At 41.1% G+C, this 141,671-nt stretch overlaps 11 protein-coding genes across 17 annotated transcripts; 5 read left to right on the plus strand and 6 right to left on the minus strand.

Moving 5' to 3' along the window:
• Window positions 1-385: 385 nt before the first annotated feature.
• tmem119b (transmembrane protein 119b) lies at window positions 386-3,229 on the minus strand. The gene is made up of 2 exons (XM_080476798.1): window positions 3,104-3,229; window positions 386-1,452 (listed from the first exon to the last, which is right to left on the minus strand). Exon 2 carries the CDS (start codon window positions 1,427-1,429, stop codon window positions 605-607), a length of 825 nt encoding a protein of 274 aa, XP_080332924.1. The 5' UTR covers window positions 1,430-1,452; window positions 3,104-3,229; the 3' UTR covers window positions 386-604.
• Window positions 3,230-4,186: 957 nt separating this feature from the next.
• On the minus strand, window positions 4,187-7,784 carry selplg (selectin P ligand). 2 transcript variants are annotated; one of them, XM_080477413.1, is made up of 3 exons: window positions 7,461-7,784; window positions 7,114-7,237; window positions 4,187-6,708 (listed from the first exon to the last, which is right to left on the minus strand). In XM_080477413.1, exon 3 carries the CDS (start codon window positions 6,690-6,692, stop codon window positions 5,388-5,390), a length of 1,305 nt encoding a protein of 434 aa, XP_080333539.1. In that variant the 5' UTR covers window positions 6,693-6,708; window positions 7,114-7,237; window positions 7,461-7,784; the 3' UTR covers window positions 4,187-5,387. The 2 variants fall into 2 exon arrangements, with proteins under 2 accessions (XP_080333539.1, XP_080333538.1); XM_080477412.1 differs by having other exon boundaries at window positions 7,114-7,149; window positions 7,461-7,781.
• Window positions 7,785-9,106: 1,322 nt separating this feature from the next.
• Window positions 9,107-25,379, minus strand: LOC308118036 (coronin-1C-A-like). Of its 3 annotated transcripts, none has more exons than XM_080477240.1 (11): window positions 23,406-25,379; window positions 18,547-18,746; window positions 16,340-16,462; window positions 13,484-13,613; window positions 13,086-13,267; window positions 12,882-13,001; window positions 12,151-12,255; window positions 11,815-11,960; window positions 10,839-10,896; window positions 10,511-10,753; window positions 9,107-10,132 (listed from the first exon to the last, which is right to left on the minus strand). In XM_080477240.1, the coding sequence occupies exons 1-11, from the start codon at window positions 25,300-25,302 to the stop codon at window positions 10,013-10,015; spliced, it is 3,324 nt and encodes a 1,107-aa protein (XP_080333366.1). In that variant the 5' UTR covers window positions 25,303-25,379; the 3' UTR covers window positions 9,107-10,012. The 3 variants fall into 3 exon arrangements, with proteins under 3 accessions (XP_080333366.1, XP_080333367.1, XP_080333368.1); XM_080477241.1 differs by lacking the exon at window positions 23,406-25,379 and adding an exon at window positions 21,769-22,107; XM_080477242.1 differs by lacking the exon at window positions 23,406-25,379 and adding an exon at window positions 22,026-22,094.
• A 5,530-nt stretch (window positions 25,380-30,909) lies between these two features.
• ssh1b (slingshot protein phosphatase 1b) lies at window positions 30,910-48,356 on the minus strand. Of its 2 annotated transcripts, XM_080476413.1 has the most exons (15): window positions 47,949-48,356; window positions 44,665-44,702; window positions 41,348-41,448; window positions 39,847-39,911; window positions 39,380-39,501; window positions 39,228-39,296; window positions 38,720-38,785; window positions 37,363-37,557; window positions 36,736-36,829; window positions 36,328-36,456; window positions 36,183-36,229; window positions 35,685-35,831; window positions 33,944-34,144; window positions 33,175-33,817; window positions 30,910-33,044 (listed from the first exon to the last, which is right to left on the minus strand). In XM_080476413.1, exons 1-15 carry the CDS (start codon window positions 48,027-48,029, stop codon window positions 32,451-32,453), a joined length of 2,592 nt encoding a protein of 863 aa, XP_080332539.1. In that variant the 5' UTR covers window positions 48,030-48,356; the 3' UTR covers window positions 30,910-32,450. The 2 variants fall into 2 exon arrangements, with proteins under 2 accessions (XP_080332539.1, XP_080332540.1); XM_080476414.1 differs by lacking the exons at window positions 44,665-44,702; window positions 47,949-48,356 and adding an exon at window positions 42,908-43,286.
• A 1,475-nt stretch (window positions 48,357-49,831) lies between these two features.
• svopb (SV2 related protein b) lies at window positions 49,832-57,883 on the minus strand. The gene is made up of 16 exons (XM_080477360.1): window positions 57,757-57,883; window positions 57,479-57,612; window positions 56,221-56,306; window positions 56,051-56,149; window positions 55,874-55,945; window positions 55,578-55,702; window positions 55,409-55,472; window positions 55,178-55,303; window positions 54,966-55,094; window positions 54,790-54,863; window positions 52,130-52,206; window positions 51,933-52,037; window positions 51,286-51,397; window positions 51,110-51,191; window positions 50,946-51,035; window positions 49,832-50,722 (listed from the first exon to the last, which is right to left on the minus strand). Exons 1-16 carry the CDS (start codon window positions 57,816-57,818, stop codon window positions 50,585-50,587), a joined length of 1,575 nt encoding a protein of 524 aa, XP_080333486.1. The 5' UTR covers window positions 57,819-57,883; the 3' UTR covers window positions 49,832-50,584.
• Window positions 57,884-62,108: 4,225 nt separating this feature from the next.
• On the plus strand, window positions 62,109-73,625 carry myo1hb (myosin IHb; the record flags this gene model as incomplete). The annotated part of the gene is made up of 32 exons (XM_080476401.1): window positions 62,109-62,138; window positions 66,075-66,236; window positions 66,598-66,713; window positions 67,106-67,304; window positions 67,409-67,489; window positions 67,590-67,769; window positions 67,855-67,953; window positions 68,044-68,157; window positions 68,244-68,315; window positions 68,403-68,522; window positions 68,627-68,694; window positions 68,796-68,901; window positions 69,011-69,091; window positions 69,178-69,269; window positions 69,390-69,484; window positions 69,688-69,734; window positions 69,896-69,976; window positions 70,060-70,165; window positions 70,242-70,359; window positions 70,449-70,562; window positions 70,678-70,754; window positions 71,308-71,376; window positions 71,499-71,583; window positions 71,670-71,832; window positions 71,934-72,017; window positions 72,165-72,258; window positions 72,493-72,548; window positions 72,639-72,774; window positions 72,853-72,923; window positions 73,227-73,324; window positions 73,426-73,525; window positions 73,599-73,625. 32 exons carry the CDS (start codon window positions 62,109-62,111, stop codon window positions 73,623-73,625), a joined length of 3,141 nt encoding a protein of 1,046 aa, XP_080332527.1.
• Window positions 73,626-74,899: 1,274 nt separating this feature from the next.
• LOC308117427 (sushi domain-containing protein 2-like) lies at window positions 74,900-82,787 on the plus strand. Its single transcript, XM_080476297.1, has 16 exons — window positions 74,900-75,034; window positions 75,544-75,742; window positions 75,866-76,017; window positions 76,139-76,306; window positions 76,397-76,571; window positions 76,696-76,897; window positions 77,768-77,853; window positions 77,996-78,264; window positions 78,345-78,479; window positions 78,585-78,740; window positions 78,898-79,146; window positions 79,466-79,649; window positions 80,446-80,540; window positions 80,628-80,807; window positions 82,033-82,129; window positions 82,265-82,787. Exons 1-16 carry the CDS (start codon window positions 74,902-74,904, stop codon window positions 82,308-82,310), a joined length of 2,526 nt encoding a protein of 841 aa, XP_080332423.1. The 5' UTR covers window positions 74,900-74,901; the 3' UTR covers window positions 82,311-82,787.
• Window positions 82,788-84,485: 1,698 nt separating this feature from the next.
• Window positions 84,486-85,556, plus strand: LOC308118282 (heat shock protein beta-1-like; the record flags this gene model as incomplete). Its single annotated transcript, XM_080477632.1, has 3 exons — window positions 84,486-84,876; window positions 84,996-85,059; window positions 85,397-85,556. The coding sequence occupies 3 exons, from the start codon at window positions 84,486-84,488 to the stop codon at window positions 85,554-85,556; spliced, it is 615 nt and encodes a 204-aa protein (XP_080333758.1).
• Window positions 85,557-91,866: 6,310 nt separating this feature from the next.
• Window positions 91,867-95,869, plus strand: taok3b (TAO kinase 3b; the record flags this gene model as incomplete). The annotated part of the gene is made up of 7 exons (XM_080477684.1): window positions 91,867-92,079; window positions 92,216-92,344; window positions 92,455-92,658; window positions 92,839-93,078; window positions 93,686-93,898; window positions 94,091-94,273; window positions 95,708-95,869. The coding sequence occupies exons 1-7, from the start codon at window positions 91,894-91,896 to the stop codon at window positions 95,867-95,869; spliced, it is 1,317 nt and encodes a 438-aa protein (XP_080333810.1). The 5' UTR covers window positions 91,867-91,893.
• Window positions 95,870-100,946: 5,077 nt separating this feature from the next.
• Window positions 100,947-102,433, plus strand: m17 (IL-6 subfamily cytokine M17). The gene is made up of 3 exons (XM_080477402.1): window positions 100,947-101,026; window positions 101,388-101,536; window positions 101,678-102,433. The coding sequence occupies exons 1-3, from the start codon at window positions 100,972-100,974 to the stop codon at window positions 102,140-102,142; spliced, it is 669 nt and encodes a 222-aa protein (XP_080333528.1). The 5' UTR covers window positions 100,947-100,971; the 3' UTR covers window positions 102,143-102,433.
• Window positions 102,434-104,417: 1,984 nt separating this feature from the next.
• On the minus strand, window positions 104,418-109,423 carry tescb (tescalcin b). Of its 3 annotated transcripts, none has more exons than XM_080477403.1 (8): window positions 108,879-109,423; window positions 107,656-107,725; window positions 107,352-107,432; window positions 107,074-107,213; window positions 106,862-106,923; window positions 106,438-106,545; window positions 106,310-106,357; window positions 104,418-106,198 (listed from the first exon to the last, which is right to left on the minus strand). In XM_080477403.1, the coding sequence occupies exons 1-8, from the start codon at window positions 108,940-108,942 to the stop codon at window positions 106,121-106,123; spliced, it is 651 nt and encodes a 216-aa protein (XP_080333529.1). In that variant the 5' UTR covers window positions 108,943-109,423; the 3' UTR covers window positions 104,418-106,120. The 3 variants fall into 3 exon arrangements, with proteins under 3 accessions (XP_080333529.1, XP_080333530.1, XP_080333531.1); XM_080477404.1 differs by having other exon boundaries at window positions 107,656-107,760; window positions 108,832-109,391; XM_080477405.1 differs by having other exon boundaries at window positions 105,897-106,198; window positions 106,434-106,545.
• Window positions 109,424-141,671: the final 32,248 nt, after the last annotated feature.

Consider the following 141,671-nt stretch of genomic DNA (forward strand, 5'->3'; position numbering starts at 1 on the left):
GCATGATGATGTGGAAATTTGATCGTCAAAGTTTACACATGTAACATATCGTCACTCAAAAAAAGATTCAACGAGGAAAAACAACTGAAGCTTATGGTTATGTCACAAACTTATAACACATCTCTCTTGAATGACGAATAACAAAAACCTCATATTTCGGTCACTCGTGGGGACAACTGAAGGGCTGAGCAGAGGATCAGGTCCTGCCTCTCCTAACCGTGACAATCGCTGGCTATATATATATATATATATATATATATATATATAATATATAGCCCGGACATCATCAGGACCATTGAGTTACCAGACACATGACCTGATATTAAAAATGAGGTCACCGTACTGTTGGGACAAACCAATACATCAGTAAATTCTTAATATTTTTGGTTGAATTGGTCTTTGATAAATATAGAACTTGAATTATATAGTCGTCATTTTCACCTTCATCGGTGGAGCCATGTGACCACGAGGCCCTCAAGTCTAGTAGCACTATAAAATATAGGGTTTGCTATGTTTATGGGGCCTATTAGATAACATCTGTCTGTGAACATTAAAGAGTTTACTGGGGGGACAGAAATCCACTCCAGAAACTTGTTGGGAGCTGTTAGAAGGCCGTCTTCTCCCCTGCGATGAGCTGAAGTGTAGCAGAGTCATTGTGAATGTGCAGAGAGGAGGGCCGCAGGCTCCTGCCAATCAGAGGCTCTCCTGAATCGTCTTCCGGCGCCTGAGACGGCTCTGAAGGACTCGGCTCCGACGGGCCCGGCTCCGACGGGCCTGCTGCTGCCTCAGTGTCAGAGAGCTCGCAAAGCAGCTTCTCCTCGGGGATACTCAGCAGATGAGGGTCTGGGGCGCCGTCCTCTGGACTGTGGTCCGCTGCCTTCAGGCCCGGGTCACTTCTCTCGCCTTTGTTTGGTGTGCGTAGGCTCATTGCAGCCCTCATGATGTCAGCCTGGAGCTGCTTGTGAGAGTCCAACGGCTCACTCTCCTGCTCAGGAGCCGCTTTTCCTTCCACTTCATTAAAAAGTTTAGCCCCTCCAGTTTTGTCTCTGTTGTCCACGTACATTTTCGAGGGGAAGGAGGAAGGGTAGTACGAGTTGACTTTCCGTCTGCGGCTCATAAAAACCGCCCCACAGATGAGAAGAAAGAGGAGGAGGGTGAGGGTGCTTGCGACGAGGATGAGGAGCATGTTCTCTTTCAGGAAGTTCACAATCTGATTTGGAGAGTCGGCCTCCTCGCGGTATGGGCTGACAGGTGTGGTTTCATTCTCAAAAGAGATGTTGCGGGTGGGAAGAGGAACATTGAAGGTGATAAGTTCTTCTTCATCTGTACTTCCCTCTGGAGGACTGTAAAGAAGCGGAGGCGTGGCCAGGCTGCTGCAGAAGCAAAACAGCACAACCGCACCGATCTGACGAAGGGCCGCCGGGAGCATGGCTTCCCCCTCTGGATCTGTAACTAACACGAAATGTCAGGACCACTTGTGAAGACAGTCTGCACACGGGTAACCCCTAGACACTATTCTATATGGTCATGTAGGTCAGAGAGTTAAACATCTGCTTCCAGTGGAAAAAAAAAAAACATGTGGCTATTCAGATTATTCAAATACTCTAATCTGTCCGACTGATTTTTTGGTTTTAAAAAAAAGATGTTAAATGTCACTCCCTAGTTGCAAAATACAAAAAGACTTTACAGAAACTACCTTGACTGTTGTATTATATCGACCAATATCAATATTTTACCAATGACATCAGTAATGCAATGCGCCTTGTCCAAAATGTATTGGTCTAAAACACTGGGTGAAAAGGTCCCACAAAAACCTCCAATGTGGTGTGTATTATTGCTGCAATCAAGAATGTTCAGTGTAATTTGTACCATGAACCATTTCCGCAGATAATTATTGTGCACTTATACGTTCATAATCTTGGGTTCACTTGATTAAACCAAAATCAAACAAATCATCAATCAGTCATTCTCAGCAGACAGATTATCTTTGTCCCTCATTCACAATAAACAACTGGACTTATTAAAAGATCACAAAGCACAGCTGAACATCAGCTGGAGTATAAACTAAAGGGTTCAGAAGTAAACCTGTTCAGAGATATTTTAACACTGAAATACACTTTTTGGACAGAGTAACGTAGGATACCTTTAGAAAGAAGGGAAATGAAACTTCATGTCTACACCGAGAGACATGAGAGGTTCAATGCTGCTCAACGTTGCTGCGTTTATCCATGCATGCCCAAAAGAAACTCTACGATTCCATCATGCAGTGCCAACAAAAAGGAATCTGGTTGGATCCTGTTGCACTCAGTAAAAAGTTCCAATCATATAGCCAATACAATAGAAAGTAACTGTCTGTGGAAAGAATGAAAGAAATTAGTAACAATATGGCTTCACCAGAGTTCTGATGTCAACGTCTCGGTGTCTGTTTGGATTACATGAAGAGATAACAGAGACAGCCTGCAATAATTATGAAACGTGACTTTTGAAAATCTGCAGGGATCTTTCAGAAACGTTCAGTAACTTTACCAAAAAGGACATTGATGCTGTTTGTGGTGAAAAGGGAACTCACACTATATATCAATTTCTTTTCTGTTCACCCACTTTCCATTCAAATTTCCTCCCAGCACATCTATTTTTGGGGGCAACATTTGTCAGTCTTTCCTGAGACGTTTGCACATTACTGTATATGGCTCACACTCTGCTCTCCACTCCACTGGCAGCACCACGTACACTTTTATCCATTGTGTGCTCCATCTGTGTGCAAGCTGGGCTGTGTCAACCTCGTCTCTTCTGGAAAAGGGGGCTGGAAGGCTTTCTTTTCTTTCAAATTAATCACCCGCTCACCCCAGACCTAAGACACAAGGTAAGACCTGCCTGTGTTGTGTACAGGTCACTAGATACAGTATTCGGTCATATATGCACACATATTAATAGAAGGAAAAATGACATGCACCCAAAATGCCTCTTCATGTTTCTACTTCCTGCGCCTGGATGCTGCTATGAATGTTTCATGATGCTGTAATGTCGCCCTGCTTCAACTGTCCATGATTTTAGGATGCACTGGGGAAACAAAGTGAACAAAAATGTAAAAGTATTTACTCACCAGCCACTTTAGCAGAAGTGTGTCAGTTGAAAAGCCCCACCGATGGAGAATGTGGTCTGAAAAAGTGAACTAAGAGAGAGAGAGAGAGGCAAATGCTCAGTTGAGCCACGCCACTGCTGCAGTTTCAGATTTCAGCTGGGAGGTTTGTCTGGACGATGTAAAAAAAGATGTTGTTAAGCATGAGGACAAATCCCTCCTTCTCCCCTCCACTGTTCTCCTCCCCCTTCAGCTTCCCAGAGTGTCTGAGCTCTCCGGCCTCCACACAGATTGTTCTTGTTAGGTAGGAGTTTATGAAGTGCTGTGGGGGCAGGGACCTCTCCTCCACTCTCCTGTGTGGCTGACTGGATAGTTTCGAGGCAATACCACAAAAAAAAAACAACAAACACCTGATGACATTAAAAGCATTATAAACCAATTCAGTTATCCAGTTTTAATCAGAAATGGTCTGTGGTTGTTTGACAGCAATCCTTTTGAACTCCTCAGTCACTTCTACTGATACCTAACGGCAAATCAGTGGGGGTTAAAAAGCCAAAGGGCAGCTTGTGTGAGTAACCTGCTAATGCAGGAAGAGGTTAACGTTTCCTGTGTGGACTAAGAAGGGGGGGATGGAGACCCTCAGAAACAATGCAGTTATGTTTCATCCAGAGTCGAGCAATTAAACTCACACAGTGTGTGTGTGTGTGTGTGAGACCACTTTTTAGGGGGCGTGAGTGCGAAACAGTATGAGTGAATGCATTTTTGCAAGCGAGTCCGCAATGTTTGTGATCGCTGGAGACAAGGCAAGCTTTATATGGTCACCAGGAGCGTGAGATGAAGCACGGCATCCTGCAGGTTTACATTCGTCTCAGCTCTGTTGATAGTCATCAATGTCTGTTTCAGCTGCACATTTCTAAATGTGAAAGAAACGGAGAGAGAGAGACAACACAGCACCATGTACCCTGATTGGTATTCAGGGAAGCATTTTCTTTGCACAGGAAGGAAAGTGAATATGAAATCTAGTCCAGGGGAGGAAGAAGAAGAAGAAGAAGAAGAAGAAGAAGAAGAGCCTTTTGTCAAGTCGGTTTCATAAATAAGGAACTGACTGAATTCAAAGAGCTTCAGCTTTATTTGGACTGGTTACCATTCAGAGACACACAGAAACATGAACAAAAATACAACTAAACTGTTCAACATGCTACGTAAAGTAAAAGAAGTTATTGACAATCATTTCAATCTGTTGACTGGGCAAATCAGGAAGTCAGAAAAACTAATCATTTATCGGATACCTACATGAATATCCTCCTGGAATTAATGTGAAAAGAGAAATAAGCTCTGACAAAAATGTTGAGTGGAAGCTGCCTGTTACCTCTTTGAATAAATGATTTATTTATTATCTTCAAAGAACTTCATCACTGTAAAATGTTTTCTTCAGTGCCTGCTGTTTAACCGAAACATCTGTAATGTTTATCCTCCACATTTAAAAAAACAACTAGTTATATAGTTTTTTTATTGAGTGAGGAACTAAGATTATTTTTTTGTATGGTTTTCCACTTTTCAAAAGTCCAGAATTACCCAAAAGAAATAAAAATACTTCGGTGAGATTGTGAGAGAAATATATAGTATATACAACGTCCACTGGAGAGATAGACGTGTGATGTTCGGCACAGTGTGATTTAAAGCACAATTAAGGCAATGGTTCTGCTCTGGAAGGGTTTGTACTCCCACTTCCTTATGGTCCATGTTTGTCTTTTTCCCCCAAAATTGGCACCATGCCATCAGTTTTCTTCACGTTCTGTTGTCAGAAGTCTTCAGGTGCAATAACAAGACTCATAACAAAGCGCAACCACGAAGTTAAATAAAACATTTGTTCAATAAATTATCACAATACTGTTAAGAGTTCAGCTACCAGAGCGGCTCTTGTAAAGTGAACAGTGTCGGTGCAGAACAGTAATCCCTTGACTAAGCAAGCCTTCCTGTGTCCCGTCTCAAAGTGAAATACCACCAGGGTTCTGACCGGATGTTTAAAAAGAACCCACCAAAAAAAACACACGCACTTTGATCACTCTCTTCATCCTGACATGAATTCCCAAGTGGAGACTGAATGTAAAATTATGCAAAAAGGTTCCAACTTTGGTCCAAAAAACACATTTCATTGGCTGACGTCACCAACTGTGACAAAAGTTCTCTGTGTTTTTTCTGGCTTCCAGAAATGGGATGTGCACCACTGACATTAAAGAGGAAGCATGAGTAAACTCAAAATGCAACCGTCTTTATGTCACTGGCGTCAAACTGCTCAGTCCAGAGTCTAAACGTAACGGTCATTTTCTGGTAAAAAGCTGCTGAGCGTTAAGTTATCTCCTCCGTCCTCGTCGCTGTCTCCCGCCCTGGGGATGACCAGGACTCCGTTCGTGATTGGATTGTGTTGTCTCCTGTAGCTGTAATTCCTCTCGGGCAGAAGAGCAGAAATGCACATCATCTCGGTCCCCTCCTGAGACCTCTTGGCCCTGTACTTCTTTGCCGACAGCTTGGTGCAGAGGACGATGGTGGCCACGATGAAGATGGTGGCCAGCAGAGCCAGACAGGCGATGACGACGAGGCAGTGCTTCACCACGTTGCGGGTGGAGCAGGGTTGGACCTTGGTACTGGCTGTGCCCTTTGAATTGTCCCGAGGTGCCGCTGTGCTCGCTGGAGGAGGCTCAGTTTGTGGATTTGGTAACTTCTTGGGTTCACGGGGGATGAGGATCGCTGTGAGGCTGGTGGAGAAAGCAGTGGTGGAGCTTGGGGCCTCCGTCAAGATGAAGGCAGCGGCAGAGCTTGAGGAGGCTGCAGACTGTGAGGAGGAGATCGGGCTGCTTGTTGTTGAAGAGGACTGAGGTACAAGTGAAAGCTTAGTGCTGACGTGGGTCTCAGTCACTTCGCTGGGTGAAGATGTCGTTTTGAACGTAGCTGCTGCCCCAGACGTGGGGGTTATTGCCCCTGTGGTTACAGCGGGGACTGACGGAGCGCTTGAATTGTGAGTGAAGCTGGGAGGCCCACTGTTGGGAGAGGTGGTGGAGGATAACTCAGAGCTGTTTTCAAGCTCTGTGACAGCTGTGGGCCGTGCAGAAAACACGACTGATGAACGTGCGGCGGATGTTGTGGCTGGAGTCGCCATGCTGGTGGCTGATTGTTGATGTTGATCCTCAGTCTGTTTCACTCCCTCGATGATCGTTGTGCCTTGAGAAGACGGCGCTGCCCGACCAGTTGCGATCGCTTCTGTCGAGCTGTGACTCAGCTGCACGCTCGGCGTGTTCGCCGCCGCCGCCGCTGCAGGGCTCACAGAAGTCAAAACGCCTGTGTTGACAGTTGAGCCGCTCGCTGCTTGGTGATTTTTTTCAGTTTCCTCTGTGGGTGACACCCGGCTCACTGCTGCTGCAGCGGCACTAACCTCTGCAGATTTGCGAGATGGAGGCCAGGTTGCAGCCGGGGTCTCTTCTTCATTGTCTGCAGCAGTCCACAGAGTGGTTGGACTGTTAGTGCCGTTTTCTGGTGCGGAAACACTGACCGAGTCCGCAGCAAACAAAAGACACAGTCCCCAGAGCAGAGCCGGACACGTCTTGATGAGCATCATTGTTGAATAAGAAAATCTGAAATTACAGCAAAAGTTGCATAAAGACAAATCAGTCATGCCAATAACACAGGGGGGGGGGGGGGGAGCGTGCGTGTCATGTGTCTGCGAAACAGTCATGTGTCTTTCATCACACCCTTCGCCTCATTTCTGCAGAAAAAAAACAAAACCCCAGATACTTTATAAGTAATGTTAAGTTTTTTTGTCATTTAGACAAAAATCTTGCAATAAACATTGAAACCGCTTGTAAATAACGCAGGAGTTTAAGTCAAACAAGGACTGACGATATGAAAGAAAAAGTGTAGATGAAATCCTCCCAGGTTTGGTAAATCAATACAAGATTTCTCTTGGCAGCATTTCATGAATCCTGAAGTCACAATCGTTCAACCACCAACACCGTCAGAAACATTTGCTGTCTTCTTACCTCGCTGCCGGTGAAGCAAGTAGATGGCTGTGATGACTAAAACAAAACAAAAGTAGAATTCAGCAGATTTCAGCTTTCCTGGAAGAACATCTTTACAGCACCGACATGCTGACTGTCGCACAGCCTGACAGAAGAAACAGGAAATGTTCACCCTCTTTAAAAAAAAACAAACAACTGCCTTTACCTCAACATTTTCAGATAAGTCGGACACACTTCCCCCTGAAACAGAGAGCCTCACTATGTGGCTGCGTCAGTCTTATCCGAAGGTTTTTTTGTTGTTTTTTTTCAAATTAAAATGCAATATTGAGAACATTTGCAATTTTAGTAGCTTTAAAGTTTTTTCTTACCTCATTCATGGAAAGCTGAGGGCTCCTCAGGCGTTCTTCTCATGACAAACCTTGTCCAACACTTCTGTCTGAGACTTAAGGCTAAATGTCATACGGCTAGAAACGCCCCAACTTAACTGCTCATGATTCCATAGTTCCACAAAGACAGCGTGTCAAATATGTAAATCAGTCCTAAAGGCCTCGCGGTGAATGGATTATGTGGTGGGGATGTCCCTGGTGTGTCGCTCCAAGCTTTGAACGGTGACACAGAACGACAGTGACAAACAAAGCTCAGGCTCTCATATTTGCAACCATTGAGGACCGTCTGTGGAAATCTTAACTGTCACTTCCTGTAGCGATGAGTCACTCTGAGATGTCAGAACAAACCCCCCAAAAAAGTTGATTGGAGGTTGAAAGAAGACCATAGTGATGCAATGATATGAAGTTTGTTTGTAGTGGTAAGTGTCGCTTTGCTGGAAACTAGAACACAGTGCAGGAGTGAAAGGCCTCGGACCGACAGCACACCTCTTCAAGCGACATGTGGTAAAGCTATAATTCCTCATGTTAAAGGAGCACTGTTTCCTACTTGGTGGCATCTTGTGGTGGCATTGCACACTACAACCAAATGAATGCCACTCTTAATTCCTCTTCCACGTTCACATGTGAGCTCACATCGGAGCCAAACAAACGGATCCCTAGTTTTCTTTAAAGAAAACGCAAACAAAAATGTACATTTTCTACATTCGCCAACACTCCACCGCATCTTACATTCATCGCCTCAATCCTCTCGCAAGTTTAAAAAGAGAAGTTGCAAATAGACAAGAACCTTCAAGGGAGTTTGTTGATTATTTCAACTTTCTTGTAACTCTTCTACCGAGTTAATAGGAGACGTATTGATTCTGCACAGCGAAGACTTTGCATAAAACTAATCAAACATACATTCATCTCTACATTCTGGCAGTTATACTCTATTAAAGGAGAACATTATTTCTCATTTTTGTGAATTGAATTGACCAAATCTTACAAAGTGTCCCTCAGCACTTAAAAATAACCTCAATATATAATTTGTTAATGAAACATCCTAGGTTTTTCGGACATTATTCTGAAGGCAAAAAACTAAACCGTTTCCTGGTATCCACTATGAATTCTCATCTTCTGTTAGAGTATATCAAATGCCCATTTGGATTACAATGTAGTCTAGTGGTTTTGGCAAAAACACAGAAATTCTCTAAAAACAACAGAAACATCAATGGTAATAGTTGTTTTTTTTAATCTACATATTTTTGGTTTGTAAGTGGGATTATAGAAATTGGTCATATACAAAAGATGAAGAACTAAAATACTCCCATGTCTAATTGAAGGTGAGAACCGATGAGACTGTATTCAGAGCATGAAGGAAGAAGTGTCTGTTAGTTGGAGGTTTGTATAAAAAAAAAAAACCTGCTCCTCTGCCCAATGAAACTGGTTTCTGACCAAGGCTGACAACTGATTTTCCTCACAGCCATGCTGCATCACTCAGATTCACACAGCCCTACTAAGTAACCACAACTTTGTTGTTTTAAAATTTTTTTTTTTTTAAATGGACACACTTACAATTAATAGGAAGATTTAAAATCTACATTTTTTTCTAAGCGCCGAAACAATCCCAGAAAAATAGAGAAGCGTGGTGGGTTTTCATGTGGAAAATCTTTATTATGTGCACAGAACTGTTTGTCAGGGGTTCAGTGAAACACAAGCTGGGTGAGTGATCCCTTCCCAACACCAATATGCACTGGAGAGGGCGACCTCAGTTCCACCCCGAACAGTGACAAGAGGCACCACTACATTTTGCACAACATTTACACCAGAGAGATGCAACCTCCCCCCCTCCCCCCACCCCCCCCAATTAAAACCCACCGTTAAATCTCGAGCCCAGAAGAAGAGGAACAAAATGTTTCCAAAGGAATTCTTCCACATTCATAAATCTGATGGATATCGATGAGCAAACAGGTGGCAGGGCTAAAAGTTCAACAGCTATTATTAAAAAACAAACAAAAAAAAAAAATAAATCCAGCTTTGACTATATATATTGTTCTACCAGGTTGTAACTGGAATGTACAACAGGAGAAAAAAATTTTTTAAATGTAAAAGCAGTGCATGAAACCGCACACGAGTCATATTTGGCAACACAAAAAAAAAAAAAAAAAAAGAACAATGGAAATACTGATGCTACATACAGTTTTTTGAGTAGTAAGTAGAAACTTCACATGAGAATGTTTTTACCACAATTTGAAAGCAAAACAAACAAACAAACAAAAATAAAAGAGATTTAAGACTTTTTCCTCCAACAAAAAATGTCTTTTCTTCAAAGGTGAACATGAGCTGAGAGTTTTCCCTGTTCTCTGTGTGTGCTGGGGCAGAGTGAGAAAACGGAGGCTTGATGAGGAAAAATAAAAGTTCATGTTGGAATGTTGGCTTGGCCTCATCGCGGGGACGACACCAAGCTCTCCGTGAAGCCGAATCTTGAGATGTTTGGCCGTGGCCGACCCCCGCTCCAGTCGATCCTCTCCTTAAAACAGCGAGCGGTCCGCGTCTCACATGGCCACCTTGGCAACCTGCTCTTCCAGTCTGGCAATGCGACGGTCCTGAAGGATGACGCGGTCCCTGAGTGACTTGAACTCTCGCAGTACCTCCTCCAGTTTGTCTTCTATTTTCTGGTCCAAAACAAGACAAGACGGTCTGTCAGCGGTCTGAATCCACTTCAAATCAAACTTTTGGTGTTAATCCTGGTTGTATACGCAGCAATGCTCTGTAGCTCTCAACTGTATTATGACCCAAATAGCAACTATATGTTGATTCATAACTTTTGTAAATTGTTCCAACCATAATAATTACAGTGAGTCTAAATGTTAGAAAAATAGTGTTCAGGTTATGAAAGGTGAACTTTGAAGCATTACAATCCTGTTTCACTGAGAGGACACCAAGTTATACAAACAAAAGTAAAAATAATCTACAATACCTAATCCTCGGCAGGAACATTGGGACTGTGCAGGCTTCTTGTTTCCATTTAGCGTTTTTGCTAAAATACTCACAACTGAGGGCTGTGGAGGAGCGTGCTTCTGGACAGTGGGGATGGTTTCTGCTTTTGTGACCGGCTTGTTCTCCAGGACGTTCGTCTTGACCACCTTCAGGTCGCGGGTCTTCGCGGAGACGTAGCCGTCTTTGAGCGAGATCAGGATGGGGCCTCCGTTCTTGCCGGCGAACCATCCCTCCGCCTCCAGGGCGGGATCGGGCCCGGCTGTGTCGGGGTACAGGTCGTCCTGGAACAGATCCGACTGGGCAGAGCACGGAGGAGACGTCAGGGAGAAGGCAGGGACGGGCGGTGAGAGAACAGCATGCTGAGGATCTGATTGGCCTTACCTTACGGGGGACTGTCATGATGATTGGTTCACATTTTCTCTCATGTAATTTGTAAAACCTACAGGGATGATAAATAATATGAATAATGACAATAACAACAAGCATGACAGTCACGTCAGATTACCGTCATACGCAAATCGTATGAATAGTTTATTTTGTAGCATTTAACAAAATGAAAGTGGAACTGAAGCGCATGGAAACAAATGTTGCTCTCTTTACTTCAGCTCAGATTGGTTCAGGTGTCCAAGCCTGTTTCATCTTGTAGTACAAGTTTGTGCCACAAGATGGTGCACTGAGTCATTTGAAGAGCCAGCAACTAAGATTGGTTGAAGATCTTGGCTGCTCAAGAATAATATAATATAGTTTACGTCCATGAATCTCAAACTGTGGCACAGCTCTCCCTAGTGGTATGTGGGGGTAAGTCAGTTGAAAGCATATAAAATGATCAAACAAGTACAAAACTTAGAATGAAAAAATACAAAACATCTGAAATTCATATTTAATCCAATCAAACCGAGGAGAAAAGGAGCTGAAAGTAAAACAAACTGCCACTGAAGTAACTCAACACTGCGATCAAACATGTCTTCACCTCAGAATTGTATTTCTTTTTAATCCTCATATTTAAAAAAAAATCCCATAATCTGAAAATGTAAGAAGCATTAAATTGATTTGTACTGCACTAACTTTCCTGAACTTTTGTGAAACAAATCCTTTTCAACATTAATTCATTAAACAATCAGTCCAAATGATGAATCAAAATAAAGCATACTTTTAAATATAATAGTTTCCCTTTAACTATTTATTAGTCTTTTTAAACTTTTCCACGACCAGTTATAGAATTGGATTTTTAGATGTTTTCAAACCTAAAAAGAAGTCTAGAACTGAATTGGTTTCACGATTCACTGATGTAGTGTTTTTTATCATCCTCTAAATAAAAAATCTTTTGCGGCGTTCTTCAGTGCGGTGGAAACATTACCTTGCGATTTCACATTTGTTGACATCCAGGCCTCGTTTGGGCATGTATCCCATGCCCCTCTGGGGCTCCTTGGTGGAAAAGGTGTTGAGGTAGTGAACAAACGGGGCCTCGTCAGTGATCTCAAAGTACCGAATGCTGCTGTCACCCTGCAGGGTCGAAAGACAAAAATCACATCATGGTGAACTTCTGAGGTTGTTTTTTGTTTGTGTGTGTTCAGCGCTCAAGAGCTTTAGGTCTCTACTTTGTGGTGGTTTTAAATTGTTCTAGCTATCACAAACAGCCTACCAGTTATTGTTCTGAGGAGTGTATACATGCCAACTCTGTAAGATTGCTTACCTTTCCACACAGGTAGACTATACTGGTGTCTGGGTCGTAGAAGGGCAGCAGGACTCCATTACTGCTGTCCATCTCTTGCACACAAATGGGCTCATCCATGTTGTCCTGGAAACAAACGAAGCATTCATTTGAAATCGTTTTGATTCAAGAGAAAACACTAGATTCAGCGTCGCAATGAACAAGAAATTACTCAAATGAGCTGGAGACCACCGCTGGCTGCGTTATTTTATTGGAGGGCGGCTCGTTATACAAAACCCCCCCACATTTATTTCAGTATTAATTAACATCTGTGTTCTTCTATGACTAAAAAAACACTACTTTTTCTTCATCTTATTGCTTTTTTTAAGATATAATGGGCATTTTCTAGAACAGTTTTTTTTTTATTATTTCAATTGTCAATTTCTTTTATTCTAAGGGTGGGTGGGACAAAATAAATCATAAGTTATCAAATGAATATATTTGAAGTGAAGTTATGGGTCAGGGGTGAGCAGTGCATGAGTCAGAAGCGGGTTTGAATCTCTTGTCTTCAACAGATCTGGAAAAGTGAAGTCTGTGCAAACAATTAACTCTGATTTACTGGAGTTCAGATGTTGCAGCTGTAGTGTAGTCAGAAGAAACTCCTTGTATGGGGAAAATATGAAGTACACTCTTCGTGTCACAATGATTATAACTGTTTGCGATGCATCAGTGTCTTGTGGATAAGAGCGGGGTGACTGACTGCAGACACTTACAGATTTCCATAGAGCGAGCTGGCGCTCGCTCATGCGGCTGAATCCTGTGGTGAAAATGTTTCCATCTGCTAAAAAGATCGCCCTCATCGGCCGAGCTCCCTCGTGTGCTTTGTCCTTCTCCTATAAACAGACACAGCTCGTCAGATTGATCGCGAGGTCACGAGGGAGACCACGCCACGTGTGAAGCTGTGGGCTTTCACTTACCGTCACGATCTTCTTTTTACGGGGGTCAATGACGCGGACCTTCTTGTCCTTGCAGGCGGTGCAGAGAAGGCTGCCATTGCGGCTCCAGCTGACACTAAAGATAACATCAGGGTGCATGTCCTCCAGGTTGATCATGGCCTGCCCCGTGCCCACATTCCAGATGACGATCTGGTTGTCGCACCCTAAAATGGACACGCACAGTTTGAGTGCACACGCCTCTTTGTCCCGGTTTATTTTGAGTGGTTCACATCACACATGGCAACGCTACAAGAAGGCACTGAGACAACCGGTCAGATATGGAGTTCAGCTGTGAGCAGCGGACAAGCGGCTGGCCGGCGACCTAAACCGGCGGCTTATTGCAGTTGAAGGGTGGAGCAGAGGACTCAGCCAAAGGTTACCTGCACTGAGAAGAACGTTGCGAGCGGTGGGATGCCAAGACACAATGCCAACCCTTTTAGAGTGGCCCTCTAACACCACCACAGGCTCCGAGAGCGCAGTTTCCAGTCCATTCTCCGGTATCTGCCAGACCTGGATAGATAGATGGAGAGAGCGCAAACGTTATTGTTCCCTGGAGGAAATTGACTGCTTATCTATGTGGCCTCATCAGTTCAGGCTGCTCCCTTGACTAGGCTGTATAGTGGAACGAAATAGTGAAGAAGTAAAGTTTTTAAACTCTTTGGATGTGTCACCAATTTTTCATATGGCAATGGGACATGATTTTTATGTTGATGGGCCACAGGGGTCCAGGATGTGACTCGCTTGAGTAACATGAGGTCACATGAATGAACATTTGTTTCTCTCTGTTAAAAGCACCTAACAATGACTGTGCTGTGCGTGGCGCTATATAAATAAAGTTGAATTGAATTGAACATGGATTTTTAAAGCAGGATTATTGAATTTGTTTGGCAGGGAAAAAAGAAAAATGTTGTAAATTTGTGATGCAAAGCTTCCCCTCAGTTAAGAGAAATATTTTCCACTTTCACGTCGACGACTTTTCTTTACCCGTCTCTCAAACCATCTGTCCTCTCTGTCCTGACTTCAGACGGAAATAGACAGACGAGTCCGGACCTGAGGAGTTCGCCCTTCTGTGTGGGCCATGTGCTTGTTATTGAAAATAAAATGGTTATTACACTGTTGGCTAAACTGTAGGAATTGTTCTTCACTAACCATGTTGTTGCTCAACTTTCAAGCGCTTCCCTCAGATGTTTGCACTTCTTTGTTTGTGCCTGAGCACCGGTGAGTATATTATCAGCTCTGTGTTGATACCACCCAGTTTATGTTCCAACGGGTAGTGACAGTCAAGAGCGTAAATAAATATTGGTCTGTATGTGAGGATCTTTCCTATCTGAGCCTTGTGCTCTACTTTACTCAAGATCTCATCCAGTCTGTGGCTTTTCACAGTGGAGCACAGGCTGTTTCCCTAATCGCAGGAGTAAATAACACATTTTCTGAGATCGGCAATATTCAGAGCTGTTTTTTCAAGTTCTCACAAAAGTTTGAGGATGTTCATCCCAAAACTGTCTGAAACACATCTGCATATTCTCATTTGTGCAGGCCAGGAGGCAGCGTAAAGCAAATTGAATCAGATCAACTGGACTTGGTTTTATGTGTTGAAAGTCATTTTGTCATTCATGAAGGGGAAAAGGAACATTTAATAGGATTTTTCTGAACAAGATGATACAATATATACTGATTTCATGACCAAAAAAGGAGAGAAGGGATGGAATCAATCAATTCCATCCTTGCTGCATAAATCCCTAATAATCAACATTGTGGTTTTATTATTATTTTATACAATAATCAATTCACCTGTACATAATAAAAGTATGCATTCATCTTCTCTACTGCTTCATGTTGTTCAGGGCTGCATTGTTCTCGAGCCAAATCTTGATAACTCCAGACAGAGGCAGTGTGCACCGTGGACTAATAGTCAGTCCATCACATTTAATTACCTTTACATTCAATCATTTCCAGGAAAAGGAAGTGAATTCCATCTTGTCGACCATTATAGTCACCATTCCTATCAAGATGTATGAATATGATCCTCAAATAAATCAAATTCAATGAAACATACATATTTATTTGTAGCCCTGGTTAAAATCATTTTGTTATGTATGTCATGAAATGTATTTCTTTTTCCCAAATGTCATTTAAATGTGATAAAATGTCATGTTTTTAGTTCATTTAGTTACTCTACATTTGTTGGTCTACTAGTCTATGTTTGTAGTTCTAGAACTCACGCAGGAGCCAGTGTTGTTGTGGACAGTCAAGCTTGTTTAAGCCTGCGGGTCGGCCTCAGTTCTCCTTACGCTAATTGGATGGCTGTAGCTAACAGCCAATCAGAATGATTACACCAGTTAGAGGGGCGGGGCTTCCGCTCACCTCTGTGTGTCGCTAGTGAAGTGAAATCACACGTGCAACAGACGCAGTTCTCTCGACACCCTAGTAGGTTCAGAAACTCTGCGTAGGATCATTCCTCACCTCGGATCGGTTGTGATTATTTCTTCATGAAACGGACTGTCTTATGGATACTCAGATTATTAATGTGATTCAGGAACGGAGAGAAAGGAGGACCAGGGAGTCTGGACCACCTGGAGAGAGACTGTAGCTGCTGATCAAGAAGCTGTGCCTGCCGAACCTCTTAACTCATACTGCACCTGCCCTTGACCTGACACTTGCCCTTTCACCTCATTTCCCTTCATCCTTTCCCATCATTCATCCCCACCACTGGACTTGTGAGTAAATAAAATGACACTTTGCACGTGTTTTGTTTATGCTTGGTAACCAGTGAAGCGGCCATTTTGTTTCTGGTCTCAACGCTCCCAAGCAACGAACTGGGCCTGTAGTGAGGGTTGTTTACTTTTAGTTCTTAATTTAAAGACTGTGTGGAGGTGTGAGTGTGGGCATGTGTATTCCTGGGGTAAGTCCAGGTCAACAGGGTTTTTGTGCCTGTGAGCCTCTTTTGGTTAGAGATGAACAGTGTTTTCTTTATTGTTGTAAATGATTTGAAGGGATTCTCCAGCTTTTATTGGAGTCAACTTGATTTGTCTTTGTAATGAATATTGTTTATTTTATTTTTTGTTTCTATTTACTGGCTCAATATAACAATAAATAATATATTTATATATATTTTAAAGAAAGAAAAAACAAGCTAAGTATCTTAAAAGCAGCAGATTTGTAATATTGCACAGGACGGAGTTATTGCGCGTAAACAATATTGCACAAAAAGTAAAAAAGATTAACCGTGTCCTTACCATGACTGTACAATCCTCAGAGCCGCTTGCGATAACAAGGTCATTATGGGGACACCAGTCGATGTCCAACACGGGGCCTGTGTGACCACATACTGTAGGGTAGACCTTGTCTATACGTCCAGTCTACAGGACAAAGAGGTTAAAGAGAGTGATCAGTAAAGGCCTGCTCGAAAAGCAGGGTTTCTTCCAAAAGAATTCCTCCTATAGAGGATAAATCAAAACCACGATGAGATATGATCACACATTTCAAACAGAAAGGTTTTAAGTAGACCAGCCCAAAAACATAGATGGACATAGATCACACTCGTGGGCGTATTTGATGTGTTACAAATTTTTTTTTTAACAAAACACACAAATACAAAAGCTTGACGGATGTAGAGAGGTAACAGTAGTTCATCCAAACTTTCAAAGATCTTAAAGCTTTATTTTAACCTCTTTATCGGGCAATGACCATATTTGGTATCGTCTCAACCCACATTTCTTTCCAAATGCACACTGATGTGTTAGGGACAGTCACACAGACTGCAAGAGGAAACAAGTTTTCTTCAACACTGAGCCAGGAGCTTCTAGTATTCTCACATTTGTGAGTTCCAGAATATGTGAGACTTCCAGAATGTGTCACAGTTCTAGAATTTAGAAATCTGAGACAAGACACAGATATATTTGTTCGGTTTCCAAGCATTTGTATTGTAGCATCAGTTCGCACATTTTACATCGGTGTCCACCACCTAACTATCCCACCAGCCTTCTTTCATTTAATTTTTTTAATTTTTTTATAAAACCGTGATATCATGCAGTGAGAGCAAACGAATGAATCCCCTGACCTAAAATAACGCCGGGGCACCTTTTTGTTCGAGGCAGCTGTAACGTGATCGCCTGCACAGTGGGTGCCTTTACTTGTGGGGCAGATTTGGTATTGATTATCTATGGATTTTACTGCAGATATGAGCCTCGGGGAGCAGAAGGACAGGGTCACCACAGCAGCACGCTGGTGAGCTGACCTACACAATCGATTCTCCGCATGTTCAGGATGCCGTGAAACGTCAACAGACTTTTGTTACGACTCATGTGCCTCTGGATACGGTTTACATCCTCAAAAAGGTTTACTGGTAATCCATTATTCCTCTGCACTGATTGCTAGAGAGGCAAGCTGGTGAAGAAAGTCATTAAAACACATTCAGATTCAGAAACTTTCACTACAAATGCCAAAATATAACAAGCACCCAGAAAGAATATGAAAAATTTAATTTGACACAACCATGTCAAAAAACCCTCTGTAGTTGAACTGTGGCTCTGTATTTCAGATTGTTGTACTCATTAACATTTCATATCAAATTGAATTGATGGAACTATTTTAACATTTCGATCTCAGATTATTACATCACCGTTAATGGGAGATACCGTTTAAATGTTCTACTGGCTTCTCTGGTCAAAATTATGAATCTACTAAAAATGTATTGACATGATGCTTGCAATCCAACTGCTTGGGTTTCATTTTGAAGGTGGCAGTTTTAATTTCTTAAATGTATGTAGTTTGAGCTTATTGGCACACTTTTACCCATTTTCACTGTGCCGGTTGGCAAAGCCAACCTGCATTAGCTCTCGAAGCTGTCGGCTCAAAGAAAAAGGTTGATGGACAATGTAGAGTTGTTAACAAGATGTGGACGTAAAAGCGCCTAACCGACCTTATTTAGGATAAACATGAGACTTTTCATAATTTCTTTTTACAGCGCTGGGTTTGATAGAAATCCCAGTCTTTCAGAGCCGTCCCACTTTATTTATGCAGCGCTTTGAAAAAGTATAAATAAATGTTCTGACTCATGTGGCTGCTCTGAGTTGTAAACTATGAAACATAGTCATGAACGTTGAGTCATACAGTGGATGCTCGAGCTTTCACACCATTGTTTTGTTCAGTAGCGACCCCCCCCCCCCCGTCTGTTCAGGGCTGCAGTGGCGTTAGCAGCTTTGGCTGGTTAACAGTACGCAATTTCAGTTGGATATTAATGTGAACTGTGAATCTATTAGTTGAATATGATAAGTTCTGACTAAGCCACACATTGTAGGAGGACAATTAAAAAAAAAAAAAAGTGAGTGTAAATCTTTTTTTTAACGCAGCAGCGCTAAAAACCTCCAGTCTCATATCATTTGGTCAGACGTGGTCGACGGAGCTCTACAGCACTGAAACAGGCATCATTCAAACATCTCACCTTTTGGAGAGGAAGCACGAGGAAGGCTCCTCCTCCGCTCGCCTCGATGATGATGGCAACAAACTTTGGGTTGACCGCGCAGAAGGAGCTGTCCCACGTGACCCTCGACACGCGGATGTCATCGTAACACTGGTCGTTCCTCACGGCTTGGCCGAACACGTGGCGGAACTTGCTCTGTCGCACAACTCGCCGCAACATATCTGAAGAGAAATAAATGAGAACGAAGCAAGTCAGACATTAAACTGAATGGGGGTGGGGGGTAAAATCCAAATTGTGGTAAAAAGTGACTGCTCGGTTCAAAGAAATGTGCAGGAAAAGCCTCTGAAGCGTGGAGAGGAAAGATTGAGGTAAATCTGACTTTTTCTGCCAACGCGGTCTGCCTCATTTGACATTATGTTGATTAACTGTGCCCGACTCAGAGCTCCACTAAGACGTCAGCTCTACCTGCTGAAAAGTGAACTGTGGAGAAACTCATCTTCTCTCTGTGCAGCTTTCTATCTTTTTTTTTACTATTTTATGTGAAGGGAGATTTAGATGAAGACTTCTGATTTAAAGTTGTTTAAAAATGGCTGCAAGTTTGGGCATGGGGCAAAGCATGCATGGGTTATTTTGAAGATGTATCCAAACAATCCAGCTTGTGAAAATAGTCCCGTATTTCCGGATCTATCGATTAGGATGCAGGCCTGTAGTGTCAGAGCTGTCATCGCTCGGGATGTATTTTTACTGCTGCATCAGTTCCTGTGAACACACCACAGATGGCCTGTTGCTACTCTGAGACTTAGGAAAAGCTTTCACTTGTCGATCCATAACAACAAATAGCTCAGAGCGTCTGACAGAAATAAAGTTCCTCTTTCAAGACAATTGTGGCAACTTGGTTGTTTTTGCTTTGGAGGTAAAATAAGAAAATCAATGAAAATGTGTCTCGTCTTGACTCCATCCACTGCTTTCCCCAACAAACTGTCTTTAGCACTTTTTTTTTTGCCACTATCTTACTGACAAGCATTTTTGTGGGTAATTATCTGGAAAATGGAATGCCTCGGAGCAATCATTAAGCCGCCAGTCTGCAGCGACACACTGAGCCGTTACACAAGCTGCAGTTTTCCCTCCAATTATCCACAGGACTGTCTTCACACCAAACCACCTGCTTCTACACATTCAGGCACGGATGTTACAAAAAAAAAGAACTGGAAAAGCTGAATCACTGGTCTTTTTGGATGTAACACAGGAACTTTCCAAAATACTACCTCAGCAACCTCGATTTTACTGTTCTGTGCAGAACTGGAACAAAGCCTGCAGCTGTAGCACAGTCAAGATGTAATTTTGATTAAAAGTCATGCTTTTAATCATTTGAATTTGTTTTTCCAACAAAAACATGTTGTGCAGTTGCTTTTCTGGGGTAGTTTTAACACTCGCACCACACATGCTTTGGCTCATGCTTAGAAGTAACTATGTAACTCGTATTCTGAGAGATTGTGTTGTCAGTGCAAAGTGGGAGAAAACACTAAAGAAGTTAAGGGAATGCCTTTTCCCAGGGGGATTTCTTAATTTTATTGTTTGAGATGAAAGACGAAAATACCAGTTGTCAAACGGTTTCATTCATTTTAAATATAAAATTAGGCAAAACAAAAAATATCAAATGAGCTTTACAGCTAAAATATAACTGTGATAGTTGTCTACTGTATACAGTTAAGATTTAAAACTAAAATTACTACTCAGAAATGAAGCTTGAAAATTGGGTTTGGAACGCAAGATGCTATTTTTAAATGGATGGATGTAACAAAAAAAAAGAAAAGCCTACTTGGTTTAAGATGTCAGTCCAAAATAAAATATTGTAGATAGTCTCGCCTGAGAAATCACTTTAATTTGATCACGCGATACCAAGTTACGAGAAGAATAAACCTTCCCAAGGTGGACCACAAGACATGACCCTTCTTATAAGTCAAATTCTTGCCCGAGACAATTGGGCAGAGCTGTAAACACAGATCATGTTGCTGCAGGGCTGCAGGAGGACAGTGAACAGCGTAAAGCGAGCACAGAACAGCGTGTTCCCTCAGCCAATGCCGGCGCTCCATCCACCGGCAAAACATCCACATATTCATGTGACGATGAGGAGCTGCTTCATCGAACCCTGCGTCCTCTCACTGATGCCATTACAGACATGGAAGACACACGGTGCAGGGCATCATCAGTCATCATCATCATCACCCTCATCTTCATCAGCATGATGGAAGCAGGTACACACACTGATGCTGGGGAGAGCATCTCATCTGTCAAGTCAACACAATGCAGCTCTGCAGGAGTGTGAGACTTAAAAAAAAAGAAAAGAAAAGGGTGTGTGCAACGCCACCAAGCATGCAGCCATCAGCCACTCGGGCTCGGTCCCAGCCTGTCATTTTGCCCGGCCTGTCCAGATTTTGGGGGGGGTAAAAAGCACGAGACTTCATTGAACGGGGGCAGAAGAGGCTAACGGGGAAACAATAGTTGGAGGCTAACGCTAGCCGTTAACACAAAGCCCGGGTCGTCTCCTCCTCTTCACAAACATTCGCACACCGAACCGGGAAAATATAAAAGCCCACTTTAAAAATCATCTCCCCCCACAAACAGGGAGTGTTTTATTTTTATTTTTTTAAATAAATCACGTTGGGGTACGAAAGCTTTTTTTGTTGAAGTTAGCCAGCGTGCTAACCGTCACTGGAGCCAGGGGGAGGAGGAGGAGAGCAGCCAGATGTGAACGATGCTACAAAAAAAAAAAAAAAAAAAAATCCTCCGATTTAAGTTTGTTCAAGACGATTTATGGAGGGGTAAAAAAAAAAAATGCAATCAGATGTTGGAGGAGGTCGGAGAGCCAGGGCAGCTGTGTGTGTGTGTGTGTGTGTGTGTGTGTGTGTGTGTGTGTGTGTGTGTGCAGCCGGCCGGGGGCTGATCCAGTCTCCACCGGAGACACGAGCTGCTGAATAAATAAAAAAAACAAAACCGTTATCATCACGGATTGGTTCTAACGTGTTTTGCATCAGTCCTAAAGCTAGCAGCTAACCGTTAGCACCCGCCGGCTGACGCAAGTGCAGATATTTCCACCCATTTTTTTTTTTTTTTTTTTAGGGCTGCTCTCATTCTCAAAAAACCTCCATCCATCCATCATCCATCCATCCAGCCAGCCAGCCAGCCGCACGGATGCTGCACATCCCCGCACAACGCACGAGACTCTCTCCAGTTCGTTCTTACCTCCTAAATCTATGCAAGATTTTCGTTTGCACGAGCTTAGAGGGGAGGGGGGGCTCAATCACAACACATGAATGTGGTGGTTTAGGCGCGCCCTTATCCTGCAGGACGGTGCTCGAGTCTCCCCCCGGTCTCCTCCAGAGAAAACCCGGCCGCGGTGTGCTTGGTATCCCCTCTTTCTTCACTTGCAGGGTTTAAAGATGTGCTGGTGTTCCAGGACGGACACGCAGAGCATCTCCCCACCCTTGTCCGCTCCTCACCTGCGCAGGACTTTTTAGTAGCGGTCTCCTCCTGTCCTCCTCCTCATCGCGTTACATTGACGAGCGACCACGGCGCATGCGCAATACGGAGAAACCACGTTTCGTTTCTTTTCTTTTTTTTTTCTTTTCTCAACACTAAAAGCTGTGAATGGAGAAGAGCGGGGCAAACAGGGCATCTCGCTTTTTCCTGCTGCTTGTAGGTTTCTTTTTTCTTTCTTTCTTGTGTTTGATGTTATATAAAGATTAGTTCAGTCTGTTCAGATGACCAAATAAAAGTGAATTTGGAAGCAAATCGCATCTTTTTGTGTGAGGGTCCCTCCCCCTTCTGCCCCATCCCACCTCCCCCCATCCCAATCTGCCCAGTGAAAACACAATGAAGTACCCCCCCCCCACGTGAATAAGTGAATCAGCCAGCCAGCAGGAGTGATTTATCTCTGCAGCCTCAGTTTAAGTTTTTTAAGTAGTTGTTCAACCTCCTAAACCTACTGCCAGAAAATCCTAGAGCAGGTTTGTCTTTTTTGTTTAGATTATTGGCAACTGAAGGAGGAAGACATACAGAAAAGTTGCTCAACTATACGCTTCCATTCCAGTTTTCTTTTAAAGGTTATTGCATCTAAAATGTACCAATTAGTTTATTTTGGTTTCTTAGGTTTGTTCTCCTAAACTGCTAAAAGACCAGATATGCTGTCAGCTGGAGTGTTTGTCTGTGGACCGATGTTACCACTGCCTGATTCTTTTGAGGATGCACAATTTCTTTAGCTTTCAGCGTCCGTGTCTCAACAAACGTATTCTCAGAGTGTGGCTTTGATAACAACACTTCACTTGAACTTCCATTGTTGAATATTTGTGGGCACACCTTCCAGTGCTGTGTGGTTATTCTTCCCTCAGTGCTTTTCCCACCATGGACACTTTCTAAGAATGTGTAAGGATTTTAAGGTAACAAATCAAGTTGAACAAAGCAGCGTAGAAAATGGATGAATAGCTCTTTGCAGGTAGAATCTGGGTGATCCTCACGATTGAAAGCGATGAAACTGAAATCAAGCGTGGACTTGTTCAGCCACCTGAATTGACGTGGCTAAGATACTCTTTAACGGTTTGTCATGACAAGTGACCCCCATGGATTTATATTGTGATGCCTACTCACAAGTCATCATGTAAAATCTTTTCTGTACTTCAGCTAAAACTCGTTTTAAAGGCTTTGAATTCTATTTCTAGTTTGTTGAGTTAGCAGATATGTTCATAAGGTGACGTATACATTTTAATAAATACAAACTCAACCTCATACAATACACACATGAGCCTTTTGTGCATGCCTGTTATGGGAAAAAAAATTAAAAACTCTAAATAGATATTTTTAAGCACAAAGCACAAAACACTCACCTTTTTTGGGAGGCTGTTGTACTTCTTCCGGTCTCTCTTTGGATTTCTTTGCGACGTCGAAAGTGTCTTTCATTTGGGACACTCTCACACTTGGACTCTGCTCGGCCACCCGGGCCGGAGCTTTGGGCCCCTCAGGGTTGGCGCGGCTCTTATGTCTCTGCTTTTGGTTGGTTTCTCTGATAATCAAAGCCACGGGCTTATACGAGTCCACCTCGGCGCTGCTGCTCTGATTAGATGTGTCTTTATAGTCTTTGGAGCGGTCGTTGCAGACCTGCGCACAGACTCTCTCCTCTCTTTTCTCTGAACAAGCTGGTTGTTGGATTTCATCGTCTGACGTGAATTCAGGCTTGTGGGGAGGCTCTGCGGAGGGAACAGGATTCTGGGGCTTTGTTGCAACAGGAGGAGGTGAACATTTAAATCTGGATCGTCTCTCCAGGAACACTCGTCTCTGTAACATGTCCAAGTGTTCCGGGTCTTCATCCGGGGACAGTTTTTCCATCCGCATGCAATAGTCATAGTCGATCATATTTCCATACTGGTCGTCCACGTACTCAACTGAATGATGGTCCCAAGGGCAAAGCTCCATTGACAGCCGGCGGTCTTTAGTCGGCAGGAAGTAGGTGCCTCTCTCGTCCCACAGCTGGCACATGTCCTGGTTAATGGGGTTGTTGCCCAGAAGGTCTTTGTTAAAATGAAAGGTGTGTCTCCTCTTGACTTTTTCCTCCGAACGTGCGTGATTTTTGCTTCTTTTCTGCACATCTGTAGACATGAGCTGTGTGGTTTTGAGCTTTATAAAAGGGTTTTTAGGTTTTTTGGGCACAGGCGGAGGAGGACCTTTGACTCTGGGCTTCTCTTTTGGCACGGACTCGTCTGGAGAGCTGCGGGAACCAGGTGTGGCGTCCTGTGCCATTTTTGAGCCCACCACATTGGAGTCCACTTGTGTAGCCATTGTTTTGTCTTTTCGAGGTAACAGGTGTGTTAAAGGTGGAGGCGTGATGTCGGCAGAAAAGCACACGAGCTCACTTTCCCTCTTCAAGCTTGCAATCTGTTTCTTTCCACGATAGTCTTCATTCTCTGGCAATGGAGGACAAGGGATCAAATCACATTGTTCCAGTGAGAATGAGGGATTGTCTTGCAGCTGTGCTATCACGGATCGGGTGGTCAGGGCCTGGAGTGGGTCAGCGTTGGCAGCGTCAGCGAACACTTGGCTGTCATCTCTCTCGGTAGTGTCTTTGACCTCCGCTTTAACCCTCTTAGAGATAGCAGCCGGGAGCTTGTTCTGCCGAGGCTGATCCGCTTCTTGAGGTTGCTGCGCAGTGATCCCTGACCGGTGGCTTTCCTTATCCCGACTTCTAGTTTCGGTTAATCCCGACTGTTGCTCCCGTTTGACGTGCCCCGTGCTTTGGTCATTGAAGCGCTGCTCCCGCTCTGCATTTCCTCTACCAGTTGTCTCCCTGTGGGCAGCTTCTTCGGGGCGACCTCCTTTTAGCTGACACCTGCTGCCTGTCACTTGAGCCATTTCCCTCTCAATATTGGCTGCGGGTGAACTCCTAACACGTGCGTCGGCTGAAAATGTGTCAGACTGTCTGCCACGCTCCGCGTTACCTGTTTCATGAGGACTACTCCTTGAGTTTTCTGACTGGTCATCATCATTGCAACGATCTGAATCTTCATCAACTCTTCTAATGGATACTTGAGGTTTTTCCTTTGGTCTCTCTGGACTTAAATCAACATTATTTTCCATGTCAGGTGACATCCAAGCCTCATCCTTTTCCAGTACTACAAAGTCCTCCTCGTTTGTGGGATTCAATGAGGCTGTAAGATCCTTGTTTTGAGTCTGAGGACCGAACTTGCTGCGACCATTTCCTGATATCGTCTCATTTGCCCACTCCTCCATAACTGTAGTCCCAGCGCAGGCCGCAGCCTTGTTTTCAGAGCCTTGCTTTATGTCTGAAATTTGTCTTGACTCCTTTGAACTCTGGACACTTTTTGACTCCTCCGCAGTCGGAGTGGCAGCCGTCGTGTCTCCACCCACACACCATACCCTGGCGTTCACAGGGTGCTCGTGATGACGCTGAGGCCTGATTGGTCGCCCACTTTGGGGGTCTGTACGTGCAGAAGCGACAGTGAGCTCCCCTGTGTGCTCGGTGGCCAGGTTTCCGACGCCAGTCCCACTAATTCCGTCGTTTCTCTGGCAGATTAAGCTGCCGTCATCCTGATCTTTGCTCCCATCTTGATTTGATACCTCTGACCGCTGGGTGTCCTCGGTCTGTTCTGTTCTCTCGGAAACATCGATGGACTCCTTGTCTTTTTCTGAGGCTTTGTCCAGCTTCTGACCCATGGCTGTTTTCCGTCGTAGCCTTAGGAGAAGAGAGACACAAATGTCAACACACAGCAGGGAATTTATAAGCAAGTTACAGTTACGTAATAAGAAGATGACTTGCATCCTCATCCCAGTTAAATGAAGTCACACAACAGGCTTCTCTCTCTCTCTCTCTCTCTCTCTCTCTCTCTCTCTCTCTCTCTCTCTCTCTCTCTCTATCTTAAATCTTCCTCTATTTTTGTATATTCTTCTGTACGGTTCACACTAGTCCTCCCGTGGCCCCTCTATCTATCTCTCCCTATTCTGTCAGACAGGAATGCTGTGGTGGCTATAATTAAAGCAGGTTCAACTGCTGCCAGTGAGTCAGGAGGCCAAAAAAGAAACAAGACAAGTTAGATAAGAGGTCAGCTGTCAGGTGCCAAGGTCAGACAAAGGAGTCGGGGCAAACATGTCCTAATATCTGCTGACAAACACATAAACCGTAAATCACTCGAAAACATTTGGATGATCTCCAGACGTGGGACTTAACTGCCTAGTGTGATTCGTGGAGCCACCAGCTTGGACAAACTCGTCCCTTTGTCAGACGCCACGCACTGTCAATTACTTGCTCTGGAGACGAGGCGGGTTTGTGCTGCATGCGCCTCCCCTCCGACTGTCTAAATGTTTACAGTTGTTTTGGTGACGGCGGCTGTGGAAAGGTCACCTGGAGTACGTGAGTTAAGTCGCAGATGCGCTGACGTCCGAACTGAATTGTTCGCTGTGGGGTTTAATGATGGCAGAGTATAACAATGGAGATGATTGATGGCGTGAAGATTGCAACAAGGCGCAAAGAGCTCAACAAGGCTTTGGCTGCAGGTGACATGTGGACGGGTTATTCCTGGTCGATGACCAACAAGCACAGTGCCAAAGTAATGTGTCACGTGGGTGTTTGTTTTGTATAATAACAAACTCACCTCTCGGTTTTATACAGATTTAATGTTGAGTTGCGCAAATATGATCCATACATGTTATGTGTTATGTATGTGTTTATTTGTATATGTACTGAATGTATACAAATCTATATGTATCATTGTGTTAATTTGTGCGTGTTTAGCTACATAGCACAGAAAGATTTGTCTAATTTGTTAGAATTTTAATTCTAAATTTGTATATGAGCACGTGTTGATCCAGGACATAACGTCCACTTACTTCCAGCCCCAATTGTTTTTGAATATGAGTAAAAGATAAGGAGGAAAAAGAAACAATTCTACTGACTTTGTTGGTTGAAAGGTTCAGATGGACAGAAAAGTGACTGATCCTGTGTTTGTACTAATCTGATTTCTCAAGCCTGATAAGCACTGACGGACTCTTCATTTATTTCAAACCGATCTACACAACCGATACGCACAATAAAAAAACAAAAAATCCTTCCTTTAAAGCTCTTCTATAGATACAGTTATTTAATCTTTCAATTCAGTTACCTTGTTTTATGGGAGTAAACTGCAGAGATGATGAGTTTTCGTCTTGGAGGGATAAAATATTTTGTCTTTGACTTCTCACCGCTTCAGCATGTGATTGTAAGCTGATTATTAGATTTTCTGTAAAGGTTGATCATGAAATATCCAATAGATTCAGGTAAGTTAAAAGAAGGAGACATTAAATTTAGCACCTCAGGACCAGAATTGTACATCTCTGAAACAACAATTCAAAACAGAACCAATCTTTATACAGACAATGATAAAAAAATAAATAAATCAAATTTCTTATAGTATTGGATTACATAAATGAGCTTATGAGGGGTAATTGTGCTCATCCGATGTCAGAACTGCCTCATTTCTTTTGCTATTTGGAGTTTCTCTGTCACATTCATCGGTTTCGGATCCGAAGTCGGGAGAAATCAGTTCATTTGACAGACGTGTACTCTTACAACTTTAGTGTATCTGGAGTGTTATTTTTGGATGGATGTGTTATAATGGCAGCAGTGGGAGGCATCTGTGACACTGGCTTGTGAAACCCCCTACCTTGTTCTCTCTCTCTCTCTCTCTCTCTCTCTCTCTCTCTCTCTCTCTCTCTCTCTCTCTCTCTCTCTCTCTCTCTCTCTCTCTCTCTCTCTCTCTCTCTCTCTCTCTCTCTCTCTCTCTCTCTCTCTCTCTCTCTCTCTCTCTCTCTCTCTCTCTCTCTCTCTCTCTCTCTCTCTCTCTCTCTCTCTCTCTCTTCCCCCCCCCCCCCCCCCCCCAAAGCACACAGTTTATAAGAGACTTGTGACTTAAAGTACCCAAATGATCAGCACATGGCCACATGATTATTTTTTCTTCCAACAAAATACTATTTATATCCTTTTTAGCCATAAAGTAAAAAAAAAAAAAAAAAGCTTATATTCAAACATTTTACATCCATCTTTTTTGAATTGATTATTCACAGCTTTTTTGTGGTTCTCGCTTTTTAGCTGGATTTGACGGGATGTTTGAGTCCTATCTGTAAAATTCTCAAAATTCACTGGCAGCAGATAAATGCATTAAAGTTAAATCTGGCTCTGCAGAACCACATGTCAACAATTCTTATGTATCTCGTGACAATTAATCAGTCCTCCTGATCTGTTTTTACAGCATGATATTAAAAAGAGGACCTTCTCTAAAACAAATAACGACAGCGAGTTTCTCCCAATGTGCAGAACCTCTGATATAAAAGCAGATATTTAAGAGTAGGTAGATACTTACTGAGGCTGACGTTTCGCCTGCCTGTCCGTCCAGTAGGACTTTGGTCGTTCAGGGAGATTTCTTTGTCGGCTGTCAACTGCCTCATGATGTCAGACTGACTTCATTGGACTAATTCAATAAAAGCGCCTCCATGCAGCTTCAATTTGACTCAAGGAAAAGCCAAACACAACATACAGCACATTTCAATACAGAACCCTTCAATTTTAAGACTCATTAGATTAATTACCCCCTTCAATGTTTAAACATTTTTTCAAACGGTTTTCGTCGTATCTTGTGTGGGTGAATACAAGTGAAAACAAATTGAAGTGAATCGAGGTAGAGTTTATACAGGAAATTATTTATTTCCATTATAAACTTTAAACTGGACACCATTTTAACAAAATATATTTAAAAAAAAAAAAAGTGCAAACACATGAACATTGGCAATGTACAGTACGGTACACAAAAGGTAAAAAAACAAACAAAAACAAAGAACAGAACTAAAAATGACTCCCGGGGAGGTTTTCCAGTTTCCATGTTTTTCCACTCCTCCCAAGCTCACATGCTTTGGGGCAGACTTGTGCTCTATAAATACACCCAATAAATACCTGGACAGCCCCCCCCCCCCCCTTCCTTTATTTTAAGTTACAGCATGTCTTAATGTCCCCCAGTGTCGCCCCGACTCGTGAGGAGGATTGTCATTTTGATGCCTGCTGCTTGGTTCTAATGCAGTTTCATAATCAAAGCCGGTAAAAGAGTTCCTCAAAATTAGGGATGATCCTTCGTGGTATGTTTTGGTTAAATTTGCCGTGGTACAAACACGAGAACTTAATTATGGGTGTGTCCTTTATCGGTACGTTTCTGAATACTGACCATGTCTGCAAGCTGATGTACTCAAATAGCAAATTGTACAGAAAACAATATGTACAGACTGGTAAACTTTCAAAACTGAAATCCATCTGACCCAATATCTCAATATAAATAATTCTTCTCATTCCAGCAGTTAAGGTTCCTCAGCCAGCTATTGAACCAATACGACGTACCACAAATTTCTACAATATCAAACAAGTACTATATTATCAGAGGCTATTAATAAATGGAAGTCCATCAAGTATGAGCGTATTGAGGGAGAGGAAGCGGCCGTAGATGAGCTCGTGTGTCTTTGCATACACTATAATATGTGCTAAAGTATACATTGCAGGGAGCGCGGTTATTATTGGGAGCGAGGGGAAGTAATGTACAAAAAGCCAGACCTTTCACACACGTGCAGGAACTCTGTGGAGCCTGTGATGCTTTCGTGACAGAGCTAAGGCTGAGGTTAAGGCACTTTAAATACAAAAAATCAATTCAAAGTTGTGACGCAAACAACCAAACGTGGTGCTGTGGTCTGGAGAGGATCGGTCTCATGAAAGTCTGTCAAAGCCTCAAAACTCTGAAATATATTAGACGAACAGCTAATCTGGGAGTTCAAGGTTAAACTACTTTGTGTGGATTAAAGCGATGAAGTGTGTATGTATGTTAAACAGGAGCGAATAAACATTTAAATGAATGAAAACTCCTAAAAACATTTTTTCCCAGAATGCATAAAGCCATTTGTCCAGTCTTTATGTCACAACCTCAGCAAAGCTGCCACCAAGTCGCTTTCCCGCCTCCAAAAATTCTTTGATTGACATTATTGAACTGGTTCTGTTTCCAATGCCCGTGGTAACTGTAAGTGCCCCGTGTTACATAACGCTCAGCTGACCGTGTGAAGGAGGGATCGGGTTAAAGAGAAAACCAAAAACATCTAATCGAATGAGCGGAGCGAACCTGCAGCTCCCTTGGGTTGAGTTGAAGGAGACTGAACAGAGGACGTTTTGTTGTTTCTACTGATCTAATCAAAGGCAAATTGAAATCCACAAAAAAACAAAAACAAACACACACACACAATGACCCTATAGTGGAAGGTTATTGAATCATTTGCATTCGTTCTTTTTTGCACAGTTTTCATTCCTCCTGCAGCTCCCAGACTTTCCAAACACAGTTACCTAACTGGCATGTTGTTCCCTGCGTACAAACAGGCGTCGTTCAGCACCAGTCCAGCACATCCAGCGTGCCAAAACAAGTAGAAACTCCCAAAACAAAAACACAATCAAACTTCCAGAGTAACAACTTTGGATTGGCGGCACAACCATCAGAATAAAAACCTCCAAAGAGAAACACTATTTGCACATCTGCACAAACATAACATGAAAAGTCAGAATATGAAATGAGGGGAAGATTTGATATCACTTTGTCTTGACTCTTTCTGCAACTTAAATAAAATAACAGATTTCTTTTTTCCCCCTCCAACGTTATAAATAATAATGAAATGTCAACGGTAAGCTTTCATCTAATGTCCCAGCACGTTCTGGTGTTGCATCCAACAATGATTACATCAAATAAATACACATGAAATCCAGAGGATTCCAAGAAATCAAGAAGTTACTTTTTTTTTTTCTTCTTTTTTTTAAAGCATATTGCAGAGTCTCCAGATGAATGGATTAATTTGTTCGGTGACATGCAGACGACAATGAGGGGAACCTTGAACCTTGAAATGTGGCGTGCGTCGAGTGAAACGGTACGACAGTTGTGCTCATGTGCTTATTCTAAATATAATTTGTGTGCATTTAAAGAAAGGTAGCTTGTGTTTTTATTTTCCTGTAGGCGACTGAAAACTTAAAAAAGCAGTAAGCCGTGTTTATCACTGCACCGGAGCCTCTGAGATAATTCACTACCTGGACACAGATCAAGTACAAAAGCATGCTGATGGCATGATATGGCTTCACAAGTCCATCTAAAAAAAAAATAAAAAATTAGGATACAATGGGAAACTTCAAATGGATCATTTCAAGCCTCTTTTTCACTTTTTCATGTAAGGCATTAAAAACATGACAAATATAGTGGCTCAAACATATTTCAGAAGATCAGATGTTTTATCTATGCTGGGTCATAATTATCACAATTAAAAAAGAATAAAAAATAAAAAGCTTTGAAACGAATTGATGAAACGATCAACTTTTCAATAATAATCTAGTGTTTTGAGATGCACGTCTACTGGTATCAGAAATGATCTGACCAAGTCTTTTAATAGCCGCTGTCCTCCTCTCAGGTGTTTAAACAAACAAAAATAAAAAAGACTTATTGTTAAGCTGCATCCATTTATCACTGTTGAGTGGAGCCATCAATCATTTGATGCCGAGAAGTTTCCGGGTGTTCAAAAAAAGTACAGAAGAAAAAAGACGATTTGTTTTGTATTACTGTAAAAATCATGCGTGGGTTAAACTGAGTGCTTTATGTACATGATTACATTAAGTTCAGTGGCTACTGAGACGGGGGAACGGCGACAGTCTGAGATGCTCGCGCTCCGAGGTACGGCGCTTTACAAAAATGCATAAAACGGTGCGCATGTGGTCAAGTTACAAAAAGAAAAAAAAAAAAAAAAGCTATCCTCCTCTTGTGGTGAAATGCCCTCTTGTGTTGCAAAAAGCAGCAGCAGCAGAAAACTCTTGAAGCAAAGTTAGGTGAGGAGAAAGCAACGTTTGGTAAACAGGATTGAAAGCAGACTTGACAGAAGCGTATCACTTGTCATGACTTGAGCGTTCTCTGGAGTCTGCAGGAAAACAACCGGATCGTACAGTCGAGCAACCGAAACCTGCCTTCTGTGGGTAAAATGGCAACATAAGGCTCATCTCCACTGGGGCGTGGGGAGGTGTGATGATCCTGCATGTCTTTAAAAAGTCACATCTGAGGGACAGGTGAAGGACACGAGAGGGAGTTCTTTTCTTTTTTTTTCTTTTTTTTTTTTGTTTTGTTTCTGTCCCAACTTGACCAGAAGGTCTTTATAAGTAAAACCAGCAGCCTTCACTGAATATTAGTGCCGGAGAAACTCTGGAAATGCAGAGGAATGCTTCCAGTAGAGGTCAGCGCTGAGCTTTGTCTCTGGTGCCACAGCAGTGGTCGTCCGACGTCTCGCAACCTTCGGAGCAGTTCGTTCAGCGGGAAGAAGCCACGTCCTCCTTTGCTGTATTAAGGCAGAGGCCCCACCGGGAGCTGGCCCTCCATGTTGATACTTGGCATCTTCTCCAGCTGCTCCACCCTCTGTCGCATCAGTTCCAGCCCAAAGTCTATCCCCAATCCTGGCATCTGCAGCTGCGGGAGCTCCACCGTACCGCCGGGCTGCAGCTTTAAACCTCCAGAGTTCATCACGCTGGTCCCCCTTAATAACCGATCCCCGTGTTCGTCCATGTCCTCCGTCTCCACCGAGCTGTAGTCGGGAAGCGTCTCCTCACAGTTCATGGGCGAAACCAGTTTCTGGTGGCTGCTTAGAGGCCCGCAGGTGACCCCCGGGGTGCAGGTGGCACAGCGGTACAGCTGCGCGCAGGGCTGAACCAGGCTCACTGTCGGGTTGGGAAGAGACTGCAGGATTGGCGTGGAAGCAAAATGTGTCCCGGGTGGATCGATGCATATGGAGGGGACGGTGCAGTGGCGAGAGGGATTAAGGCGGTGGGAGCGGCCTCCTGCTGGACGGTCGCAGCGCCGCCCTTGTGGTAGACGCATGCAGTCTTTGCAGGACTGGTAGGAGGGCTTCACCTTTAAAGGGTTTCCGGTGCTGGCGCTGTCCTGGATGGATCACAGGGAGAACAGAAAACAGTGTCGTGTGAGCGGCATTCAAACAGAACATTCCTCTCAGAATACAACTATACATTGTGGACTTTAGCACCGGATCAACGTCTACGTGTTTTTCACTCACATCAAAAGCTGCAGGGCAGCTGCGTTTGGCAGCCAGGCGGTTGCTGTTGTTGGTGTTCAGGTTGGCGAGGCCTAAACGGCTCTCTTCACTCCTCTCGGGCTCCTCGTCCACCTTCTTCCCATCTGAATTCCCAGGCGTTTGAGCCAAGGCCGCCATCTCAGCTTCCTCCTTCTTGGCTTCTTCTTCGTCCTCTTCCTCCAAAGTGCTGAACTCCAGCCTCAGTCTCATGTCCTCCAGGGGATCGAGGCGCCCGCAGGTCTGCGCCGCCGTGGCCTCTCCGGGCAAGGCTAAATGTGCCATGGGGAAACCCTCGTCTTCTAGCAGGGCATCTCTCTCAACGTCTTCGATCTCGATGAAAACTCTCTCCATGCCGAGCAGAGGGGGACCCCGCACCGGGGTGGAGGGCTCGCTGTCCAGTGCGGAGTCGGACAAACGTCTGAAGTAGTAGTTATAGTTGAGCGAGTCCAGTGGCTCCATTTCCAGACCCATTGCCCTGCAGGGCGAAGCCCCGCAGCCTCCCCAGGCCTCCTCGCCTCTGAGCACCGGCGTCTCCCCGCCTCCGGTGCAGTGGCCGGAGGCCTGCAAATCATCGGATCCCTCCTCGTCGGCCTCAGGCCTCCAAAGCTTGTTGTGACGGTGTTTACTACAGAACAAGGAAAATCAAGAAAACAACTTGCTAAAGAGCTTCACAGAGCTGTGTCGTGTCATCAAGTTTCACAAAGCTGCTATGCGTATGAACCTGTGATGACTGCAAACCTCAGCTTCTCACCTGGCGTCCAGGATTCCCTCGTATTCAGCCAGCTGCCTCATGAAGCCAGCGTTTGGTTGAGCTATACTCCGCTTCTGCTTGACAAAGTTGTACGCCTTCTCCAGAGACCAGCCGTACTCCTTCATTGCATAGGCGATCACTGTAGAGGCAGAACGGCTCACCCCCATCTTACAGTGCACCAGGCACTTGGAATTATTCTTCCTGTGAGAGAAGAATGAACACATTTGATTATTTCGTCTTTGCAACAATTACTGTGAGAAATGAACTCATCTTAACTTTCTTTTCCACTTGAAAAATTTTTTTTTTATACAAACATCCTCTTTTATCTCAAGTTTGCAATGGTGAGACGGTTGCATAGCAACCAGACTGATGTCACCTATTCACATATTTTACTGGCACAACTCACAACCAAGCTTTTTGTGGAAGAAAAGTATATCTATTGTGCCATAATGTGCATGTCGCGAACCACTTTTAAAACCAGTGAAACTGCAGTTCACATTAACGTCCGTCCAGGAACACAAATATGTATTAATGGTGGATTTTGTATTGGATTCTACTATATATTGTACTAATAGTTAACTGCGGTGCTGGATGCAAGACAAGACATTTTTGAAGGACTCCCAATCACCCGTGTGCACAAAAAGGTCTTAATCCTGCAAATTTCCCCTTTATTACTTTATGTCTCTGGACAGCAACAAAACAGAATATGTATGCAAAATATGTTGAATGAGCAATCGACCATCATCGTTTCAATACTTTCACGTAAGTGACAGCATGCACATCTGTCCATGAAACTATTTTCACTAATCCTCCCCCGACTCATTGCTGTGTGAGGTTTTAGATCGACCCACAAAAAAAAGGTTAAGACAATTTTGTTATACAGTAGTTTCAGAACACCTTTCTGTTGATAGGAGAGCACTGGCTTTGTCAAATGTACCGCGAATAAAGAAAAACAAAACAAAACTCTGAGTATGTCATCAGGGAAGCAATGTGAATATTTGAGGTAAATATGACGATGAAGGGACACGCATGAGGTCACGATCTGAACTTTAGACAGCGAGATCTCCTCAGTGTGTTCCTGTAATCCTATAGAGTTTAGATTTCTGAAGGTCACTGTGGTCTGTTAACACAGATTTTCAAACCACCAGAAAACATCAGGGGGCATCACTGAATGGAACAAACGACCTGTAATTACCAAAGCTTTTGTCAACAGAGCCAGCAACAATATTCACAGCTCAGCAAGAACTGTGAGTGTAATTCACGCTTCTGCCACCAGGAGGCAGGGTTTCCTAAAATTGTGAAATTATATGAATCAGGCAGCATGAATAGTGCAACAACAGACTACAACTACATCTTCTTGTAGTGTAATCTTGTCCATAGCTTCCATGAAGCCATATTCTATCTCAATCTCTTGGTCTTTTTCTTTTTAAACAATGATCTTCTCTTTTCTCATGCTGCTTACACTTTTGATGTAAATGCTTGAACTAAGCAGTTTTGTGACATAAATCAATTAGATGCGGACTCATTTATTTTTAACTACCCCCCCATGAATCTTTAAGCTCAGCCAAAATCCAGATTCACAAGTCAAACAAGTAAAAACATGATTTCAACGATAAACGCACACAGCGACAAAGACAACAGTCCAGCTAGTTGGCAGATCCAAACATGATGACTTGTGCCGCCGCTATTCCTTCTCCACTTTCCCCAATTACCAGTGTGTGTTTATGCAAAGGAATCTCACTTGGCTTTGACGATGAAGTTGTAGGTATCGTTCCAGTGCGCCAGAAGGTCGGTGGCGTCCTCGTCGTACACACGAACGTTGTGATAAGAGAACATCCCGGGGAAGAAGTTGTCAATCTCTCTGGTGACGTTCAGAATGTAACCCACTCTGCAACCAAGACAACAACGTGGAAATCTTTTACTATTAACGCGCGTGAAACAAACCAGAATGGCTTCAGTCATGATTGGTTTTCCTGAACGCGGTTCAGAAACGTGCCTTCACTGGGCGTGATCAATACATTTTGTCACAAGCCAAATGAAAATCAAACAAGTTTTAAGCACAGCCTTGTATCACGTACAACAATTTGTTACATTTTTATGAAAAATACATCTGATTAACAGATTAATAAAGCTGTTAGTTCACCCATTGGGACATAAATATATATTCTATTTCAAGAGATTATCTGACGGTGTATAAGAATGAGACTTAGTTATAAGTGAGTGTTCGATGTTGGCTCACCCACAGTCCCGAAGTTCTTCCAGGTTGGACGCGTTCCATTCAGAGCCCTGCAGACGAAAACAGGGAAAACAGAAATACGAGTTATATCTAACGCAAGCCTACACCGATGTCAATGTGAAATATCAGAGTGTTAAATAAACCTCACCAAATAAACGTGGTCAAAGATGAGTGTGGCCTTGTCCATCTGACCCAGGATCAGAAGCATCTCGTTGTCTATGAACTCCTTGTACTCTTTGAGGTTACAGCTCATATGTTGCTCCAGCTCGTTACGGATCTGAACGTGAGGAAATAACATGATAATACCAACTCTATAGGCTTCACAGTGTTTTTAAACAACCAGTGAGGACAGCTTCTGTTTTATACTGAAATACACATTTTCACACAAAAAATCTAAAGCATGTTGGGGAAACGTCTCACACCCACCCCTCAGTCAGGAACGTAACTCCCTCTGGTATTGTCACACTCATGACACATTTCGTTTTCAGCCATCGTCCTGTGCCTTTATTTAGAACCGATCATAAATACAGCGATACGGAGCTGGACGGACACATACCTCCTTGGAGGTGATGTTCTCCAGGTCTTGGAACATCATGATGTTGCGTAGTTTGGCTTTGATGAGACACTCCGTCCTCTCTCGCTCAGTCGGCCTGCGCACAGTGAGTCAAAACATCGGTGACGCCGTGTGAATGAAAACAACCGGGACGGCGAAGAATACAAAGGGCAGAAACAAAAGAACAGCTGCTATTCAAAGACACGACTCAGCTGGACTGTATGACCACAAGAGATGGCAGGATTCAAACTCGTGTGTGAGCAAAACAGGGTGACGTCACTTCTGTCTTTTCATTTTTAGAGTTTCCTATTTCAATAAAACGCGTGGTGCCTGGACGACAGCGGAGAAACAAATGAGATGACACACGACACACGTGAATGCCTCGAAATGTTCGGATACCTAGATTATTGTTCATGTAAAATCGACAGTACCGTGTGAAACTTTCAGGCAGATGTGAAAGCGATGAGATCAAATAGGACAATGACAGAGAGTCCTGCAAGTGACAAATGTATTTCTAAACGCATTGGTGTCGTTTTGTATATTTACAGTGGCTGCTTTGTATCCGTACATCTACTGGCCTGTTTTTATTGTCTTTGACACGATTGTGGCACGAAGCGAACAGCTTCTCACCGGTCGACGAACATGGTGGGAGAGTCGGGCCGGGTGGTCTCCAGGTCGGTCATGGTGTTCCACTCGTTGACGCAGCTTTGCTCTGAGGTGATGCAGCTCTCATAGAAGGCCATCCACGTGAGAGCGATGCCTCCTGGAAAGTAGTTGAATCGGCGCGACACCTCGCTTGCCTTGTGGAGGACCTGCAGGGCAGACCTGCGTCACAAAGAAGGGCAGGAAGTTTAAACTGCGCCAAGAAAAATGGAAAACACAGGATGGTTTGTTTCATTGACACGCATTTGTTTGTGAGGTGACTCCTATAACTGACCAGCAGGTGGGGGTAAAATGCAGCATTTAGACCTTAACTGTTATTATTGATCAAATGTTTGTTATTTCATTCAAATTTGTAGAAAAGTCTGTGTATTTCATTGCATTGGCTGGAACTGTGGGGCAAGTTAGCAGATGAGGAGGGACAATATAAACCTTTTTTAAAAACAAAAACTACACAAAAAGACAAACTCATCACAAATACTAGGGAAAAGCAATAAAAATAAATAAATACATACAAAAGAAATTGGTATATATTTATGAATGAAGCTTCCATTTTGAACAATTAATGCATAACATTCATTGTTTCATTGCATTCGTTCAAAGGAGGAGTAACAACAAGCTTATTTAATCCTGCACTACTTCCAGTCTGTTTGCTTCCTGTGATTTTTAAGAAATGCTTGTCTTTGTTTTTTTTTCCAATCATGTACTCAGAAATTTACATAACCACAAAAAATAATCTCTAAACAGGTAAATAAATCGAATGTAAAATCATGCACGTATGTTTAGCAGTTCTACTTTATTTGAAGTGTCTCATGGTTGAACTCTCCTCACAGTCTGCTCCAGTTTCACTCCACAAATAATGTTAGTATCACCAGGAGAACAATCACATTGGTGATATTTGATTTTGAAACATTGATAAACATTAATATTATTATGATAATTGTTGCATGTTAGTTGTAAAGATTGTTGGTGACTCTTAGTTGTCAAGAAATCAAGTGGATAGCCAACACTCAAAAGTTGTCTGCATCTGACAACTATGGGCATATATTTCTCTTCAAACAATATTTTTAGATTAAAATCCTGATTCCAATCCATTAAATGTCGGTATGTTCTGGGTGATTAGCCGTCTATGATGATAAAGTGTGATGCCGGAGAGTGAAGTATACATTTTTACATTATCTTAAAGATCAGGCAGCTTAAACAGGACAGAAAAATGATTACAGAAAGTAGTTGTAGCATTTTGCTCAGTTCAAAATATGTATAAATCATTTGAATAATAATTTTTTAAAGACATCCAATGTACAGGCAAATAGAGATGCAGACTCACCACATGGCCTGCACAGACACAGGCTTGAAGACATGTGACCGCCCTGCTGTGTTCACACTGAAACCTCTGGAGAGGAGGAAGAGATGGAGAGGGAGACGTGAGATCAGATGATGTCGGGATGAAGCGGCGAGGAGTGACCGAGGAGGATGTAAACACAGACTGGACGGGCCTCGTTCACGGGACTGTTCAGGGCAACAAGCAGTGGAACATTCCACCAGAATACAATACAGAGGCAGCAACAGTGTTAACAGCTCAGCAAGAACTGTGCTCACACACAGTGGGAACGTGGGTGTAATTCACTCCTCTGCCGCTAGGATGCAGGGTTTTCAAAAAAATGTAAAAAGACAAAAACGTTTCCCTGTCTGGAAAATTGCAGGGAAAACAAAAGACCTCCTGTTCCTGATTATTAGATGCATTTTTCATACACATCCAGCAATGGTTTTTGTATCTGAGCTAATTTAAGTGGTAATTATTTCATCTTTTGCAATAAGAAATAATCAAAACTCACCCATCTCCATCCAAATGTATGTTGGTGTCACTCCACAGTGGCAGCACCATCCCAATGGAGCAATTTTTACTGCGGATTAAATGAACGTCAATGCAGACAATGTAATGATCTCACTAAAATAATAACAATTGAAACACTTTGAAATTCTCTACCTGTCCTTGTCATTAAAGTCCATTCCTAAGACGATATTTTCCTCCGTGTCCTGATGGCCGCTGGTGTAGATGACGACCATGTAGCGCACTCGATCTGACCAGCTGCTCTCTAAACGCACGGCCTGCACAGCAGAAGGAGAAGTCGGCATGTATTTAATGTTGCCGTTAGGTCACAGTTTGCTGAAGGAACTATGCATGTCATGTAGAAACCGAGGCTTCTCCTGCATGCAGAGACGAAACAGACTCAGCCACAGGGGACGACTCCTTCAATTATTTTGCCTTTAAATTACAGTTCTCGTTGAAAAAAAAAGATTCAAGACATAAAAATATGGTGCATCATTTTATGTCCAGTGTGGTTTTACAGAATTGAGGATTTAGATTTTCTTTGTGATGAAATAAATACATCAAAGTTACATGAAAATCACACCAACTTCATGCTTGTGGGACAAAAGGTGAGAGTCACTAACCAGCTTAATGCGATCTTCAGAGCGGAGGATCTTAAACATGACCTGCAGGTGTTGAGGTAAATCACCTGGAAATGAAAAGTTAAGACCAAAAATGATTGATTACAAGCAGAATAAATGTACGGGAACCAAATACAGGGAAAGACATTTAGTCTGCCCCGTTTTGGTAACGAGGCCATATGTTTGATTTCATTAGGGCCAGAGCAGTAAAACGACGACTCCAAACTGTCATTAGTGTGACTGCAAAAAAAGTCCTGAAATATTTACATAAATTGTTTTTTTTTGCACAAATTTACTGTGCATATATTTATATAAAGATTTGTGCAGCTTTTAGCATGCATGTTATAACAGAGGACCCGTTAAATGTCATGCTAATGCTATTTCACATGCAACAAGGGTTTAATAATGCCTTACCGAAGACATTGCTGCTGTTCAGTTTGATCCACCTGCAGGCCGGATCGAATATCTAGATGTCTAGATTGATCACATTTATCAAACAATTTCAGGGCCCTCATTATGACACGCATGTTAAGTGCGTTGCAGGTGGCAAATATTGGGACACAGTGGGGAATTTTTTCTCCTCCTTGGCCTATGTTATGAATAATCTGAAAAATATGAACACCGAAAGTCAGCTACAAATTGTTTGTTCAATGATGATTTCCTTTTTCTATATGAGAAAAAAAGTTGCACATTTCTTTGAATAAAGTCATAAACTGTTAACTTGACGAGTTATATCCAGACTTTCTTTTCAGCTAAAAAACCCTTCCAAAAACAACTTTCAGCAGAGCTGCAACAAAATGCCAACCTTTGGATCTAATCATCTAAGTCTAAAGGTTTGGAAATAAATCAATAAAATACAGACAAAATAAATCACGTATGGAATATTCAATATTTAAAAGGATCATTGTGTGTTGATTTAGGTGGAGTAAAAGTGACCTGTGATCTGCTACACTGCGGAGGTAAAGCTACATGATCTTTTTAAGTATGTGGAATATTTTATCATCAAGAGCTGACACAGGGGAAAAAAAAAACAGCTAACATACAAAAACCTTTTGGTCAAAGAATGAGTTAGGCCAGAGTTTAGGAGTGTCAAAAAAACAACAACCCTGCTCTTATCTTGCACCGAGTCAGGCAAAAAAACCAAATAACAAATAATAGAGATTGCCATGACTGCAGTATTCATATCAGTTGCAGGTCCCTCAGTCACTCGCACTGGCATATTTATTATCCGTGATCATATTGGAGGAACAATAATAGTTCCATTAACATTTTTCTAAAGCCCTAATAAAATGTCATCAGACTTGACTGTTTAAAATAATTGTATGTGTTGCTGCTGTTCGACTGCAGGTCAGACCAAACTGGCCTCCTAACACAGTTTCAAATAAACAAACTAGAACTCCCAAAAAGAAAAAGCCACAGAAATGTCCCTCTGATTTGTGAGGCTCAACTGTAGAGATAATCTGGGCCGAAGGACAGGAAAGAAAACCCTCCATGTTTATTCTACCTGCATGTTTGTGGTGTGTCGGCGTCTTTGGTCCTTGTGCGCTGCCGCCCTGCTGGAGGAACAGGGCGGCTCCTTTGACCATGAAGAAACTCTCACTGAGGCTGGAGGAAAAGCAGAAGAGTCAAATGAAGTTAGTACTCCTGGAGTTTAAGACACGTTTTACCAGTTAAACTACTCTACCACCTTTTTTTTTTAAATTTGTTTTTAAAGTATAATGAGGAGATGCCCTGGAGGAGGAGACAGAGTGATGTAGCATCTGCTCCCAATCCACCTATTTCTTCGTTTCATTTAGCTGTCAGGCTGTTAACATGCACATATATGTCAGGAATTCAAATACCACACTATTAAAACTAGTTTAAGGCAGTTACTGTATGTGTTTGAACCACTGTCTCTAAAACCAATCTTTTTTTTGTGTATTGTCTTTCCAACTGTGATGTGCAGCAGGAATTATCTGAGAGTCAAAGTGAAGCAAAGAATTATGAAAATAATGAAGAAGTTGTAAACCGACAACACTCTTAAACCCCTGGGAAGTAGAAGTTGGCATATTTCTGAATCACAATGCTATTCAAGTGTATTCCAGTTACTTCAAAACACACCCAAGCGGTTCAGGCCAGACCGCCACACGTTATTTATACTGGGAGACTTACCAGTATAAATAATCTCATTATTAAACGTGATCCTTTCTGATTCTCTCAGTAGGTTTAATACGACCACCAATGCCTTCTCAGATAAGATGTTATTTATCAAAACAGGAATAAAAAGTTTCATGATAAAAGTCTTCTGAATATATAATATACAAGCGGTCGAATTTTCTGTCTAAAGCCAGGCTAATGATGGAAATGGAAATGGAAATTCCCTCCGATATAGAAGACAAAAGGGAAGAAAAGTCATAAAGAAACTTAACAGAATTCTGTATCATATGTATTGTTGAATGCTGTCAATCCAGGCTGTAGTCAGGATGCTGCTGGTTGTACACTTATTTAGCCCTCATTGGTTCACTGAGCAGGACAGGAGAAGTGAAGGTCAGCCGAGTCCTGATCAAGCACATTTCACAGCTCTCTGTTTTTTCACCTTTTATGCATTTGTTCACTTTTTATTGCATCACAAGTGACTACATGTGGTTGGAATGAAGCTCCTTCTCTCCTGGCCCACCTGTGAAGACCTCCCGGGTCCTGACTTCTGTTTCGAAGGAGGCCACAGTGAAAAGTAGGAGACTTTCAGTGTCTTCCCTCGCACAGAACAGAGTGTTGCTTTGTTTAACTGCAGTCTCATTTCTCCCTCCACCAAAAACACAGAGAGCCCGGTATGACTGAGTGGGATCATCACAAGCCCTTTTGTTACAGCTCCTCAGCTGTGCGGCCTCATTGTTTCTTTAGAAATGTATGTAGAAGACAGCTGAAATGGCGATTATTGAGCAAAATTAGGTACAGTGACTAGTAACCGGCGCTCTTTCAAGCAACTTCACGATGTCACTGAGTACAGGCTCGGATATAAAGAGAAACCTTCACATGTCAAACCAACAACAAAGTCTCAAGTGTTCCTGATGCTGCGAGAACTTACATGCGACAGATCTCCGTCCCAGTCAGAGCAGCTTTCTTCACAAGGTGAGGCACCACCGTCAACATGGCTTCGTGGGAAGATTTCACAACCAGATGCATCCTTCTTGTTTTATATCTACAGCCACTTTGAAACAAAACGCTTCCCTGTCACAGAGCCCCTTTCAAATACCCATCCTCCTCTACACCTGGACGTTCCTCTGACTGAAGCCTGCTGTGGTCTAACTCGTCCCATCAAGGTCCTTCCTCTCCTCCTCCCACAGCTTTGCTTTCCACCTCCAGCCCCGAAGCCTCCATGTCTGCGCCGCAGGGTCCGCTCGCGCTCGGCTCCCTATCTCCACTCCGCCACAGCACGTGATCCGGCCATCAGCTCTCCCTATGCGACGCTCGGCTACAATACCAACATTCATGCGAGAGTGTGCGCGGGCGGTGGAAATGTTACTTGGCGTCAGTCTCAAGTTTGACAAGCAAATTTCTAAATTAAGACTCAGCTCTGATGAATCTCCGAGACAAAAAGCGTGACGCGACTGTTTCAACACACCCACTGCACAAAGACATCGCCTGTGCCAAAGCTTTGCTGACATAAATCTTGATTTTTTTTATTTTTTTTTAGTCATCAAGATGACTAAAGAAAAGCTTTGTCCCTGAACAGAGACAACAGTGTGTGTACTCCATTGCGTAACAAACACATTTAAAGAGCAGTCATGTTAAAGCAACAATTCACCCTGAATGTTTTTGACCTGAGCGACAGTATAACATTTTTTTTTAAATACAAAGCAATAGAGAAATAATTTGCCCAAAATGACACAGTCCTTAATATCAACTGCCAAGCTTCTAAACAGAAATCAAAACTAACATATTTCTATACAATCCACCCAAAGCTGTGAGAACACAAAGAAGTAAATACAGTTCCACATTCATTTAAATCTAATTAATTTGCCATTAGCTGCCTTACAGTACTAATCACAAGGACAAACAATAAGGACTATTTGCAGTTATTATAGAGTTGCCAATTGACCTAGAGAGGAAGCTGAAGCACCTGTAGAAAACCTAAATGTTTTATATCATGTAGTAGATATGCCGGTCCTCTACTATCAGAAACCACCCCTACTTTCTACGGCCTTAATTTCAATGGAATTCAAGAATATTCTAAAAATTGCAATTACATATATTATTGCAACTTTATTATAAATTGCATTTGAAAATATTGCAGTATAAAGATGAAAGGTTCCATATAAACTGGTTAGATTAGAGAAAGAAAAGTGAAAAGTGACGCGGCCAAAGATAAACTGCTGGACTGTGATCTAACCGACCATTAGTGAATGGCCGAGCTCATGTGATCGCCTTGGTGGGATTCTGTACATTCTGGGTGGAGTTCAACTCTGGGCAGTGTGTGTCGACCTAACAGGGTGAAATAAAGGCGTGCCATGTCCTCTGAGTTAGAGAGGCGTTTCAGAACATCTAGTGTACTTTAAAGTCGAGACTTTCCAAAACAAAGAGTAAAAAAAAAAAAGAAAAGAAGTGAGCCATTAAAACCGAAGATGCAATTTTAGCTATTAAAACTATGCAAACTAAGCATGTAAACAATGTCCCAGGTTGAGTAACTGCTTAGTATCCTTGTACTACGGCTGTTCTCACCAATAGAAAATATCTTTGTATTTTCTCTTGTTCTGGGCAAACACACATTTATCAATAAAAATGGAATACTTTCTCCTTGCTCTTTCACTTTAAAGCAACTTCAGTAAACTGGAAGATTCTTACCTTTGATTATTTTTCCTGTCATCGTCGCTTCCAAAATCCTGGAAAAACGAAATAAAGGAGAAAATATTTACATTCAAAAGTATTGGCTGCAGGTGAATCACATTCTGAATGTCATGCCAAACCACATTATGAAAATGGAATGAGGAGGTTCAACTGAACAGTGTTCACCCAAAGTTACCATATATGAGACTTGTCTGAGTAGGGAGGGGGGCAGCACAAGAAGACTCTCCCACAGTGATTGTTGATCTGGGAATTTTTTTAAACAATTGTTCTTGCAAAATTACGGACCTGGAAATAACGACACAGGTTTGTGCGTGGCAGCTGGCTAAGATATTGGCGATATATAGGTCTTTGAAGAAAGGGAGACCAAAGCTGCTCCAGAGAGTAAAAACCTTCTGCAGGATAGCTTTGCTCATAGCCGATGGGGAAGTGTTCACGTTTGCAGAAGTTTAATATATATAGCCTGAAAATGTTTCAAATTCACTTACACTAGATTGAGCAATATTGACTGAGGATAATGGGTTTGTTATGTAAAGAAAAAGGTCATCTGCGTAAAGAGACACTCTATGCTCCCTGCTGATTAAGCGTTTGTGGCATGGTTCTCTTTAGCAGTGACTCGTACTGTTCATGTTCAGTAGTGGTGGTGCTATCTAATTATAAAATGTCTTGTGGAATTCTTCCTTATAGCCTTCCACACCTGGGGCCTTACCACTGTGCAAGGATTTTATGGCTTCTTTGATTTTGTCCATTAAGGTCTGTCCAACTCCCTTGAGAGTCAATGATACTTATCTTTTGGGTGAGCGGGTGGTCTGAAACAAATCTATTGGACTTGTTCTTAACTTGGGGGATAAGTCAAGAGGCTCGCCCGTGCCTAAGCTGATGTGCCGGTCGCCCAATGTTTTTGTCCCAAAATCTTTAGGAGATGAGACATGGAAATGCAGAAAGGTCTTCTGCCGTTTTAGTGGACAGTGAATCAAATTCAGCTTCAAAATACATTCTCTTTTGATATACAGTATCTCCGGGGTAGAGTCAGCAGCATGTTCCTCGTCAATTTATTAAAGAGTCTGTGAGGTTATAATTGTTTTTACTGTTTGTCATTTTTGTACCAAGTTAATGAAATAACTTCACAGATTAGGACCACTTTCAAGGTTAGGTTTTGTTTCTGACTTATTATTGAGTAGAATTTATTAAGATAAGTTAGCACAGAAATTCTTGTCAGAGACGAGTGGTGCAACAAAATTTCACAGTGGGTGCTTTTTTCTATTTAGACCGAATGAGAGCTCTAACTGCATGATCTGAAATCACAATAGTCAGTAGAGTGAACAAGGTCCATGAGAGTTGTTTCAATGAAGGCTGAGACAGAGGTGGACCTTCTGGAGAGAGTCAAGAGATTTGGGGTTGGAGCGATCTAGAGCGGGGTTCAGGACACAGTTTAAAAATGAGATGATGTGTGTTCAAGTTTGGAAGAAAAGAGAATGGCCTGTTCATGAAATTAGTTTCATCACCGTTGGGAGACATGCCAGCGCCCCCTGCTGGTCCTCCCTGTTCAATGTTAGGCTCTCATCCACTGAAAGCAAACACTTCCATCCTTCAGCAAAGACACACCCAATCCTCACACACCCTCCGTTTCTGAGAATTCTTGCAGAAAAGTGATCTGAAGAACCCTCTTGTCCTCCTAAGAAGAAAGCTTCTGCTTATTTTTGCTTCTCAGTTCATTCAGCCCACTTCAGAGCAACATAATCCACTTTCCTAAAACAACAAACTGGAGCACTAACCCCTATGTTGTTACTTATATAAGATGTAAAATCACACTGTTCCGTATCTGAATGGCTCCTCTGTGCTAAGATTTACGATTGCAGGTGGGATTTAACTTTGCTTCTCAGCTTCAAAGTTTGTCTCAATTCTTCCAGCCTGTAAATTATTAGACTTCAGTACAGACAATGAACAACAGACCGATTTTCCTCTGTGGTGGCGCAGTATAAATGGGATTAATATTGTGGCGAAGAGCCAAACTTTATTCCTGCAAACCATCAATGCATCCTCCCATACTGTTTTATCCAAGTCAGGGTAGTGGAAAGCTGGAGCTGACTGTGAGCGAATGTGGGTTACGCCCGGGACAGTCCATGACGGAGCAAACCCAGAAAGACACATTTACATCTATGGGCAATTTAGTCACACCGATTAGCCTCAAACCCATTGTTTGTACTGTGTGAGGGAACAGAAATAACCAGAGAAAACCCACAGAGAGAAGATGCAAATTCTACACAGACAGGCTCCCAACTTGAACCGGGGATATTCTCCCTGTGAGGCATGAGTGCGACAACCACTAAATCCCTGCGCAGCTGGTTCTCCAAAACCAGAGATGGAAGGACTACAGCAAAATTGAGTGCAAATAGTGTAACATTACTTATATTATACAAGTGAAAGTATAATAAAGGTGTTTTTAACCACTTTTGATTGTATTGTCAGCATCAAAACACATTTCTAAGGCAAACAATACAGTGCAATAACAAGTAGCGTAATTTGTAGGCAAAACTTTTCTCTTTTAAAAGGATGAAGTTATTGGCCCAACGTTGATCGGAAGTTTGAATAATTCTCATTTGTACACTATTGATTTTAAAAGTATCAAAGAAGATTACATGCTATAAATGTTACTTCTGTATGCATAAAGGATGTAAAAATAGTCACATGGCTTATTCATTACTCATAGTCACTGTGAGTATTTGTGATGGATTATTGTTGGAGCTTTCTCCTCAGACTTATTGAAGTTCATAAACATGTTTGGGACACACACTGGACTTCATTGAGTAAAAAAGAAAAAAAAGAAAAACAGCACTCCAGTCCTATCTGAAGTCTTTAAAAACTGTGGCTGCATGACTGCTAATACAACCTGAATAACAAAGAGGGAGATCGACCTGAGTGCAACGCAGCAAATGTTTGTGCAGCAGCAGAATGAACACTTTGTCTTGACAGCTTAAAGCCAGCAGCCCCCCTCCCCCCTCTGCAGGATTTTGTTTACAAATCCTCAAGCCACAGGAGCCACAAACAGCGCCCTGCTGCAACAAGCCAACAACAAATCAAGTGGATACCAATACACCCAGATCCAGTTTAAAAGACACGCAGCTCCGTAGGAAGTGTTATTATTATCATTGACCCTTGTGGGGTTTCCACCACCACCACCCCCACCATCACCACCACCACCCAGCCCGGGGAGATGATTCTCCTGCAGGTGCAGTTTCCGCACACGGCGCACACAAAGACCCAGCCCCGGCTTCCCCACTCACCTCCCCCGCACTGCTGTTGGTGGTGCTCGCCGAGGATCCTGCGCTGGGGGTGGGCGAGCGCTGCAGTGTCACCAAGGCCATGGTCGGTGGGCTGCAGCCGCGGAGGGGCAGGAGAGGAGGAGAAGGGAGGGGAGGAGAGGAGAGGAGGAGCGCCTATCCGGGGGAGAGATGCGCCGCTGAGATTGCCGCTGTCACCGGGGAGAAAATGCCTAGTCAGACTCTCATCCAGCAGCACCTGACTCCACCGCCGCGGCCGTGCTCCCTCTCGGTCCTGCTCCGTGCGTCCTCTGCGGCTACCGGAGTCCTCATGAGCGGGAAGTGGCGACAGAGCTCCTCCGTTAGTGCCGAGCGGACCGCGGAGTCGGAAACGGGAGGCTTGGGAAGCCGGAGCGCAGACAAACAAACCCAGGCGCAGGTTGAGCGCGGGGCAGGAATGACATGCAGCCTGAGCGGCGGCCTCTGATTGGCTGGCCTAGTTCGTGTGCGCGCTGTCATTGGGCCAATGTTGTCAAGGTGACAGGCCAGACTAGGAACTCCCAAATCCAAATGATCAGATCATCCACTGTTCATGCTGTGAAACGCACAACTTTTTTTCAATATGGATTATTTCCCGATCCATCTTTCAGCCTGTAATGCGGGGATGTCGAACAGATTTTACTTCAGGAGCCACATGCAATCCAATTTCATTTTGAGTTGACCAGACTGGTAAAATTGTGCCATAATAATCTTTAAATTCAAAATTGTAAGTTTTTCTTTGTTGTGGTGCAGAGTATACGTGGTGAAATGGTCTATATATTAAAAAAATATATATAAAATCCCCAATTACTACCAAAAATGACTACAGTCTCAACATAAAGTCAATTTTGATGTTACTTTCTCGGAGCAAAATTCAGTGAAATGTCTCCCAACAATTATTCACTCATGGCTATGGTATTATGCATGTTTTTACAAGCTCACCCTGACAGTATGGCTTTAAGGCTAATGCTAGTTTGATCACTTTCATGTCAGCGTCACCAATATCTCAGCTCAGGTTTCTGTGTTGTGTTGTCTCTGCTATTCTTAAAAAAAACATTTTTTTTTGTTTTTTTGTTTAAATTTTTCAAAATTTGCTTTTTGGGTCACTGGGCCGGTTTAGAACCTCTTGTGGGTCTTGTGTTTCCCACGGGCCTTATATTTTACAGCCCTACTATAAAGCACTTTAGGACAACTCCAGAGAGTTAACGTGCTACAGTAAATAACGAATAAAGACAACATGAAACGAGCAGCTCACACATGTATATCAGCATCTTACATGGTGGTAAAAGCCCAGGAGAAGAGGTTGGATTTTAACTTATACTGTCTGTCCACCAGGAGCAGCTGAACAGCTGCATTCTAATGATAATATTGTAATCGAGTGATTTAACTACAAATAAATAAATCTTTAAAATAATTTTAGGTGAAATGAGCCTAAGCTTATGTTTGAGAGTTAAAATATGTTTCAACCAAATCCAAGTATATGCACACTAGAGGATGTTTTCCCCAAACTAAAGTTCAAAACCTTACAAAATGAATCTAGCTATTACATGATATTCAGAAACAGAATATCAGAGTGTATGTATACAGCTGAATATCTGAATAATCCTAATCCAGATGGTGTCAAAAAAACAGATGGCCTAAACCCAGATAGTTTACTGACCAAAATGAGGCCTTGCCCAGACTCAAAACTTGGCCACTTTTGTTAAAATACAATAAACGTCAAGTGTTGTAGTACAGCCACCGATGTAAACAGTGTGACTTTGGTTTTATTCAACTTAAATTGCAACACTATGTTGTTTTATGTTACTGAAATATTTTACTCTTTTTTAATTAACCTGGAAAATGTATTTAGATTGATCACATCAGGTTGAGCCTGTCTATGAAACATTTATTAACTTTAGGCCTGCTGGTCTTCTGACCTTGGGTTCTGCATTACACAGTCTACACATAGTACAAATAAAAACAACAATTGCTTTTATACACCAGAAATGTTTGGATGGAAGTAAATCTAAATTTCTTTATTCAAAGTTAGGCATTTAAGTTTCTCAGCATATATGGGTTTTCACTTCGTTACTCTCCCTATCGATTTGATTTGCAGTTATATTCTAATAAAAATACAATTCTATCAGTTAAACATCTCCCCCTCCCCCGAAGTGACACAACCAGAACAAAACATATTAATCCTATTGAAGGATTGTAACAGCTCGTCCTAGTAAGAATACTGAATACTTGCATATTAGGCCAATACATTTTAATTGGCAAACAAAAAAACCCTTTGAATTTTGTCACATATAAAGATGATGTTCAAAGTAATTATTCTTAAAGTCAGTTTATTAATGTCATGGTTTAAGCTTTCTCATCATTTGCGAGTTTCCCTGCTTTCAGCAGTAACATGATGAACAAAATAGTCCACTAACAGATGCTGTCTGTAATAACAGGACTCCTCGTGGTTTCTCTCCCTTCTGTTTTCGTCTATCTTTAGACCACCACAGCAACTTCAATCCAGGAAGTAGTAGATTATCATCACTTTCCCTCAATTATTCTTGTTTGATCTCTTCCTGGTTGAACATTTTGGGCACATCTGAGTTGATGGTTCTGGTGAACGTCCATCTTCCAGCCTCCTATTTGAGTTTGGTCTCCTGCAGAGGCTTGCCTGAAGTCTCAATGGGAAGAATCAAGCATGCAAGGGCTGCCAGAAGAGAACAGCCACAGAACACTGCCAGGGTCAGGGTCGGATACATTGAAGTCCTGAGGAGCACCTAGAAGCAAAACAACACCTGAGGGCCAAGAAAACTTATGTGGAGGCACCATATGGCATCACGACGAGTTATAACTTTGTGATGCAAACAAGTACTTGTTGTATTTCATGGCAGTTATTTTCTCAGATTAAACTAATTAGACATTGCAGCTTGTTACAATTTATTAATTTATCTTTAAATATTTTTACTTTTACAAATTCTTGAGTAAAGGTAATATGCATACCTGTGCGATAAAGGGTGTGATAAGGCCACCCACCTTCCCCATTGCATTAGCTGTGCCCATCGCAAAGGATCTATTTTCTGTAGGATATGCCTGAATACAAAAGCAGGATGTAGTTTGTCAGATACATGAGGATTTTAAAGATTTCTTCGGAAACCATTACATACTTCTGATATGTAAACATAAAAAGCTTGAAATCCTCCGAGGATGAAGGCTCTGGCAATGAAGACAAAGATGGTTACAGCTGTCCTAAACAAACAGAATGACAAAGAAAGAAAAGTAAAAATCAAGCCTGTCTAAACTACTATTTTTTTCAAATGGAAATGAGAGACAACAGTCTTACCTCCCAATACAGGCCCATAATGGCAGAATGCACAATGAAAACATAAAAAAACACAGTGCCATGGTTTTCTTCCTGCCAATACAGTCAATTAACACAATGAGACCTAAAATACCTGAAATACAAACAAACAAAAAAAGCAAACAACCTATTAGAGACTGATATATAGCGTTAAGTGGACTTCAGTTAAATGGATGATATCGACAGAGAAAGTGTATTTTCACCAATGGTTTTTGCTGCACCAGTAGTTCTTCAAAAGAAGATCAATAAATATGAATTTGTAAATATACTTCAAAAATACAGGTATAGGCGAGTAGGTCCTGGGTTTTGCAGAAGATAATGTATACCTGTTTTCACAGATTAATGATGACATTTTAGGTACTCATATAAAAGGATTAACACATTCTTATGAAAGGTTTATATCAATAAATAGTTTCAGAGAAAATCTTATGGAAATCAAAAACTGCATTTTTCCGGATATCGGGTACAAATATTTTTCTTAACAAAGGCATATAGATAATGAATCATTCCCTGTGTGTGTTTCTAATAAGTCTCCTAAATCTATTGTCTGGTGAATACTGAATAAAACAAGCTGGTATTATCATTATAAAATTATACACCACACCCAACATGTAATAATGCTTTTTCACCTGGAAGTTCAGCAATTGTCGTCCATAAGAGGTTTTCATAATCAGCTGATGTTAAATATTTACATTCAAGACTACAATGCAATTCAATGTCCGCCCCTCGGCTAGCTGTAAGATATAAAGTTTTTGAAATAAATTATCAAATTTATGACAGATTTGATTATTAAAGTCTGATTCATTTAAATAAAGCAGATACATACCTCCACATGACTCTCCAGCATTGAATAGGTCCGTAGTCATCAGTATCATCCCATAATAACAGAAGCTATAGGTAAACCTGATAACGATACATTGGTATAAATGTTGGAAAACAAATTGAACACAAATTGTTCCCAGTGCGTGCGTGTCTGGCACCCCTAAAATTGTCATCACATTTCTTGTTTGGAGTTTAAAATAATCATTTAATATTTTAGGTTTATTGTACGTTCTAGTTCATCAAGATAATTTACAGTGTACTTATACCTGAAAGAGGAGCGAGAGGAGTGAGGTCGGGGGGGGAACCTTTTGTGTTACTGGGATTGCTAGGGGGACTGGTTTATGGAGTGCACGCCCCACCTTCTCCTCAGAAATCGATTTTATATGTGTTGCACCTCATTTCTCCTCATTATCCCACCTATTACAGGTCAGTACAGTGTATTTTTTTCAAAACTGTGTTTATATAAGGTACTATATATCATCCGTGAGTGTTCTTGAGTTTTTACTGGAGTTTGTTTATTGTTACGAGTGAAAAAAAAAGACTTAATTCTACCGGAGTTTATGCTCGATGACGTCACCACATGTGGTACGAATTCTGCCTGTTAAATGAGCGACAAAGGCATAGTGTGATTTGAATTATTATTTTACTGTTCATAGTCTATGTATCTGTTCCAATTTTTGCATTTGTTAAACGTGGCATTTGTTTATTGATACATTTCAGTGGCCTGTGAATATTAAAGGAGACATATCATGCTTTTAAATCCTTCCTTTTTACATATAAATCATACAGTTGTGGTCTATACAACGCGGAACTGCAATGCTTGGGTCTGAATTCCTCATTATTATAGCTCCACAGGCCCCTTTTCAACCCCTTTTCTGATGCGCTTCTGAGAGCAACTCGTTTTGGGGCGGTCTCTTCAAATGCAAATGAGACACTTCATACCCCTCCTCCTCTCCAGGTTGCAGAGGTGACACTCGGTTCAACGCCACCCTGTTCGGCCATCTTTGTAGTTTGATAGAACAGATACAATTATCTAGCGGCGCAGAAACTTTATATTCACACATTATTTACAAAATGTCAACAAGGGAAGATTTGTCCATCCAGCCATACATGTTGGAGCCAGAGTCGGACCCGGCGGAGCCAGATGAAAATGACGATGATGCACCTACAGAACAACGTCTTCATATGGATGTAACGCAATGGTGTGTTACTAGATTTACACTAACTTCTCCATCCATGCCCACTACTACAATACTGCCTGTATTACAACGACTATTTAACACAGAAGTTACATTATAATCTAAAACGAGCACACAGCGCTAACATATGAAGAGGGTGCAACTGCTAATGCTAACAAAACAATGACAGGGACGTCTTATCATCACACTTTTTAGCGTTATATACAGCTTACCGAAGTGCTCTGTTCGTCGTCTCCATAGATAGAAGGAACTGACCGCTCAATCAGACCAAGTCTTTCGGCAAATCCTTCTTTATACTGGCGGAGGTTGCTGAAGCAGTCGTCCTTAAAGTGCTTCGCGCACACAAAAATGACCTTACCCACAGATGTGGGTACATTTCTGTGAAAAATAAAACTCAACCAGGCACTTCGAAAAGGTTCTGATGCTGGGAGACGGTGTAACGAAGCTTGTGGGTTACTACATCCAACAACCGAACATTTCGACTTATCCTCTCGTAACTTCGGTTGGACTACAAAATCGCAGCGAGAAACAAAAATGGCGGATTGCTCGAAATGTCGATGTCCTAATTTGGCAGTTCCGCCGGGAATACTGTGACGTCATTGTTCAAAAAACGTAATAGAGAATAGAAAAATCGAAACCGATCGCAAAATATGACCAAAACAGAATATAAAGATATCAACGGAGCACCTGAAGAGACTACTTTGAACTTTTCTGTACTTCTAAACACTCTAAATATACAACAAAATGCATTTAAGGGCTAAAAAAGTGGATTTAGCATGATATGTCCCCTTTAAAGACTCAGCATGTGTTAGGGATCATGTACAAATTATTGTTGATGCTTAAAATGAAAAGCAATTCATATTATCAGTGTTATGCTGTAAGAAAAATGGCTTTTTTGTCATAAGCAATGTAGTTTGACACATGTCATTTAAGGGTGTATTGAAGCACAGTAATAACTGTAACATGTTGAAGTGGGAAAAAAATGTGTTGAATGATTGTTAATGAGGAAACTGAATAAGAAACTTGAATGTGAATGATAATGGTGAATACATATGTTTTGGGTGTTAAATAAAAGAAATCGTTTGGAATGACATGTGTTGCACCTCATTCTCATTTCTCCTCATTATCCCACCTATTATAGGGGGACAGTATATTTGTCTACAGTCCCTCACCCTTTGAGTGCATGTATGTGTGTTTGCCTGCATGGGATATGCATACTGTAGAGTAAACAAGACCATAACCTGGTGGAAATAAGTCACTAACTTAAGTTTATAAATTGGTCAGTTAGTGGTCAATCAACAAAAGTCTTATAACCAGTGTGATTGTTCTTCAAAAACATATTTACAGTTGCCTATTTGACCTGAAACTAAGTGACACCTCGTGAACCTTAAGCTTGTGGTAAAACCCAGAATAATTAGGAAAAGGAGGTAAACAAGGTCAAGGTCAAATGTGTTTCTCAGCTAACCCTATGAGCCACAGCAAAAGAGTTGTCTTCCGGTAGTGAGGGGTGAAAAGATCTTTGAATTGTCCATGAGTACACTGTGAAAACAAACCAACAGAAAAACAAGGAATGTGTTTGTTTTTAACCATACTTTAAACACTGTATGGTTTCCCCTCTACTTCATTTATTCTCAAGCTCACCTGTTTGTGAACAATGAGTTTCCCCATAGGCATAGTCTTGCTATTGTCTTTAGCCATGCGCGTCAAAGTGGCAACGGCCCTTTCTCTTCTTCCCATGACCACATCAAACCGAGGACTCTCAGGCATCCACTGCATAACACACAGTTGAGACAAGAGTTCAGCTGCTGTTGTTTTCCATTACATGGGCTCTTGTTACATGAAAACATACTCACAAAGCAGAAGCAGAGAAAAATTCCCGTTGGTATTGTGGACAGAATGACCAGCCACCTCCATCCCAGAGTGGGCATAATCCACATGGCCAGGAGGACTTCCAACACAGCACCGGCAGCCCAGAATATCTGTTGGACAAAAATCCAAGGAGCGTATGTTCATTGCACTCAATCAGTTGATGATTTAACTGTGAAAGGTAAAGGTTTTTCAGAATGACAAACTCATTGCAGTACCCCAGTCAGCACCAAGCAGATGCCTCTCGACTTCACTGGGAGGAACTCCGATAACAGCCCCAGCCTAAACAGAGACGTAATGTTGGATGTGCATTGGAAAACATTGTTGATATCACTCAGCAAGCCATTTACAGTATCTTCTTGTACTTGAAAGAAGCACTGAACTTACGACAGATGAACTCCTCCCATCCCAAAACCAACAATGCCACGGAGCAACAAGACCCAGCTGTAAACTGGAGCGAAGGCCGTCAGCAGGCTAAAGTAGAAAATCCAACACATAGACATGACCAGCCCCTGTTCACAATGGAAACATATACAGAAAGAGCATGAAGTGAAGTACAATTAATGAAATCATACATTAAAAGATGATTGTACGGTGTCCTTGAATGCCGGGAAAGGCGCCTTCAAATAAAATTATTATTATTATTATTATTAGAAATAAAAGAACCCAGGTAAAGCACTCACCACTCGTCTGCCATAGTTGTCGGAAATATACCCCCATAATGGTGAACCAATTATCATCCCAATAAAGACCACCTTATGTGCAAAGAAAAAAAGTTACGTCTCAAAGAAGATGAAATAGTATACCTCATAAAATATATAAGCCAAATATATAGATATATAAATAATAAGTAAATTTACCGATGTAATGAGTGCCACCTGAAAGTTGTGGAGTCTCCATTCACAGTGCAGCTGAGGTCCAAGCACGCTGATGAGCATAATCTCCATGACATCCGCAATCTGAGATGGGCCAGAGGTTCAGCATCAGAGTATTGAAGAGACATTGTTTGTCTCTGTGATAGGATCCTTACCCATGAGAGACCAGTGAAAAGACACATTTTGACCTGGAATTTTCCAAAACCAAAGGCTTCCACGGCATCATCCACAGTGAAGGTTTCTATAAAACGTATCAGGCAAACATCAACATCACATATCAGGTAATAATGGGACTGATATGAATGGCAGTACTTTAAAATTTCCTATTAATTACATTGAAAAAGTTAATCAGATATGATTTATTGTAGATTACATAACGATTGACTACACCATGAATGGATTTCTTGATTACGAGTGAGCAACAATGTTATTATAATTTTACAGCCAACTAGAACAATACACTTCACAACTAACCATTTAATACAGGTACATCTAAAAATAAAATTGGAATATTGTGAAAAAGTTCAATAATTTTTGTCAGTCTTTTCTGAAAGTGAAACTCACACTATATAGAATCATTACACATAGATTGGAAATATTGCAAGTCTCTGTTTCTTGTCATTTTGATGATTAGGATTAACAGATAATGAAACCTGAAAATTCAGTGTGTCAAAAATCCTCAACATCACATAAGACCAATCAAAAAAGGATATTTTAAACACAAATGTCAGGCTTCTGAAAAATATGTTCATTTCCATGCTCTCAATATTTGCTATACAATAACTTAACACATTATTACATTTTAGAAGTAGCTTTAAAAATCACTTGAAGATTTAGTAATTGTTTAGAAAACGTTCTGCCAGTATATATTTATTCGTTTTTGTGTTGTTAATAAAAATCCAGACACATGAGTATCACGACTGTATAACATGGACAAATGGAAGAGAAAATGCAGAGACAAATAATAATAATACGAATAATAATAATAAAAAAATTCTCAAATTATTTAAAGAAAACAAATAAATTTATTAAGTCCATCTAATATCTTAAAAATAGTAACAACTGACTTTCTTGGAGATAGTTTGCTAGTCAAAAATAGGTACAGTCACAGTTTTGGTAGTACATTGAAATACATGTACATACATATACATAGAGTCACACATGCTTTGGAGTAATTTAGAGCTCCATGCATTTTTATTGGACTGTCGGAGAAGGAAAGCACACATGCACAAGGAGAACATGCAAACTTCCCAAAGACAGGCCTTCAAATCAGAAGTAATCAGCAGATGCTGACATTGCTACAAAGAACAGGCTCGCTCTTTGCTTCCACTCGTATCTTTATCCTGATAATGCAGACTAAGAAAAACCTGTTAAATAATCTACATGAGGAAAAGGTTAAACTTGTGAACAAACCTTCAGTCTTGTTAGATCCAGAGCTGAGTGGAGCCCGTCCACCACCTGACTCCACTCTGGCTGCAGTTACTGTGCAGATCTCGTAGTCTGTGTCCTCCTCTTCATCAGCATGACCCACAAATTCTGGCTCGCTCCTGAATGTCAACACACAGAACGCAGACAAGCATTGGTATGCAGAAATCCAAAGCGCGCAGATCCACAGCTGGTTCAATCTGCTGGCTTACACCATTTCTTATGAGGTCTGGTTGACGTGAAAAGTAATAGACTTGTTGTTTTACCATTTTGCAGCGTTCTTCCATCGCCTGAAGGAGGCTTTCGTAGCTCCAATCCACTCTTTCATTTCACAGATAAAGTGTCAGTTCACTGAAGTGCGATCATAACTGCATTCACAGGTTTGACTGTAACAGCAATTCAGGAAGTGAACCTGTTTTGATGAGAGGTGGGAGTTTTTTTTTTTTTTTTTAAGGTAAACAACAATTATGGATATTCTTGCGCAGCAGCATGCTTTGTGGAGAATTGTGACACACCTAAATCAAACACCTGAAAAAAACAAAAAGCTGAACGTGGGCCCTGCGGTCCAAAAAGTGTTTGACTTTGTGTGTGTGTGTGTGTGTGTTTGTGTGTGTGAGTGTGTGTGTTTTGTGTGTGTTTGCTATTGTACTCCTCCCTGTTCTCTCACATCGTGTTCTTTCCCTTTCAAACATGTTAATGTACATACAGTCTGATGGCTCTGGCTGAGACACACAGTACAAGTCAGTATTTATCACAGTTAGGATGAGAGCCACACAGTTGTGGACTGATTATTACTCATTTCTAACAGTTCGGTCTCCCCCGGTGTGTGTCAAACAACTGTCAATGGCAAGCTGGAACAATCTGATGATCCTCGTAATACAATTTTTTCCCCCCTTGAAGTCTTTCAGAACCAATCACATCACAAGAAATAAGTGTTTGGCTTCTGGTCTCATCCTCCCACTCAGCACGTTGAACTTTACTTTCATTGTTGCTGCTGATTTTAGCCTATTTAGCTCCTAAAGACTTACTTATTTACAACGACAAATGTGCCTAGTCATTTATTATAATCTAAATATATTGCTATTGTTTAACTTTAGTAATAGAATGAAGTTTCCCCTTCTCTTTGAAAGCATTTAACTTATTGTGTCTGCTGGTTTTATTCACTGAGTCCTCTATGGATTATGCCACATCTATAAATATACAGATAATATTTCAGAAGAATAGTAACTCAGTCTGTCTTCTCATGAATCTTCAAAATCACAACTTTTGAGGAGGGAACATGAAGAAACATTTTAATAATTTTTTACAAATAAGCTATTCAGGTATAAGCAGATTCTGATAACTTTGATAACTATTCTTGTACAGATTGCACATGTGAAAAATATGTTGTTTGTGATTCCCACCTTCATTTAAAAATAAACATTCTATTAAATGTTATATGATGATTTTGTTGCTACAATTGGCAGAAGAAGAATCTGTCATAGCCTGTGGCTGACAGCAGGTTGTGCTCTCATCCTCTTGCTATTTCTGGTGTCACTCAGTCAAAAGGTGAAACATTGATGTTGGTGAGTTCATACATTCTTTGTATCAATTACCTAAAAGTTGTTTTCTCATGAATAAAGAACGGATATTCTTAAAAAAAATTTTTTTAATAAAATGCATTTACTCTGCAAAGCGCTCTATCACTTAAGTCCATACTCCGTTTATGAGGCTTTACACCAGAAGAATTACATGGGCTACACTTGATGCAGTTGAGAGTAAGGACCTGGTCTCACATTAATTTGCTGGGAGAGTTTTGACTCACTCAGTTATCGCTGGCCCTCAAAGTGAACAAGGCCAACCTGAAACCTGGTTTGGGGCAGTGGTGGCCTAGAGGTTGATTACAGGACACCTCCATGGTTCTCTAAGCAAAGACCCTTGACCTCCATCAGGCCTCACCTCTGCATCCCAGAATAGGATGGGTCAGTGTGAAAAAAAAATTAATTTATAAAGTATGATTTAAAAAAAATTATTTATAGTAGGACGTTGTGAGGACATGTTGAGGACATGCTGAGGCTGCTGCATTGTGAGACAGTCGTAAATATAATGAACAGAATATATAGTGCATCCCCCCGTCCCGGCATTCACTGCTTGGACAGGCTCACTCAGGACAGACCCTCAGCAGAGCTTTAGCACAAACAAACACGACACGGACTCAAAGGTAAGATTTACTATCTATGTGAGAACATATTGCAATCTGGAGGAGATTTGTTCAATCCTGCTGCCGTGTTTTCAGTGAAACCAGTAAAATACAATTTGCATACTGGATTAATTGCTTGTTAAAATCTCTAAAACAGGTCTTGACGCTGTTATTTCAGTTACTGTGCACTTTCTTTAATGCCGGCACCGTGTCTGAAACTAAAAGCCTCTCAGTTCATTTTATCCTTCAGAGTCTTCTGCTGGTGACAGCAATCTGTTTGCTCACATGAATAAGGAATTAGTTGAAAGTTTAGTTGTTTGGGGCTAATTGAGCTTGTGAATATTTATTTGAACAAACAGTGGATCGAGGACATCGACTGACATCGTCTATTCATCAGGGTTTAGATGCAATAATGTACTTGAGACACTAATCTCAACCCTTATTGTTGGAGAGGTACAAAAAATGAATGCAAAAGTGAAATGAGACAGTCTGGGATGTTTTTATTTGTTATCTTTATGTATTATGAATTCACCGTATCGCTCTATATTAAATGAACTGATCATAATTTACAAGCAATATTACTTTTTAGTTTATTTCAAGGCATTTTGCCATTTCAGAAGTGATAGATGTCTGAGTGAAAAACAACATTTAGGTGGTAGATAGAGATATGGGGACATAGTGCTGTACCTGTTTGCGTTCTTGCTTCATTGTGAGAATATCTTTGGTTTCAATCTGGGCTTGAAGCCTTCAGTGGTACGTTTGTGTTTTAGTGTTTGTATTATGTTAATGCTAGATGTATGGATATAGATATGGTTCAGGCACAATAGCAAAAAACAAAACAAAAATCACACTGTAAGCTCCTCTGCTATAGTGAGCATTAGGAGTTAATTTTGTTCTTTCATGTATTGATCAGGTTTGTTTATTGTTTTAATTTTCCAGAACTTCATGTATTAGTCATCAGATTACAACAAGTTATCCAAACATATGTGAAAGTTGAAAGAGATACTACATCATCCATCTATTGAGGAAATTCTTTAAACATGCCATCAGCCAAATCCAGTGGACAAGCTCGTATTGTATGTTTGTGTGTTTATTGGATGCTTCTTCTGAGTTAATGCATCTCTTGAAATTCCAATTTGGACACTGGGAATCCTTCCATATCTGCATAATGGATTACATTATGTTAATGACCATTTTTCCAACATGCTCTCTTGTGTCAGTCCTTGTTTTGGCCAGTCTCAAGGAAGTAATGTAAGATGCCTTTGTTGATGCTGACAGGAAGCAATGTTAAACTTTAAACAGATGGAATGAGAGGGCAACATTACATTTCCTGCAGGCCTGTCACAACTAAACCAACTCAACCTGAAGAAGCAAAGACAAAGCAAATAGTGATTGACAGAATCTATTTCAATGACACTGGACACTGTCATCAGATTTTTTTGTTATTAGTTAATCCCATCACTTGTTTTTCTCCTGATATTCTGTTACATTGATATTCAATTAAACTATGATCGTAATCTTTAAAAGTTGGCGCAGTTAACGAAATCAATTAGCAGCTGATAGAAATGACAATAACTGTTAAATAAACCCTGCTGTGTTTTATCCTGACTTCAATGAAATTACTTCAATTACATGGTGGATTTACTACAGAGAGTCTCAGAGAAGTCATTTTTAATCTCATCCACACATTTACATTTGGATCTTTAAAGAAAATCTTCTGCGTAATAAATATGTCTTCAAGCTGTAAAAATCATTCACAGATTTGACAGCTGCATGTGACAGACGCTTCAACAGTCCAATACCAAACTGGTCTGATTATTGTGGGCCTCATAAGCAGCAGGTAATTAGTTTGAAATGCATCTGTCTAATCAAAGATCAGTAATCGAATACCTGTGCTGTAATTTTGTGGGGAGGAGGGTGACAAGGAGGTCTCCGCATAGATAAAGTTACCACATCCTTGTATTACACACACACACACACACACACACACACACACACACACACACACACACACACACACACTCTTCCTTAAACACACAGTGTTGCCGTTCAACACTCGGGGCTTCATGAATGTTTAAGCAGGCCAGGTCCATGGCCAGGTATCTGCCTCATTACCTACAATGCAAGAACGCCTGCCCGACAGGAAGCGGCTGTGCCACCACCACCCTCCTCCTCCGTCCTCCTCCTCCTCCTCTTAAGCTTCACTGTCCCACACTGTAGCTCTGAACCTGCTCCAAGCCAATATCTGAATCCAGGACCGATGAGCATCAGAGGGGCAAATACATTAATGTTGACTTGAAAAGGCTCCACAATGGAAAAACTCCTCAGCTACTAAAGCTACTGTCTCGGGGCTGCGTCTGCCAGAGCGTTTGGCATCTGTGGACTGAAGTTCAGACCGACTCGGATTCATCGGGTCCATCACAAAAGACTGACTCAACCATGACGCACATGGTCTTGGAGGTGAAGGAGGTAAATCCCATGAACAAAGATGCTGCATGTGGACTCATCAGCAGCTTTGTTTCAGCTACAATACATCTTGTAGTATCTTCATCAAAATGGAATATATGAATGTCTTAGAAAAATTTGCTGTCAGTTTCATTAGAAGAAGGTGGTTCGGTGTAAAGTATTGCATACTTATGTAATGTTGCTCATAAAGCAGGATTTCTAAAGATTCAGTGCTCAATACCTGCAATATGTGAATCTCACAACTGTGTTGTCACAATGTTGTTTATTGTGATTGAACCACAAAAGTCCATCACCCTATTCCATTTTGTTTCAGTCTGTCACCTCTCATTAATGTTGTTTTGAGAGAGTGAGTGTTGTTTCTGTATTATTCATGTTGTGAGAACATAAATTATTACCTTGAAGGGTGAGGAGTATCTTTGAGGTTAAGTTTAGACAAGAGGTGGAAGTGGTTAGGGCAAGTCTCCAAAAAGTGCCACAGTAATGCAAGTGACACTGAAGTGACACTGAAGTGACACTGTGTGTGTGTGTGTGTGTGTGTGTGTGTGTGTGTGTGTGTGTGTGTGTGTGTGTGTGTGTGTGTGTGTGTGTGTGTGTGTGTGTGTGTGTGTGTGTGTGAGTGCGTGAGAAAGAGGTCTTGTATTTTCCTCTTTGTCGCACTTGAAAACAAGCGTTGAAAGCAGGTCACTTGTAGGGCCAGAACAACTCTAGATGTGGTATTTTACAGCAAAGGTTTGGGTTAGTAACATGCATTCCAGATGATTAGTGTTTAGGTTAAAGTCAGGGTCAAGGAAGTGAAAGATATCAATGTGCACACATGGCTGCATGTATTTTCCTCTATCTGCACCTGATTGCGCTTCAACACACCAAGAGGACTCAGTGGTGACAAAGCCAAGGTACCATGAGGAAATCAATAAATGTTTACGAGAAATCATGATTCAGGGCCAGACTGCAGTTAGGAAGGTTTCGAGTAAGTCTCCTGGAATGAATAGAGCTGAACCCTAATGTATAGTCCCAGTAAGGCATAGAAACAATACACGTATGCATGGGTTTAGGTATCGATTGGGTTCAAAGTCAGGGTCAGAGTTAGAAACTTAACTGTGATAATTAGGGAATGCATTACGGCAGTGAGGTGGCCTCACATGTATTTCCATATCATCAAGAGTGGGCGGCTAAGTTAGAGTTCACAGAAGTGTTTTTATGGTTACAGATTGCTCAGGCTAAAATGGAAAATTGATTAAACGCGGCATATTGCACAACAGGGGCAAAGAAGAAATGACAAACATATCTCTATTAACCATAAAATTCTTTCTGTCTATGCTGTGCTTCTGTGTCATGCAAAAATTTCACCACTAAAGTTAAGCTTCTGATCATATGTTATGATTAAACCTAATAAGCAGAGACGACGTAAAAAAGAAGTCTCTTTCTACTCCTCAAAAAATTGTCTCTGCTCTCAAAGAACAGTTCCCTTCATAAACTAAAGTATCAATGAAAAGGTGTTACTTTAATTTTAAGATATTTTATGAAAGAGAAATGATGGTCTGAAAAATAAAATGCCTCAAAAGCTTTCAATAAAACGTCCTGGTGAGGTAAACACTGGTGATTTTTTATTTAATAATAATAAATTTTACTGATAGGCACCTTTCACAACACTCAAGATCACCTCACAAAAGTTAAAAACAACATAAATTTACCTGCAAGAACTATTCTCTCACAGATCTGAAATAGCCCTCTTTTAATGGAATACGGACTTGATCAACGTGCTGCGTGAAACATGAGAAAAACTTTAGGATGCAAGACAGTAAGGACTGTGTCAGACATAACGCCCAGGGATTTGTTTTGATATTCAAGCTGATGCACAACAAAGATATTTTGTGAAATCAAAAGAGAAGTTTGCCTCAACCAAACAATTACGTCACAAACAAACTCTAACATGTAGGAGGAAGAACTATTGTGTGAAATCGAAAGAAACACAAGGTAATGGGAGACCTTTATCTGTTTTAAAATCGTAAAACAATCCTCCACACCAGTGTTACCAAAACACGGATGCAGATGAATATGAATGAGCAAGTACAGTAAACTCCAAATTTAAACAGGAAAGTTCATTTGAGCTGGAGAGCATCACCTGAGAGGGCGCTTCATTGTACCTGTCTTTCCAGTATGGTGCAGGATCTTGTTACGCAGCCACAAAGTGGCAGTTAGGCTCCTGAAAGAGATAGCGCTCCTCGTGGGCCACTGACTGACACCACACATCGCCCAGGGCAACACACATTTAAGGGCCTCCAGGTGTCTAGAGAAACCCGACCTTCAACAGGCCTCCGTCGCACCGGTCGAGCTCCCTACCTCCTCTGTTGGTTCTGTTTCACGCAAACAGGGAGAACCTACAGACCGCGAGTGTTTGCCACAGTGACTGCCAAAGAGCAAAGTCAATAAAATTGGCTTCAGAGCATTTTGTAAAGCTTTCGTGTGAAGAAATACTTGTGACGTTTATGCGGATTCAATAAGAGACGTGATAGTTCCAACAACTGTCTGGCTATGTTGTGTCAAATACTTACTTTACAGATCGAATCATTGGAAATAAAATCACTCCTCAAACACACACGCGCACGCATGCATGCAAGCACACACAGATACATATTTAGAAACAGATTTGTTTCTTTTGTTGCACACTCACTACATTATTAATGGTTTCCTATTGAAGGAAACAGAGACTGTAATCCATCAGCGTTTCCTCTGTTCCCTTCAATAAAACCAGATGTTCAGTTCCCTGCAGAAAAGATACAGGGACACACTCACACACCAAGGACATTCGGGGGTATGTGACTTCTTATGAATTCTGCTCGTTATATATATCTATATTTGTCCAGATTTGATGTCCACAATTTGTGTTACTGTAAATAATATTACTTTCACTCTGCTGTGGACTTTCGAATGGGTCAGTAGATCAACTGCCTGTTTCGCTGTCAGTGTCACTTACTGTGACTTGCTGACGGGTCAGCTTGGCAGTGATGAGAGCCAAACTACTGAAGTGTAATATGGCATGGCTCTTCCATGGTGCTATAATTAAAGTGCATGGCATCGCTGAATATTTTACCTGCACAAGTTTAGTTGTGTGTCAAATATCACAACATATGCTTTGGTTATGCATATTATTGTTTCTCTCTCCTTTATTCAACCAGGAAAATAAAACCCATCGATATCAAGCTCTCTTTTATAAAGGTGAACTGGCCAAGAGGTCCGCAGCACACGGCACATCATTAGATTTAAGACATAAAAAATTGATTTGACACAATTAACCGAATACAATAATTAAAGTGATATTGTGCAGCTCTTCAGACAAACTTTTATAGATAAAATGCAGATTTTAAGGCAAATTACAATAAAGTGCAATAAAATTTTAAGGCATATTCATTAACTGTAAAATAAATAAATAAATAAATAAAAAATCATATTGAATACCGCGACCTTTGAAGTTTATGTTTGTGCCAGGTATTTTTGAAACTGATTGAGTGAGTTGTGGAGGACTTTTTTTTTTTTTTTTTATTTTTTTGGCATAAAAGTATTTAACTTTGTTGTCCTGAACAATGCTGATGCTTCTTTGACGAATGTCAGAACTTTTTGAAAGAGTTGAGGATGTAGCCAAGGCCACAAACAGCTCTGACTGGAAGTCACAGATATAAAGATAATGAGGGAGGAAATGTACAAGGAAATATAGAATACATCCTCGGCTGCCCCGGATTGTGTGCAGCTCCATGTATGTGTTTACAGTGATATACAGTCACAGCCGGCACAAAAAGATTTTTTTTTTTTTTTTTTGTGGAGACGCAAAGGAAACAACATGTGACACGAAGAATAAAACCTGAGCTTAAAATAACATGTTATCTGCAGATAAGGTCGGTTGTTTTTGTGTAATGTCACTCATGTGTTCCTGCTTGGACACAGAGTCTGGAGGTGAGGTGTAACCAGATCCTGAGGAACATGGAGGCCTCGCTGACAGCAAGGGACCGCGTGGGCATCCAGGACTTTGTTCTCCTGGACGCCTACACAAGTGAGAGTGCCTTCCTGGACAACCTTAGGAAACGCTTCCACGAGAATCTCATTTATGTGAGTCTTTCCTGAGTGGTGTCATTTTGGGTAGCCTAACTCTTTCTCTTACTCTCAACATTATGTCCTCAACCTTCACCTCGATACTGTCCCGACAATGCACGGCCTTCTGCTGAAATTGGCACCTTGTGTTGCTGAACCAGCAACTACGAGACTTATTATTTGCAGAGTGAGCACTTTAAAGGTCCCTGCTGTTCACCCGGTCATGACAAGTCATTATCCAAACTTATTGCTTTTGACATGGAACACAATTATTTATCAGTGCAATAACGGACGGACCGCACATTGCTGGATATCCGAATGTCATTAGCATTATCAAATGTGCAAGACTATTTGTTTCCTTGCTTGTCTTTTTCTGCAGACCTACATTGGGACTCTCTTGGTGTCAGTCAACCCATATAAAGACTTAGACATCTACAGTAAGAAGCAAATGGATATCTACATGGGCGTTAACTTCTTCGAGCTGCCACCTCATATGTAAGATTTTCTTTCTGTAGTTTTGAAAGCGTGCATGCAGTCGTTTTTATTAATGCAAAACCATTGTGTCAGTTGTTGAATAAAACTGATCATTGATGACCAATAACTTAACAACTTGCTCATAATGGAATACATATTTTACAACCATGATATGAAAAAAATGAATACGATGACCTGCCCATCCACTGTATCGATTTATGATAAGCAAACTGCACAAAGCCTGCAAAAAACACTATCAGTATCAGTGACGTAATAACTTGTTACATTTAGCTAATCATGGGTAGATTTTCTGGAGATATTCAAGTTTGAATGAGGTTAAATATCATTACATTTAAAAACACCACATATATGGATTTACTCTATCTTAATTGATTTCGTCACTCTCCTTTCAGTTATGCGTTGGCTGACAACGTCTTTCGAACCATGCAGTCTGAGTTCAACAACCACTTCATCCTGATCTCAGGCGAGAGCGGGTCTGGAAAGACGGAAGCTTCCAAGAAAATCCTTCAGTTTTATGCTGTCAGCTGCCCGAGTACAAAACTCCTGAACAACGTTCGAGACAGACTGCTTCTCTCTAACCCCGTGCTTGAAGTCAGTGACGCAAACACCATTTTCAAAGTTTCTGCGGTGTAAAGCACGAAAGACAATCTTTTGACAATCAGACATGTTTCTGCCCTTTTCTTTAAACTTTCCAGGCGTTTGGAAATGCCAAAACCCTGAGGAATGACAACTCGAGCCGGTTTGGGAAATACATGGATATTCAGTTTGACCACCAGGTAGACTATGACAATAGAATTACCTTTTCAATTCACAAGGCAATGAAAAAAACAAAAACATGGCATATGTAGGATGTGAAGAACCAGCTTTTTATTCCAGGGCGGTGCTGTCGGTGGCCACATTCTCAGTTACCTGCTGGAAAAATCCCGAGTGGTCCACCAGAACCACGGGGAAAGAAACTTTCATATTTTCTACCAGCTGGTGGAAGGAGGAGAGGAGGACCTGCTCCGGTGGCTCGGCTTAGAGAGAAACTGCAAGCACTACAGTTACCTGGTGCAGGTCAGGTGGAAAAGATATCCCATTTGGTGTATGAAAAAGCCTTCCAGATCTCAGATTTGATGTTTTTGGGGGGTTTTTTTTGCAGGGAGATTGTGCCAAAGTTAGCTCCATCAATGATAAAAGTGACTGGAAGACTGTGCGAAGAGCCCTTTCAGTCATAGAGTTCAGTGAGAGTGATATTGAGGTGAAGTCGCACTGTAAATCTTTACAAACACAATTCACTTATAATTCTGCACGTCTTTTCTTGTAATTTATCATCTTTTTTTCTCTGCAGCACCTGTTCGGAATCATTGCCAGTGTCCTCCACATGGGAAATATCAAGTTTGATGCAGATGCTCGAGGATATGCCTCTCTCAACCACAACCAGGAGATGCATTGGGTGTCAAAGGTAAAGACGGATAATACAAACCTTTTGTCTATCGTCGCGTTGCCTTTTATTTATGCCACGTCTGTTTCTTTGCCTTCACATGGCAGCTGTTGGGAATTCCTAATCAGGTGCTGCAACATGGCTTAACCCACAGGAAGATTGAAGCCAAAACGGAGGAGGTGATTTCATTTCAAAGTGCGAAATAAGCTTAAGTTGATCGTAATTGTGATTCACAATGAGTATTTTGAATCGCTCTCTTGTCAAAGGTGTTCAGTCCCTTCTCTGTGGACCATGCAGTATATGCCAGGGATGCTCTTGCCAAAGCCATCTATGGCCGAACCTTCGACTGGCTCGTCAACAAGATCAATGAGTCATTAGAGAACAAGGTGAGCAGCTCAGTAATATCATTTTCTAAATGGTGCTTGGGGTTAAAGCTTACTCCAAATTTCTCCAAGAAATAAGTACATAATACTGTGCGTATCATATGTAGGATTCCTCGAGGAAAACAGTGATTGGTCTGTTGGACATCTACGGGTTTGAGGTTTTCAATGTGAACAGGTGAGAGTGCACAGATGGACCGAATCTACAGCAGTAAAAGTTTGAAATAAAGAGTTATATCATGACAGCACCCATTCTTTTATATATATATTTTCTAAAAGCTTTGAACAGTTTTGTATCAACTACTGCAACGAGAAACTGCAGCAGCTTTTCATCCAGCTGACCCTCAAATCAGAGCAGGAGGAGTACGAGGTGGAAGGAATCGAAGTAAGAATATTAGTCAATATATCTAGAAATCTAATGGAAGAAAAAAAACTATGGATTTAAATGGTGCAAAAAGAAACCTATGGAATTTGTTTACATATTTTGTACACAGTGGGAACCCGTGCCATATTTCAACAACAAGATAATCTGTGACCTTGTGGAGGTGAAATTCAAAGGAATCATCTCTCTACTGGTAAAGATGAAAATGAGGGACCATTGCGATGCAGCTCGATGGCAAAACTAAAATATGCCTGTATATTCTATTCTCTTTGCGGATAGGATGAAGAATGTCTACGTCCTGGAGAGGCCACAGACCTCACTTTCTTGGAAAAGATGGAAGAAAAGATTGGCGGTCACCCTCATTTTGTCACGTACGTTTTCACTTTGACTTTACACAAAATAATTATTTATTTCAGCTGCTCAGGAAATGAATTGCAGCAATCAGAGCATCTTATCCTTTGATGGTAACAAGCACAATATTTTTCCTGCAGACATAAACTTGCAGACCAAAAAACAAGGAAAACACTGGAACGAGGAGACTTTCGGCTCCTGCACTACGCTGGAGAGGTCACCTACTGCGTTGTTGGTAACATATAAAACACGTCTGCTTTTTCTTTGTCATTAAGCCAAGAGAACATCAGCCAAATGCTAAAAGTCATACACTTTCTAATTACCCTTTATATCATTTTAATAGTGTTTCAAGAGTGTGCTTTATTACTGAGGAAATGCTGTTTTCTAGTAAACTACAATTTAACCCTTGAAGCTTCTCATCGTCCTTTTCACTTTTAGGATTTTTGGATAAAAATAATGATCTCCTGTATCGATATGGCAAAGAGGTAAATTTGTTCACTCAACTTAATAATGCAATTATTAGGTTCTTTGGAAAGGTATAACTTGTTTTGTCCTCCTGAACAACCTGCCAGAACAAGTAGAACCTAAATGACCTTCTGTAATAGGCTCCGTGTCTGTTGCTCATTGTCTTTATGCTTTCCTTAAGGTCATGCGGCAATCCAAGAATGCCATCATCAAACACTGTTTTCCTTACAGTGAACCGGATACCAAGAAGAGACCTGAAACTGTAAGAAACACTTAAAAGGACATATTAATCCCCGCTTACCCACCATACACTACATCTATAACTGCCATTGCCGTGATTGTCAGGTGGTCACTCAGTTTAAGAGCAGCCTGGTGGGCTTGACAGAGATCCTGATGTCCAAAGAGCCGTGGTACGTCCGCTGCATTAAACCCAATGAAGCCAAACATTCAGGTAAGGCCTTCCCCCCCAGAAAGCTGCTGGTTTCAGAGTTTACGCTGTATCTTCTTATGTTTATTCATCACATCAGCCCACTTCGACGACGTGCTGGTGAGACATCAGGTGAAGTACCTGGGACTCATGGAGCACCTCAGGGTCCGGCGTGCCGGGTTTGCTTACCGCCGCAAATATGAGATCTTCCTCCAGAGGTGGCTGTGCACTGCTGCTTTTCACCATTTGATGTATTTCTTGACGCTAAATTTAGCAGAGCCTTGATTTGACTTTTCCCCGGGTTCAGGTATAAACCTCTGTGTCCGGGCACCTGGCCCAACTGGAAGGGCACCGCAGCAGAAGGCGTTCGATGCCTGGTCAAACACCTGGGCTATAAATCTGACGAGTACAAGATGGGCAGGTAAGTCTGACGTGAACAGACGTTCCTGGAGTGATGTTCTGATGGATGCCAATTCCATTTATTCATTCATTTGTTTTTCGTCTTTAAAAAAAAAATACAAAATAAAAAATTCCAGAACCAAAATTTTCATCCGTCACCCAAGAACTTTGTTTGCAACAGAAGATGCCTTGCAGGTCTGCAAACATCAGTTAGGTGAGTTATAGCAGCAGATTATCTTGCAGTGTTTGGATAAACTTTGAATAGCTTTTAAGTATGTTGACTTCAAAACAGATAACTACATATATGAGGGGAAACTTTTAATTTGTGATGCAACCGCCAAATTTGGCATCATCTTTTAAATATACATCTTGAAATATAAAGGTGAAAGACTTGTTTTGAAACAGCGACACAGATTATATAATAATGTTAATAGACAAACATCTTTTTGGTAAATTTAACTGCTCTTGGTGTTATTTTCTATAATTTTTTTAGTTTCTTTTGTAAACTCTGACATTTCTTCCATTTGTTTCTGTCAGCTCCACATATTTCAGTGATTTTTTTTGTCAGTTTGTGTTGACTTCTCTCAGATCCTTTTAGTTTACATCACAACAACTTTGGTTTGACTTTGAATAAATGGTAATAACACAAGTCAAATAAATTCAGAATTTAGCAGAAGAAATGGCTGCTGATCATGATAGTAATTAGAATTTAGTCATTCCTAGTCATTTTGATTAATTTTTCCCCTTTTTTGTTAACTTGATTGTAGCAACAAGGATTCAGGCCAAGTACAAAGGCTACAGAGTGAAAGAAGACTACCTGAAGCAGAGAGAGGCTGGTGAGTGATGACATGGTGACACATCTGTTTGAATCCTCTGTGTAAATCTTCTGCCAAAATGAATGGCCTTAATAACGTTGCATTCATTATTGAATTTTTACACTGTGTTTTTTTTTTATTAGCCACAAAGATTGAGACCTGCTGGAGAGGTTTGATGGCGAGGAAGGAGCGTGAGAGGAGGGCATGGGCTGTCAAGGTCATCAAGAAGTAAGTTAAAGCAAAGAGACAACGCTTGATGGTTTGAATGAGGTGTACGTGATTAACTGCTCTTCTTTTTTTTTTTTCCCCCTCAGGTTCATTAAAGGCTTCATGACTCGACATGAGCCCGCCTGTGTTGATAACAGCGAGTATCTGGCCTACGTGAGGCAGAACTACCTGACACGGCTGAAGGATAACCTTCCCAAAACGGTCTTGGAGAAAGATCGTTGGCTCACGTCGCCTCCTATAATGCGCGAGGTCTGTGATGCATTCGTTCTGCAAACTTGTTATGTATGAAGGCTCGGTTATGTAAGGGCGCAGGCCAGCAACAGGCAAAAACTATGGATTTTTTTTTGTAGGTATCCCAGATCTTAAAGAAGATCTACACTCGCCACATGGTGCGGAAGTACGTCAGAGGAATCACTCCCCAAAAGAAAGCACAGGTACAATGTCTGTGTGAGGAATACACACATTTTGAGTTTACACTGGCTTCAGGGTATTTTTGCGTACTGTTCCCGTATAATCCTTCAAATCAGGAAATCTATTGTTTTCATTTCACTTTTTGCTCCATAATATTTTGGTGTTTCAAGCTGCTGCTCAAAGTACAGACGAGCTTGATGTTTAAAGGGAAAAAAGAGAACTACCCCGTCAGTGTGTGCAGACCGTTTGTGGACACAAGGATCAGTAAGACGACAGCATTATTTCCTTCACTCTTTGTGCACTGATGCTTATGTAATGGGTGATATAACAGTTTTGGGGGAATTTTTATTTCTTTATTACAACAACATTTTATAATTAATCTGCACCTACATCCTAATTGTTTAAAGCATTTTTCATTTTCCATCTACAAGCAGCTATAACAATCCCCATATGGAAGAGTGGTCATGCCTTTTTCACATTTCTGGCTTTTTAATAAAGGTCCTGGGGACATCAACATCAAGATCCTGCAGATCATTCAACATGAGCACATTAAGGTTAACTCTCATCACCATTTAAAAAAAATGTACTGTATATAATTTCAATCTATTTTTCTAACATGTGATCTTTGTATCGATCCTCCACAGTACAGTGTGCCGGTGGTGAAGTACGACAGGAATGGTTTCAGGCCACGTGTCCGCCAGCTCGTCTTCACCCAGGAAGCTGCCTACCTGATTGAAGAAGCCAAAATCAAGCAGCGGATAGATTACAGCTCACTGAAAGGTAGCGTCACATTTAAAAGTAAGTTGTTTTGACTTGTTTTATTGCATTTGTTGCAATGATCACTCTTTGTTTTTTTAGGCATATCGGTCAGCAATCTAAGTGACAACTTTCTGATCCTTCACGTTCTGTGCGATGACATCAAGCAAAAGGTAGATATGCAAAGAAATAGGTGTCTATGTATATAGAAACATGACAATACTTCCAGTGTCTGCTTCATTTCTACAAAGAATTTACATTGTAATAACACAATGTGTGTGAAAATCTCTTGTGTCCTTTAAACAACAATGCTAGCTGAGGGACTTATTCAAAGGCCTTTATATGTCAGCCATTGTATACACCTAGGTGTAATTGATGATAGTTAATGACACAGATATTGCTCCATGCCTCCATGCAACTCTAAGGTATTGTAAAATATCAGGGAATTGAAAGCCTGATAATATCTGCTTATTCAGGGGGACCTGGTGCTGCAGTGTGAGTACCTGTTTGAAGCCTTGACCAAGCTGAGCGCCATTGCAAACAAGCAAAACTCCATCAATGTGGTCCAGGGCAGGTACAGACAGTCTGGATCTCACATGTTCAATTGGCTAACAAACTGGTAGGAGTCACAGTTCAATATAATCGTTTCTATTATGTGTGTGTGTGTGCTTTTAGTGTGCGGTTTGATATCCAGCCTGGCAGAGAGGGGTTCGTTGACTTCAAGAGTGGCCAAGAGTCCACGGTGTACAGGGCCAAGAACGGCCACTTGACGGTGGTGAGTCTGACTTTCAAACAATAAACCGAATATCACATTACAGGCGAGTCAACACGGTATTTGTGTTTTGCAGGAATCAACGAGGACAAAGTCAAGATGAAGACTCCACTGATGTAGGACAACGATGCACGTCAAGAGTCGCAGACCATAAACTAATAGCCAACCACTTTCTTTGTAATCCTTCTCCGTTGCTGTCTCCGATATATCTTATGTCAGACAATTCCTACTTTGTGAGTATATGCTATTATTGCAGAAGCACTGCCAATTCATTAGTTGTAGACATTGTGACACAGACTGAGGGCAGAGCCGAGCCAGAGTATCAGCAGTTCTGCTTCTTCCTAATGTTTGTATATAAAATCATCTTCATGTAAGCACATTGATGAAGCATAGGAAAAAAACAAACATGTTTTTGTTCTTCGTAAAGATAAAATAAGTAAAGAAAATTTATGTGGAGAGAAATGAATGTGACATTTATACCTCAATGCTGTACCTTTATATAAAGAAACTATCTATCTATCTATCTATCTATCTATCTATCTATCTATCTATCTATCTATCTATCTATCTATCTATCTATCTATCTATCTATCTATCTATCTATCTATCTATCTATCTATCTATCTATCTATCTATCTATCTATCTATCTATCTATCTATCTATCTATCTATCCATCTATCCATCTATCTATCTATGAATGGAGTTAAAGAATCACTGAGAATTAATAGTTTACACATACATGAAACATGAAACAAATGTTTGTTTGTTTTTTTCTATTATTGTCATAAATCAAAATAACTCCCTCTTACCCTTGGCCTTTGATTCATTCTTTGTCCATTCATCTGTACAAACCTCTAAACTGCTTCATTTTGTTTTGGGCTGGGAAATGAGAATAATACCGTCTGTGTATAATTTGTAATTGAAACATATTTCCTTGATACAAGAGCATATTTGACTTCTCTCTATCCTCCTAGGACCAAGGTGTAATTAAATTTCTCTCATTAAAGAGATTCTTTTTTTCCCTTCAGGGACCATGATTCATGTAAAGCTCAGGATGTCCTTTTTTAGCAGGAATGAATAGAATCACTCAAAGGAGCGGAGAGCGATAGCTTTTAACACGTTGCAGATTACAGAGGGTTAATGGGCTATATTTGTTGTAATTTCTTCTAATTCTGCAGATAAATGGACCTAATCTTTTTTTCTGCTGCTCCTACAATAGAATAAATGGATCATAAATCTTTATAATGGATGGGAGTGAGCTAAGAGAAGGCAGCGACATGACGCTACACCTGAAAATGTTATCAGGAGGACACCTGGCTGATGATTAAACAGATGTTTGTAAATCAAAGGTCCAAGGTTTAGGAAAATGTGCAAATGCATGTGGTTAACATACCGCAGTAGTAGTAAAAATAGTCACATCAGCCTCAGAGGGTTGTTTCACTCAGTCAAGATGAAAATACCCGCAGGAGTGATATTTGTCCTTCTGGTTTCATGCATATGCAACACATTAGGTAAGTTACCATCAGCTTCTGCATTTCTGATTATACTCTGTAATAACATAGGCATTCAATTTATCAAGAGATGCAGTTGGTAGGGTATGGAGAGTATTGTTTAACTAAATCTAAATCGCTGAATCTCAATGGGAAACAATATACAAGGATACACAATTAAATTGATCTTGTAAGGAAAACACAGATTATTGATACATCTTGGGAAAATTACCCTATATTATTCTGAGTTAACATTACCTATGTATTGTAGGAGTAGTAGGACACTACTTTGCAGCACCCGAGGAGGGTCAAGGGTTGTTTGAGGTGTCGACAATGTGAACCTGAAAACCTCCGATCTCAAGTCTGTTTCTGTAACCTTTAGGCCACCGCCGCTGTTGAAATCTAAATATGACGTGGTTGATCTGAAGCCAAAATTAAGAAAATATTTTCATGCATAAATACACAGGGAACTTTGCGTGTCAGCTTTTAAATGGTTAACTTAAACAACTCTGTCTCTATATTTACGACAGGACAGACATGTGAAGGAAACTGTGGGAACAAACTCCCCTTGTGTTCGTGCCACACAACATGCACATCTCTGGCGACCTGCTGCCCAGATTACAAAGGGTACTGTGTGGACATATTTCCTTATTCTGGGTCCATGCTGGGTGGGACAGATATTCTCGTCCTTGGTGCAACATTTAACAAAACCTCTGAGATCGTATGCAAGTAAGACACTTTAACTTGCTTTTGACTATGATTTTATTTTTGTAATTTAAATCCTGTGTCTGAAGCTCAGACTTTTATGGCAATATTAGTCAATTCATGTGCAAATATCTTTTACAATGGCAGGTTCGACAATAGTACCGAGACTCTGGGATATGTGGACGACGACAGCCGAGGTCATTGCATCTCGCCACTGTTATATGAATCAGGATGGGTTTCCTTGAGAATCTCCTCAGATAATGGCACTACATTCAATCGAGATGGCTCCTGGCTGTCGGGTACAGTAAACTGCATGACAGTATAACACCGTATATTGCTTGAGCTCACAGGTTTTCTTTTTTTCGTCTTGACATGTTAACACAAATCTCCATTTTGCTTAATTCTGATTTGGTGCTGCAGTTCATACCGGCAAGTTAGATGCAAAGTTCAAGGCAGTTCTGGTCAACTCCACTAAATGGCAGTACTATGGCACACCGGGTGTTGAAGGGACCCTTGAGATGACATGGAACACCTCTTTAGTCAGTGCGGACAGGGTCAACATTGAGCTGTGGGGATACAGTGAGACAGGTAACAATATACACATTTCAGGTCTTATAACTCTTAATTTGAAAACATAAAGATGTTTAAAAAAAAAAAAATTAAAATGTTTCCCTGTAGGAGAGCCCTATTCACAGCAATGGAGTGGTGCCTGGGAGTATCTGTACTCACTGGCAAAAGATCAACCCAACAATGGCTCCTTTAGCTTTTTGCCCAAACCAGCAGAGAACGGTTTTTCAAGCTGGGAGCTCGGCTCTGTGCGTGTCAGTCCCAGCAACTACTCCGATGGCACGAGGTACATACATAACAGATCTTAACTTCAAAGATTTCCATCAGAAAGTGATTTCATGTGCGCTAATTTAATTGAATCTACTGTTGTATCTTCATGATTTATTTATTCATTTTCTTTGTCCATCAAGGGATGTAGAAGCTGTGTGGACTGAGGATCATGCTCTGGCCTGGCATCTGGAAGAGAAGTTCAGGCAGGACTCAGCAGCTTGGGCCCTGGATAAATGTGTAGCCTGGGACAAGCTGGAAAATCAGCTGCCCAGCTTCCAAAGTGAAATAATAGACTGTCCTTGCACACTGGCTCAGGCGAGAACAGACACAGGGAGGTTTCATGTAAGTATGACGATGAAGATGAAAATAATCAATCTGGCTGTGCTATTTTTTTACAGTAATGTAGAAAAGACCTATTTAACTTAACCCGTTTACCACAGTAATCTTTTTCAGGGGATATTCTGAATGGATAAAACTGAAAAAAATACATGGTCATTAATGGACTTTCGAATGACTAAAACATTCAGATCCAGAATTAAAAGAAGAGAAAGTCCTCATCATGAGAAACTATCCCATAAGACATGATCATTGAACAGATAACAAGAAACATTAGTTAATTATTGGTAAGTGGAACCTGACATTGACTGTCACTTCACAGATCAACATGAAGAACCAAAGATCAATCAGCAGAGATTTAAAAAAAAAAAAAATCATTTACATCTGAAATGAACTGGACAGAAATCTCATCATATACAGTATTACTGTTTCATGTTGTGCCTAATTCCTGGTGTTCGTGGCTGTTATCTAGTTCTTGTTCAGCCACTAATGTTGATAAGGTTTGAAGCTGTCTGGCCTTGTGGAATCCAACACTCAAATTGGGTGTGGTTTCTTTATCTAAGATTTTCACAACTGCTTTAGACACGCCACTATATTTATCATTGAGTTTGGACTTCATCATTGGTGAAGTGAGTGAGTACCAGCTTTTTTCAAATTGGAGTACATAAAGTCAGTTTAACATGCATCTTTACTGCTAAATGGTGTGATATTTTGAAACATAACTATATGTAAATACTTTTTTGTATAAAGCACTTATCTGACATGTGGGTAACAGCTGATGTAAGTGGCTCTGGATTTGCAGTGAACACATGAACCCAGGTAAATTCACATTCCTCCACCTGATCACAGTCACTGCACCTCTCTTCCTCAACTCAGACTGACTACGGCTGTGATATAGAGAAAGGAAGTGTGTGCACCTACCATCCCGGCTGTGTTCATTGTGTGAGGGCTATACAAGCCAGGTAAGTACAAACAGTAAACTGCTGCGATGAGTTGATTACTAGCAAATTGTGGGTGACAGCACCCACCAAATTATCAGCAAATGATGAATAAAATCACAATACTTTGGGTGTGCTCATGATTTATGACTCCTCATGGACTCAGCCCTAGGTACGGCGCAGGACAACAGTGTTGTTACGACAGCACTGGCACTCAGGTCCTGACAGCAGACTCCATTGGGGGTAGTACACCAGATCGGGCTCACGACTGGGGCTCACCACCTTTTAAAAAGCCCCCTCGAATCCCTGGTATGTCTCATTGGATCTACGACGTCCTCAGCTTCTACTACTGCTGCCTTTGGTCTGACAACTGCCACTACTACTTCAAACATCGGCCCTCCAGTGACTGCAGGCGTTACAACTCACCCAGCTCAGGTTTGTCAACACTGATTGCACATTGCGTGTTATTTATGATTATTGTTGAGTGTACATCTGAATTCTGCGTGTCCCACCAGCGGTGGTCTTTGGCGACCCTCACTTCGTAACATTTGATGGCGTCAGCTACTCCTTCAATGGCAAAGGGGAGTACACGTTGATGTACGCAGAGTTGCAAGAGCTGACAATCCAGGGAAGAGCAGAGCCTGTGAATGGTGAGGAAAACTGGAGGTTTTCTACCTGACTAGATTTTTTGCTCTGCAGGAGCTATGACATACGGTAGTGTTCACAAATCAGATATTTAATTGTGTCCCTCTCAGGTACAATTAAGGCAACAATGCTGACATCTGTAGCCATGAGAGAAGCGTCTTCTGATATCATCGAGGTGCGGATAGCCAGCGGCCACCATGGGCTTGAAGTGCTGCAAAATCAGAAAAGTCTGTCCTTTATGGAGCAGAGCTGGATGGACTTGCATGGTACGACACATTGCCTGTCTTTTATTATTGTTATTCCTCACAAATGTCTTTAAATACATTTCACATTTATTTCAAACTGAGATGTAATGATGACAAGATAAAACCTATAAAATACAAGCTCCTACAATTACCTCTCCACTAACCAACTCTGTCGTAGGTGTGTTTGTGTTTTCTCCGACCTCTTCGAATGTGACGGTGATGTTCCCCACGGGAGCCGGAGTGGAGGTCAGACTGCGAGGGGGAAGCATGACAACCACAGTGCTGCTGCCAGAGAAGTTTGAAGGAAACACTGCCGGACTGTTGGGATTCATGAACGGGGACCCCACAGACGACCTCATGTTCAGCCACGGTCAATTCGTTCGCAACTTCAGCAATCCAGAGGAGTTGTTCAGCTTCGGAATGAGCTGTAAGGGAGTATAGAGTACACGCCTTTCGTGATTCGTAACTTCCTTAACAAAACAACATTCACCATTTTGCTTTAAGAAATAAGTTGTGACGAAAGTAGCAAATAGAACAAGCTTCCAACAACGACATAATGTAAGTCAATGAGTGAACACGTCCTCTCACCGGCAAGTTATTTTGGATGTGAATGATTTCAATCTCGTTTGCCGTAATGTCTTTTATTTCAAGTCCAAAATAGTTCTTTTTTTTTTTTTTATGTAAAGAGCATGTAGTTTCTTTTTTTTAAAGAAATGTCTCATGCTAAATCTGTTTCTGTCCTGCAGGGGTTGTTTCCAACAAATCTGCCTTGTTTACTTACGACTCCCAACACCTTCTGGACACATACTACTATGCACCCAAACATGACGTCAGCTTCATTCCAGTGTTTTCAGTCCCTGAGAGTCCAGATGATCCACTCAACAATCAAGCAGCTGAGATCTGCACAGGAGAGGGTTCTCAATTCTGCAGGTGTGAGAGAAACAACTTTGTTTTCATTATTATAGATTCATTCGATTTCATTTTCTGTCCCATAGACGTTGATGATATCAGATATAATTGAGGTGATGCTAATAAAAAGGGAGCAAATAATTGTCAGACATGAGCTAATAGGGAAAAAGGGAGGATTCAAGCACAGGCAAAAGTCAGAGATTGTGAAGAGGAACACATTTGGATGACAAGGTGGGGGTCGGGGAGCATAAGCTTTGTCGGCTCTGACGTTTTAAAAAATAGGTTTGCACATGTTGAAGAAAACCATAATGTGACACTGAATACAACCGAGAGCAGGCCTAATGAAATCCGTGTGCACATGGATTTTAAAGGTTCTTCATTTTGTATGATGCTGATATTGGATGTGTCGTTCAGTGTTTGGCTTCACTGTAATATTTTGGCCAATCAGACAGCAGAGTCGGTCTGCAGCATTTATTAGCGCCAATCTGCTGGGGCTCTACTGAAAATAATGTTGGAAATTACTGTGCTGGTAAAGGTGGATGGTCAAAAAAACTCTGACCTAACACACGATTAAACAATATCTTGAATAGGAAGTTCAATAAGTAGGCTTGTCTTGAATTGTGCAACACAAAATCATTTTAAAGATTCTGACCAATCAATCATGCTCAAACAACAGATTATAAAATACCAGTGTTCAATAAAATATAACTTTTTTTTTTAAACATACCTCATAAGGTGACAAGAAGTTGTGAAATCTCATGATCTGACTATGTTTAACAATTTTTTTATTACATTTTTTTACTTACACTGCACATAGGTTTGACATCCTAGTAGGTCGCAATCCATCACTGGGAAATCTCACCAGAGCATCTTACCAGAGTCACATTTCTCTCGTGGACAATCTAAAGCCAGGTGAAAAGGAATCTGCAAACATCCATGTATTTCTAGTTATTGAAATGTAGAACTTTCTATTACATTGTTTGTTGTCATAATTTGCAGTGATATCTTGTGGATGGCTTTCACCGCCAACTAATGGGAAAAAAGAGGGGACCACCTATTTACAAGGCGCCACGGTGCGGTTTTCCTGTGACGAGGGCTTCACCCTGGAAGGATCGGCAGAGCGGTCATGCCATGCGACTGGATCGTGGTCTGGAGAGGAGACACACTGCGTGGTTCCCAGTATGAATAAATGCTGCAATCAATAAAGCCCAAATTTTGATTTTTCACGAATCAACAAATCAGTGATGGCAAATGTGTTTGTGCGCATGTCTTGTACGACCACTAAAATCAGTAGTGCAGTCCTGGAATGCACAAACGCAACCAGCAAATATGACGCTTCACACTAATATTTGTGTGATTTGAGGTTTGTGAGCACTTAACGCAAAGTGACAACTCTACTGACCAGCATTTACCATGAGGAGGGGACCTTCAACCACACAGAGACGTGTGTGTGTGTGTGTGTGTGTGTGTGTGTGTGTGTGTGTGTGTGTGTGTGTGTGTGTGTGTGTGTGTGTGTGTGTGCAGTCGGAGTGACAAGCTGAAAGCTTTGAGCCCCATTCTTGTTTCCAGTAGTGACGGACAGGATGACAGATGAGGTGTGGCAGGAGGCGCCATGGAACATGGTATTTGCAGGTGACTTTGTAATCGGTGGTGAGAGTAGAGAGCGGGTAGAAAAGAACCTTGAGAGATGGAGAGCTCCACTTGAGAGAAAACCAACGAAGGTCAGTCGAGAGAAGACATGTAAGGATACAAGGAGGAGAGGAAATGAAGGTGGACGAGTTCAAGGACCCGGCATCAACGAGAGCAATGCACCAGAGCAATGGACAGTGCACAAAAGAGGTGAAGAAGAGGGTGCAGGTAGGATGGAGTGGATGATTGTCACGATGGGTGACAGAAAGATAGCAGCAAGACTGAACGGGAAGCTTTATCAGACAGTACTAAGACACGTTTTTGTTGTATTGTTTGGACACACTGACACCTATTTCAGTTCACAGCAGATGTTGATCAAAGTCATCTTTGAGCTTTCAAAATGTTCATGTTTGGGGTCATTTTCAAAAGTTATCTCAGCTCGTCATGCACTCTAAAAAAAGAAAATAGTTGGACCAACTTAACTGAATTGCTTCAATTGCTTAATGAATCAAGTTCTTCGAACTTCATCTAATTCATTAACTTAAGTTCAAAGAACTTGATTCATTCGGCTGTTACCAATTGAAGCAATTCAATTAAGTTGGTCCAACTATTTGCAACCATTTCCTTTTTTTCAGCATGTGATCATATACAATAAACATCCCGCTGAGCAAGAAAACATATAAAGCTTGATTGATTATATCACACAACTTTGAATCTTCATTCGAAGGTGTCGCTCCATAAATTGTGTTTAAAAGTCTTTTTTGCTTTATTTCAGGGAATATTGCAGGAATTGTGGCCGGTTCAGTCATCGGAGCGCTGGCACTGATTGTGATCATAACAACACTCGTGCTTTACTTCAGAAAGCAAAAACGGTACAGTGCAGGACCTTATGTTGATTCTGTTCATTGATTGTTGAAGATTAAATGAAGAACAAATGAATGAATAAAAATGACTTGTAGTTTCCAACAAATAAAACACTTTTTTTTTTTGTTATATTTCTTTTTCAGAAAAGCTGCACGTTCAGACGATGTGGTCAGAAGTGAATTTCTTTAACCATGACCCCTGGTGTCATACTTAGTAGTTTATTATTAGATCACAAACTGAACTGTGATTGGTCAGAAAATAAAAATGCTCATAAATAACCAACTTACCTCAAACAAGGAGAGAAGAAATTAACTGAAAGAATGTTGAACCCTCAGTTACCAGAACCCACACCCATACAGTAACAGTCAGTTTGGATGAAGAGGTTTGAAACTACTATGGATGGACCCTGAGAAGATAAAGAATAACAACATAACAGCATCAACCCTAACCCTTATCAATGCATTATGTCTATGGGATGCCAGTATGAACTCTGTGCTTAATGAGCAGTGGAAACTTTTTTGTCTGTGCAAACACTCCAATTACATTGAAGTCCATAAAATGAAATGGGCTGAATGTAATGTACAGTGTAAGTTGTTGATGTATTGCTTGAATGTCACCAGACTACTTATTCTAACAAATGTCTTGAACAATAAAAATATACAGCATATTCTGTGTCGTCCAAATGTGTTAACCTGGTTACATCAACCAAAAGAACTACCGCTAACATTACCTTGGTCTACTATGGATGGTACGGTTGTCTGTATTTTGTAAGCATTTTGTCTGCTGTGAATAATGTGAAAAAAAAAGAAAGAAAGGTTGAATATAAATTAAAATAAAAACTAAAGTGAAAAAAGAAAGCGAGAAATATGATTTGAAAATGTAAGGATCCAGAAGTGGAAATATAGATAGTGCAGGAAATGAACTATTTAGGTATAAATGCCTTTAAAAAAATAAATCCTATTTCATTTCCTAATTTAATTTTAGTACAATATGATGTAATTCCTTGTTTCGGTAATTGCCTAAACCACATAGTTACCTCTTGGTATCATCACTGTTGACTGCACTCCAGACATAGTTGTGTGGGGACTGCATCCATCATGCATTGCCCTTTATTCAACACTTTTAGTCCGATCCTGTCTCCGCCGGCAGGATCTGGCATTCGTACCTCTTACAAACAAAACTCCCGGAACACTTGCGTTATCTAGAACAATGAAATTATATCAAGAGGAAAAGAAAAAATAAAGCTTTGACCTCCAGGCCTTCGACATTACGGCCAATCAATCACAGACCAGATTCACCGGTGTGTGTGTGTGTGTGTGTGTGTGTGTGTGTGTGTGTGTGTGTGTGTGTGTGTGTGTGTGTGTGTGTGTGTGTGTGTGTGTGTGTGTCTGTGTCCTCTCAGTGCCATCAAAAACACAAAGTAATAGTGAAGCCAGATTGGAAAGAAGTGCAAAGTGTTCACTCCTTAACGTTTAACAATAAAACCTAAATAAATCAAGTCAATCTAAAAATAAAAGACTTCAACTAAAGAAGGACAATGAAAGCATTGTCTCATTATAAAATACATGTCCCTGTGATGAATCATTGATTATTTTTTCCCCTCCATTGCAGGTTCATTATTTGTCCAACATATCAACCATGACAGTGTAGTGGCCCCTGTAAAATTCCTCACCGCCGTCCGACAGCGTCAGTCTTTCCCCGCATCACTTCATCCTGGATGCCTTTACCTTTTTGATAAAGAGTTGTTTGTCCACCGCACTCACCTTGTGTATTTGTTGCTTTCCTGTTTTCGATCCCAGGTTCAGAAACTGGAAGTAACACTGTTGTTCACTGTGTGACTCTGGATGTACGTGCCGTTCCCTTGCATAGCACAGACCTGTGATTTCTGTGGACAAAGAGCACCAGTGTGTGACAAGACTGCAAAGGCCACAGCTGAATAAAGTGTCTGCCGTTGCTGCTCCGGGAGTCATTCGCCAACAACTTGCCACAGACACTCCAGAGATATAAATACAAATAATTAGCTTTATCCTTTCCAAGCCCCGGGGCAACAGAGGAGTGACAACTCTAGCTCATCAAATATCAAGTCGCTCTCATTCCATAGCTCACACTTAGTGCTGCGCAAGTGTTGAAATGATCAGCTGGGTATAAAAAGTGTGTGTGCGGAGTGGAGCAGTTGCCAAAAGCAACCTCTAACCTGGACCTCCGGCTCACTTCGTTACAGCGTGCAAATAAAAATACAGCTCTACAACTCTGCTCTGTTGTTTAATGTCCTGCTCGTCAATCTGGACTTGTTTGTCAGGGTGGAGCTACAGAGTTTGCAGCTTCGACATCTCCTTCCTTCGGTCTGAGCTGATTTTCTAGGATATGGGTGAAAAGAACAACATCATATCTCGTCCCATCTTCCGACGAGATGTCAACTGGGAACCTTTCCCAAACTGGACACAGCCAAGCCGCATCTTTGCACAGGATTTTGGCCTTCCTCCTTTCCTGGAGCCCGGTGATCTGGACTGGCTAGACTGGGCGAAGAGGAGGCTGGCGACGTTCTCCTGGCCGGAGTTCACACAAACCCCTTATTTGCCTCCGTTCGCCGGTCAGCACCCCGCAGCACAGAGCCAGAAGGATCTGAAACAACTGACGAGTGGCGTGTCGGAAATCCGCACAGGGCAGGACAGCTGGAAAATTAACCTGGACGTCAATCACTTCTCACCTGAGGAGATCACCATCACAACCAAGGAGGGCTATCTGCAGATATCAGGTAGTGAACATTTCTTCTTCTTTGGAGTGTATCAAATCAGATGGTTGAAGAATAAGAAGCTGGAAATGAACCTTTAGAGTTGATCCATTTTGCTTGTTTGTGATATTTTCCCTTTGAAGGAAATCACGAGGAGAAGCAGGATGAGCACGGAATGGTTTCAAGGTGCTTCACTCGTAAATACAAGTAGGTCCGACAAAATACCAAATATCCTTTTTGATTTATTTGGTATTTAAAATATTGTTGCGTTTTTTGTTACAACCTATAAAACTGACTCTGCCCACATGCAACACGCCGGGAGTATAACACCTTAATAACAGATCTTATCTGAGTTTTTCTTCTTCTTCTTCTTCTTCTTCTTCTTCTTCTTCTTCTTCTTCTTCTTCTTCTTCTTCTTCTTCTTCTTCTTCTTCTTCTTCTTCTTCTTCTTCTTCTTCTTCTTCTTCTTCTTCTTCTTCTTCTTCTTCTTCTTCTTCTTCTTCTTCTTCTTCTTCTTCTTCCTCTTCCTCTTCTTCTTTTTTAGGTTGCCTCAGGGCGTGGACTTACAGCACATCAGCTCATCCTTGTCTGGTGAAGGCGTCTTGTCCGTAGAGGCCCCAGTTCCAGGGACGACCCTCAGCAACCCGGGCAGGGAGATTGTCATCCCAGTTCAGATCAGACAGAAACAAGAGGAGGAACAGTGAAGCCAGCAGGCAGAAAGCTACAGTCAGATATAACCTGAGTTACAACATTTATCACACTGACACATGAGGAGTTTATCAGAAACTATTACATCCAGAGACCGTTTATTAACAATACTGAAATACATGTGTTTTTCAAAGTAGATTTATTCATGTTGCACAGAACCTTTCTTTATTGTTTTTTGACTTGAGCAACAATAACGACGTTGTTCTGACATCAGCAAAATGTATCCAGCAGCGTAGGTGGCGTCATTAAACAACATCCCTATTATTCACTCTCTTATATGCAACTTTGCACCTAGATTTGAGATTATTAGATTATCCGTTATTGCATTTCAACATTTCCTTGCTTTCTAAAATATGCTTTATATTTATGTTAAATGTTCTAGGGGGTAATTTAAATTGATCTTAGATTAGTGGTTCCTAGATTTCAGGTTTCATTTATATTCTAAAAATGGCCTTGTTCTGGATTTCTGTTACATGTACAACTCTAACTATGATAACCTGAGAGCAGAAAGTCACAGGTTAGGATCAACTGTCTTAAACAACCATCCCAACCTGACAATTAGAGGTTGTTTGTGGCTTGAGATTACACAGAAAACGTTTTATATCACCACACTTTATGTGGTTTTATGTAAAACATAAAAAAATATTGCTTTAAAAAGTCAACTTCAAACACTCTCCGCAGTACTATAAGCCTCATAAAACAAAAATGATATCAGGTAAATGGAAAGAGAGAAATGACATGCATACTGATTATTTATACATATGAAGCAGTCAAGAAATGTGGAGGAAGGCAGAGGGTTGAAAAAAGTTGAGCATAAGGAGAAAAGCATAAGGAGAAACAAGAAGAACGCTTCACTAGGAAGGTCAATGGGGACATCTAGTGTTGAAGGAGAAGTAGTACGTTTGAAAAACTACTGTTAACAGACTGGCGGTAAAATACTGCAGACACCGAATTTTTTTTTCCATCTTCTATACCCGTTTCATCCACTCCTGAAATAATATTACAAATACGCACATATGCTGTAAACGCAGTCTATATTCGGCTGCTTCTAAAGTGTCACCTTTTCTTTTTTTTAATATTCATATATCTATATATTTTTGTTAATAAAATCACGGCTTGGTTGTGTGTTAGTTTCCCTTCCAGGTGCACCTGGGATTTGAACCCACGTCCCCCACAATAAGATTCAAGACTTGACCAGATACACCATCAGGGGGCACAACTGCACATTACATTTCAGTTTTATAGATAACGTGTTATGTGTTTTTCTTACTTATTTATTAGTATTCTTTACAGTGTGCAATTTCACACCGTGTAATCTATGTCACTAATAAAATCACAAGTCGCTGTTGAGTATGCCCACAATTTCAAATAAAGTTAAAACCTTTTGATTGCAATTCTGTTGCTAAATAATTTTTTCACTCCAACAAAGAAAATTCCTGCTTTGAAAGTACATTTGTTCATCACTGAGTCATTTGTGTTGGATTTAGTGTTTGTCTGAAGAACGACCTTTGTATTCTGATATTTCATACAGGTGAACTAAATGCTTCTTTAAAGAACAATCTAAGTATTTATTACTTTTTAAAGCACATTTAATTCATGAGGAGGAGATTAGGTCTAACTTTTGTATTTGTGACTGAAGATAGGTTTGTTATGGCTCCGACTATGTTATAGGGTTTCATGCTGTTGAGTTAGATTTAAGCTTGCCTGTTGAACAGCCATCGCTTTTTTGTTGTTGTTGAGAAAATCAAAGCTTCTTTCTTTTTTGTATTCATTATTTTACTTTCATATTTCTTTTATCCTTCCTTCCCGGACTTTTTTCAAAATAAAGTGAGTGGAGTCTGCAGTCCCGTTGTATCGAGTCAACTCTTTCTGTGTTACTGCTGTTCAGGTACCTAAACTTCCTCCAACTGACCTCAACCTCAGAGTCAATCCACAGAAATACATCAAATCAGCTACTTCAGTTGTTTTTAAAACAGAAAATTGCTCAAGCGTCTCATAAGAACAGATATACAGCACATGTGTAGTGGAAGCTCCCACTTCGAAATGGAACAAATACATCAGAATGTGGCCAAATTGGAAACTTTCCACAGTTTCAGAGCTCATGTGAGAAACTAATGTGACGTCACTACTGCTTTTAGGGTTTTTACATGAGAAAAAGTAGTCACTGTTTCATAAACAGACATATTGCATCTAAAGTGAAAAGTACCCGTTTTCATCAGCCCTGGATTCATAGTTTGCCAAAAGACTCAGTAATGCCACAGCCAACTTTTAGAACAATAATGACTTTATAACCAATATTCATCACCTTTCAGATGATGATGATGTTGCCTGTCATTTGTCTAGATCTTTTGGGGGTTGACTTGTTGTCTGTACCTTGTCATGTCCTTGACATTCTGTCGTAGCATGCACACCCCCTGGTTGGTGCATTGGTCGTTTAGGGAACCCTGGTTTGAATCCCAGTTGCAGCAGTAAGGGCATCTTGTGTGAAAAACTTTTTCAACTCAAGTTACGATGATTTGCTGTGGCAAAAGATGCCGAGTAGGTTCTGTGGCGGAATTAGCATTAACATCAGCGTTAGTGTTAGTGACAATGTGAGCTGCGATATTGACATTGTCATGTTTTCATCATGTCTGCTGCCCTGAGACATTTTACTACAGTGTTATGATGAAATGTGTCTTAATAAAACAATCAAAGTGTTTCGCTTGAATCTTTTCTTTGTGGGGATAGTGCAGCGGTGTATACAGACATGTAAAAGGTTCGATGTTAATATCAACATTTATATTCATTTTCTATTCCACTTTACCACTTCTACTTTTTGAGGGGCCGTAGGGGCAATCTCAGCTGACTGGGACCCCCACTGGACAGGTCACTGGTCCATTACAGGGCAAACAAAACATGTTCAGAGAAAAAAGGTGCATGCACAGGGAGAACATGCATATTCAGTCCAATTTAAGCAGGGGATTGCCTCGCTGTAAGGTGAGAGTGCTAACCACTACCCCACTGTGCCTCTCATTTCCATTTGATGATAAAAAAACTATATATTATGAGTCAAAAACAACACATTTTATCTTAAGGTTGCTCCATTTCTTTTTGTTAACACTGGTTGTCCAAAAAGGTGACTTTCACTAAAGTTTGCATGATTAATGCACATATACAGTTTTTCTCTTGTCTACAAGTGCACATGATTCTTATCCTCTTATCAATGATGTCATTTTTTCCGCCTTTTTTTTTTTTAAGATGTGATCCGTAGTTGAATTACTTCAGCCTTGTCGAGATGTGCCTGTAGTAATGTGGTGTCTCTTTAAAGGAAGGGGGAGTGTAGAAGAGGGACAGAGAGGAAAGAGATGAATAGAAGGCACCAGAACCACCTACCATGACCAAGTGCGCTGTAAATGTAGGACAGAAATTCGAGTGGAATACAAACGGACCGTCGAGCGACATTTTCGGGGGGGAAACCATGTTTGGATGTGCCTTACCTGATTCCAATCATTTTGAATATGGCACCGCACGCGATCACAGGAGCACTGGAAAACTATTTTTCCTCCCAAATATCTCGTGCATTCTGAAACGGAAAAGAAGAGTGGCAGGAAAATACGTCCCTGTGGCACCTTTCTGCGATTATCAATGGTAGGCATTGCGTAATTCAGCCGTATCCAGCGGAGCCGCTCGGTTCCTCCTCTTTGGGAAGAGGGGGACGCCAGAAGAAAAAGAAGATAAAAAAAAAAATTTATAATAATAATAAAAAACCCGACTACATCCAGTGGCTGCCTGCAATTGTTTGGCTATGCCCTTTTCTCTGTCAGGAAGGACTTGTAGACAGTAGCGGGGGGAACCAGCGGGGGAAGGATGCATTTAACGCTGGATGTGTGCTGCGTTCAGGGAGATTCGGCAGAAACAGCGGCTCGAGCAGAACCAGCGAGTGCGGAGGGCCTGGGAAGCACCCAGCCCCACTATCTGCTCCTTTTCCTCCCCCCCTGCAGGACCATGCTTGCGTGAGGGATGAGGCTGTGCACAGGGACACCAGGCCAGAGCTGCGGCCTACTTCTCACAAGAGCCGGTCTCTCGACTGCAAGATCCGTGAACACATTGCCACCATCAAATCAGCATCTTTGGTACGCAGCCCCCCCCCCCCCCCCCCCCCTCCTCCTCTCCCCCCTCTCTCTGTCTCTCTCTCTCTCCCTCTCCACAGTTTGCATAAAAGATACGTGTGTGTGCGCACGTGCGCGTGAGAGGGGGGGGGGGGGGGACAGTGCGTGTGCGCGCGCGTTTGTGTGTACGCGCGTGCTTGCGGCGCGGGGATGAGGAGGGAGGAGAGGGGTGTCTGTGTTCTCAGCTGTACATCTGTAGTCATGGCAACCGGATCCTGTTAATGGATGTCATTTTTTCCATCCTCAGCTCCCCTCTCTGCCTCTGCTTTTATGTGTATGTGTGTGCGCGATGCATTTATATTTATTCTATGTAAAATCTCCACCTGGTGTCTTTTACCAGTGGAAATTGTTGTCCCGGATTTGTTAAAAAGCCGCATTTACACGTTTTTCACCTCCCCCCACAGTGGTCATCCCAAACTGTTTGAGTCCTGAATGAGCTTGAGAAAAGTGGCATTATGAAATAGTTTTTCATTAAAATGCTGCTGGGTGATTTATTGATCGATTGATTGATTCATTCAGTAATTTTGCTTTGTGTTATTGAGTACTGATTGTAACCAAATGGATAGATCTCAGAGGACTGTGGTATAAGTCCTCTGATTATTACCAAATGAATATATCTCAAGTAACCTCATGAAGAATCCTGCATTAACACATAGTTTCCTGACTGGTCCATACTGCTGTCTTGTTTAATGCTCATCTATGTCTGTCCAAGCTGGTCTAACGTTGGTATCTTCCTTCTCCATGCTGATCTATGCTTCTTTATCTGCGTCTGTACTGTTCCGTAACGTGATTGACCAGATAAACCAGCATTTGATCAGCAAAGAGCCGGTAAACATTGTGGCCTTGTGCTGGTATGTTGTTATACTGATGGTGCACCAGCTAAAGAAGCTTCAGACCAGCAAATGGCCAGTATGTTTTGTGTTTTGGTGCTGGTATGCTGATATTGTGGAGGTGCACCTGGTAGTCTCTGGCCCCCGTCAGACTAGCATTAGGCCAACAATGAACATGCAAAAGATGAGTTTAGTATCGGTGTTGGTGTAGTGGTATGCTGAGGGTATACCAGCTAAAAAAGAATTAGACCAGATTGCACCAAAATAGGACCCTGTGTTGTGTTTTGGTGCTCGTATAGCTGTATGCTGATGATGCACCAGCAAAACCAGAATCAGACCAGCATTAGAACAGTAGACCACCATACGATCATCAAGTGAAGTATTCTGGTGTTGGTCTGGATGTATCCTTATAGCCCACCAGATAAACTAGTATCAGCCAGCACCAGACCAACAGAAGACCAGCATATATTGTGTTGTGGTGCTGTTGAGTTGTTATGTGGGTGGTGCAGTAGCTAAAATACAATCAGACCAGCACCAGATAAGCATGTGACACGCATATATTGGTAAAGTGATATGTTCAGGGTTACGTGAGCTACACCAATGTCAGACCATCATAGTCCAAAATAAGACCACCCTGGGCTGTGTTGGGACACAAGTATGGTGTTATGCTGGTGGCACATCATCTAAACTACATCATATGATCAGCAAATGTTGTGTTTTAGTGCTGATATACCCATTGCACAACCAGCTAAAATAATATCGGCCAGCACCAGACTACCAGGTCAGCATATACTGTGTTGTGGTGCTGATATGGTGGTGTGTTGATGGTGCACCATCTAAACCAGAATCAGATCAACAACTGACCAGCATAGAAAGAAATGGAATGAGCCTGTGCTGCGCTTTGGTGCTGATGTGTTGTTTTGTTGGTGGCACACAAGCTAAACTAGTATCAAATTACTATCAGAATAGCCTAAGTTCAGGATAGGACCAGCGTGGGACCAGCACATTGAAGATCTTCATACGATCAGCAAATGTTTGTTTGTGTTGCTAATATGATGGTGTGTTGATGGTGCACCAGTTGACCAATATGAGACCAGTATACAAGCAACATAGAGCAGAAGAGAACCAGCTTATGTTGTGTTTTGGTGCTGGTATGCTGTTTACTGGTGATGTCTCAAGGCCAGCCTTCAATTATACAGTACTTGGGCAATATTTTGACTTTGAACTAATTCTGAGTTTTTTTCTCCTGACTGTGTAGCCTGCTGTTCTTTCTCACTTCCTGCTTCCTTCATTCTTTTGTGTAGGGCATCAGGTAGATCCAGGAGCATGAGCAGGACTTTGAGCTGCGGGAGCAGATGTCTGGGTATAAGCGCATGCGGCGACAGCACCAGAAGCAGCTGATCGCCCTGGAGAACAGGCTAAAGGCCGAGATGGACGAGCATAGGCTCCGGCTGCAGAAGGAATTAGAGACACATGCAAATAACACTTACATTGAGCTGGAAAGACTGGCAAAGCGCCATGCTGCTCAAACAGACAAAGAGGTGAAGCCTTGACAACAGGTCTTTTTCACGCATGAGTTTGAAACTGAAGTTTTATTAAGTTGGCTTTATGACACACTAGTGCTTGTTTTAGAGGGCAGCCAATCATTAAAGGTTGCTTATATGCCCTTCTTCACAGATGAAGTCAGTTGCAGCAGAAGAGAGAAGGATCCAGCACCAGATTGTTGCTCAGCAAAAGAGAGAGTTGACCTCTTTTTTAGAGAACCAGAAAAAGGAATACAGACATTGCAAAGAAAAGATCAAGGAAGTAATTACCTTTATGAACTTATGCAATAAATCTATTGAGCGTGAAGCACATATTGTCACACATTTCTTTGCGTCATAAAGGCTCCAGTCCGTCTATGTTATATATTTTAGGAGATGGGTGAAGACCCTTGTACACCCAAGGAGGAGAAGCAGGAGCGTCTGTCCAGGCACAAAGAAACAATACAGCGCTCTCAAGCTGAGGAGGAAGCTCACCTGCTGGCCCAGCAGAGGCTGGTCTACGATCGGAGCTGCAGGGCCCTCAAACGTCGGACTCTGGTCAAAAGACATGAGTTTGAACAGGAGCAACTGAGAGAGGTAATGTGGATTTCTAATATTGCCTAACAGATTAGCTGTTTGCAAAATATTTGATGATGAGTTGCTTCAAAACTCAATGAAAATACAATTTTCTAGTCACATACAGCAAACAATGAACCAAGATAAAGCAGAATTTGCACATTTCTCCAAAATGACATTCAAACGATGTTCACGTTTCAGGAACTGAACAAGAAGCGGACGCAGAAAGAGATGGAGCACGCCCTGATGATCCGGCAGGACGAGTCCACCCAGGACTTGGAGCGCAGGCAGCTGCAAATGCTGCAGAAGCTGCGTGTTGAGCTCATGCGGCTGCAGCATCAAACAGAGCTCGAAAACCAGGAGGAGTACAACGGCCGGCGACAAAGAGAACTGCACAGGAAACACACTCTAGAGTGCCGGCAGCAGCCCCGAAACCTCAAGGTGCCAGAGAAGTTCTCTGTTTGCCAAAACTGGAAAAGTTGTAGAAGTTTCTTATTAAAAGGACCATTACAGGTCTCATGGTGTGAAGATTATCTGCAGATTTTAGTTTAAGCTCTGCAGGTAATACACATCTGTTTCTTTTTCGTAAAAGAGAAAAATGCTTGAATTGACTGGATTTCACCTTGTATTTTAACTCCCGATGGCTCAATAGAAACCTGTGAAAAAGCAATAATCATGTTGCCATGAGAACCACTTCTTCCAAAACATGTGTGTTGCAGTCTTTGCAAATTTAAAGCTTTACATTTTTTCTTTTTCTAATGATAGTGGTGATGTGAGCTCATATGTTCAAAGGCATTGCAAATAAATAAGTTAATCATTGAAATGTATAATATTTATGTCCACAAACTACAACAATTTACCGGATATATAGGTAGACTGAAAAGTCAATAAAATTGCCAAGTTCTAAGTTCTTGAGATTGCATTCAATCAAACTGGAAAAAGAGTCACACACCCAAATGATTCATTTTTAGAATTTAAACCAAACATGACTGGATGAGCTTTCATCAATACCCATACAACATCTGCATCTACTTCTGACCCCCTGTAGATGCTGGAGATGCAGATCAAAAAGCAGTTCCAGGATACTTGCAAGGTGCAGAACAAACAGTACAAAGCTCTCAGAAACCATCAGCTGGAAGTGTCTCCCAAAGGTGACCACAAGACCATCCTGAAGGGCCTGAAAGAGGAGCAGACACGCAAGCTGGCCATACTGGCTGAGCAGTACGAACAGAGCATCAATGAGATGATGGCGTCACAGGCGGTATGACTTATTCCTTGTCTTTTCCTTTTATGTGAAATGTTGTCCATCAAGGATCAACAGGTTTACAGTTGCACTGATTTCCTTCACTACCGAATGACAGAAAGTTGTTAACCTGTGCAGGTTAAACTTTAAAGCCCTCTAATCTCCCCGAACCTCGCCAACGTTTCTCACTCGGTCTTATTGGGTTTGTAGATGCGATTAGAAGCAGAGCAGGAGACTGAGTGCCAGGCTCTGAAGCAGCAGCTGAAGCAGGAGATGGAGCTTCTGGACGCCTACCAGAGAAAAACCAAGTCACAGATGGAGACCCAACATGAGCGAGAGCTGCAGAAACTTGAGCAGAAGGTCTCCATACGGAGAGCGCACCTTGAACAGAAGGTAGGTTTAAGTTTAAGATCAAAGCCATTTTTAAATACTGGAAATAAATGTGAAGCATGAAACTACATTAAAGGAATAACCTCAGACAGATAAGGAGATCTTTGGAATTTAGAGGCAATCATCAGGGACTTAGTTTCACTTTAGTGCCAATTAATAAGTATTAGCAGGTGCTACGCTAAGGCGTGGAACATTTGACCTGCCTCCCACCACTGCAGTGTTAGGTTGATGATGTTAGCATGCTGCAGGGGACGAGGGGAGATGAGGAATCAAACCTGCAACAACCCAACTGAAAGACCATCATGCTATGAACTGAACCACTTGGCCGATATACAGCCTTTTTTTTTTCTTTTTCATCATGTAAACACGCCCCCGGCGAGCTGAGTTGGTAGAGCACGAGACTCAAGGTAGTGGGTTCATGTCCCATCCCGTGGGCTCACCACCCGCAGGAAAGGTTCTTAATCGGTGCAATGTGATCTGGGTGACGGTGCTCAGACTGCCACCCGGAAACAGATAAGCGGGAGAAAATGGATGGATGGATGGATCCATATATATACAATATATATACAAAATATTCTGTTATTCTGCAACAAATAGAATGTCAAGGATGTATTCAGTTGCCTAATGTATCACATGGGGGCAGCACAGTGCTGAAGTGCTTGGTTCTCTTAATTTATGACAAACACTCCATTCTGCACTCTGGGTCTTTCTGTGTGGAGTTAAGATGTGGGTTGTATCCAGGTACCCCATTAAATGTGCTTTTGTATCTCTGTTGTTCCAAGTTTAAGTGGGATAGATATTTTGAAGCCATTTTCACTATATAATGCGTGTGTGACGGTCTAAACCCAGCAGGTCTGATATGAGGATACAAGTCCATGATGCGCCTAGTCAGGTGGATTAGCCTCCAGCTAAATGTGACCCCAGCCTGGATAGAACAAGTATTGAAGGATATTGGATTGAGACAGCATAGGAAAAAAACACATTCACAAATACACAATAACGTTTATTAGGTTGTGAAACTATTTGAAATGAAAGCATCATGAATCGCGTGTACAACGAGAAGAGAAAGGGGAAATGGTACCTTCGCTTGGGAGCGCAATATATTCTTTCTTTGGATCCATTTTTCAAGCATGAACTCATGACAGTTCAGAAAACAAACAAATCTTCACTTTGGATAGGACAAAAATTGTTCACATCTGGCAAATTTATTTTATGATCAACTTGAATTAGTAATAAAAAAGGTTCAATGAACATTTTATGTTGACTCTAACGTTCACGAGCTCCTCCAGCTCGAGGTGTGGCAGAGTTCTGACTGACCGCGAAGATTGAGCAATAATGTTGATCTGACTAACCCAGAAACACCCACCGCTAACAGGTCCAACAGGAGCCGAAATCAAGCGTCCCTGAAAATAAATAACAACCTGGATGTTTTTCCAGATTGAAGAGGAACTGGCCGCACTTCAGAAGGAACGCACCGAACGGATCAAGCACCTGTTGGAGCGCCAGGACAGAGAAATGAACACTTTCGACACAGAAAGTAGAAGCCTCGGCTTTGGAAGCCTGGGATCTATGGACTTCCCCAAAGAAGACAACAGATGAAAGTGGATTTATCTCTTGAGGACAACATATCCGTGCCCTTTTCACGTCCGCTTGACCGTTTGTCACGTCCACTGTGGCGAAACTCGATAACTTTCTCTATTACTTTTTCTTCTCTTAGATATTGCATCTTTGAATCGAGGTGTCACGTGGAATGAGAGATTCTTTTGTCAAACTTGGAGGGGGAAAGTAAAACAACATAATCTACAACAACCTGTCAATAAAAGTCAAATCTAGTCAGTGTAAGTCAAAACCTATGTGTGCAGAATAACAGACTCTTTCCTCCATGCCATTTCCTCCTTTTGGTATGAATTGAATAAATCAGGAAATTTTAGTAAAATGGGCACTTTGATATGTTTAAGTAGAAACCCATCATGTTCATATGATGCTTCGTGTGTGTGTGTGTGTGTGTGTGTGTGTGTGTGTGTGTGTGTGTGTGTGTGTGTGTGTGTGTGTGTGTGTGTGTGTGTGTGTGTGTGTGTGTGTGTGTGTGTGTGTTTTACATGGAGGGACATTGTGGAATGTGAGCTGCGGACTCCCCCGTGGTGTTAAGCTGCTTTGTCTTTTTATTTCATTAGTTTTTCGATCTTATTTCAGTCGATTTGAATCTCTGAATGTGAATATTACTGTATGGGGTCACTGGATAGTCAGAGTTTATTCATTTTTGAAAGTTTTTCATTTGGTCATTCTTCCATTTTGTGCTTATGCATACAGTATACTGTGGTCCCTCACTTTTCTAGACAACAGCTCTTATCGTTTCTTTTCTCTGATATGTAAAATCAATTGGCATTAGCTTGATCAACCCGTTTATCTTATCACAAATCAAGATCCCACTTGGTAAAACTGCTTATTATTGCATGCACTTTAAGGACAAATTCAGGTTGTGAAGTGAAGCATGAATCTGTCAGAGATTTTTAGCTGTTTGTAAATAAAAGTGCTCATAGCGTTTTATTTATTTAATTTTTATTCAGTTTGTCTTAGGCCTATGGATACTGAACATAAGCGTCATATTTGATATGATAATTTCACAAATGCCTTTATTTAAGTTGTGCCTGAAGCAGATTTTAGTTGTGTGTTTGCTGTATCTATATTTTACTTACTGAGGCCGGCACCATTTTTGTTTTTTTTGGGGGTTCATCTAAACTTGTGAATCATTTAATGTTCACTAAATCAAAGTTCTTGTAAAGGAAAATGGTGAGAATTGTGCTGTATAATTTTTGATATATTTGTACATGAGAATATAACTAGAATATACAGAGGCACTGGTCTATTACTGATAACAGAGGTTAATGATAAAGATTTTGCTTTGTTTTTTGTTTTCTAATAGAGAAGGGGTCATACAATCGCTCGGTATATTGCTCAGTCAAAGACTTTTAGATTGTATAAAAGCTGGTGAATGGAACCACAGACTTCTTATTATATCAGCAACGGAGATCTTTTACAGGTCGGCGGCTCCGCAAAAGCAAACGAAACAATGTGTGGGTCCAATTGCATTTCAGTAATTAGTGTCTAATGATAAGATTTACATATTTTTCACCATGTTCATTATGGTCATTGAACAGGTTGCACAATTATTCCATTTATACTGAATGGAAAGATAATTGTTTGGTGCTTAATTTCTAATACCACCTTTAGCCTTGTAGTTTTTTGTCTTGGAGAGACGATTGATTTTTTAAAAAATGTAAACATGAAGCATTTTGAGACCCTCCCCCCCCCCCCCCCCCCCCCTCCCCCTCCGGAGTTGAAACACTTCTAAGTTTTCCATGACATATGTAGAGTGCCCCATGCAGTGAAACCCTCTAAAAATGAAGTATATGTATAAAAAAAAATAAATACTATTTTATCATGGGTCAGATTTTGAAACACTGTTTAATGTGGTGGTCTTGAATGCAACCCTTCATGTCTGACAGGTATTTCTATGCCTGTTCTTTCTTTTTTCTTTCAGTGCTACAACCTGTTTTAATGTTGGATCATATTCCTCACAGGGCTGAAAGGTGGAAGACGTCCCCTGAATTCACAAAGTATTTTTAAAGGAGGAATATAATGACATTCAGTTTCTGATGGCAATAGAACTTTAATGCTCTTGTTTTACATGTCGAAGACTAAATTTGGGATTTGCTGCATTTAACTAGAGTGTGTTCTGAAGTCGAGTGGCTCCACTTAGATTTTTTCTGCCTTTTACATTTAAACGAACTTTTCTGAAATTTGATGAACGGGGTAAAAAAAAAAAAAAAAAAAAAGTTTCTCACATGCAGTAAGGCCTTTTGTCTATGGTCACGTAAAACTGAAGCCTTGTGGACAAATGGTTTCACTGAAAAACGAAAGTGCTGTTGGCGTGCTTGAATAGGTTTGCCTGAGAGCTCCAGAACCAATATGAACCTTACAATTTGTGTGGATTTTACGTTAATAGAAAAGATGTATTTAGTTAGAACTAAAAGGGGACTTTCCAAAAGAACTTTATTCACCATTTCCTGTGCAGTTCAAAGACAAAATAAAAGAGATTCTGTTCAAAGAAACGAAGTCTCGAGCAACATCCTGCATCTTATGACAGCGCATTTCTTAATGTATGTGGTTGAATTTCCTTCTTGTGCTTTCTTTTGTGGTGTGGGACTTCTCAACCTTGCTTTTCTTGGGTGTGATACGAACTGCCTGCAAACTGCCTCGTTTCAGTTGCTGTTAACTGTCAATCTCTGCAGGCTACTAACAAGCATGCAGGCAAAGGTAACTTGTGAAAACCATAAATCTGAAATGGAAGTATGAGGTGAGAGGGAAGCCACACTTCTGAGTGGTAGATATATGTCGGTTTGCTCACATTTTAGTCTCAACCTGTTTGAGTCAGGTGTTGCTTTTGGGCTTTTTTCGGTGTTTCGGTACTGTAGGTGCTGGCAGGAATTCGAGTAATTTCTTCAAACTGTCAAAGTCTAAGGCACCACCTGCTTTTTCAGACTGACCACAACCCCTCTGTTACTCCTTGGGGCCACTGGAAAGCCCCAAGGGTGGCAGAAGAGTGGTTAACCCTTTACCTGAAGAAGCGCTGACAGGGTTGTGGTGCACTGAGTTCCCCCTGTGTTTTCTTGAGTAGTCTGTGGTTTGACAAGCATCCGCTGGTTTGAAACCTGAAACGTGAATGCCACCAAATCACATGAGATTTCATATCAAATTCAGAACGAGTTGTTTTGTGTTAACATGTTGCTTGCATTACCTGCAACACTTCTGTATTGTCTCCTCGTGGCGAGAAGCCCCCAGGTTTGATTCAGAGTTCGGGGTTCTAGAGTTCCCTCCCACAATCTAACAACACGCCACTTGAAATGATTAATGTTAATGACAAGTGTGTGACTTGAGCTGCGATGGATGGTGTGCAAGGTGTCGCCTGTCTCTCATTGATTATCAGCTGGGATTGCCTTTTAACACCCCTATAATTCTATAACTCCTGGTTAAAGCAGTAGAAGATGGAAGATGGATGGGCTTCTATATCTCCCAATCTAAACTGTAATTACCTCTGTAGCAGACAATTCAAGGATTGACCTCATGCAGATATAGACATTCATCCAAGAAATACGTGGCGGTGACGTTAGGATGAGACATCATATAAGCAAGCAAAACGTCTTTGCGTAATCTGGGCTGGTTCCTCATCCCATACTACCTAAACAAACCATTGGATTATTCATCATAATATGAAATCATCCTCTCTTAGCATCAGGAGGCCGGTGAGACACAGACATGTTGCCCATAAGGGAGGATTGTGGTGCGCCGAGTTCCCCATGTGTTCCCACAAATAGGTGGTGGTTTTACGAGCATCTGCAGGGTTGAAAACCAAGTTGGAACGATGTCACCAACTTTCATGTCAGCTTCACGATGAGCAGTTTCGCTTTCAGGGCAACGTTCACCTGTAGCCTCTGTCAACCGCAGCGCTTCTCCATCCTGCAGCTTGAACTTCAGTTAACCCACCGACGCATCACAACTCCAAGCAGAAGTGACCATTAATCCTCGAGGTTTGCAGTGGCGGTGACGTATTAGACAACATATTCGCAAAATCACTTTCCTATTTTTACGTAGTCCCCGGTTCCACCTTCCACTCTGCCTAAACAAACCACTGGAAGATGCCTCATCATAACATGTCACAGGGAAATAATTTCCACAATAACATGAGCGGCATCAGTGAGACACCAACAGATCGCCTGCTAAAGTGAAGTAGACCCAGCCCTTTACGCACTTTCAGATTGAGAAACACTTCCTGTGACCCTGCCAGTTCCCTCCAGCAATGCCCACATGATAATACTGTCACACAGAGACAATTATTCCACTTAATCAGAAAAAGGAATGAACAGTCAGCATTAGAACAAAAAACAACAACACAAAAAATGTTTGACCCATTGCAGTTCACTTGAATTTACTCAACAGTTTGGGTTATGTTTGTGTAAACATCTAACCACTAATAACTGCAGTTGTGTGGTTTGAATACTGAGTTATAAGATAAAATATCCATTGAGAGTGTAAATTGAGGTAAGGTTCATACATTTTCTGTTTCAAAAGTCAAAAATTCTAAAGGGCGGGGGGGAGGGGGGGGGGGGGGGGGGGGGAGACTCACTTTGCCCTTTCATCCAGTTCTTACCTTCTCACTGACGAGCTCTAGAGGGAGTTAGAAAGCATGTTAGAGAACTGTGTCAAAGGAGAGCTGACCTCAGCCTTCAGGTCGTCTTTAAATGTGACACATTTCTAAATTCAGAAGAATAATGTTCCTTGAGTGATTCAAATATTCTCGGGGTCTATCTTTAAGCAGGATCAAAAGGAAGCAAAATGAATATAATGAAACATTATTAATGATCCTTAGTTGGGGGACAATGTTGTGACATGCCTGTCCACTCAGCAGACATGTATGGACGTTGTCTGCTGGTGCAATATGGAGGAAAGACGAACTAGAGCATATCTGAAAGAGAGAGAGAGAGAGAGACAGAGAGGAGGAAATTCTGGGAAATTTGGTTGCCTCACAAAGTGCACGTCATTTCCCCCTATGACAAACGTGTGGTTTCTGACTTTTTAAAAAGTTTTAAAGCGGTGTGATTATGACAAGCCCGCACTGCTCGCCTGTGCTTCTTGGGAGGAGAATGAATGGTCATGTAAAGAATATGCATTTTCAACACTTTATGGAAACAGCAACCAGTAAGTTTTTACTGTATTCACTGTTTGATTAGATATCCACAGGAGGATTAAACACTGTTGCATTGTTAAGAAAGTAATTTAATTTTGCTGTTTTCTGCAGCTGTAAAATGATTTCTGAGCTGCCTGAAGAATCTGTTCAACATTTAAAGTGACCGTTGATGACATTTAAACATACTATTTACTGAAATCATGACAATGCCGCTTATAAACTTTAGAAGCAGCTTTTTTTCTCTGGTTGAAGATTCACAGGAGGATGTTGTATTTTTACCTCTCTTGCTGTGTGCTTGTGGTTTTTGAATTGAAGTTCCCCACACCAATGAGATGTAGGTTAACCATAACTGACCAGTTCCTTTCTCCTCAGCATTACTCTCTCTCCTGCTGCTTATGGCTGTTGATTCAACAAAAATTGTGGCGGCAGGCAGAAATCCGCAGTGTGGGAATGCTCTGCAGCAGACTTTAAAGCTCACAAGGCTTGCACAGAAGGAATCCGTCGACCTCATCAAAACATATGTGAGTATAGATAGAAAACTGCCTGGTAACTTATTGCTGCTTGGACAGGACCACACAGATTTAAAGTAACACGGTGACACTTGAAGCTGTGCAAGTAAACCTGTACGTCATCATGTGTTGTTCATTCTTTATTTGTTGCAGAAAGCTTCTCAAGGAGAAATGTCAGAGCTTTTATGCAAGGTGACAGTCAACAACATCCCTGACCCCAGCATCTCCGGGCTGGAGCCCTCAGAGAGGATCTTGAGCATCTACACTCAGCTCCAAGCCTTCTTACCACATTTCAAACGCGTGTACGAGCAGCAGACGGACCTACAGTCACCCACCAGCCCGCTGCTATCGGAGCTCGCCGGCGTCAGGGCGCGCAGCAGGAACCTGGCTGCCTCCATAAAAACTTTTTACCAGAGCCTCTTCCCAAACCTGCCCGTGCCGGACCCAGCGGGAGGGCCCACGACGCTCCCTCCATCTCAGAACGTCTTCCAGCAGAAGGTCTACGGCTGCGTGGTCCTGAGGACCTACAAAGAGTTCCTCTCAAATGTTTCCCGAGAACTGAGGACCCTGAAAAGCAAAGTGTGCAGAAGAAGGATACAAAAAAACAAACTCTTCTGAAGTATGACCTAAAGCTGGATTTTGATGGTCAGCGCTTTACTCACTGGGCTGATACAGACTAGAAAATTTAAGTGAGTATGAAGGTGGCTGGTACATCACTGTAATAGAGCATATTTATGGTATTTAATATTTATTTTTTCGTGTGTCTATTGGCAGTGGAATTATGTTAAATACATCTTCATGCAAGTCATGTATATTTAATTTCTTTATTGTGTTATCTGAAGTTCTGCATTGCTGGCTGATGTAAATTTATTTGCTGTACACGTAGTTATTAAAATATTCTGCGGCTGTACTTCTTTGTCATCTTTGATTTCCCATTTGGATGCAGCAGGGTCCGTGTATTAATAAACATCTGTAAAGTAAACAGATTTTGCATCACAGATCTTATTGGTGGGACCCATTTTTAAAAACGTGTTCCTATTATAAGTCTTTTTTTCTTCTTCAATTGTGTCAAAGTTAGAGAAACACAGTTAGTTGTGAGGCATCATGTGCTGTTTTCGGCTTAGAATCAGTCCATCAAGACGCATTTAAATAAAAAATCAGGAAGCTGCTGAGACGCTGACTGTGTGATATCAACTCAGAATGACGCATGTGTTCAACACATGGCTGCATCAGATAGGAAAGATTTCATGAAACTGGCGGGCTGTCTGGTCAGTCACAAGGTGTGGGTGTGGATGTGCGGGGGTCAGATAACTGTATGTGCTCACACGGCTTTGTTTTCGTGCTTCGTCTGTGCAGTCCTGTGTTGATGGAGATGCAAGAATGTGATGGGTGGGAAAATCCAGTAGAAATAGCCCCCCCCTTTTCTTTTTTTTAAATAGATCATTAACACGTCCTCCATACAAACTTGTCATCTACATAAACCTAGATATTTGTATTGACATGAAGTAATTGTTGGCTAAACTTTCCTCAAGTCACAAGTTCTTAGGAAAATGGAAGTAGATGGGGAATTCACTCTGGGTCATGAATCAAGTTCCCTGTTATAACTTGGTCTTATTTAAAGCACAAACACAAAGGGTACCTCAGGGCAACAGCCATTCTCCAGTCTGCATAATGCAGTCATTTTCACTACCCCCTTAATACTTCACAAGAATTAAGAAGTCATGAAGTCTATTCTAGCAGATTCAATTCTCACAAATCATCACCGTGAAACTCTAATACACCTGACTCATCACTATGTAATTTGTGTTTAATGTAAGGAACTGCCAGAATGTCGTCAAGAATAAAACATCACACTCCAGGGGTTAATCAGATTACTTAGAGATGAGACAGCAAATACAACCAAATTTTGGACATATCATACAACTTGTGTCAGGTTGTTTGGACTCTAGTGACTCTTAAAAGACTCTTTTGTTCATTATTTGAATTAACACTCTAAACGGACTCCTTTCTCAAGTCCTGATGGATTACAACATCATTTCTCTAAGAAATTCAACAAAAACTCTGAAATACGTGAAAAATATGACCCCCAATCTACAGCTTATATTCCATATGCTATCATAATAAGTAGACGTTCATCCTTTAACGTGTGATACTACCTTCAACCTGCAGAGGGCGGTATATACTAACTACTGATTTGATGCACAAGCTGCCTTTCTGTGGATAATGAGAATATGAGGCAAAATAGCTTCTGCTTTTACTTTTCACTAAGGTCAATGGTTGATTGTTGCATTTTCTTTTTTTCCTAATTTATTATTTGTGAGTGTAAATCTCAAGAAATACTAAGGAGAGAGAGTCCAAGGCCTCTATCAAACTGGAAATATTCTGATTGCTACATTTGTTATATATTACAGCCACTTACTTCCGGATCATCGTTTTTGTTTAGTTTCTTTACATCTCAAGCATTTAAAGGTTCTATATTTTTATTTTTTAACATATAGTTAAGGGTCAAAGCTTGTCTATGGGGCGAGTTGCATGGACTTGCTGCGTTAATAAAGGATCAGTCAAATAGACATGAGGTTGGAAGCCGGCGATGTTCCAACAGTAAATGGCGTCACGTCTCACAAGCAGACTAAAATGACTAATAATAGGTCATAAACAGATTGAGAGCTGAAAACTCTCAATACACTTGAGCTTCTGATTTTAAAAATTCTTTCACTTCTGATGATATGAAGGAGAACGATTCCTGTGTTGGATCTGTGGTCAGAAAGAAAACTTCAGGGTTTCTCTCTCTCTCGCACAACTCCCTAAAAATGATTCATCCTATTACATGAAGTCCTAAGACGTTGTCAATGAATTATGAGAAAGAAAGGATACACATTAATGAACCAGCAATGAAGGTTATTCCTACAAGTCATTTATTGTCACAGTACATTGACGGCTTCTGGGAAACTAGTATGTGACCTGCACAAAATTCTGCTTACAATTGAAACTTTGCAACTGATTTTCATGTGAAACTTTAAAACGGGGGCGTTTATGTTTGAATGGTGGAACAGAAAGGACGTTAAATGTTTAATTAAGCTCAAACACAATATACATAACCTATTCTTATATTAGAAATGTCCTTCAAGCATTTATTTTTGCAGGGCAGCACTCCTGTTTCCCGTTTACCAGAAGTACACATCATGAACTGAAGTCAGATCTGTTTCATGGAAGTCTTTTATTGTGCAAATATAGAGTGCAGAACATGCACCAGGTGCCATATTTGTGATTAATGAAATACATTTCATAGTTATTGTCTCACTAGCATTGAATACATGTAGACACACTTAGAGACAGGCTGTTATATCCCTGATTATTAAGTTATTGATTTAGAGCAAGGACATCTTTAGAGGCTCTTCAGGCGTTGATATTTGCATGCATAGTTTGTGGTGCCTGTTCTCCAGTCACAGATATATGATTATTATTGCTTCGACCAGTGTCTCATAGGCGCATAAATTACCCGTCCTCCCATCTAGTAATCTCACAGTATTTCTTACAAATAGATACATTTCTTCTAATACAACTGCAATATAAATAAAGTCTTTGGATTTGCATAGTATAGTCAAACATGAGTAAGGCATATATTCAGTGCAAGCAGGAAGCTATAGGTATAGCAGAGTTAATGCCGGGGATGCACGATGATATCGGCACATTGGTATCATGGAATGCAGATGATCACATGCCAATGTATTTCTCTTTTCTTTCTCGTCATTACGTTGATGAACATAGAAGAGGGAGAAATCAAACATGTCTGCTATGTGGAGATAATGTTTTGGGGAAGTTTTAGAAACTGATAAGAGTCGCCATTTGCAATGAACGCTCAATGTCAGTAGTGCGAGGAGTTAAAACCCGCTTCTCCTTTTGAGAACTGGAAATACAACCAGGCTTGCTTCCTGGTTCTGGTCCATGTTCAGTTTGTTCATGCATCATCAACATGACTGTCACTGGTTGGAGCTCAGATAAGTGTGTACAATTACATGAGCTCAATCTCTGAGTCTATTTTTATATTTTAAAGCTTTGGAGAACCACATGTGCTCCTGTTGTTGAAAGAAATCACTTTCATTAGGTTAATACAAGAGTGTGTGAATCACCGGCAGCTATTAATTCAGGTATATTCAGTTAGGTATCAGGACTTCATTATGTTCTGTAAAGCTGTAAAGTTCACTTTCATTGTTCCTGTAACTAGAAATGGTTAACAACTACAAAGCATTTCATGCCTTGGTTAATGTTGAAATGTTCTGAGAATATGAAAGATAGAGTTTTTAGGTTTGTGTTTAAAATTGTTACAAAAAATAAATATGGTTTACATGTAAGTTGTATTAGTTTTCATATTGTGGTCTGGGAGCTGCTATAAAACAGCAGTCCCATCAGCTGGTTGAAAAAGAAAAAAAGCATCATAACTTAACTGATTTAATGTCAGTATTAAGTATTGCGTCAGAATATCTACATATCGGATATCGGCATATATGCAATATCGTGCATCCCCAGTTAATGCTATAGTTGAAACTATAATTCTGCATTCGTAGTTTTTTCACTGCATATTTTCATGTACCGACCTCACTTGCAGAGGGTAGTTGCGTCCATATTCAAGAAGCGAATACTCATTCTTGATTCAATCTCGAAGCCATTCAGCAACTGCAACAGAGTTTTGCTTTACTTCACCACCTCTTTTCATATGGCGGATATCAAGTATAATTACATATTTTGGTGTATTTTCATTGCTGTTTGTAAAAGCCGTCAACCAACCTTGAGGAAATGTTCAAACGTGATCCCCTCATAGAATTCATCAGGCTCCTAAACATGAAAAAGTTATTAGGTTTGTCCACTTCAGTGACTAAGAAAACCGCCATTTTCAATTGCAGTAACTTACATACCATGTGACCCATTGAAATACTGGCCACCTCCAACATGGCTGCATCAGCAATGCTTTTGGCGGTTTCTTTCTCCAGTGCGCCGCTGCGAGACAGCAGCTCCTCCACCACCTGGGCAGACGTGAACGGCAGTCGAAATCAAACATTGTTACTGCGACGGCTCCGCGGCTTCGGGAAATAATATGCTTCCTCTTTTCCATCATTAGCTGCCAATTAAGCTTGTTGCAGGAAGGCAGGCAGCTGAGACTAATGGTGGAGTGAAGACAGACACTGACCAACGGTGGAGGGACCTAACTTCCTCCTGGTGCAGACAATCTGCAACTTTAATCATCCCCGAAATTCATGTGAACATGATCATATAACACTGATTTAACACGAACTCAGATAACACAAGACCAGTGTTATAAACTAGTGACAGGAGGCTTACATGTCTGTATTCCTCGAGGGTTATCGTCCCATCGTTGTCAGTATCATGCATGTTGAATAAAACTGCAGAGAGAGAGAGAGAGAGAGAGAGAGAGAGAGAGAGAGAGAGAGAGAGAGATAGAGAGAGAGAGAGAGAGCTATCAAATTAAGGGCTGTGTGTCAGCCACAGATAACGGCAGGCATGTGGTCATGAGGCCGATTTGAAACACACACATCTCAGTTTCTCTTTCCTGACACTCTCGCGCTGGTCGTCCGTAATGTGGGGAGACGGGGGTCTGAAATGAGACATGACCACGAGGAACTCCTCGAAGCTGATCTCCTCCACCGTCCCCTCGACATCCTGGTGAAAGTTTCTGAGGAGAAGCACGACAAAGCAACTTATAATGAATCCCAAAATCATGGAAACTCACTGTGAAATCATAACAAAAACCCAAAAGCTGTTTCTGATTGTTCATGTTCAAACTTGCAGAGTCAGCTGTTATCCAGTGTACCTTCGGTCAAAGAAAGCCTCTATGATCTGTGCACGGATGGGATTGCATGCCAGATCTGGGATTTCATTGAAGTGATCTCTCCTGGGTAAGGAAAAAAAAAAAGGTTTCTAGTGAGTACTGTATGACTTGGGTTGTTAAGTTATATGAAGCCTGTCGAGCAGGTTTTAAGTTCCCAAGAAAAACAGGCTGTTGTCAGGAGATAAGCCATTACCTTGGAAAAATAATCCTGAACTAAAAAAACAGTCACTTTGAAACAATGCTCACAGCACAACGCAGCACATTAAAGTCATGAAGGTCAGCATACCGTAGAGTTTGTTCATTGTGGCTCAGCTGCTTGAATCTCTTATGTAGGACTCCAATCTGTTCTAAGGAAACTGAAAACAAAAACAAGGCACAGTTCATTTACGGACTAACATTTGGCTTCTTGTGGAAAAAAACAACCTTTTATTCCATGCTCGGTTAAAAATGAAAAACTGAAAAAGCAGATGTGGATATTTAAATGCTCCATGTATGTAATACTGGGATGACACAATGATAATGAGGTGGTTCAGAAAAAAAGGGCGACATTCTGTGTGGAGTTTGCATGTTCTCAATGGAGGGCTTTCAAAGTAGTTAAATTACTCTCAGACTCTCTTGAGTCTGATTCAAGTTACATTTGTGAGTGTAGAATCACCGATATGTGTGAATTTGAGTGTGTTTAGCTGTCTGTCTGTGATGGCAACCTCGCTACAGAATGTACCCATGACCCTGAGTTGTAAAAAGTGGTATAAAAGATGTATCCATGTATGGATGGATGTATGTATGTGTGGATGGATGGATGGATGGATGGATGGACGGTGACTTTAAACTGTGAACTGTCAATGTCAATGTGTGTGTGGCATATTATCTTGATGGATTAACTGTGTATTAGACTGGCACCCTGTGACTGTGTACTCTGCTGTTCGTTGGAATAATAAACTTCTGTATCTGTTCACCTGATAGATAGATAGATAGATAGATAGATAGATAGATAGATAGATAGATAGATAGATAGATAGATAGATAGATAGATAGATAGATAGATAGATAGATATGTTTTAGTTTATTGTAATTAATCAAACTTTTCTTTGAAATTGAACATTTTAACAGTTTTGAAATTTGCATTGCATGATTAGCTGAAGGCAACTGCTTTAGTAAAACATTGATCTATTATTGAGCGCCCCTCCTGTGGTAAACTGGGGGGGTGGGTTGTGGTAGGGGGTTGTGGTGTGTTTTTAAGGTAGGGTTGTTTTGTTGGTGTGGTGGGTGGTGGTTGGTTTTTTTGGTAGGTGTGTAGGTAGTGGTGTTGTTGGGTCTGGGGGTAGGTGGGGGTGTAGTGTATGGGGTCGGGTAAGGGGTGAAGCTGCGACACACGGATTTCCCCTTTAAGAAGAGACTGAATTAAAATGAGGGTGAATTTAAATTGCATGTGCGCTGCGAGGAAGCGGCGCACACATCCGACATGTCCGACTGGAGAGAAGCTGCCAAACAGTAATAACGACTACTCACAGCCCGTCTTCTCCGCAAGATCAACATATTGCGGTTGAGCAGGTACGGACTGTAGTGCGCCCATCGCTCCGAGATCCCGCGTCCTGACCAGCCCAGTCTGAGAGGGACCAAAGATCCGAGCGCAAATCAACCCAAAGTGGATCTCATGCGATCTTTTTTTTTTTCCTTTCTTCCGAGTTAAGCTCTCGTCTTCTCGAATGTATGAGGTGCAGATTGTGGGTTACTTTCCACCTCCTCTCCCCAGTCACTGAGCAGGTCTCATTCTCCGCAAAGAGCGCAAGGCCACTTCCGCACCAAGCGTCCTGATGACGACACGAGTCTCACAAGAGGCTGCAGCCTCAATTATTCACGTATTGATCCCAGAACTGTGCTCAGGCTGCGACCTGTGACTGACATCCTACTGCCCTGGGAGATCATGTGCAAAGCAAACAGCCACGTGCACAACGAGCTCTCAGGTATCAAAATGCAGGCTCTTATAACACAAACACGTCTCGCGCTCCCTCACTGAGACAAGAAGGCTTTTCGTCAGATCAATTCATTGCTATAATCCACTTAACTCAGGTTGCCCTACAGGTAGATCCACCTGTGCGCACTCACCTGTTGCATGAGAGAATACTGCACTCCTTACAAAAACTCATTTTAAATTGTATATTTAATTCAAAATATGCTTCTTTTGTTTTGAAATGCTGACATGCATGTGGAGTTTTTGCGGTTGTGTGTGATGGTTTTCTTCTCCAGTTTCTTAAAATATGCAACTGAAGATAATAATGACCCTAAATTTCCCATAGGTATTAATGTGAGTGTGGTTGTTTTTGTGTGTTTACCCCTTGATGGACCGACTGATTAGCACTCTTTCATTGCTGCCATAATGTTGTGAAATCAGATCAGTGCAGGGCCTTTGTGGAGTTTGCATGTTCTCTCTGTGCTTGTGTGGCTTTTCTATAGGGACTCTAGTTGAGGTTATTTGGTGACTCTACATTGTCTGTCAGTGTGAATGTAGTGTGGTCCTTCACTGCAGTACCGAAGCCCAAAATATAATAAACCTTTCTGTGCTTGCATGGTTTTTCTAAAGATACCTACTGGAGTCCAAAAGGATTTCACTTATGTAATGCTTTTTGTGGTTTAACAGCAGAAAAGTGTTCCATTATTAATCACATTCGCCAATACAAACACACACACTCCAATGGAGACGACTGTCAGGCAAGGAGCTCAAATCCGTCTATTGGGAGCAATTTGGTGAGAAACCTGCTCTCCCACTTGAGCTGCAGCTACTTGTCGGCACCAAAAGCATTCAACATGGCCTAAAGGGCAAGCAGCCTCTCCAGGATGTACCCTACCCCTACCATTACTCAGCTGGGATCAGCTTGAGCCCCCTATGATCCTTACTTGGGTACAGTGGTGTAAATAATGGAGGAACGGCTGAAGAATTGGCTTTTTTCAAGTCTATTTAGAAACCATTCTTCAGCAAAGCCTGTGTCTATTTTTTGCCATTTAAATAAATGTTTGATTAATTCAATCTTGTTCTTATTTTGATATAAAAACTTTAGTCGCTGTATTAGATTCAAAGTCAAGGCTTCACGTTGGTGTTTGAGCTTGATATTAATTTAAAAAAAAAACCTCTAGAAGTCCAGTGAACCGTAAACAGTGACAATAGTTCAGAGTCCAGAGAGCACTTTAAACATCAGTAAACAACAGGTCAAGCACTACATCCTGTTCAATACTTGAATCTGAGTGTTATATAAAATGGGAATATCACCCCCAATAGCTCCAAACTGCTCTCTCTAACTTACACATATTTATCTGCATATAGAGGCAACGTCCCACACACACACAAAAAAGGTTGCTTTTATTACCAATCAAAGCCCAAAGCAGGAATTCCTGCTGCTCCGGTTTCAGCTCGGTAGCTCATTAAGCTGCTGCGACTTCTCTGTTTGTGGCGTGGCCTGTTTGCATGGCGTTAACCACACACCAGGCTGCCGTTAACAACAGGCTTCCGCATGGGGTGACATAGCTTAAACACTTGAAACTACAACACAGAGGGTGGGGACTGTGATTGTCTTTGTATGCATTACATGGAAGTGTAATTAATTGCCACCCTCCGCCCATACAGATTATCCTGTGATCTTTAAAGAGCTCAGTCACTTAATGTTTAACTTTTAAATTTTTTTTATTTCACTTGAAACTCACTTTTGTAAAATTATGTTCGTTTGTATACCAGTTTATGATCAAATTATGTAACTCTTAATGTGGATAATTAGTCTGAAAAAAACTTCCCTTGTTGACCTTTGATAAAACGTTCGTGTCACAACGTGACTCAAACAAACGCCATTGATCCAATTCAACAAAGCCATGCAGTGCCATCAGACACCACATGGTGGCGCATTTTAACAGCAATGAAATCAACTGTGACCTTCGGAAAGAAATATCGGCTGTCATGGATTCCAAGTTTGTCTTTTTTGATCAGTTTTAAGGTAAAAAAAATAATAAAAAAATACATACGTACATATATATATCTGTATGAGTGACAGAAATAATTGTTTCTGTCGCATAATTTCAAACATGTGATTGGTGTGTGTCGTTTGTCTGTACAACTGCTCCCTGATACACCAATAACCTCTCATTATTGGGTTAGCGTTGATCTGAACCTGATTCTGAACATACCAGGACTTGTTATGTCCTCCAGTGGTGATCATTCTTTATCAACAGGCATTCAAAAGACAAAATGGATGTGTATTGAAAAAGAAGAATGTTAGTTATTCTACCACATCTCTTTCGTGTGTGTGTGCGCGTTTTTTTCCAAACGATATGTCAAACATGGGCAGACTGTAGCGTTTTGTGCCAATCAATAAAAGCTACACGACGACACAAACAGACAAATGTTTGCTTGAGGCTGCAGCGACGCCACAACTAACAACTCCAATGTTCTGCAATTAGAATCACTGTTATTGTCAGTGGATGCAAGATAGATGGAGTCTGTTTGCTTCGAGGACAGTGATCTAACAATGCAGTCGCTGATCACCAAATACGGATGTCAAAATAGTTTGAAATGTAAATTCCATTGCAGTAACACTTCATTAGTATTTTCCAGATTATACAAAAATTCTCAAATATATTATATATGTTGGATAGTTTGTATGTAACTCTCCTCACTCAATACATCCATGAATGGAGAACTAATACCATGAACGTGATGGCAGTCCTTTCAGTCATGTGTTATTTATTGCTCAAGTCTGAGGGTTTCTTGATTTTTATTATTATTATTTTTTTTTAATCATGTCCAGGATTTTTGGCAATATCTTACCGTCGAGCCTCTCAATCACTACTTTTGTAGTCTCATGTCTCTCGGCACTTTTAAACTTGCCACAAAAGACGTAGTTGTCTTTTCATGTTCAATGTCATTCTATATTGATTCAATAGAAAAGTGAAAAATGGAAGCGGCTGCTGGGGGTTAAGACGGTCATCTTTGTTATCCCGAGTCCTGAGATTAGATTGTTACACTAATGTCATTTGATCGATTTACTTATTTGAATGTTTCATTCTAAGATAAATGTCATAGGATTAACACACTGTTCTCGCATTTTAAAAAGTAAGTAAGAAGTTTCAGATCCTGTAAATTTTTCTGGCAATGTGTGTGTTTATGTGAATCTTTCCCAACAATGATTCAGACAGGTATCATAAACAGCAAAGTCCAGGTAGGGACAAGAATTATAGATGCCTTTGCAGTAATCACTTCACACCATGTAGCCTTGTTAACTTTCTGAAGTTACTGTATGTGTTCTTAACTTGTGTATGAAGCTTCTGTCTCATCAGCACGTAAGCTGAAACCATCTCAAGAAATACTGCTGTCACTTTCATGACTCTGACATTTCATTTTAAGTACATGCTGAGTTTTTAATCACTCAAGGTTGGCTCAGTGGTTGATGACACAGATATTTATAGTGTGATCAGGTTTATTACCGCTTTACAGACTTTAAGGAGACTTTCTTTCACCAGGCTGAAATATTCTTTGTTGTTTACCCTGCACAAGGCAACATATTGCTTTATTTCGTCTCCTCATAGGTACCTACTCTTTCAAAATGAAGACATACACCTATTTGCTGCACTGGCAGTCAAATGCTATTATCAGCATCTTGGTTCTGAACAATTCAAGCTCTCCCTTTAGCCAATAGGAGCTTTTGTGTCTCTAGTTGGCCACTTTGTCAGGTTGTAGTACGGCAAGGTCGAACCAATGCTCTATCCCAGGGACTCTCACAGTGGTGAAATATGAAACCTCCACCCACACACTTTAAACTTGAAACCATAATGCCCTCCTTTTCTCTCACTACTTGTTGTTCATCTATTTCTTTTTCTTATTTTTTGCATTATAAGATAATAGAGTATAGACCTTTCAACTCATGGACATTGTGAGATGATGCATCAAACCTTCAACTAAGTCATAGCCATTCAGATCTGCAACTATTACTGTTACATACATGGTTTGCAATGAAACATCTTTTTTTAAAAACCACGATTGTTTGTCAAAATGAAATAATTAAATCATGCTGGTAGGAAAGGCATCAAGGCGTCGCAGTGGTTCGCGCTCTCGCCTCACAGCAAGAAGGCCGTGGGTTCAAATATGACCCGGGACCTTTCTGTGCGGAGTTTGCATGTTCTCCCTGTGTGTGTGTGTGTGGGTTTCCTCCGGGTACTCTGGTTTCCTCTCACATTCCCATAAAGCTTGCACTGGGGGGTCCCTGAGCAAGACACTCGGCCCCCCAGCTCCCCCTGAGAGCAGCTCTGTGGCTGCTACTGATGGGCCAATTCGGGAGGGAATTTCCCCTCCGGGGATTAATACAGTGCTAAAATAAATAAATAAACAAAGAGCTGTCTCTTACAGAAGTTATTGCTGTCTGTAAGTGTAAAAGAACAGTAATCGCTACCAAGTAAATGGAAGAAGGTTTAATTTTCTACACACGATGTCAATGACAGTAAAGTAAAATCTGACGTTTTCGGTCAACTGATTCAAAACCAGTTTATTTATTTTCCCTCTGCAGGAAATTGATGCATAGTCGTATATACTCAATCTTCTCTGAGGGAAAAAAAAATAAACTATTTTCTCTATCAGTCTCCGTCCTTGAAATGTTCTTTCCCATAAAATTGTCTCAGTTGCTGTGTCTTTGTGTTTGTGTCGGTTCCAAATAATACTGAGAGCACTACGTCTGATGGCCTGAAATTGATTTGAATAAAGACCAAGGAGGGGCGGCTGGGGGTGGGGGGGGGGGTGGGTGGGGGGGGGGGGGTGGGTGGGGGTGGAAAATAAGAAGGTGTCTGTTATACACGGAGACAAAAAGGGGCGGAAAAGCGTGGCCAAGGAGAGAGGGCAGCCTCAGCCTGTTTTGCATGCACGGGGGCCTCTGTGAGGGAAGGAGCTGACAGGACGCCGCAGTGCTGCCTCCAGCTCTCAGACAACAGCTGCTCAGAAAGAGGAGACGTCCTGAGGGTGCTGCGACACGTCTCGCTCTTCCTCCGTCTCTCTCTTCACCTGCCTGCCTCTTCCTCTCACCACACAGACACATGCTCGACACATGTGCAGCACACCGCGCACACACACACACACACACACACACACACACACACACACACACACACACACACACACACACACACACACACACACACACACACACACACGCTTGTGAGAGTCATAATAAATTGGCGGGCTGCCAGGGCGCAAACAGAAGCACTGAAAATATACCAGGTTTGGCTGAATTTTGATGAAATCGGGTATTTGTTCTGCTCGTTCAGAAAGGTGTTTATAAGGAATATTTATCGGCTATTTAATGGAAATGAAATGCGCTTCCTCCACCATTCACTTTCTGAGCTGTTGATGAAAGATAGTCAAACTGACAGCTTTTGCATGAACATCAAAAACCCTTTCTTTTCTTTTTCTTTTGACTTTCTTTAATTTGGTCATTTGCAAACTTTGTGTGAAAGCATTTGATGATGTTCTTCATTGAAAGAATGGAAGAATTCACCCAGTAATATCACACACTGTGACAGGCCAACTGGGGCTCTTTTCATGGAGTGGGTTGGCTGTTAGATTCCTCATCTCACTGTGTGCCGTTGGGCCACACATTGAATCCCACAATGATGTGTGAGCACATTGCATCAGCTCATCGTTTAAAATAGATTAAAGCTGTTACAATTGTAGAATTTGACCCATTATTTGACTTATGTCATTACCACAGAAATAATAATTCAAAGTGAAACACTACGGAAAATGTTTGAAATGATTTCTCGTTCTTTTCCACATACAAAATCTGAGTCGCTTTAGTCTTTTCTATGTTGTGTATTGACATTTCCAAAACTCTTTTCATTTCATGTTAACTGTAGTTAATTTATCTTAATGAGTTTGTGGCACATTTGTGATCGATCATCTTAGATTTAGACAGCCTATACATTGTTATAAATGAATATCAAATAAATCAGTATCTACAGGTTTTCTTCATTAATCAAATAACTTTGGAGGTGACCCATTTCTAAAATGAGCCCATCCAAAATGTGGAGGGGGAGCTGAGAATTCAGTGTGGAATAATTACTTTATCTCATGAGAAAGAAGTAACTGGAAATATCTTCTGTCTGTTTGGCTACAAAAGCTTTTTTTTTTTTTTTTGTGTGTGTCATAATGAAGCCAGGAAGTAATTTCACAGCTGTTCCTCATTGCACTTTTGAATTGATAGTACATAAAAGGACAGACAGATGAGTCCTTTCTTTTTCTTTGGCTTTTTGCCCTTGGTTTGTCAATATAGAGACGGGAGCAGGGATTGCAGAGGCATGGACAGGGCTTGCTCTGATCTCCAGACAGAATGAAATCAATTTCAGAGTGCAAGCAGTTTAGAGGCAGACCAAGATGAAACTAAGTTACAGGGTAGAACAGCAAGGTTGTAGAAAAGCTGAAAATGTTGACAGTGTTTATACAGAAGAGCCAATTTTTCATGATTAGAAAGGAATTCAAAAGTATACATGTCAAATGGACACAAATGTTTTTCTTTTTTTTCTTTTTTTGTTTCCTTGCTTTTTCTTCCCCAAACTACTTATTCCAGGTAATGGAGATAAATCCTCTTCTCTCTCATGCCAGATGGGGTATACAATCCCTTAAGTGTCTGTTCTGAAGTGTCTTCCCAGTTGGTCATGGCGGACGACGTTTCCAAACACAACTTGGCGTTTTCATTATCCCAGCCAGCGCAGCAGCTCTGCGGGCCCCACATAGGGTAGACTTACCACATGAGTGAGCCGACACAAACTCCTAACACATGTCTTATCCCCAGCCTGATTGGTCTGGTTCTTCATGGAGGAAAAGGAAAGTACATTGGGTCAGAATGAACGACTTGCTGACGACCCAAATAGGTTGGACCTAGACAAAGACAATCAATCACATACAGGGTGGCAGCATGGGTTCCAGGTAGTACAAAAAAAGGAAAGCATACGGGTAGAGTATGAGGGTTCATAATGGTGAAGTATAACCGGGGCTCAGCTGGTGGTAATGTATGGAAAGACACACAAATACAGGCCAAACTCAGGTGTTTGTCTACGTAGTTTCAAGGTGGGTCACAAATAAATGAAATGATTATATGGGTGAGAGTGTTGAATGGGTTTGGGACTAATGGGGTCTTCCTGTATGGGGGGGGGGAAATACTTCTATTGTCCTACTATAAACCCTGGAGCCTCGTCCAACAAAATCAGCCCACATATTGTCTCTGCCGTATTACAATGCAATAATATAACAGAGAGAAACAAAATAAGAACAAAAAACAAACGCGTTATTATTGTTGACTGAAAGACAAGGAAGCTTGAACAATAATTAAGGTTAAAAACAACAACATCTTCTACAAAACGTAAAAAAAAAGAAGCTCAAGCTGTGTGCTCAAAGATATTCAATTGAAAGCCTGATAAATCATTTTGGTGATATTTTTACCAGCTATGAACCAACTGCTCAAAAGAATTTGTCACAACGTCAAACAATGTTAAGGATGCTTCAAATTACAATCTGTCGCAAACATAAGGACTTCTGAAGGCAGAACGAAACCTGTTTAGTCAGTTTAAAGTTTAAACTGGGTCAGAGCTGCATTTAGACTTCAAGTGAGCCACATCGGATCGTTTGGAAGAAAAGAGCTTCCTTTTAAACATACCCTGTCCACTTGTTCTTTGTTGACTGACGTCCAAAGAGCACACCCCTCTGACTCCAACAGATTTACTTGCTCTCATGTATCCTGTGAACGATACGTCACATGGCTTATTTTCCATCCCATTTATAAGCCACTCCTGTCATCAGGGTCATTGGACGAAGCACCTATTGGTGGCTCTGCACAGTTCATGTGAGAAGTGGTTCAGTGCTGAGAATTTGCATAAACAATAGGGGTCTCTTTCACATAGAAAACCAGTCATCCAGAGTGGAAAACTCATTACCGAGCCTTGTATCTTCAATCTCTGCCTTTCTGTCGCCATTCAAAGCTTGTAACCACAGGTGAGGAACTGAATGAGGTCCAACTGATAAATGGAGTTTTGCTTTATACCTCCGTTTTCACCTCAGCTCCTCATTCTCATATAAAGCTTGCAGTCGGTGCCCTGAACCGATCATCAATCTCACCATCCTTTGTACTATTACGCCGCATTACTTCACCCGAACTCCTCCATTTGCGCTATAGAGAGAAATCCACTGATACTGCAGCACGTTCAGCCTCATATTTCTCCAGTGGAAAGTTGAGGTTACAATTTCATGAAGTCAAAAGGTGAACATCATCTCGGAAAAAGAAGAAAAAAACCCTGCAATTAGGACTGCAACTTTAATTAGCGCTTCAATTTCATTTGTTCATGTCAGATATTCATCCTGTGAATTGATTTACGAACTGAAAAGCACTACCTTCAACTTGAGCTATCAAATCTGATAAACTGGTCCATAAATATGTATTTAAGGTCGAGTGGAAAATCTAAAATTGCCCTGTGATGGACTGGCGACTTGTCCTGGGTGTATCCTGCCCTGTGTTTTGCTTAAACAGACTGATTTGTGTAATGATGGAGGTTTGAATACCCACCAAAGGCAAAGTTTTTCAGATCTATAGATTCCTTCAGAAATTAGAATGAGATTGTTTCTGCATTCTTCTTCTTTCAGGCTTGGTCTGTAGTGTCGTGGTTAAGATGACTGATTCTATTACTCAAGGGATTTAATAGAGAACTGGATTCATTCCCTCAAGGACTTTATTTTTTGAGCACAAATGGAGAAACCTTAAATTGGATTCAGACATTTATCATGAACATTTTTTGGGGGGATTTGAACTTTCTCAGGTCCCCTTTAGGTACTTTGAGGAGATGCTTGCAGGACTGATGTTAATTCAACAGACTCTACTGCAGAGGATTCACATCCACATCCTGGAATTCCTACTTTACACACATACTGTGAAGAAATAGCAAAGATCTATTTGGATCTGCTATAAAACTTTTTGCACGGCAGCTGCGTATGGTAGCTGTTAAGGGAACCAACTGTTGGGGGATGGGCTCGCTTAAGGCAGGAGTGCAATTCCCAGACAAGGTGTGGCTTTGTGTGTTTTGCCCTGGTGCCCCACAAGCTCTGATTTACTGCAGCTTTGAACACAATGTTTTTCTATTTTCGAATGTTGATATATTGTTCTCAATAAAGGCTCATAGATACTCCCCTTAAACTTAGAAAACCATTCTCGGTGGAAAGTTATAGTTTCCCTGAAGATGTAGTCAGAATAGCACAACAACAATAACAATGTTAACAGAAACACCTATTTAATCTACTGTTAGTGGTGTAAAATGTTTAGTTTCGATTCTTTGTGGGCGAGAAAAAGAAGTGTCCTGGCCGCTGTCGGCACTGTGCGTACAGTCCGCCCTGATGGATCACCTGCTCGGCCGCTATCTCTCTTTCAAAGTGTTTATTGGTGAAGGGCATGTTGGCCTTGTTGTTAAGCAGCCACCTCATAGCCACAGTGTAGACGGTATGCCCACGGCTGCATCCCAGATACAGGACAGTCTTATTTGTCTGCATAATTAAATACCAGTTGCAGAGAAAGATTATTTATGCCTATAGAATGTTCAGTAAGCAGCACAAAATATGCATAGTTCGTAGTGCATTTGTGTTGAACTAATGATAATAATGTGTAAAGGTCACATAGGAGCAGTCATAATAGTCTGCATATTGTTTCATTATGAACCTCAAGTTTCAGAGATGTGGCTTCCTTGCTGTGATATTACGTGCAATTTAAGTCTGTAACAGAATTGTTTATGACCTGCAGGGTCTGAGTGGTTTGCAGTCATTAAGGACTAAGTCATGCTTTAACCATCCAAAGCCATTATATGATAATTGTTCAGAATACCAACTACTCATTTTTATAAAAGTCTGATTAAAAAAAAATGTAACCCAAAACAGGTGTAGAGAATCAGCAGAGACTAAAACTGGTGACATTTAAAATAATGGTATGGTTGAAAACAAAATTGGCATCCTGCATTTTCAATTTTTCTTGCAACATATAGAGTGTGTGATATGCATATATTTTGATATCAAAAGCAAGGACAGCTGGCCAAACCTTAAGAGAGAGAATACTGAGTAGATGTGGGACGGCCCCGAAGCGACGGACTGTTTACTGCAGAATGAATCTGAGATGATTGGATGGACTGCAGGAACCTGTGATTATGAATTGCAGTCAACCCACCTGCACTGTGTTCTGCCCACCATAGCCTGACTTTGTTGTTCACTGCCTTGATAAGTTTTCTCCAAGTTTGTAATGTTATACGAAAACAAAACTGAGGGATACCATGAAAGTTTTGGAGAGTTGTCCCAAAGATTTACGGGATGTCATGACGTACCTCGGAATCTATCGTCATGCGTCTGATGTGGCCCGGCGTCCTGACCTCACATCTACCACAGTGTGCAAATTCCAAGAAATAATGAATCTGAAAGTTTCAGTTTTAATAAAAGGTGGTTTGTAAGTGAATATGCTGCTCTGGCAGTCTCCTTAAGGTTATGTATTTTACTACTGCTTTATCCTCCAAGTGACTTCCACTTTTCCCGCCGTGGAAATCACCAGACTCTCAGTTTCATTGTCACCTCTCCTCATCTAAACTTTTTCTCTGTACGTATCCAAAGCCTATCAATTTCGCTGTGTCCTTTAGCATTCAATGTATCCTTTCATTTCAACCTTTAGAGCCTCTGGTGTGCTGCACAGCTCCTCCTCAACAGCCCGACGCACCAGACAATCTGCAATTTCTTACTTCAGACATCCGCCACTATATTCCACCTTCACCAACACCAAGACTCCAGCGGATCCTTTTCACCTGGGTCGCCGCCATGATGCTGCTGCTGTGATGGGAGTCTGATTTCTAAACCCATGAATCAATGAATTTGTTGTTTACAGTCAATTTATCTGAATTTAATTATGTATGTACTCGTCAAATTCAACCAACTCTGATCATTTTTAATCTCTGGACAAAACTCGATTCATCCAATAGTTACATAATTCAGAAGTGATGTAGAGACGGATTAACTGGTTCATCAATTTGTCACTTTAAAATGAGTTGGGATCGCTGCCCACTTCCTCCAACAGGTAACTTTGTGAACTTTGTAAGAATAAGAATGCGACACTGCAGAGTCTCTTCTGTTGTACTTTGATAAAAAGCAGGGGAAGAGTGAGGAGGACGTCTTTTTGAACCACAATTACAAATTTCCATACTTAATGCGATATAATCAGCTGCATAATTTTCCCATGTAATCTCTTTTTTCTTTGTCACTCCTAAAGTTATAATCGTTTCCATAAAATTGCTCCATCTGTGTTTCGGCACTACTTTCCTCATCAAAATATAAATAAATGTCGGAATACAGACACAACAAATGAAGTATGAGTTGAATATATGAATCTGAGATTATAGTTGTGTAATTCTAAACATGGAAATTAAGGCACTTAATCATTACGTCCATATACAGATCCACATCCTCGAACTACAAAGAATGCAGTTTAAAGCTGTAAGCCCTTAAACTTGCCACCCTAACACATGCAATGCTCCATATTTTTCACAATTATGTTGATTTAGTTCAAATATTGTCTTTTTAACTTTCATCAAGCTGAAAGAAGAAAGAAAGACAAGCCGCTTGTAAAGACTCAGAGCTTGACCTGGATTTGTCCTTGAGGATGTGAGCTCTGACTTGAGGCTTATCATCAAAACACGTGGACTTAAAACATGCTCTGGGATCACAGATTAATTAGTACAAACACAAGTGTCAACTCCTTCCTGCATTATTCAGATTTTACCCAAGGCAAAACCCAGGCCTGAGCCAGCGCCATTAATTAGGGGGGAAAACAAACGGGTGTTCTGCAAGATCGGGATCAAACCCGCAAAACCTGTTTGTTGTTTTGTCTGTGGTCAGACCTTTGGCATGTTGTTGATCGTGAGATTTTAAACTTTCATGTACCGAAGTGATACGAAATGAAAGCTGATATCATGGTGATTGAACTTTATTAATTAGAAAACAAATAAATAAACAATCAAGCCCCCCCCGGAGACTCTCGATGGGTATGTTGTTGGAGTAAAGAGGAAGCTGGCTGACGACAATAAAGGGTGTGATGGTGATGGAGAGTGGCACTGTATTGAAAGACATGTCATTGCACATTGTAATGCCAGTACTTTGGGTAGTGTTAATATGTGATTACATCAAACCAGTAAAGCAGTTACAATTACTTTAGGTTTAATAAGCTCATTACTCTCAAAAAGGACATTAAAACTCCAGAGCTGCTGTCTCTCTCCAGCCTGCTCACCAAAACTAATGTTACCAACAGCAATGCCGATTGTTTGTTCATCTTCATCGGGTTAAACGTATCCTGAACTAACTTAATCCTCCTTACAACATCAGGAAAGATGCCCAACTGTACCATAAGTATCATCCTCTATCCACAGTAACTTTGATTTATGAAAAGCCCTAAATGAATATTAGTGTATCTGTACAACACCAGCATATGTAGACAGTGTTGTTTATTTCAGTTGTTATAAGCTGCAAGACTATTGAGGGAGGCAAAGAAAATGAATACAAAAGTAACATTACCACACAGCACTAACTTTTTAATCAGTACCTATTTGAATGTCTCAAATATGTTTTAAATGAACCTGTGACTGTAATTAATTGTTAACGGTCACAACACTGGGGAGGAGGCAGATTGCTCACCACAGTTTCTGAAAGACTCCAGGAACCGTTTCATAATGAATGCAAAAAAGTAGAGACTGACCCTGGAAAAATGGGAACAGAAAATAAATTGGACTGAAACAGCGACATCAATATTGAAAAATGGGTGACGTTGATAGTATCCGGAGCCAAGATTGATGAATATGTATTTGTGCACTTTTTTGGGGGGGACGATTGTATAAACAGGGAATGAATGGGTGCATGTTTTTTTTATTGAATTGTTGCACATGCTGTATCAGTCTTTTCAGTTTTGCTGTGAAAAAAGTGTCCATGTTATTGGTAGGGATAAAACTTTATCAAAAATATACCCCTAAAAAAACATTTAAAACATAGAATATTAGTGCATTTATCAGATTTATGGTTCCCTCTGGCAGACGCCCTCATTGTGCAAACAAAACCTCCAAAAATCACACTGCATCTGCTCTTCTCCGCCCTGAAGGGAGGAGACAGCTCCTCCAAAGAGCTTTCAAGTGCCAATGTTCCGGAGCACCGAGAAGCCACAAAGACCACCGTTCTTGTGGCTTTTTGCTTTTCTTTTTTCATAGTTTTTCCATTCAAACTGAGTGTACATTCAGCGTCTGTCCAGTACAACATTCCAAGTTGCAGGAACCTCTGCTGTGACACTTGGCATGGATAGACGATGCACCACGACTATATACATTTGAGAAAAGATTTTCTTTTTTAAAAATAAATCAACTGTAACAGACTTGGAGTGGTGAAGTGGAAAATATTGAAAATAGACAATGCCATCCATCCATCCATCCATCCATCCATCCATCCATCCATCCATCCATCCATCCATCCATCCACCCATCCATCCATCCATCCATCCATCCATCCATCCATCCATCCATCCATCCATCCATCCATCCATCCATCCATCCATACACAGGGCAAACACATAGAAATAAACAACAATTTAGGGCAATTTATAGTCTTGCAGATTAAAATGCATGTTTATGGACTGTGAGGTGAAACCACAGTACCTGGAAAACGCATATTGATAACATGCAAACTCCCATTCCGGCCCAACTCTGCCTTGACCAGGATATTTCTCGTAGTGAAGTGATAGTACAAGCGATTACACCACCTATTATCTCTCCTTTTGATCGCTTTTCACCTTTTCTGACTCAAGTCACTTGTAACATGTTAAGAGATCCTGATATTTAGAACAACACCTGTTTATTTCAAGTACTTTTTTTTGTATCAAATCATGTAAATTCAAATAAAAAATGCATCTGCACTAAAGTCAACTCTGTAAGTAAACTTTGGCAGCCTGTTAATATAGTATATAGTGTTTATACGCAGGGATGCTTTTGCTTTAAAATACCAGTGCTATTTAATTTGGTGTTGAAAAAGATTGTACCACCGGAAAGTTAACTTAATTAAAGTTATTTTGGAAAAAAAAGGAAGTCTCCAAATTTGGGGTTAAAATAATATGATTAAGGAGGTAAACCGCAGTGGGAACATGTTGATCATGAATCCTCACAGTTATGTATTCGTTGTTGGTTAAAACGGATGTGACCCAGATGATATTGTTTGTCTGCATCCTGCACACTTCCAGCTTGTGAGACGTCCTCAAGGCAGCGGCGGAGCTTCAAAAGCGTTTTGGCCACCAGGGGAGTTGCAGCTGGTTTCATCCTCATCTTCCTGTTGCTCTGTTTTGGGTTGGGTTTTTTTTCTGTTTGTTTTCCACAGGGGACATGAGGTGTTCCACAGAAAAGGGGCAACTTTGTTGTCTGTAGGGACACTAGTTTATCAGAAGGGTATTTTAATAGGTAACATGAGTTTATACATTATAAATGTAACATACCTGTGGAAGCATAGTTGCTATGCTTCAAGAGTAGCGTGTCTCATGCTTGCTATCTCATAGAATACAGGAGCCACCTCTTGATTTATCCCCATGTAGTGTAACTGAACAGGATGGATGGTTTTTGCAGGCTCACCTTGATGAAATTCTTGAGCTGGTTTCAGTCTGGGAATTGGTTCACCTGAAAGATGCTGACTTTCATTTGAAATCTGGGAGGAATCCCTTCATCCCTCCTGCAGAGCGCTGCCGTCCTCCTGCTTCGCTGCTCTTGTGTTTGTGACCTGCATCTACTTTTTGTTTCTTTTATGCACTTTCTTGCGTGGTGAGGAGCTTGACATTCAGCGCCTCAGCAGGAAGGATGGACTCTCTAGCTGTATTATGTTATCTGAGGCTCGGTCTCTCTCTGGGTCCCTGCTTGGCACTCTAAAAAGACCTGCAGTGTTGAGATACCGGCTCGTGCCACGCTGTGCTCTGGCACCGAGGTGATCCGCTGTGATGTTTACCTGCTGCATTGCAGTCAAAGGCACTGGATTAGGGTGGCTGTAGCTCAATTCATGAGCATCGGGTGAGGTCTGTAAGGTGAAGAGGTGCTTGAATGTTTATTTTAGACAGAGATCAGTTTTTGAAGTGGCACCTTTCAAACTGCTGACAGTGGGGTGGGGGTTTAGCTTAAAGATGGCTTAAAGTGGGTCTCCTGCAGAATGACCATCCACCAACCAGCCATCAATCACGTTTGACAGGAAGCCTGCGTTGCTACAGTGATGATAAGCGCCCATAAACCCTCTTGGCAGGAGTGACTGCCCTTGTGGTTCACCATATAAACTGGAGGAACCTGTTTTTCATGGGAGAAATTCTGAGGTATTTACAAGGTTACATTGTTTACCACATCAGGTTGAGTGAGCGTGGCCATTCAAACTTTCATTTCCCCTTAAAGACTTTGTGAAGGATAGAAGGAGAAGAAAGACAAAGTCAATCATGCCAGTTTCAAGTTTGCTGATCGAACCATAAGGTATAAGGTGACCTTTACTGTCTCCAATGACATTTGTTGTGCTCCTGCTGCAAATACAGATTTTAATTGTTTGTCTGAGTTGTTATTATTCTGTCACAGTCTGTGACGTTGGAAGCAGATCCATAACAAGGTGGCCTTGGGGTAATCAATCACAATGTGTCATGCAACATCACTTGACTCGTGACATCTCAGATTCAATATGCAAAAGCCACATACAAGGCTCGCTGCAGCTGCTTCGAAGCGTCTCTATATATGTTTCAGGAAGAGGGAACATTCAGTGGTCTCTGTCTTCGTAGTTCTTTCTCTATACGCTGGTCATCAGTGGCGGGAAGTTCACATACAGTACATTGGTGCATTACTGGAACACCAGAAATTAGTGAAACTTTAAAAAAGCCAGTTAATTAAATTTATGTGCTCTCAATATTTGTTTGTTTTGTCATATGTGGAATCAGCTGCTCTCTTCTCTTTGTCCTGCTACTTGAGCATTAGCTTCTTGGTACCTGTGATTATTCACAGTCCCAAAACTTCCTTTCCTTTTATGTGACACGTCTGCTACCATCTGTATATTTCTCATTCCTCTTGTTGCCAAACGATCAGAGGTCTGTTTCCTTCAAGAACTGGTGTTATGCCCAGTTCTGTGTGACCGCTGAAAAATCCCCCTCATGAGGGTGCTTGCAGTTGAAAATACTAGATTGTAATCATGACTGAGAAACTTGATGGAGAAAAATCATGGTGAACCTCTAAAACTAGGGTGAACAAGAACTGCATGAAGGTGTAAAGTGTGACTCTGGAATGAGGAGGATCATCCAGGACAACATTTCATTTGAAGCTCGCATTTGTTTCATGAAATCCATGACCAGTGTAATGAATCCCTCCTGCTTCAAACAGAAGGGAACCCTCAGCCTGCCCCCTTCCTCCTAAACTGATCCCATACCTGCTTTTGCAAGTATTCACATTTCTAAAGAAGTACCTAGCAACTGTAACCATACACGAATAGGTCAGGTACTGTACACACAAACCAAAATCACCTGAAAACAGATACAACATTTGGAAATCAACCATAGAAACGTTCTTTTCTTTTTTTCATAATTGTAACATATGTGGCAACACATAAGATTTTAGTCCTTGGATTACAATGCAAATCTTCTTATGAGAGCATTTTTCTTACACGTATTACTCAATGTTAAATGCCACAGTCCAAGCCTGGTTTGTCTATACACAGTATGTGAGTATTTATGTGAGTGTATAAGACGTCATCAAAATATAATTATAGAAACACTCCTAAAAAATGTTTTTAGTGAGTTGAACAATTTCATCTCTCCACACCTTTGGTCACTTGCTTATTCTATTTTCCAAGCAACTATGCACCGCACAGAGACCAAGTTATTATAGAAACACGTTTTTTTCATGAAATCTGTGGGGAACATTTAAGTTATTTTCCTTGTTGCAAATAATGAGGGTAATAGTCAAGCCCCTTGGTGTTGCTTTGAATTATTTAGTTATATTCAAAGCAACGTCGTAACAAATAACAATATCATCAGTAGTTCAGCGAGAATGTAGCCACTATGTCACTGCCCCCACCGCCCCCACCCCCCCTCCCGAAAAAAATCAAAAAATAATATCAGTTAGTGTTTGAGCGCAAATACAGAAATTTCAGGGCCACAGGTCCAGACAGGCGTGGTTCTTATTATGTTCAATGGTGTAAGTGAATGGGGATTTTCTTTGTCCTGGAAATGAGCCGTTTTACCAATAATGTGACAGTGTGAACAGATTAACATCCCAACAAAAAGAGCACGCACGCCGCACGAAAATGGCCAGACACCGAAAATCTCTCACAATTTCTTATGTCACATTCCCTGTTTTGTTGTGATGCTCAAATGTTCAGTGAGAAGAATTATCCGACCTATAATGGTCTACATGTAAGCAGCAAGCAGTACATCAGCTTACTTTAACAAAGACTTATCTATTATTGAAAGAGAGAAAACATCATTACCACATAAGGAGAAGGATCAGAACAGTATCCATCCATTTGTTTTTATAGATGTTGACACTGAATACATCTCTGATCGACTATGGTGGGACATTTGTTCATTATCAGAGGTTTTTGTATTGAATAAATGAGGTTGTAGTTTTCTGTTTTCATAACACAAACTTTATATGACGCTCTCCTGCAGAAAGACACTTATCTTCACATTCCACCCGATGACCCAATGTCTCTTATCAGTGGACAGAAGCTTGAAAGTTTGTCACCTCAAAGTGACACAAATGAAGAGAACTCACGGCTGGCGAGTTATCGATCGGAGGAATTGTTCTGCTGTACTCCCTGCTTATTCAAACCAGTGACAGAGAGGGATTTCCTGCACGGTGACCGGCATGTTTTCAGAACTGCGTCATTCTGCCCCTGCCTTTTCGATTTCCGGAGTAAAGCTGCGAGAGCAGCCCCTCAAGTATAAAGAGAGAGAATCCACTGTGTGCGTAGGATGAGTCACAGATTGCTCCATACATCAGGTTTCAATCTGGATAATCTTGCTACTGAATAAAGATGGTTTTTTTTTCTTTTGCTTTTTCTGTGGACTAGCTAATGAGTAGCTTGTCATTTTTCAGCAGGTGAAGGATTCTTTTGGATAAAGGTCGAGTTACAAATGCACAGAGGGAGAAAAATACGGAACCTTTTTGTCATAATTACAATTGCTGCTCGGGCCAAAGTAATTTAGTTAATACAGCGTGGGATTTCCTGCAAGTAAAGTGAAATCACTGAGAAGGATATAATTTCATGCAGTCGGCTCACCAGGGGGCTGAATAAAGCAAAGGTTCAGGGCATCTCTCTGTGCGCCTCCTGCATTTAAATGTACAGTGAGATACTGAAGCATATTTGCTATTTCTTTCAACAATGCTTAAAAATTCAGTTTTTCAAAATTTTTGTTCTTTTCTTTATGAAAGAAAATAATTTGGGATTATTTATTTTGGATTACATTTTATGGAATAGTCCTACTGGGAAAGTGGGAGGTTTCAGAGAGCGCCCGGTGAGTCTGATGCCACTCAACATGGCACTTTCTTTTTATTTAATTTAGGAAATGTATTCCCTCTCTGCACAAATCTGTGTTTTTGATCATATTTGTGTTCATGCATAGGTATAAATGCCAATATTCCCGAAACAGAGTGTCCGTTTGTGAATATAAAACTTTGTATAAACTGTGGTATGTTGACAACGGAAGAATGAATAATGTCTTTACATGAAATGTTTATAGATGTAGTGTACAAATGAATAGTGCCTGCTGTGTTTCATTTCATCCCCTCCTCTTTCTTGATGTACGTTATCACAAGCTTCTTTCTGGACTCTGACAGCTGCAATAAAGCAGCACTGCTGGAGGCGGCCATGTTGCTTGTTTGTTTATTGCCTTGTGTAAACTGGGACATGGAGCCTTCCCAATTGGTAACTATCCCAATTCCTAACTGCATGAATGGAGCATAAATCCATTTAATTATACTTTTTTTTTTTTTTTTCCCAATCTAACAACATGTGGCTTGAATAAAAAAAAGAAGCAACGGTAATATTTTTTGTGTGAGAACTGTTTAGGCTACATGCAATGATTATCACAACCTTCAATTTGCAATTTTAGCCATTAATGTGGTGAAACTCATAAAAACACTATAATACATGCAGTCTGTGATTGTGGATCCGTTAGTTTCTAAATGTTGGCCTGCACGAGAACGCTCTTGACTTTTCAGGCTGAGTCCCATTTTAAGAAGCCATTTATACAAATGCAAAAAAAATTAAAAATTTATCTTGAAAAACCTTGCCTCAAGGCCATTCTGCAAAAAGTGGCCACTCAAAATATGATTGTTGCAGAAAGAACCACACCCCATACTGACTGAAAAAGGGGCCACCATTGAGGTTTCAATTGATTAAACATTGCATTGATTTGAGGGTTTCTATCCTACTTTTCAAACGATAATAGATTTCTACAATTTGGAACCATAATAACTGCAGGATGACCGTAAACCTGTCACAGGGGGCTTTTTCCAGAAATCGTGGCTGCGGCTGCAGCGAATCAGGCCTACCTGCCCACATGACTGATGGATAGAGAGGAGAGGCAGTGACCCCCCTCGCTTGCAGAGAAGGGAAACTACAGTGCTCTGGAAGAAAACTGAGATTTTGACAGACAGGTTCGGATTGAATAACCAGGGAGCGAAGAGCTTCATATAAAGGGAGAAAAAAAACACAGAGACTGAATATTCCCACAGCATCGCTACACGGAGTCTGACAGGAGGAGAAACTATAAAGGATGAATGTTTTCGAGAAAAAAAAAGACGTTTTTTTAAATCAACAACATATTTCAATAAGTGTGAAAATACATTTCAAAGTGTTACAAAACGTATTGACTAATACGACAGGATTAGAAAGTATAACAAAGCTAAAATTATTCCCTTTCATTAACATATGCACATGAGTAGACGTATATATTCCACAAGGAGTGAGAAGAAGTCAATATGATTGATCTAATCGCGCCACGCTTCCAAACATCGTTTGAGAATAAATACCTTTCTTCACATTTCTCATTATACCTACATAATGGCTTTATCCCAATAGCTATTTAATCTAGAGCAAATCACCATGTTGCTCCACGATGCATTCGAATCCTAACACAAGTTAATTGAGACTGATATAATATCATTATAAAGAAAATAATCAGAAAACTTTTTTAAATAATATAATAGCTTGTAATTCCACCAAACACTACTGGTAGGCATGACATAAAGAGCATGCACCATGAGTGTGTCACTTTATATTCAACAGCTTTGGTGTCACTCCTCATAAAAGGGAATTAGCAGTGCCGCTTTACTTGGATTTTAAAGAGCATTTGTTTGCAACTGCTGGTGGGGCAGCAATAATCACTATTCAGTGAATAATGCTTTCATTACTCTCAAACGATTGGTTGTGGTTAACTGCAACTATACGTGAGTTCTTCTTCTGAAAGTCTGGTGGTTCTGTCTAGAAAAAACTATTTCCTCTATTTGCCATATCTCTCTGAATTGCTTTGTCGTGTACGGTGCTATCATTCACCAGTCTGAAGCTTTTGACTTTGGGGAAAACATCTGGGGTCTGAAAATGAGCTGCACCACAGTGACCCTTTTTATTTATTGTTTTTCCCAAGACAGTATCTTTGCCACACATTACTCTTTGTAATGAAAAGAAATGGCAAAGCCATGTGTGGATTCCCTTAATACAGAAAACATTCAATCTACACGATTGCAACACGCAATCTTCTAGATTAAAGCAGCAGCCACTGGTGAAACCCTAATCTCTCTGTGTGATGCCTCATGTGCATATAGGTGAGATTAATATGGCTATAGAGTTGAAAGACAATGCATTTCGTGAGAAGTGGTTTAATAGCCCTGATATATCTAAATCAGACAGCTGCTGTCTGCACATAAATCTTCCTACTTCGATAGAACAATGCCACGACTTAATTGGCAGGGTGGTGCGGCGAGGATATAATCACCTGCAGGTTGAATGATAAACACCACGAGCTGTTTGCATTCCCCGGAGGTGAACAAGCAGTGTGACTGGCTGAACTCTTTGGGGATGTACGTTTTTAAGTTAAGTGTCTTTTCAACATGAAGATGAGGGAGGGAAATGTACAGGAGCGGGGACAACCATTGTGCGAGAATGCCTGGAAAAACAGGGAAAAAAAACAAAACCCAGAAAAGATTCGACTCAGAGAGACAGATGTAAGGTTTTATCCAGTAAGGAGTTTCAACCATTGTTATTCATAGAATTGCATGCTTGGATTAGGAGAGGTTTCTCACCCACATAACATGCTCGTGGCCTGAAATTGCCACTTAAATCAATGACGGGGCAATGAGATCGGGTCTGATTAGAAGAAGAAAAAAGCCAGAGCCTGGCAAGAGCCCGGTGGTACAAGATTAAATGCATCTTTAGTTTTTTGGGGTTTTTTTCTTCTAAAAAAGTGAGAAGGTAATATAACTTCAAATACTTAACAAAAAAAAAAAAAAAACACTTCATAGCAAAATTTGCACATGCTGCAGTTCAGACTTTTCATATGAGCCTCATTGTTTTACTGGTGTGCTTTCTGCTATTTAGGAACTAGGTTTTTGGTTTTCACATGAACACAGTGATTTTCTATAATATCATTAATCCTTTCCTTGAAACAGAAACCTGTCATATCAACTAATGATTAACTCAATATAACTTCTAATAAATACTTGTCATTTTTAGACTTGGATTGAGTTTTCACAAACAATCTTAGTTTTTCAATAAAAGCACGAAAACCATCAAAAAATATTAACCAGGCAGTGTCTGATTGAAGGTTCATACACTCTATCAATAAAGAGGCACTGTTGGCCCAGCGGAGCTAATTTCTGCACTCGGGCCTCAAACCACTGAAGTGTCTCCTCAGAAATGAATCTGGGCTTCAATCAAATGTGATCTTGCTTCTTTTGATGGGACGGATCAGTGTGGCAGTCAACCCAGAGAGTTACTCTAAGTCTATCAAGCTCAAATAGAAAGAGATAATCTTCACTGACCACGGGCTCGGGCTAAAGCATCTGATCCCCTCCTGCGGGTACCGATGGGCCATCTTTCCTATCAGACGCACTCCTCATCCAGAGGCATGTTCCAGAGATAACAGACCCACAGTGGAGCGGGGACAATAAGCAGATGAACGGTCTGCGAGGAGCTGAATAAACACAAAGCTCAATACTATTGAGTTTGTTCAACAGACTCAGCGTCAAGCTCATTACCAATACAGAAACATTGACGACTCGACTGAAACTAAATCAAATCAACTATTAATAATGAACTGCGTAGTTGCTAAATGAGTTTGAGGTTATTTTTTACTATGCTCATGCACACGTGTGTATTTCTGCTCAAAGTGGTTGTTAAAACTGCTCCTCTGTGCAAAACACTGCACACATGTGCCTCTGCAAAAAACTACTTTGATCTTTTCTCCCAAGAGCACGAGATTAAATGAACAAAGATGTCCTGTAGCAGACTCTCTCGGCTCAGAAAGACTTGTGACAGACCAACAAAATGCTGTTTACTCCGTAGTTAAACCCGCAAACAAGCACAGCGGGGGGGAATGCATGTTTACTCACAATGCCTGCAGGGTTTTGTTTTTTTTAAATGTACAAGAGCTGAATGTCAATCCCTCCATGTCCCTCACTGTTGCACAAATATTATTTATATGCAAAAACAGCACAAATGAATAAATAAATAAATAAATAAATGGATGGCTTAGAAATGAGCACAGAAAACTATCCATGCACGGATACAAAAATGGAAAATCATTGTTTCTCAGTAAATGAAATAAAGCTCCCTGAAGCAATCTTCATATGAAAAACTCATTCAAAGCTGATTCATATCAATCCTGCTCCTAATGCAGAGTAACAGCATTGCACTGCTGCATCTGCCTCACATGTGAGTCTTCTGGCTGGAGTGTCGCTGTCGGGACTTCCCATCCTGTTTCACTGTGGTAATTGAAACTGTGCAGGTGTGAGGCGCCGTGCACAGGGACTTCATTAGTAACGGGAGAGATTTTTACCTGACCTATTTTCAGAATACCCTAAGTGCTGCTATGGAGTCAATTTCTGACAGTCCAACTCCTGTTTTGACATAAAGAGGAAGGGTGTTTAATTTATTGCTGCAGCATCTTGATCCCTCGAGAATGTCTCCAGGCAATATCCAGACCTTGAGTCCGTAGGGTTTGTGAAGTCAAGGTCAGTAAAGCTGATGATCCGTCTTAAAAGCTCCTTCTTTTTAAACATTGTTAAATTTGTAAGGGAGCTTTTCATCCGAAGAATCCCAAAACTCTACTCTAATGCCAAAAAAAATGATTAATTCATGAAGCTTGTTTGTGTGTGTGTGTGTGTGTGTGTGTGTGTGTGTGTGTGTGTGTGTGTGTGTGTGTGTGTGTGTGTGTGTGTGTGTGTGTGTGTGTGTGTGTGTGTGTGTGTGTGTGTGTGTGTGTGTGTGTGTGTGTGTGTGTGTGTGTGTGTGTGTGCGCGCACGCGCTTCCCAGAAACACCAGGAGGATACAGTCAGAGCTTCAACTTTCCACTCAAGCTGAGAGTGACAGCTGTAGATTTTATGAAATCGCCCCTGCTGATAAATTGATGCGGACGAGCACGTGGGATTGTCTTGTTTGGAAATCGCTTTTGCCGCACTGGACCGACCGCTCACTGGCAGCAGTCGGGCATGAACAGAATATCAAGTGTCACAGAAAAGCAAAGTTTTGTTTTTTTCCTGTAAGATGTACAGCAGTATGTGAAGCCATCCAGAGAATGAGGAAAGCTTTGAAGGGAAGTATGAAAATACAGTTAAAGGTAACGCAATCCAAACGGTACAACAGTATAGATGAAAATTATTTTAACAGTGACACGTGGTATTGGACCACACGCTGCTCTCAGACTAACATAATCCCACAATTCCTAGACTGATTTCACCAATTTGAGGCGCTTGTCCAAGTAGGACTTTCCAGGTAGACCCCGTATGGGCGGTGACCCGGGTCATTCTAATCAGCCACCCACCTCAACTAGTGGCTCCACGCTGTATTGGCTCCATATTGAAACTTCTCCTGGTCTTAGAATTCTTCTTCAGTGTGTTTTATTTTAAAAACTACCCAAAAAGAGATTTTCTCAACCCAGAAATAATAAGTAATTAAATAATGTTATTTTGTTTTGGCTTTGTATCTGTCACAGGATTCCCAAATTACCTGTGAAATGGATCCGTTGTTTGTCTACATTAATACAGAATTATTCTCCTTGCAGGTTTCAATACTTCGGAGACCGACTGAGACGCATAGTTCATTATGGACCGACTTCATGATGAGAATATTTGTTGAATTTAAGACAGACTGACAACATTAAAAAGGTGCTCTGTGTGCAGAAAATGATGCATCCAACATGTATTTTCTCATTAATAATTGCTGCTCCTGTATCCTTCTCTAACAAGGAAAAAAAAAAAATGAGGATATACCTTTGTTCAACACACAGATGTGTGAGTCCTTATTTTTAGACAGGAGCTGTCAACTGTGACCAAAGACTAACAATTGAAGCCTGTAACTTGTTTTGGTAAGAAATGCTTCAGATGCTGCTTTCGCTCCGAGAAAACTATCCTGGAGTTGTGGCCAATCCTTAATGAGTCTGGAGTCGGCAACTGGCACAGACGTAGTCGGACATGAAAAGCTTATTTCACTCTGTGTCAACGAGGGAGGGAGATTTTGATTCATCCCAAATCTGCATACCCAATTTACATTTCAAAAGGAAGCAATCCTTTTAATTTCCATGAAATTGGGTGTCTATTAGAGGGTGACTTGGATGCATGGGATACGGGAATCAGTCCAATAGGACTCTGACTCAGAGGAACTCACAACGTGGGAAATAACCGTGCAGATTGCTGATGTGTTTTTCATGTATCATTAAACAACACTGTGCCGCAAATCTTCATAACCGATGGATTATCAGGCGAATTAATGTTGAAACACATTGATCTTGTGTGTTGTCTTCTTGTAACAACAAAGTCGGGGTCGTTTTGGTGCAGATCTGAAGTATTTCATGATTTATGAGGTCAAATTTGAGGAAAATAATACTTTTTTTTTTTTTAAATAAATGATGTCCCCTTTGCACATTTCTGTATCACTGGTGGTTTTGTGAATGTACTCAGTACCTTGCTCAGAGTTTAAACTTGACAATGGTGCCTTTTTCTGCTGCCCTGTGATGAGAATCAAGATTACATTACTCCCCTTTCCGCACTGATGGATCATCCTCTGATGTTTTCCAAAGTGAGACACAAGTATTTTGTGACCTAATTTCTCTAATACACAGCTGAGTGCTTACATGACAGAACCACAAATGTAGGGCAACGCGTCTCTGGTTGGATCCGTCCTGCTGAGGAGATGAACTATAAGACGCTTTGTGAATAGGAAATAGATAGACTGGACTTCTTTCACAGAACATCTATTTTTTCTGCACATAAAGACCCTTTCCTTCAATTTTAACAGAAAAAAATAATTGATGACTCTCAGGATCACCAAGTCCTGTCTGCATGGAAACTGTCTTCAATATCTATATCCCAGAGGCTGATACGGATACATTTTCTTATTAAACTACATTTGACATTTCTGTCCTAGAGACAGCGACGCCACAAAACTGCTCAAAGTGGTCACAAATTAAGTTTGCCCCGGTGTCTTGTCTCTTATAAATAGTTCTTCCAACTCTGATTCGGATTTGAATGAGGCTCTTGTCTCCCTTGATGACAGTCTGCAACCATCATTTAACTTTTGTTTTGATCCGAGCTGCCAAAGAAAATGACATCTCACTTTTTCAGCCAAAGAAACTGAACTCCTTTCTTACTGCAGCCTTCCTCTGTGGAAGTGAACTCTTTTTTTTTCTGTTGCTTCTCATGGAACCCAATCAAGTAGCTTTCTGAGTAATATGAAGCACCATACCATACTGTGTTTTACTTTTGGACGGAGTGAGCTTCAAGATGAATGAGATTAACATGCGGTCGGAAATGAGGAGACCAGTTGAAGAGCAGTAAAAGATAGTGACACCTGAGTAAGAAACCAAAGCCTGAACGTGACCTCTCTAATGTGTGGGGAAGTCATCAGCCCTCTGCTGCTTCTCTGGGTCTGCCACAGCCACTGGAGGCTATTGTTTTAACTCAATATTCTTTAATCATAGAGCATAGAACGGGGCAGTGCGAGCCTTGATACTACAGAAGCAGACTTGGGATCACAGGTTCACAGGTTCGAATCCCACAGTGGACTGTTGGGCGCAGAGCAACGCATTTGACCTCCACCAGCTCCATGGTAACTGCACCATGGCAGCCCACTGACCCCCGAAACAAGACGACTTAACTAAACTAATAAATCATATTGTAATAATCCCCTCAAGGAAATTCCTTTTCCGCATTGACCAATCTGATTTCGAGGGTGCCAAGGTGACATTACGGTGATCCACCTGATCGGGGCCAAGGGTCTTGCTCAGCGAACTCTGCAAACTCAGCTCTGAGGACTTCAAGGCCACGACCCCCCACAAAATACAGAGAAATTATTTCCCCAAGAGGGATCAATAAGGTATGCAAAATTTCACCATAAGAATCAATCCAACCTGTAACCTCGACAATCAAAAGAGCAATGTTGCACACCTTTCCCCTGCATGTTGAATACGATGATAGTGGATGGATGGCAGCAAGTAGACATATTTGTAAGAGACAAAAAAAAAAAAGACCCTTTATTTTGAATCTTGTGCCAAATTATAAAGAGAGAAGATGCAATGTGTACATTTGAATTTTGCTTTTTTTCCCCATTTAGTGCTACATTAGCATATTTGTCATTTCTATAGGCCCTATTGGGAGAGGCAGATCCCCATATTGTTTTACAAGTAGCAAATTAAGCGCTATTTTGTTTCGTCTCACTGTTCATTCATTCATTCATTCATTCATTCATTCATTCATTCATTCATTCATTCATTCGTTCATTCATTCGTTCATTCATTCTATATATCTTTCAGTCCATAGGTTCCCGGTTTAGGAGGTAACACATTTGGAGAAGTGAAGTCAAGAGGAAGCTCTAAATTCGAGTTGCATGATGCAAATTGTAGCAAGTTGGCACGGAGGGTATTAGTGTGCCTTAATTGTCTCCATGAGCTGCGGGAGCACAGCCACTGGTGCAACTGCAAACCACATTATTTCACTTTGTAAGCCTGGGGGTGGGGGGTGCCTCTTGGTTTTAAAACCCCTGTGGGAAGCAAGACATCTGCTTTCTCCAGCTTCTTATTCAAGAGTGGCATCAATCTCACCAAACAGTCCAAAAGGAAGCAAAGATGAGTGTTAATAAAGTGCTGAACTTCGCCTTGACTGAATTTGGTTGTTATTTTGGAGGACTCGGCTCTCAACTCTGTCAGTGGGGGTTGAGGTCAGAGGTTGCAGCCGAACACAAAATAAAGAAATCGCTAAAGATGTCGAGTGCCAGACAGTAGGGACAGACAGCACTGATAAAGAGAAAGATGACGGTGAAGTTAACAAGATGGAGTTATGAATTGGCCATGCTTGAAGGGCAAGAGAGAGCACAAGATGCTGGGGAAAGATTGAAAACCGCCTGGGCTGAAGGAGAATGAGTCCTCCTGAAATAGAAAGTGGAGGTTAATCGAATGGTAACACAATAACGTCTTTGTGGAGAATCCAAACAATGTCCCATTTGATTTCCTAATTAAATCTCTTTGACAAAGACGAGGGATGTTGAAGCAGAAACAAAGACAGCCTAGCAAGATAAAAAAAAAGAAAACCCAAAGTGTGCAATTATACTGTTAAGAAAATGAATGGAAACTAATTTGAAAGGTCATCAGCTGCTCCAAAACCACATCCATAATAAAGCATTTTTACTCTTGTGAGACTCACTTTTCACTCTCCTGGACATACTTCATGAGAAACCATCAAAACCCTTCCTGAGGACAGACGAGTCACTGTTGTTTTCTTCCCCTCCGTTGTAGATTTAGGAAGAAAATACACAAAGGCAAACAGACCCCAGACAGTTTAGAGATTTAGTTAAATTCTCACAGTCAAAAGACAGGAGTCTTTAAAGAAACAGACCAAATACAGTATTGGGCAAAACTGAATGTTTTAGCTTCATCAATAGGGTTTGCGATTATGTTGTAATGAGAGTCACTGTTGCACAGATAGTGCATCTATTGAGTTTCACATACCACTTTCTTCAATGGTGTCTTTTACAGCTGCCAAAACAACGAAAAAACTGTTGAGTCAGTGTCCTTCTGAAAAAAAAAAGCATTTGATCTTTTGTCTTTGATGAGATCTGCATCAGGGGGAGACGTGATTGCTGACTATGATAAGAGAGACAAAATTAAATATGGGGAACGTCCTTGTCTGGACAAACAGCTGAGCAAACTTTGGTAGCAACCAGAGGCACTGTTGAAATGCAAAAGGCAGCTTAATGTTTTAAGAGTCATTTGTCTGCGAAGACGATCATTTAAAGGATGACCATTTCAAGGCAATAATTCAAAGAAGAACATTTAAAAGCTATTTGATCGAACGTATCCTTCAGCTGTCTTTGTTTTTGTCCTTGTTGTAGTTGTTTGGAAAAAAGAAAACGTCTTCTACCGAGATTTAATGTCCGGATATGTTTGGACATCTTTCCTCAATCGTCATTTTCAAAAACCATGTTGACCTCTGGCTAAATAACACTGCCATTTTTTATTAGCTTGGATGAGTAAAGCTCGAAGGTGCAACTTCTCTGACGTTTTGGCCCACTGCTGTGGTTTGTCCAAAACTCCCACGAAAGGCACGAGTTGTGGTATTCCAACGCAGGCTGCACAATGCCTCAACGCACGCACAGGAAATGTTGTAACACACATACAGATGACATAAAAGAAATCAATGACATAAAACTGAGAGAGAGAAAAAAAACCAGTTCCTGTTAAAATGACTGTTTTCAACATCAAAAGCTGACTCAGTGTAACTCTTTTCATTTGTCGGTCCATCCATGTTCAATATAGTTTTATTCCACTGGATCCCAACGACTACAACGCCCTCTTTTTCTTATTTATTTTATGGTCATCCTGTCCAGTGCAACCCGCAAAATATGGAAAAAGGCCTTTGCACATATATTTAGGCACATGTTGTGGGATGTGAAGGGACTTTAACCATAAAACTACTATACATTTTGATGTATTGTAGCAGGTGTACATAATAAAACCGATAATGATTCCACTGTGGGAGATCCAGATATTTCACTTAGACACTTATTGGAACAGAGCCATGCTTTATTATATTGGCAGCCATGCTTTCCTCCCATCACCAGTTAGGATTCGGCTCCATCTTTAGTTCTGGACTGATTTAAACTATGTAAAACAGGATGAATACAAAAATACACTTCATTGTGTGCGTATTGTTGAGCAATAGAAAACTTCTCGCCTCTCAGAAAAAGAAAAAAAAAAGAATTGGGTGGTAGTGAAATAGTTTAATGAAACCCTCCATGAACAAAAAAATGTATGATTTGTAAAACCTTAGTGGTGATTGATATCTGATGGTGCAAGTATTAGCAGCATGCACATGAGTTTCAATCTCAATGTGTTTAATTTCTTTGTTTGTCTCCTCAGCCTGAACAGTGGCGAGCACTCTCTCCTCACTGTGAAAAAAACCTTGGTTTGATTCTGAGTCGTGACCGCTCTGTGAAGAATTGCCATGTTCTTCATGTGTCCTTGCAGATTTTCTCTGGGCGCTCCAACCAAAGAAAGCTATGGTACTTTGGGGAACTGGTGATTTTAAATTACCCTCAGGTGTGAGAGTGTGTGAGGAGTTCTTTTGCAAAGCTGAGGTGGATTAAACGGATATAAATCAGGTATAGAAAGCAATAACAAGACAATATGTGTGCAGCATATATTACAGCATAACTAGGACATTACAAGATTGTTTTTCCTTTTTTCTTTTTTAAATTTGGCTGCAGCATTGCGCTTAAAATAGAATTTACTAGTCACAATTGTCCTCACATCCCCACAGCTCATCTAACAGTAATCCTTTAACCATGAATTCAGTCACCTTCCAGCAGCTTGGTTCCAGCTCAGCTCACAGCGGGTTGAAATGAGCTCGGCTAAGTCTGCTTGGTAACACTGACCTCCCTGGAGCAGAGTCTCTGCACACGGGTCCTGGGAGACCACCACCTTGCATGCTTTCTGATGTTTCCAGCTCTCAATCACCTGATTCAAATGAGCAGACTGTCCACAAGTTCTGCTAGAGCCTGATGACGAGCTATTCATCTGAATTAAGTGTGCTGCAGCAGGAAGACATTGACAACAAGCAAGATAGAGATTTTTCTACTTTCAGCTCTAATACAGATACATGGAAACTTTATGAATGGTTTTGTTGTTGGATATTGAGGGGTAATGTCAATACTAATACACACTCATTACATTTTACAGGACAGCATTAGTTAAAAAAACATTACCAGATTTGATAAACATAGAAAACAAGGGTCCTCCAAGCATATCACTGCACAATTTTGGGTTGCATTTCTTGAGAAATTCATGAGCCTGTGTTTTTGTCCATCATAGGGAAAATTTAAGAAGAGGAACACGTGAAAAAAAAACAAAAAAACATTGCAAAACTCTCTATGTCGAAAAAAAATGACATCATCAAACTATACTGATGGTGGGAATTCGCTTCAGGAAGGAAGTTTCTTAAAAGTGCTTACATCCCCCAAAACATTCAATTACAGGCTCACAGATTTTCTGCTTTCTATTTACTAGAAAGAGCCACGGTGCTGAGGGTTATTCTGCGTCATCAAATAAAGTTTGTAAAGGGTGAACAAATTTTTGTGTGGTACAGAGGGGGGGGTTAAGGTGCATCAACCTGGTTGTTTGAGGTCTTACTAACCTGCCATACTTCAGTCCACCATGACTGGATCACTGACCACTGTTTTCCTGCTCTGTGACAATCTCTCATACCGTTTCGAGGAGAAACACCAATCCTCAGATGTTGTTGTGATTGGAACATGTGAATGCTCATAACAATCATTCCATCCATCTTCTTTATCGCTTCATCCTGTGCAGAGTGACGGGGCGCTGGAGCCAACCGCAGCTAACTATGGGTGAGGGGAGGGTTCACCCCGGACAGGTTGCCAGTTGTTAACAGAGCAAACGTAGAGAGATCTTATAGGATCTGTGCCACCAAGCTGGAAATCCTCGTACAAACACTGAGTGAAACTCTGATCTTTACCTACAGTCTCTCTTCTAATTTCTTGTCCAGGAGGGAGCTGGCTGCTAAGGATTTGTGATCTTGCTTGGTGAACAGATGTGTATTTCTCTGCAAGATCTCTGTAGTTTTCCAGTTTGTGGCCCATTAAAATAACCATCCATCCATCTTTAATTTGACCCAATTTAGATTTGCGCTGTGCTGGACCCGATTCCAGCTGACAGAGAATTCTCAAACAATTAACCTCAAAATCATGTTTTTGGACTGCGAGAGGAAACCGGAGTACCCGGAGAAATCCCACAACAGCAGCGGAAGAATATTAATGGATAACTGGTTGAAAACCAACAAATGGACGTATCAAAAACCTGAAGACATGAACACCTCAGCCAACATTTGTGTGTGGGGCCTATGCGGGTAGTAAATGGGCTGAAATATTGGCGCCACGTGGGTTTGTCCTCAGCTTTCATAATAGCCCCATGCCAAATGCCCATGTGGGCTCAATGCAGTGTTTATTTATCTGTTACCCATGTGGCACCATCATAGGTTTCCCAGTATGCAAACATTTATTTTACTGACACAACTAGGACCCGTAAAGGAAGCCCACATATGTGGAACTATATGGGGCCCTCTCGGTTTGCCCATGAGGGTTCCCATGAACGCTGGTCATTGTTAGCCCATGCCCTCTTGGTATCCAAGTACCCCAGCCACAAACCATGCGGTGCCCACAGTAGCATGTTTGCTCAAGAGGGGAGAACGTTTCATTGTACAATTTGTATGGAAAGCATTTATCAGGAGAAAGATTTACTCATTTAATTCACTCAAAATGTATGAACAAGTCAAAAATGTAATTTCCTAAATAAAACACATTAATCTGAGAATGTGTCAATGACTTTTCCTTTTTTATATAATGGGAAATTTCTCATTTTAGTTGAAAATATACAAATTAAATCTAATCCAAATTTATTCAAAAAATCTAAGAGCTCCTACAATAGAAATAATTCAAAATATCTCATTAAACC

The sequence above is a fragment of the Lipophrys pholis genome, assembly GCF_963383615.2.
Source record: "Lipophrys pholis genome assembly, chromosome: 12".
Lineage (NCBI taxonomy): Eukaryota > Metazoa > Chordata > Actinopteri > Blenniiformes > Blenniidae > Lipophrys > Lipophrys pholis.

Coding starts and splice junctions, on each gene's coding strand:
- tmem119b (XM_080476798.1), bottom strand. CDS start 1,429: ATGCTCCCGGCGGCCCTTCGTCAGATCGGTGCGGTTGTGCTGTTTTGC.
- m17 (XM_080477402.1), top strand. CDS start 100,972: ATGAATGGTCATGTAAAGAATATGCATTTTCAACACTTTATGGAAACA. Junction 101,027..101,387: donor CTTTATGGAAACAGCAACCA/GTAAGTTTTTAC, acceptor CTTTCTCCTCAG/CATTACTCTCTCTCCTGCTG. Junction 101,537..101,677: donor TCGACCTCATCAAAACATAT/GTGAGTATAGAT, acceptor TATTTGTTGCAG/AAAGCTTCTCAAGGAGAAAT.
- svopb (XM_080477360.1), bottom strand. CDS start 57,818: ATGAAAGAGTGGATTGGAGCTACGAAAGCCTCCTTCAGGCGATGGAAG. Junction 55,703..55,873: donor ACAACTATGGCAGACGAGTG/GTGAGTGCTTTA, acceptor CATTGTGAACAG/GGGCTGGTCATGTCTATGTG. Junction 51,192..51,285: donor TTATGGGCCTGTATTGGGAG/GTAAGACTGTTG, acceptor CTGTTTGTTTAG/GACAGCTGTAACCATCTTTG.
- tescb (XM_080477403.1), bottom strand. CDS start 108,942: ATGGGCGCACTACAGTCCGTACCTGCTCAACCGCAATATGTTGATCTT. Junction 107,214..107,351: donor GAGGCTTTCTTTGACCGAAG/GTACACTGGATA, acceptor GCTTCTCCTCAG/AAACTTTCACCAGGATGTCG. Junction 106,199..106,309: donor CGTTTGAACATTTCCTCAAG/GTTGGTTGACGG, acceptor ACTCTGTTGCAG/TTGCTGAATGGCTTCGAGAT.
- LOC308117427 (XM_080476297.1), top strand. CDS start 74,902: ATGTGGTTAACATACCGCAGTAGTAGTAAAAATAGTCACATCAGCCTC. Junction 76,572..76,695: donor AACTACTCCGATGGCACGAG/GTACATACATAA, acceptor TTGTCCATCAAG/GGATGTAGAAGCTGTGTGGA. Junction 80,541..80,627: donor CGTGGACAATCTAAAGCCAG/GTGAAAAGGAAT, acceptor CATAATTTGCAG/TGATATCTTGTGGATGGCTT.
- selplg (XM_080477412.1), bottom strand. Junction 6,709..7,113: donor CTTGCTTCACCGGCAGCGAG/GTAAGAAGACAG, acceptor CTGTAATTTCAG/ATTTTCTTATTCAACAATGA.
- ssh1b (XM_080476413.1), bottom strand. CDS start 48,029: ATGGCCTTGGTGACACTGCAGCGCTCGCCCACCCCCAGCGCAGGATCC. Junction 36,830..37,362: donor CCCACCATGTTCGTCGACCG/GTGAGAAGCTGT, acceptor CACTGTGCGCAG/GCCGACTGAGCGAGAGAGGA. Junction 33,045..33,174: donor GCTGCCCTGCAGCTTTTGAT/GTGAGTGAAAAA, acceptor TGATCCATCCAG/GACAGCGCCAGCACCGGAAA.
- LOC308118036 (XM_080477240.1), bottom strand. CDS start 25,302: ATGGAGGAGTGGGCAAATGAGACGATATCAGGAAATGGTCGCAGCAAG. Junction 13,268..13,483: donor CAACGTTCTTCTCAGTGCAG/GTAACCTTTGGC, acceptor TGTCCATTTTAG/GGTGCGACAACCAGATCGTC. Junction 13,002..13,085: donor GTAAAAAGAAGATCGTGACG/GTAAGTGAAAGC, acceptor GTCTGTTTATAG/GAGAAGGACAAAGCACACGA.